Source organism: Hippoglossus hippoglossus, chromosome 10, assembly GCF_009819705.1.
Source record: "Hippoglossus hippoglossus isolate fHipHip1 chromosome 10, fHipHip1.pri, whole genome shotgun sequence".
Classification (NCBI taxonomy): domain Eukaryota; kingdom Metazoa; phylum Chordata; class Actinopteri; order Pleuronectiformes; family Pleuronectidae; genus Hippoglossus; species Hippoglossus hippoglossus.
This window is the reverse complement of record NC_047160.1, coordinates 17,308,101-17,423,054: the sequence shown is the minus strand read 5'-3', so window position 1 is coordinate 17,423,054 and position 114,954 is coordinate 17,308,101. Positions and strand designations below refer to the sequence as shown.

Sequence of the window (114,954 nt, the reverse complement as noted above, 5' to 3'; positions counted from 1 at the left end):
GCTCCGGCGACGCAAAAAGCCCGATTTGGACAAAACCGAATAAGGGGCGGAGCGAGCGTAAAACGTAAACGGAGTCACCGGACTCCGGTGTATTGGAGGAGGAAGAGGAGGGGGTGAGGGAGGCTGGGCTGCATACGAAAGAGGTCTGTGTGTTTATGTGTCTGGCACCTGAGGCAGGCTCCCCATCACCGCCTGGGCGCACCGGTCCTGCCGGTTAGAAACGCGGCAGGTGCGCGTTATATGTACAGAGGCGCCATTGACCGCTTCACTCCACCACATGTGTTTTTATACTGTTCGTGTGAGAAATGTGAGGATGCTCAGATTTACCGCAGAGCTGCACGGACACAGTCAGCCACCGAGCTGCTGTGACTCGGAGGCGGACATGCTGATGCTGTGTCACATCATCGCCGCGTCTCTCCTCTGTCTTTTGTGAATGGAAATCATCCCTGAGCAGCTGTGAACGCACAAATCTACATATGAATTTAACGTCAGCCTCCCATTTTTAAGTTTCTGCTCGTATCCGGTGGCTTCACAGCAATTTCATATTGTCTTGTTAGGAATCGAGCTTTGTAGAAACATTGTTTTTTAATATTGTCCCTGCGACAAACTCTGAAATTCTATACTTGTGCTATATATGTGTTTTTATTCTATATGCAGCCTATTGCATATAAATCACTATTCTGACGTCATATTTTGACATAGCAATTATGAACAAGATATTTTTGAAATTATGATCTTCTTATTGGAGTGAGATAACATAACATAACGTAACATATAACATGATACATAGAATAGGATGACACATAAGATAACATAACATGAGATAACATAAGATATAACATAACGTATAACATATGTTGGACTAATAAGATCAGGATCAGCTTTTCATATAATAAACAGTATAATCAGCCTGACACCATCAACCATCATGAAATAGTTCCACAGTCATTTTGATCTTGACTTTGACTTAATGACGTGCATGTGTGAGTCAGGCTCCTTCTCTCTGTTTACAATCAATATTCTCACATTTATTTTAGTCGATGCCATTCATTTATAATACGCGCGTGCACGTGGCAGCCGAACCTGTCACCGTCGAGCACGTGCAGGTGGCGCGCAGCCGTGATGCTTCTAAAAATAGATTTCACCGGTGACCGACACAAGGACCGTGAGGCGCGCCCCCGCGTCCAGCTCCAATCCTCCTATTTATAGGGAGGAGATCTCACATTTAGCGTCAGAAATAGATGCGTAGTACATGTGCTGCACATGTGAACACACACACACACACACACACACACACACACACACACACACACACACACACACACACACACACACACACACACACAGAGAGAGAGAGGGGGAGGGGGGTTTGGGTGGCTTTTCTTATTAGGATTTTGCACTGGACATCCATTCATTATTCACAGTTTCACCAAAACCTCCTCCCTAATCTTAACCATTCATACCTAGAAATTACATTTTGTTTCATTCGGACTGAGCTCTGGTCCCCATGAGGTTGCTAGTCCTGACAAAATCAGTGTCTATGCTGGAAAAAAGGTCCTAAAGAGTCAAAAACTACGAGTATACACACACACACACACACACACACACACACACACACACACACACACACACACACACACACACACACACACACACACACACTTGGACGATTCAGGATCACATTTTTTACTCACATCGTTTCCATTTCTGTGTGAAGAGCTGGGAGGGGTTCAGGATGAGGCAAATGTGTATCGGTGAAAACTGAATAGAGAGAATGTTCTGGCACATTTTTCCCTGGGCTGTTTCAGCAGGACTTGATTTTAGACCTGGTGAGAAATGGCAGCAGTGGAAAACACTCAGATGCAGTGTTTTAGGTGCAACCCAGCTAAATGAAGTCTAATACGACAGTCCTGCGATAAATCCTAGAGAGGAGGCAGCTGCAGTTTGTGCTGTGTCGTCCTGTATCGCTCTCGTGGGTGTTTATTATTTCATTTCTGTCCTGTTTATATTTATGAGGGAAGGCTAAATAACAGAAACGCCTCTCGTCCAACAGCCTCCACAATGACCAGAAAGGTGAATCAACACGTCTCAACTCTCAAACAGCTACAATAAAAAGTCAATGTTAAAACCTTCACGGTGGCAGGATCTGTTTCAGGACCTGATCTATTATCTATTTTAGCTGGACCCGTCCCCGGAGTCTATTTGATGAAGAAACTACTGATCACTTTCATTCACTGTTTACCTACGAGGACACTTCTCAGTATGCAGGAGATAACACATATGAATCATCCTGTTTGTTGTTTGGGACCTTCAGCTTTACGTGCCTCAGTTCCTCTGTGTGTGTGTGTGTGTGTGTGTGTGTGTGTGTGTGTGTGTGTGTGTGTGTGTGTGTGTGTCTTTCCTTCCCCAGTGCTTGTGGGTCTGTTTCTTTTTCTTTGAGGTTTGTTTTTGTCTCATATTTCTTTTTAGAAACCCAAACTCAGCCATGTCTGCATTCTTTATAGTTTTATTCCCCTCACTGGTTCCTGTTTATGACCTAAAGGTGCTAAATTGTTAAGAGATGTTTGGAGAAAAATTGTGTCTTTTTCCACCTAAAGATACTTTTAAATGGACCTTTCCCACTACAAACAACCTCTGGTCCTCATTTTCAATTAATAGTGTTTTACCAGAGGTCATTGACACCACAGAAATAAGTCATATGTGTTTGTCATCTCCGCTGCACACCGCATGGACGAGCTTTGCCCCCGGAGCAGAGAGAAATAAATCACACACCGGTCTGTTGCTGAAGCGAGGATCATAATGTGTCAGGACAATGACATCAGTTTTCCTTCTGGCTATTCTGGACACAGCGTCACACTCATTCATTAGCGCAGTCCACTCAGAGAAGACGTAATTGTAGGCTACGGAGCAGAGGTGGTGCAAAGTGTTTTTTTTTCCAGGTGACCATGAAAAGACTAAATTTGAGTCACGCTCTTTGTCTCAGCTGCATAAATAACCCTTTGTTTGGTTTTCGATGCGAGCCCCGGTGAATCAGTGTGGTGTCAAAGGTCATCCAGTTAATAGTCCCGTCTCAGGGAAGTGACGGAAGACGTTGAGCTGCCTCAGGTGGGTTTCTTCAAGACGTCCAAGGGGCCAAACTGAAACTGCGTCATGTTTGATATTTGTGAGAGTCGGTGGTCGGAGCCATTTTAGCCATAATGACATTTAAACTATTATTTTAATCAGACATTTTAAACTCAGAATTGTTCTGTTTAGATTAATTTGACCACAAACCAGGTCAAATTTTTTCCAGTTACCTAAATTCAAACTCTCAGTTATGAAACTGTTGATTAATCCTTTCAACTAACAGAAAACTCATTAAAAAAAGATACCAACATTCTTTGGTTCCACGTTTTCAGAGGTTCAGGTGCTTCTACTTGTCTCATGTGATTGTAAACTGATTGTCTTTTGGAGAAAAAGGGGATGATTTTGACCCTCAGCTGCTGGAAATTTAGCCTTTTTTCTTCTACCTATTACTTTTTGTAAACTAAGTGAATCATTGTCATTGTCTGCAGGATATTTCACATAGTTTACACCTGTTTCCCGTCATGTTCCATTGTTTTTCATGACTGAGTGTTTCTCAGTGTCTTGTGATGATTTTCCTTACTTGCTTAGTTTCCAGGGTCACTTATGCTGTAGTTGTGAAAGTCTTAGTCCTTAAATGAAATGTATTTATACTTTATAAATCCCAGTCTATGCACAGTGAATCCCCTGCTCCACTCTCGCTAACCTTAATGTGAGTATTTTCAAGCAAATCGTTGATTACCAGAATAAAGAGGTAGTCATTGATTCCCTGTTGTTTTTCGAGTGGGCGGCTCCATGTGAATCTCATTTTCACTGAATTTGTCACCAGGCACACATCACTGTCTTCAAACTGTAATGTTTTCAGAGCTTTTTAAAAAAAACAAAAAATCTGTACTGCTCGAGTTTCTCTGGACGGAAATAGCTCTCGTCTTCAAGCAGGAGCTCCCAAAACAAAACCCCTCAAAGTTGTTTGTGTGTTTGTTTTATTCACCCGGCAGTCTTGCAGGTACTTAAGCTGTCCCGGTGTCCCACACACTCTGTTGTCTCGAGTGCTGCCATTGTTTGCGGTTGTCATGATCATCTCTGCTGTTGTGTTCGTATCGTAGGTGGGTGGTGGAGAAGAACGTGGCAGTGGAGAGGCGGATGGCTGAAGAGCGAGGGGTCGCGGGGATGAGTGCCTCGTCCCCCTGACAACAAATGGACTCAAATGAATCCAATTAGTGGATCGTCTTTGTGCCAAAAACTCCTCTTTGTGTCAATATTCATGTGGAGACTCATTTAAACTTATAACCCTCTTAAGCGCAATTATACGGAGAGAGCTCAACGCACTGCAAATTAAGAAAACCCATGCTAATAGAAACTAGAATTACTGCACTGCGTTTGTTTGCCTCCCCCAACCAGTGCAGTTTCTGTTTATATATCCCTACATACTTCCAGATTCATATAAAGGTCGCTGTGCTCTTTGACCTTTAACCACTGAAACATAATCACTTTATCTTTGAGTCCAAGTGACAACTGATCAAAAGTTGAAGAAATTCCCTCAAGCAGTCTTAAGAAACCACATTCAAGAGGCTAGTCCAAGTGAATTGTGCCAGATGTGATGAAATTCCCTATAGGCAGTCCTAATATATCACATTTACAGTAACATGAGGTCACTGAAATATTGACCTTTGACCTCCAGGCACCAACATTTAATCAGTTCATCTTTGAGTCCAAGTGAAAGTTTGTACCAAATTTGATGATATTCCCTCAAGCTGAAGATATCATGTTCAAGAAAAGTATAAAAAACTTTGTGAGGCCACCGTGACCTTTACCTTTGAACTTGGGCTGCCAAGATGAAATCCAAGCTCACATGAATGTTTGTGCCAAATGTGAAAGAATTCCCAGACAACATCTCTGTGAACATCATGGTGAAGACATGTCAGAGCTGGTTGTATCATGCAAAAACATTTTATTGTGTGTTATAGAACGAAATATCAGACAATATACTTTGACCAGATAGAGGTTAGTGTTTGGAAACTCCAAAATATGTTTCTTATGTTTTTGCTGGTGGTTGTTTGCTAGTTGGTCTCTCTGTTGAAAACTACAGGACAGATTACCATGAACCTTTGTGGGTCAGGGAAGAACACTTGAAGTTTGTGGTTTTAAACTCTTCTTTATGAGCAGAGAATCACAAACACATGATGAACAGCAAAACATTTTACAAATATTAAGTAGAACATGTTGTACCTCCTCAGTTACATGTTAAACCTCCTCACTGTGCACAATACCTAAGACACATTTTGATTGCTTTGCATGATTATTGATATTCTTTTATCGCCCAGCCCTGATTTCAGTATCGCAACAGTGCTTCCAAAAATGTGCTAATTAAGCCAAACTGTCATGTTCTCACTCTTTCATTCACGTTCACTCCTTCGTACGCCCACATGTTCCCTCACATACTTTCCCAAATTTGCTCATTGAAGCACATTTTACTCACTCGGTCGCTGAGTAGCTCAGTCACACTGTCATTAACAAACACTTAGTCCCTGTCACTGTCCTCCACACACACACTTACCAGATGTTCAAAGGGCAGGAGTATTCTGGCTCTTCCTGCGTGCGCGCACACACACACACACACACACACTCATACAATGCAAGAGAAAGGGATTTGCAGTCGCCAACAGGTGTGACTTTCGCAGCTCCGGCCGTTGGCAGACTAAAACTGTGGATGAGGGACGAGCAGCCTGTTCCTCCACAACCTTAGTCATCACATCACAGGGAACACAGTGGATAGATCATCAGTCTCTGCAACAGCTCCATCACACTGTGGTGTGAGTTATGAAAGTCCATTACAGTTAAAATGTCAACGACTTCACCGATGATGGCAGATAGATTCTGTTTATCTCAAATGTAAATGCGGCCCATAAATAAGCGGGTTATTTTTAGAGCACTAGAGGCCGAGAAGTGCCGGAGACGAGGGGCTGAAAGAGGCGGAGGAGGGGTCGAGTTGTGTGGAAAATAATGCCAAGGTAAACAAACAGCGTGGTTCTCATCCCAGAGGTGAAAAACACTTGTCCTGAGACCAAGACCATCTTTTCTCTTTTCAGTTTATTTTTACATCCAGAGAGTCAAGGTCTGCACTCGGCTTCTTGAAAGGAAGGAGCTAATCTGTCGCCTAGCAACACCTCCCACTCCTGCATCGAAGCAGGAGAGAGAGAGAGAGGGGGAGAGAGAGAGGGAGGATGCAAGTAAAGAGGAAAGTTGAGGGAAAATATGGAAAGATTTAGGGACAGAGAGGAAGAAAAGGACGACTGGAAACATGTTGAAGTGACTGAGGAGCTGGAGGATGGACATATGTGTTTAAGATGTGAATCATAATGTCCTGAGAGCTGGAAGTAGATTGATTATCATGCATGTACAACTTTATGCTACATACATGCTGTTGTGCGTCAAATATACATGATGCACAAATGAAGTAAACATCCTCACGCAATCATCCTTTCATCACTTTACACGTCATTTTATCGACTATTTGTCTTCTATTTTTTACTCTCTCATGATCTCATGACAACTTCATTCTTACTGCTGCTTTAACAAGTCAATTACATACATTTACAATACACATATATGTATTTATATATATACTAACTTTCACTCACTCTCATATCTTACATTTGTATATTTAGATTTTTTTCTGGTGCATTTGGTTTTACATCCGTTTACATCTTTTTGTCAAATGGCTACAAGCTTCAAGAGGATAAGGAGAATATCCACGAGAAACCAAATCACTGTATTAATAAAACATGAAGTACAGTGTGAGTCCATGTAGGTGAAGAATGATTTACAGGGGACCAGTTTTCTGAACATGTTTTCGACACAGAATACATGTAAGAGTACTGATAGTACATATGTACTCTTACATGTATCATAATGATTCAGTCACATTACACCAAGAGATATTAGTTTACGGGGGAGATCTGGGGGGGGGGGATCCTGACTATGAAACACGTCTCTACCTGTTTGGGATCTCCCCCCCAAACTGTATGTTGAATGTCAAATTACTTCATCTCATCTGTTTTAAAATCATTCAGGAAGAGTCCGTCAGTTTCTTAAAGACGGTTCCAGATGGAACATTTGAGAAACGGACAGGTTCTATTGAGAAAGGTCCTGGGCTTGAATCAAAGAACAAGAGTATGCTTCTATTGTGTGCATGGTACTTATCTCAGATACAGCTTCTCTGTCTTATTCAGAAACTCTGCACGTAACTCAAATCCTCTCTCTCCTGAAGGAGGACATGTTGATGAACAGAAGCAAACACTTGACAAAAATAAGTTTAACTTTGTACATCCGGTGTGTGTCGTTCCTTTCAATCCCCCTGTGATCCCTCAAATTGATCACGACCCTTCAGGTTGGGAAATATGAATCATTAGCTTCAAATTGTGTCTCTTAATGTGTTAGCAGCACCACAAAGTCTCAGAAAATAACAACACAAACATCAGAAAAAATAGGTATTTTTCATTTCACTCATTTTCACCTATATGTGGTGTGAGAAGATGTTGTAAATGTTTAAACTTGTAATAATAATATTAATATTAATAGTAATAATACCTCAGTTCAGGCACAGACATGCTTCACTGCATGTCACTGTGTCGTATCTGTAGCCTGACGGATCCATCGACGGACAACTTGTGCATATCAACCATACAAACACCCACGCACGCAGCTCCACCCACACTCCGGCTCCTCACCTCCCGCCTTTATCCATCACTCGCTGCCTCCCTCTCTCTCTCCATTTGGCTTTGTGAGCCAGTAGCCTTGTGCCTTTTCTCTTCGCTTTTCAATGCCCAGAGTATTTTTAGCAGCCGGGCCACAGAACAGGGGGCAGAAGTTTTTCACCAGAGCTCTTCAGTTGTGTTCAAGTTCTCTCCTCAAGGTCCCTCAGTTTATACTTAGACTCACTGGAGAACATGGGGACAATAACCCTGTAAATAGCTGACATGTTTGTATTGAGCATGGAGTCTGCCGCAAGAGGCTTTATTACAATGTGTGTCATTGTGTGCTCAAGGATGAGATCTGCACCAGAGAGCTAGAAGTTGTTTTCAAGCAAAAAAACTAATTTCAATTGGAAATCGTCAAATACAACATTTCCATATATACACAACATTTGTATTTTGAACCATATGGCTTATTTGTGGTGCACATATGCCGTTCTCATCTGTGTACTGTAACATACCAGCACAGACACTGACTCTCTCTCTCTCCCCACAGTAAGTTGGTGCTGATGCGGGGTTGCCATGGTGACGTGATGTAGATGTGTTACATCATGAGAGACCTCCTAGCAGCAGATCTTTCATTGAGACACCCTCTCTACCTTTTTCTCTCCCCTTTTTCTGGCTCCGTGTGTCTCGCTCCCCTCGATTACCTCTCGTTTTCAGACAAGATTTCAACCACAGGAAGCAAATCAGCAAAAAGACAAAGACATAACGTGCGGATGGTTTTGCATATGGTGAAGTGTTGATTTAAATTTCTAGACATATATGTTGAATAAGAGCAGATAGACGGAGGCGTTGCATAACGAAACCTAGAGAGTGGGTTGATGAGAGCGAGGGAGGAACATATGTTCTGTATGGACTTCATAACGGCCTGTAAATCCTGTTTGTACGTTGTTCTTTTCTTAGATCGTTTGTTCTCTTTTTCATCCACTCGTCGTCCTTGTGCAACGTGGCTCAAAATACACTATTGACCCGACATTTTGATAACGGTCACATGTCCCCCCTCACATAACCATCGCAGTTTGCTCCATTTTGTCCCCCCCCCCCCTTCAGTGTCTACTGTCTCAAGCAATATTCTGATTCATTCATTCTGGGCTGATTCATGACTGGACGGGGTCAATTACCTGTCAGCTGTGGCTTGTTCATTTCTTCCAATTGAGGATTTTCCACCCAGAGCGCTCCAAAAATACATTAACACACAAACAAGGCCTGTAGCGTGTCAGCTGGAAAACACGTAACAGGTTATAGACAAGCCCTATTTCCAGGAAAAGGGCCTGTTATTCAATATTTTCATTGTGTTGGCTCATTAATAAAACACTGAATTAGAAACACTTATAAAAGCAGGTTTGGAAATAAATAATTGTCAGGTTGAGTGTTTTTTAGCTGATGGTTACAAGCTTATTGGGCAGATATGAGGAGTCCAGTTAATAGCTCCTAATACTTCCCCTCCATTGCTGAAGGTATCATCTTCCCTTGAGATTAAGATTCACCACATAAAACATAGTATAAACTAATAGAATACAGAACATTGTTGAAGTTTAAATCAACCTTTTTGCATTTTGAAAGCTTACAAAACACAGAATAGTTGAGGTCTTTATTCAACACAGTTTTCAGGCCCCAAACTGTCCCTAAACTTCATGTCAAAATAATCAATTATGTATCAGAACTTTGTTTTTTCTTATTTTTCTCTGCTGGATTCAAAATTTTGCATTTTACTGATAATACTTATTTACTTGATTTTATTTTTAAATGCAGGACTGGTTACCTTGGTGTATTTTACGAAAGGAAATGATGTTTATACTTTTTTCCACCACTGCTGCCTTGTGAGACCAAGTAAGAAGTATTCAGATATTCTTTCTGAAGTTAAAGTACGTATACACCAGTGTAATGAGTAAAAATCCTGTATTCAAAATTTTCCTTGGATAAAAGTGCATAAACCGTGATATCAAATATATTTAATCTACCAAAATTACTTATACAGAATGTCCAATTTTCAAATAAAGTATATAATGTAATTGAATTATAACTATTGATGCATTAATGTGTACATCAATGTAGCTGCTGGATTTCTTAAACTCTCATCATAAATCAGAAGTTATATTTAGTTATGTTTTTTGTTTTTATAGTTATCTGAATCAACAAAGTAGTGAAATAAATGACTTCTGTACGTATTAAGTTGTAAGTTCCTCTAAACTACAGCATTCCACTGCTGGTGAGTCCACATCCTCCAGTTGTTCTACAACAGAAGTTGAAAAAAATGCCTCAGCAACTAAAACTCAAAGCCGGAACATGTTTCATAATCAGTTTGTGTTCGGATTCACAGAATTCCTGTCCAGCTCCTGCACCCTGGAGTTCACATACCTTTCAGTGTTTTGCTTTTCTTTTTCTGTTATTTTTCTCAGGGCTGAATGTCTTTTCAGCATAGGTCCCTTTTGCTGCCACCCACACATCCATAGCAACACGTCGTCGTTTCTTGGTAACCACATTTACGCAACGTGTAAAAGAAATGGAAGGTAGAGTAAGCTTGGGTAAGGTCTAACTCTGAGTCTTATATAAATCTATCCAAGGCTCCAGAGGGAGGAGAGGGAGGGGGAGGGGGGGTCTCAACATCTGGACTTGAACTCTCAACATCAGCTCTCATGTAATTAGTTTTGTTTGTGAATGACAAATAGATGAGCAAGTTCAGCTCCTTTTCTCTGTGTTTCTGTATCTGAACACAGCTCCAGTCAGAGTACATGTGTGTTTGCAGTCATATTTCTAATTACACTGCTGTTAATTACTGACATGTGACACGTTATCCTGTTCGCTGCAGCCCCCGGCGCTAAACTGCCGGCGTGTTGGTAGGAGAGGACGCTGACCTGAGGTAATGAACATACCCAGCAATTGAACCTGTAATTGGACCAGACTGATAAGCTAATCATTTTCAGTGATAACGAGAAACTGCGGTGTCACAGGACGGGCGGTTTCTACAGCATTTCCACATGTGAGCTCCAGGAGGGAGATCACTTCTGATCCGACACATGTTTGTATTCAAAAGAAGAAGAAGAAAATGTGACAGGATTTAAAAATGAATCATAGAACATCCAACCAAAATGTGTTGCGTGTGAATATATATTCAGCCTTGAACTTCAAGAGTCCTGAAATAAACCCTTCCTTTGGTAAATGTATTTAATATTATTATTTATAATGCAATTTAATGCAGTTTTTACTCAAAATAGAGACGTTGTTTCAATTTAATGATCAGGCTTCAGTTTGCAAATGTTCCTATTATTTTGGCACACACTCATACGTACTTCAACGGCACCACAAGATGACCATCAAGTACAACCAAACTACATGTAAAATAAGATATAAATATGTAGGCTACATGCATGTATTCCAATTAGCTGATCTAATCTACTATTTTTCCATAAGGGAATTACTATACAAGAGGACGTAAAGAAGGCCGAGTGTCAGTCATTAGAGCACAAACCTCCACCAAGACCCAACACAGTTTTATTCTAATCGATCTATAATCTAAATACAGTTTGTTTAGTGTATGGGGGACACTAATGTGACTGTGTTAATGAGAAACTTCTCTCTCTCTCTCTCTCTCTCTCTCTTGCACAACCACGCCGCGGCTACAGAGGTAGCTCTTCCGCGCTATCCACGACCCACCGGAGAGGAGCGGAAACGGAAGGAGTGCGAGCCAAACACGGCCGCCTCCTTAAATACGGGACGCCCGACGTCGCCTAATGACTGGTGCGCCATTAGAACAGGTAGAGCGCCCCGCAGCGGCAGGGAGGGAGCGCGCATCTGGCTACATAAAGGAGGAGAGAGACTTCCCTGATACTCTCACTAATTTACCCTCTCCCATCACCGGGCCCTCTTTGCATTGTGCAGCCAGTGTTTGAAGTCCCACAGATTCCAGTGGCTGCTCTTTTCCTTAATGAACTAATCCCGGCTGCTCGGGGGGTTGTGGGCGGAGGGAAATGACACTCCACCTCGCTCTCCCATTCATAACCATAATACCTGCATTGTGCTGTGGTGGAGGGTGGGGGGGGAGGCGTTGAGAGCTTTTTTGTGATGCAGCAGCAGGAGGAGATCAAAAGGGAGCTGCTCCTCTGTCATGGCAGCATGTGTTGAACTGAAGGGACACAACTGGACTCTGACACGAGGAAAGGTTCCTCTTTCCTGTCCAACATGTTTGTCCCAGAGTCGTTGGTGCACCTCCGTTTCCCCGCTTCCGGTCCCACGCCATCCCCCCCCCCCCACTGCGGCCTACAGGGCTCGGCTTGCCCAGAAATGAGATCACACTCAGGCGAAGGCGCCAAGAAACGAGGCCCAGGCCGTTCCAGCTCCCCCCTCTGCCGCCCCGAACACTCCTCCCACCCGTCTATGTGGGCACCTCTCAAACACACGCTCCCCTATGTAAACACCCACACCCTGCAAACAGACACAGCAGCCTAAAGACACACTAACACAGAGACACCAACAAACGCGTAAACACAGATACCGGGTACACACACACACAGACCTGCAGCATGAGCACACGCATTCCAAAATCTGATTCCTCCAATTACATCACTTCACACACATTCACACCCACACTCCTCTGTGCCCACTCTGCCAATACAGTGTTTGTTTTCATCTCATTGTCGTCGCAGTGTAACTCACTCTGTTTGTTTTTGCATCTATTTTTACTCGTTTTCCAGCTCTCTGTGCTTGTTTTGCATCATTTTTAGCAGGTTTGCATCATATTGTGGTTGTGTTGCGTCTAATTTTTGTCGTTTTACAGCTAGTTTTAGTGATTTTTTCATCTTCTCTTGGTCTTGTTTTGTGGTCACATTATGTTACGCGTCTGTGATCGTTTCTGTGTCTATTTCTCTTCAGTTTGTGTCTTTTTAGCTATTTTGCATCTCATTGTGGTGATTTTTTTGTGTGTCTATGTTGAGTAACTTTACATCTTTGCTGTCGTTGGGTCTCTTAGTGGTTGCTTTGCCTTTTTCATCATTCTTTGGGTAATTTGGCATCTCTCTGTGGTGTTTTGAGTTTTTCGGGTGTCATATCTGGGTTATTTTGCATCCTGTGGCCATTTTGTGTCTTTTTTTGTCAGTGACATTTTTCAGGAGAAGCCCAGGGAGCCCCCTGATGGTTTGGGCCCCTGTGCCTGGTGAGCCAGTTCGGAGGCCGTCCACGACAGAATCCCTCAGTTTCAGTTAGGTTTTCTTTCTGTCTTTGGACCAACAGGAAATGCCAGGAGACTTACAGTATAACACTAGGCCACTGTGCCCCTAATATGAACACACACACACACACACACACACACACACACACACACACACCTCCTCCCCTCCTGCACTCTCTAACCACATCACCAGGATCTGTCCTCCTTGTTCTCCATCATTACAAGATGAAGTTATGTAAGAAATATAAATCTATTCTACAGCGCTCGCTGAGTTGAACATTATTTGTGAGAAGAGGACAAAGGTGTCGTCACTTTTTCCTCCCACAGGTGCATGAGTTCATGGAAAATGGGAGAAAATGTAGGTTCACCAGTCAATTAGGTTATAAAACCAACACAATCTCCTCAGGTTGTTGCTATTCCTGGATGGAGGAGATCTGTGTGGTCTGCTGCCCCCTGGTGGCTCAACCGTGTCTGCTCCTGTTACATAAAACAGGGCTGTGTGTGAGTCATCACCCCCTCCAGTGAGAACAGATGGGAGGTGTGTGTGTGTGTGTGTGTAGGCCTGGGTGGAGCTTACAGCACTGGACTGTAAAATAAGGGCTTTCCCCTCTCTCTTTCTCCCACTCACTCTTTCTCCCACTCTCCCTCTATCTTTTTTTTTGTTTTTTGGGGGGTTGACAGAATCCGTTGCACACAAAGAGAAATGCTGTGACAGTAAAAAGCGAAACAGAAGGCTGCATAGATTCACTGTTTCATATAAGATGCAGCCTTTCACTGCCCTAATTTCACGATGCCGGGAGGTAGATACAAGATTTTGGGATATGTTTGCCCAGATCTTGTTTTGGAGTAATAGAGTGATGGTGGTGTTCACTGATGCTGTAGACTGAGGTGAATCTGTGTTGGAGGGTGTGGGTGCAGGTGAAGTATGATGAGCTGGTTCTTATATTTGAACACACTCAGGAACCTTCTCTGTGTCATGGCACTGCCAGGAACCCCCCCCCCCCCCCCCCTTCTGTGATGTGGACTCCACTCTTAACTTCATAATGAAACCAGGTTCTCTCCTTTGGTCAGACAGGACTCAGGAACTGTTGTGGCTGTGAGCTTTCCAGTGAAACTAGATAAACAGTGATGGTAGTGGGACTAAATCTCTTTGCCTGTGTGAGAGAAGGTTTCAAGCACAGTTTTAAGGTGCATTATATCAGAGCCGGTTGTGGAACTGTGTCCAAAGTGTTGTCTATTTATAACGAGTGGAGCCGAATAAGCAGAGCAACGGCTACACTACTGAGGCCGTTTATAAAGCCAGTGGCTGGCTGGGGGCCTAAATAGATGCAGTGTAGATTTAAGGCCAGGTCACACCACAGACTTTCTGCTCCATGTTTGGGTCAAAGTCAAATTTAAAGGCAGCTCAGAGAAACATTAGAAAATGTAGCTTAGTACATTAGTGGCTGTGTTGGCAACGTGGGGCAGTGAACCAGCTATTAGCCATTTTCAGACAAGAACTCCGGAAAATAGTTAGTTTGCCTTTTTCACGTACGAAGAACGCAGCAGGAGATTGTCTGAGTAAGACGTGTTCATAACAACAGGAAAACGTATGAACACTCAGGTGAGGGGTGGCGTCGCAGCACATCAACGCCAGGGTCGGCTCTCTCCAAGGTTAAATCTAAATCTGCGTCTTCTACGTTCATGGCTCCTCTTTTAAATCCTCAAATATTTGTAGACTTTTAGTTATTTTTTCCACTTTTGAGTCTGTCGAGTGTTAGAAACGTCGTCAACACGCCCTCTAGCTCAATTTTCCAGACATTATTCGGTGGTATTCTCACATGGGATCAATCAGACATCCTCCTGACATTTTACAAGGGGGGCTGGCAGGAGGAGTCCAAGAAAAGGAAAAGAGCCATAGAAGGCCTAAGGCATTTTACACACTGCTACTTTAAGTTCAGTGCATGTCTGAAAGCAGCTTTTGCTTATATTTGCAAAACTAACCAGTGAAGTCGTCATCCTTTAATTCTTTAAACAGACGGAACAGAAAAACTCCACAGACAATAACAATCATCGAGGGGTTAACTCACGACTGTTTCCATTCAATTGAACTGAAAATACATTAAGTTCTGATTAATTAATTGAAACTGGAATCTAACATTTCATTTTCTCACAACACAAGGTTCTTAAAGGAATTCCATTACATTTCACTTCTATTGATAAAACAACAGATAATAAAAAAGAAGCTGCAACTTGAGAAATAGTCGCCAAATAGTTTTCTGTTGATCGACTAATCAATAAAGTTTCAGAATTTTCCAGAGGGACAAATGCTCTAGAATGAAAAGACGTAAAAGAACGAATCTGTGATTACTTTAACTGCGACACAGAGATGTTAAGGTACATTGTTTTATTTGGGTTCAAATCTTAGACAAAGAAAATACAAAGTACAACACGTGGCAATCCGACAAACGGCAGTTAAGGGAGAGGTCGATGGTAGGGCTGAACGGTGGAGGGTGAAGGAGGAGCGTGGATGCTGAGGTCTGATATGAGTGGTTACTGGATCGCGTCTGTGAAAAGGAAAACGGGAATAAAGTGACAGAGTGGAACCGAAGATAAGGATGTAAACCGGACGAGACGGATTAATGTGGTGACGCCGGGCGTGAATCACTCCACCTGACAGCAGCACGGCACAGATTTGTTATCACGCTGAGCAGGTGTGAAGAAAATAAATCCCCTTTTTATACTCGGACGTCAGGATGATGCCGTCAGACGAGAGAGCAGTGAAAAATAACATGAAAAGTGAAAACCCAGGAAATTGAAAAACCGGAGGGAACAATTGGACTGGACTTATCATTTTGAGGCTCCTCTGTATTTGAGACATTACTGCTGCATGTATACTGTATACTGTATACTGCACTGCATGTATATTCTTACACGTAATATGGTGGGCTGACAGAAATGTGTGGCTTTCTTTGTACAAGTACAAAAAGCTACGAGTGTGACATCACAGTGACTGGTTGAACTGCATCAACCACTTCTTTTTACAGCTTCTTTTGCATCTGTGCTTCTCCTCAGCTCTTTCTCTCCATCTTTTCTCTGTGTCCCCTCCAGTCTTCTTCGTCCTCCTCTTCCTCTTTAAAAGGAGTAAGGCCCAACGTAGATGGAGAGTCTGAGGGCGGAACTGCCGTGGTAGCTGAGCAGAGGGTTGACGGACACCATCTCCAGGTCCAACGTGTACTCTCTGGGACCCGACACAGCACGGGCCAGCACCAGCATGGCGCTGATATTATTGATTTGCTGGAGAAGACAAAACAAATATGACTGAGTACATTTCTGCAGGAAGGGAAACTGTCAGCGTGTGGGTGAGTTTTTGATTTTCACACGTAAAGCATGTTTGAGCCTCCAGGAAGGTGCTTATCAACAATATTGTTTTAGAATAAAGAATAGGTTCACTGTATTTTATCATGTTATTCATTATTAACACTGCCAGTTTATAATGTACACCCATCTAAAACTGTTCTACCAGCCCTACATTGATTCCTATTTTATGAGGGGAGGCAGTTTTACCAGATTTCACTGACAAAACATATTTTAATGAGCCTAGAAACATCTCATCCTATATTAATCTGTATCTTATTCATCTAAGTCTATGTCTTGAACATGAACCAGAACTGATTCTTTCGGTCAGCACAGCAGATTCGGTCTCATTAACCATCAGGTTAGTGTGACTCCACGCTCTGCTCTGTAACAGCTCTCACCCTGATGTAAAAGTCTCCGTTCTCGTCCCCGGAGCGGATGCGGAAGGTGTTGTAAGCCCCTGGAGAGACGCTGGTGGCTTGAATCTGGAAGATGTCGGAGGGGACGGAGCGCTCCGAGGTGATGGTCATGTAGCGGTGGACGATGGAGAAAGGAAGCTCTCGGCAGGCGGGCTTGCTGACGGGACACACGCAGCGGCTGCACACACACAATGGAAGAAAATGCAGAGTGATGGTTAAATTTACGTGCAGTCATTTGTGGTCGTTTTGCGTCTCAATATAGTTGTTTTTCATGGTATTTGGTAGTTGTTTTGTTTGTATTGGTAGTTTTGCATCTTTTTATAGTTATTGTGCAACATCTTTTAGAATTTAGGGGCTTTTAAGTCCTTTGGGCTCTTTCAGCAATCCATCCGTGATATGAGTAGAAAACAGAAGTTCACAAATTAACCAGCAGAGGGAGTAATATGACTAAGAGGAGAGAACTCTTGAATCTAAACAAATGACCGGTAGCCATTGTTTTTCTAAAACACCTTTTATACAAGCAAATCATGTGGGATTTGTTAATAGTGACCCACACCTGTTACCAATCCAACACTTGTTCACAACTGTAATAGCTTTCTTATTGCACTGGACCGTTTTCAAAAGAGAAGGTCGCAGAGTTGGACCCGTGTGTGGAAAAAGTAATTGGGATAATCTTGAAGCTTGAGCCATACTCAATACAGGGGTTGATTATACTCTGAGCTGAGAGCCAGCACATACTTGAGTAATTGGGAAAAGGTGTGTGAAAGTGTGTGTTTTGAGTGTGAACACACTCCAGCTTTCATGAGGTGTCACTCACTTCTCAGACACCTGGATATACGGTTCTTGGCATCGGTTGCTGTCCACGCACTGGTATCGCCCGTGGATGTTCACACACGTCTGTGTCTCGGTACACTGGTGATCACCTGTTTCACACTCGTTTATATCTGCGGAGAGAAAAGGGCTTGTGATGTTTGACTGAACAGGAAGAGGAAAGACAGCAGGAAGAGAGCTGCTGTCGAAGAACGAAGGACTCGCACAGAGAGGGAAGTTTTGAGAGGAAAAGAGGAAGCGTGTGTGTGTGCTCACCCTGACACAGTCTGGTCCCCAGCAGCTGGTATCCCTCAGGGCACATGCAGGAGAACTTCCCTGGTTCATTGACACACTGGTACTGGCACAGGTAACTGGAGTAGCTGCACTCGTCAATGTCTGTCAGGATGCAAGTTCATGTTTAATTTACAGTCCACCATCAACGACAGAATACATATAAACAGACAGGTGTCACAGAGAGAAACAGGGAGAATGTCTTACCATTACAAGCGAAGCCATCAGGCCCCAGCTCGTAGCCCTGGTCACAGCGACAGAGGAAGGTGCCATATGTGTTGTAACACCTCTGAGAGCAGGGGGCACCCATGTCACATTCATTCACATCTGAAACGAGGGAAGGCAGATTTTATAGAGCTGTGTGGACGTAAACTCTAAACGTTATAAAAAGGGTTTTGTTATTTTTGTGGGACAACAGACTGGAAAGCTCGTATATCCCAAAAGCTTTAATAGGTTCTGGATCCAAAACTAAAAGGCACAAATCAGAATAAAAGCTCCAAGTAAATTCAAAGTCCCTGAAAACACATTTCCCAAGTCGGCTTATTACTGGGAGTGATGGAGTCCAACGAGAAGTGTTTTCAGCCAGAGTTGAAACTCTTCTGTTTCTTCGATGTGAGAAATTTCTATCTGTGCTGTTTAAAATATAAACTAAAAGATTTACTCAATAATGAAAATAAATGCTTGTGCAAACTTAGTGTTCTATAGCTTATATAAAACTTATATAAGTACAGATAAAACTACCAAACAGTACATAATGTAGTTCAAATTCATTCCAAGTACTTTTAGTTTAGATACTTGTACTTTGCGTGCAAGATTTTGAAAGCAGGGTTTTTATTTATAATGGAGTCTTAACATTTTTTAATTGTACAGTTTTTTTTACCCTGGTGGCTCAAATTGATTAATACTTCTTTCATTACCAGTTACATTACTCACCAATACAAGAGCGGTTGTTTCCTGCCAGCTGGAAACCAGGTTCACATTGACAAGAGAAGGACCCGGGGACGTTGACGCAGCGATGTTGGCAGTATCTGTACCTGCACTCGTCGATGTCTGACAATTAAAAGAGGCTATTAAGTTCACGCCTGCAGCTCCAACAGGCCGTGCAGTAAAAACTTTTCTTTCTCTAAGTTGCCATATGTTTAATTGAATTTAGATCAACTCACCGATACACTCTATGCCAACCTTGCGGTAACCATCCGGACACTGGCAGGTGAAGGCACCCAGGGTGTTGATGCACTGCTGGCTGGGCTGACAGTCATGTTCATCTCGCTCACACTCATCGATATCTGTGTTAGTGGGCGAAGTGAAACAGGGACACGCGTGTCAGAGCTGTGGTCATGGTGAGCAAACACAACGTCACTCAGCCCGACTGACCGGCGCACTGTGATTGTTCGAGGGCTGGCGGTGGCGACTCCGCTCCCCTGGTTCACGCCCAGCAGCTGAGAACATCACATAGTGTTGAATCATGTTTGCTGCCTCATGCAGACCCAGATGAACACGTCTTCGTCCTCCAGCACAGGCAGTTTTCTCGGTTCTTAAAACAGAGCAGCTGTCCTCGTGTGAAATCTTCCACATTCCTACACTGTCTGCCTGCCCCGCGTGGACTCATGCTCACTCACACCCACACAGACTGCACCAACACGCTGCCTCCAGTTCCAACACCTGCTACAGCCACCTGTCCCCCACAGCCTGTGGCCGCCGACAATAAATGTACACAATCACACACACACACACACACAAATGTGATTAATGACCACTCATCCTGTTGCCACCTGTCCACCTCTAACCCCCCAGACCAACAAACCAGACACTCACCCACACAGCTGTCTCCCTGCGGCTCGTAGCCCAGAGGGCAGGGGTTAAAGGGCTCGGTGGGCGTGATGGGGGGCTCTGGAGCTGGGATGACTGACGCAGAGCGGGGAAGGCACAGGTACCCTCCGTAGTGGTTGAAGCACTTCATTTCCCCTTTGCAGGCATCCGGAATGGTCTCACATTCGTTTATGTCTGATGGGGGATGCAGAGACATATTTAATGACTGTGCATAAGAACTGGATGTTGAGTTGGAGAAACTGCAGGTAAAAGTGAGCTCTTACCTTTGCAGTGCTCGGTCTGAGGGTCCCAGTGATACCCATCTGTGCATTCCTACGAAGAGCAACAGAGAAATATAGACTGTGAGAAAATGGAGGAAAGAAAGACGGGAACAGTCCCTCTGAGTCATGAAGTTGCATATTCACAATACATAATAAATCCCTCAGCAGATCGACATTAAAAAAAGAAGCAGAGGATAGATAAACGTGTACTCATGTAGGAGCGCTGGGCCAAGAAGACAAGAAGTCTGCTGCTGGTGAGCAGAGAATGACATTTTAAATTGCTTTTCTGAGGCCGAGTGTCACTTGAAACACAAAGAAAGTCAGGCCACTGTTTGGAAGAGGGGTCATTATCATTCTGGGAGGAAAAAAACATCGCTGTGAGTTGCATGGGAAGAAAATTGAGGCTTAAAACATGGAATTAAAACTAAAATTACCTCCAGATAGTAAAACTATAAAACGTTGGACGTGGAAAGCTGCTGTGCAATATTAAGCATGGAGAAGAAGAGGAGCTAATAAAAAGGGGGAGCCGAGGCCAACAGTTCAACAAGAAACAAAGCCGAAAAAATAACTGGCAGGTGTGGTGTGTAATAAAAGAGAAGATGCCAAGGGAATAAGAGAGGAGAGCAGAGGGAGGGAGAGAGATTCAGCCGTCCTTACCGTGTAGGTGTCACTTTCTTTAGAGGGCTGTGAAATAGCAATGTGGAGGAGCACAGACACACATATGCACACGCACAAGTTTGACACACAAGTACCCTGCATACTAATGCACTAATTGGCGGGAGAACAAGGACATGAACACACGTACAACATGCACACACGCACACACACACACTCACACACACACACACACACACACACACACACACACAGCTATCAGACAGGAGGCTGGGCCTTGAAGGTGAGACTCTGTGATGTACGGGGCGGCCGAGAAGTGGGATCTGTATTTCAGAGAAGGAGAAGTGGGGAAAAAGACAAAAAGAACAACATTAGAAATCACAAAACGCTTCAATTCGGTCTCAAAACTCACTGGTGCCTGTGAGCCGCTCCCACAGCTGAGGTGGATAAATCAACTCCAAGCTAAATACGCTGCATGGAGCCAATTTTTAAGTAGTCGTCCACTCACAGTGGACTTTGTTCAGTGTTTGTCAACCACACAGTTCCCCCTTGATCGCAGCGAGAATAAATGGAATAAATCGGCCGGCCAGGTAAAAACATAAACACTGTGACGTCCTCCATCCTTCAGCTGAAAATAACAAAGTCAACATCACAGAAATACTTTCATATTCGCTGCTCACAGAAAGCCCTCTGTGTCTGCGGACTGGCAGACTACAACTCAGTGGAATGATAGTCTCGCTGAGCGCTGCCTCCCGAGGTTCGCTGCCCTGTGTATCAGGGCAGAATCCTGGCTATTACTTCCATATTTTAAAACGGCATCTCGTTTCATTGCTTCAATTTGTGAGATAAGGAATCTCGTTCTCTCTGGTTGCTGTGTTGTCTGTAATGTCAGAGGACATCTGTCTGTGTTTTCGGAGTAACCAAGTACACTCAGGTACTGTGCTGAGGTACAATTTTAGGTGTTTTCGCTTGGGTTTTTCCCTTTTCAGGTACTTTTTAAAAGTGAAGTTATTGTGTTTAAGGCCCTGCCTGCCCACAGAGGTCATTCCAGGTAGGAGGCGGATTACAGCTGCTCAGGTATTTGCTGGTATTTACATTAACGACAAAGCTGCAGCAAAACTAACAGAATAAAAAGAGTAAATTTGAACTTGTTCTACAGATTCATGACTTACCTGTATACATAAAATATTATCTTGTATGCATAAGATTAAAATATCTTAATCCTTCAGGATCTTGGGATATACATAATTTAAGACTATGAAAGGATCCACTAGGCATAAAGTGACTTTCTACTCTGGATACTTTAAGTGCTACTTTTAATCAAGTGGAATTGAGAATGAAGTCACAGCATTTAATTATAACAGTATTTTAACATTGAGACACTGTGTCTTTTACTCACAGGCCTCAGTACTTCCACCAGCACAGTGTTCTGTAGAGCGTGGCATGTTTTTTTTTTAGATGTATTTATAGTGTATTATGTTTGCTGAGTGCTCTGATGGACTTGGCTTTTCTCCCAGCACAGACACAACCATCCCTCAGTTAATGTTCCTGGAGAGAGGCTATAAGCAATTCTGCTGACTAAACATAAACACATCACCTATTCCAGCTCCTGGAGAAAAAAATATAAACCAAAAGGAATAAAAACCATGAAATGACTCGAGAGTTAGATTCACTGCCTGCCTACGTGTATGGTCACACGCTCTGCGGAGGCCACATTTACGGGCACTGCTTATTGTTGTATTTCGTCTCAAGACAAACCGAAATCCGCAGGGTGACGTGGACACCCTCAAATACTCGGTGGATGACATCACAGGCGATTTGTGTGGTTAAAAGCAGCAAAACACAGACAGTTACACATACCAGCGTGCAATCAGTCTACCACAGTACGTGACCTGTCTGAACTGAACTTACAACCAGGAAGAATGTGGCCCAAAACCACCCGAAAAAACAAACTGACCATCGGTCCGGGGTCCAGTCACTCACTGGCTACTCAGTGTGGGCAGCAGGGATGCATGGGTGTTGCCCTGCTGCCGCTGGAGATCAAGTGGCGGTTGACCTCTGGAATGCCCATGGCAAGGATGTGGGCGCCAGTTTTCAGCTGGGATGCCCTGCAACGGCAGTGGTTCCCAGGGTATCAGGTTCTGGGAAACCCCCCATGGTTCACATAAGAGGACAGCTGGTGCCAAACCTCCGGGCGCTGCTCTCCAACCTCACATCTCTCCTCATTGTGTGGGAGGATGTCGGAGAATGTGGCCCCGCTGCAAGAGTTCATCGTCTGGGTCTGGACGACCACTGATGGAGACACAGGTTCACTGTAACACCCCCTCACCAGTGCTGCTGCTCTGACACCTGCTGTGTTTCATGTTAACATTAACTGGACTTATAAAATGGTTTTAAACAAATGTAACTACTAGAAAGAAATAAGTCAATTAATAGATCAGCTGATTGATAGAAAACTACCTGGTTAAGTCAAAAATGCTTTAAATTCATTCATTCATTCATTCTAGCTTCTGAAATGTTAATATGATGATAAATTGTATGTATGGTTTTGGAAAGTGGTTCGACAAAATCAAACCTTGGATTTTAAGATATTAAAGAACACTTTTCACTTTATCCTGAACTTTGGTACCACGTGAGAAATAATTAATGAATCAATAAAGAAAATTACTGTTATTTGAAGCAGATGCAGTTTAGACCTGAAAATCATGTGTTGTTTTTTCCATTCACATCACATCTCATGGAAAAATAATTATAATCTAATGTAATCACCCTTCAGAGCTCGTCTTGGCCTCAGTAACAGCAGAATGACCCACTTCTAAATGTACACAGTCAGCACAATTTAACAGGCAAAATGTCAGGCTGCTCATAAAAGTGACCACATGGGGACGAGGGAAACACACGGTCGGACCACACACACGCATTGTGTAAACAGCAGAACGGTGATGTCTTGTAGAGTATACGTAGCTAGCTTTGGGTTGTTCTACTCGGCCGTGCATGGAGCAGCCTAAGAACATGGTGGCCCATCTGCGCCCTGTTACCATTGTGGCAGTGAACCTGCAAATCCGCAATCAGGGGGTCTGCACACAACTGGACTCCTGTTGTGAGACTCTCCATCGTCCCCCCCCCATGTTCTGAGACATAGTTTATCTATGGACATAGTCACACGGCTCCTTCTCCTTCTGAAATCACTGTAAAGGCTGTTACAGTGATGTGTTGGTACATGCAGACACTATGGGCCACTCTTTAGGGGAACAGCCCTCCTTCCTGTTGCCTTGCCTGTTATAGTTAATTCCGCTTGAGTCTTTAGTGGTGGCGGAGGTGTCACATGTTAGCTATTAGAAGTTTAACGTAAAAACAGTGATAAAACAGCATTCGACACCGATGTCATCCCGGTTTCAAGATTTTTTCTGTTTGTTGGAAGCTGGCACCTGTTCCTGTGTCAGAAATGTAACTTACAGCTTCACGTTTGTCTGACTGTAGTTTCCCCTGAGTGACTAACACAACTGAGATTGTGACACTGACTTGAAGTGTTGTTCAAGAAGGATGAGGTGGAAGGATTTTGCAACAAACTTTATAATAATACGTGCACTGTGACTCATCGCCTCTCTTCCTGTCTACCCCCCTATTACAGTCTCTGGAGCACGGAGCCAAGAAGCGAGCCGAGAGACTGTGGGCCACATTATCTTGGCTCTTGTGAGGAACCAAGTGCAGCTGGGAGAGCAGAGCAGAGCAGAGCAGACAGCAGAGCAGTGGAGCAAGTGTGACGTGTATGGCCTGTACCAGAGAAATGGGTGAGCGGTACATCTCATCTTAAAAACTTGGGAGGAAACTCGAGCAAAGTCCGGCAATAATTCTCTGTTTCACACAAATCTCCTCTTACATCCGTATAAGACATTACAGAAACACAGGAAAACTCACGGGTGAATCTTTTTTCCGCTGGGTCCTCCGTCGCTGAGTCTCCCTCTGGCCAGTGTGTCCTTCTGCTGAGCTGCGGTCGTCCCGGCTGAGTTGGCGTCCAGAAGTGGTCCCTTAAACTCCTGCCTGTATGACCCTGAGAGAGTGAGTGGGGAGACCGACAGCTGGAGCAGCTGAACACATGCAGAGGGAGGGAGAGAGAGAGAGAGAGAGCGAGAGGGAGCAAGAGACACAGACAGAGGGAGAGAGAGAGCGAGAGAGAGAGGGACAGCCCATTCTTAACCCCCCCCCCCCCCCCCCCCCCCCGGCCCCCTGCACTGCCATCCTCCACTCTCCAAACCCCCTCTCCCTGACCCCCCAGGATGCAAATTCCTGGTCTGCGGCCCAAATTCCAAAATTCCAAATCTGTCCAAATCGCAGGCGGAACAACTCACAGATTCACACACACATGCCCCCCCATCTTCTTACCCAATGCCCCTCGTACTGGTCCCACAACACACCTGGTTTCATTTAAACTAAATCCCTGCAAAAGCCCCAAGCACTCCCACCCTTTCCTCCATTTTCCCATTTACCCCCCATCTATCTATACTTATACCTCCCCCCATCTTTTTTCCTCTCCATAAAGCGACTAAAGCCCTTGCTCTCGTCCAATCTGACATGCAGGATATTTATAGCAGAGCAGAGAGAAGTTAATGGAATGTGGACAAAAATTAGAGAGTGGAGAAGAGAGAGTGTGTGTGTGTGTGTGTGTGTGTGTGTGTGTGTGTGTGTGTGTGTGTGTGTGTGTGTGTGTGTGTGTGTAGACCTACTCGGAAAATTTGTCATCTTATTTCGTAGAATAAACCGATGGAAGTTCTAGGGGAAAAATATTGAAAATAAACTGCTGTTATTATTCTTAGACAGTCTTAAAGTCGCTGCTCGCTCTGTTTGTACATGACTAACCCTTTACGGGACTTGGAATCAATTTGAGTTGTGTTGTAAACTACTGAAGATGTTGCTTAACCCATTGGTTTTAAGTCTGACTCAATTGAAAGTCAAACCTTAAGGTTACTCTCATGCTTTCCACGAAAAAAACAAAATCCTCCGGTCAATGAAATGATCATGAAACGAAGTATAACATTACAAAATATTTTCTGTGTTCAAATCTTATAATTGAACAAGTGAAACAGACATATGGGTCGTTGTATTTTAAGAAAACGCAATCAGGCTTTTTTCAAATCATGGGGGCAATTCCTGAATGTTTATGTTGCTTTTTTTTTAAAGTAAACCTCCCGTGTGTGGGTTTTAAAACCTTTACTTAGCCACCGATTGTTTATCTGTCCTGTGTTTCTGGGTGGTGATGGAGATGGCAGCTGTCATTACAGGGGCTGTTGTTAAAAGTCACACTGACAACCCCCCTGGCTGGACCAACTGTGCCCCCCTGGTTGGTCCCTTATGCCTACGGCCACACACAAACCTCCCACACACTGGAAGGTCAAATTTAAAATCTAAAACACTCTTACATCTCTACTTTTATGATTTATCACTGCGTGTCTCTCTCTCTTTCTCTACCTAGTAAATCCAGACTCTGGAACGGGTTAATGGTTAACATCTCTTCCATACGACATAACAGGTATTTTATCTATCTTATGACATAAAACAGAAAGACGTCTTAAACGAGAACATAACACAGAATGACATTGTGACGTCAATACGTCCATTTTATTTAGAAACCAAATTTACAGACACTTCGGGGGGAAAGTAGGAAAGCAAGCTCGGAGGCCAAAAGCGATAACAGAGCTCAAGAAAAACAATTCATCAGCGAACAGAGAAAGCAGAAACCGAAGGGCTAAGATAAAAGCAGACGAACCAGACGAATAGCAGTGAGAAGAGCGGAGCGAGCGGTAACGAATACGCTTCAGTCGTGATACATTTTGAAGATACAGCTTTTGATGACGCCCATGTATCTGTCCCACACAAGCTGGTGTCTGAGGAGCAGAAAACAAAAAGAAAGAGATTAGAATGTCAGTCAAAGAGGTACTGAGTCTTATGACAAACTGTAATTGTGAAATCTGGATGAAGAGGGTAAATGAGGCAATCTTTGTCCACTGTGAGTAATGAGGGGGGTCGACACTTCTTTCTATGAATATGTCTTTGTTGAGCATGTAGTGGTGCAGAGCTGTGTAAACCCTAAACTACATTCCTGAGTGTTTGCATGAGAAACAAGGTAACTACAGTTTAAGAAATGGGGGGCATGATAGGGAGGCACCCACTGGTAGAATTCAGACGTCAATATTTGAGAGGATTTTGAAAACACCAACTTTATGTTGGAGCAATGTTCACTGACTGCCAAGGTGTATGACCTTTTTCAGTTATTGGTTAATTATCCCAAAACTCTCTACAAAATCATGGCTGTATTTTTAGCTTATGTTGCCCCCTGGGGAGTTGATTACATTGGCAGGGTCGGTGCCATGTTCTGGCTGATACGTTTTTGCAGAATAAAAGCACATTGACTCACTTGAATGTGTCGAGTATGTGCGCAGAGTTTGTGTAGTGAGTGAGGTAGAGTCTCATATCCGCAGCTGTCCATCGGTCCGAACGGCACGGCTCAATAAACTGGAGGAGGAGAGGAGGGGAGGGGAGGAGACGTTACACACCGTCTCAAAAGGCAGACTTTAAAGTTGGCCCGGGCCTCCGAAAACTTGGGCTGGATGGCCGGCCTTTGCTTACAACACATGTGAAACTACATTTTTGAAAACGCACAAACCTTCTCAACAAGATCAATGAAGAAATCTCTGACGTCTTTTGTGTTCGTTAACTTGGCCGCGATGTTGACAAGGCCTCTGGAAAGATTCTAGAAAAAGACAAAATTAAGTTTGAAAACGGTTTCTGGTTTTACTGTGGAAGCTACTGAGCGATTATTTTCAGTATACGATGAGGGTGTAGTCTTGCTCACCTTGAAATTAGCCTCCATCTCATTAAAAGCTTTAGTCTTTCCTCTGAGAGCTGTACACACCAGACTGAACAGAGACAACAGAAAAATGAGGAAACAAATTAAACCAGTTCATTTTTCAGCACTCAGCATAAATGATCTAGATCGTTCTGTTTCTGTCACCTTTTGTGTTGATCCAGCAGATCTTTGTCTGCGATTAAAATCTTCAGTTCCTTCAGCTCCTGTAAAAACTCTTTATCAAGATCGACGTCCATGTCTTCCACCATGTTATCTACAAAGAAAATTCAAGTCAGGACACAGTTTAAAATCAGCCTAATGGGTATTTTAACTTATTACTATTATCGCGAGTTACTTCTTTATTTGCCGTTATTGAATTATTACATCATTATTCTGATCCTGCTAAATCCAGTTAACCTTTTTCACTTTCTCAATATGTAACTTACAAATTTGAAATTCCTCCTCAGTCTAATGTGGACCAGTTAAACCCGGAGGACCTCTGGTGGTCAGTGGGCCTCACTGACAGAGGCACTGCTGTAACGGTTCCTTTTTCAACATGCATGACCAACAGAGATCAGACCTGTAGTTCTCAAGTGAGACATTTACTTTAAATACTGTCAGATAGTTTTAAAGGTTTAACATAAATTTTGGTTCTTAATTTTATCACTGACATTTGATCACTCTGTAGCCCTCATACTAAGACAACCCAATACAGGTCAATTGAATTAATGTTTAAAAAATGGTCTACGTGCCACACACATCGTAGGTCGGCAAAAATGGCCAAAAGAAACAACAGTTATCGCTCACCCACGGCCCCGACGGTCCAGTTGTTGATAAGCTGCCCACCGCAGAAAGCAAAATCCTGGAAAGTGAGGAACATTAGCTTTCTTTTCCCCGTCTCAAAGCGATTGTTGGCAAAGAAAACGATGGCGGCATAATCCCTGAAACAAGCAGGAGAGGCATCATAGGAAAGTAAAACAAGACTATCAGGTAGAACTTTGTGGATTTTGGATAAAACTGAACATCAGCCTTGATGAGGTATTTTGTCAAAATCATGTAGTGATTCATCATAAAACTACAACAAACCAGGAGCCTGCACTACGAAGCAACTTTAACATATTCAAGATATGTTTTTGTTAAGTGGCCTCACTGAGCCTCACATCAGCCGTCCCATAGAACAGAGCTGGTTATTAACTGGCTCAGATAATCCTGGGTTTTCTCTATGCAGCCACCAGAGGGTTCACATAGAAGAGGCAGAGTCGTTTATTACAAACATCATCACAACCATGAATAAAGTTCTTAAGAGAAGAAACACACTGTGACTGGAGATTAAGTCAGTTAGAGCTATATCCGCAGGTTAGAAGTGCACCAAATGTTACCATGGTGATTTACCACAGTAAGAAGTGAACCAGCTTCATTGAAGACTGATGCCCCGGGTTTAACCTGAAGTTACCTCGCTAACCACAAATCCTGCCTCGTAGTGCAGGTGCCAGATCTGAAGAAATACCAATATTTAGGAAAGCGAAACTGAGGCAAGTCTTGTACTCTGTTCTTCTCACTCATTACCTTGAAAGCTTGTCAGAGAGAAGAAAATGCTGACGTATGTTCTCCACCAGGCGCCCCTTCAGCTCTTCCACTACTTTGAAAACACGTTTGAAGTTGTCAAACTGAAAGAAAAAATTTAAAAAACAGCTCATTTTATATTCACAGAAAGCAAATCTAGAACAACTACAACGAGGTGAGTTTTAGACCAGAACTATGACTTAATCAATGCTTCGGGACTGAAATGTATCCACATAGCTGCAATATTGAGCACTGCCAGTCTTTAAACCTGATAATAGGAGAACTGAGAATGTATTAACCTGTCGTCTGCAGCTCTTCAGTGTCACACCCGTCTTGGCACTGATGTCGTCTAAGTCTTTTTTGGTTCCTTTAGAGAGTTTCTTTCCCAGGACCTCACGGACAAACACATCATCAAAAGCATAGTATCTAAACAAAGAAACACAAGGGAAAGTTAAAATCTGTAGGAATATACTATTATCTACAATGTAAGGAAACAAACATGATAAATGAGAGCACTGTTACTGCACCTCTCTATGAGGATGGCCTGTCGATGCGGAGGGATCTGGAACAGGAGCTGATTGGCTAGTTTGGTTGGACTGTGCAGCAGACGCTCGCACATCTGGAAAGTCCTGTACTGGTCCATGGTGTCGCTCATCAGAACATCTGCGCTCGCCTCACACTCCTCCAGCACTCCTCCCTCCATCCGTACCTTGACTGCATCATTCACTGTTGGAAAAAAATAAAATAAAGCAAGCATAGTTCAAAAGTTATATTAAATAAACTTGAACTATTGTAGCTACTGGTGTTGGATGAATATTAAGATGGAATAAATTACTACTGCAACTTCACATTTGCTGCCAATAATGTGCAGGATGTGGAGATGGATGCTGCAGTTGCATTATTTGCTTACCAATTTGTTTCCTCCATCAAGATCTTTATGTTTTACTGTTTGTTTGTCTCTCTTTCTGTTCCCTCTGTTTGTCTGTTTTTCAGCAGGATTAATCAAAACCTACTGAAATAATTTCCATGAAATTGGACGAGTGGGGCATGACCTGATAGAGAACCCATTCAATTTTGGAGCAGATGCAGATGGCAAGATAGGGCATGAGCCTTTAGGGAGGTATGTGCTCCCCGAGAAGCCTTTTAGTTTCCTAAACGTGATGCTTTAGTTCACTGGTTGCTTACATTTGGCTTGTGAAAAACTGAAATAAGTGTAGAAAAAGACTGAAAAATTTGTGACAGCCTCATTGCTTCTTTATTTTCTATCCTGTTTATAATCTTGGAACAGCCTAAAATTTACTGTGTGGCTACTTGGGATCACAAAACCCTGATTTCTCACAATATCTAGCAGCTTTCTCTTAGCTTTTAGATCCTGGTGTTCTAGGTCATTGCTGCTTACTGGGACCTCACTACTAGGTTTCGTTCCCTCTCGAGTACGTACCACATGTTTTTGGAATGAAAGTAAGAATTCTTGAATCTTTAACAGCACTCAGTACAAGTTCCTGCATATTCATCATCGCATCCACACCCTCGTGAAGCACGTTGTGACCCTACAGGTCCACGCTGAGACCCCTACCTGTGTGTCCATCCAACCAGAGCTGATAGACCTCCTCATCCATGATGGTGGTGTTACCCACGAACACATCCAGCTCCACTGCCATCTGCGAGGAAAGAAGAGAGGTCAGGTGGTGATCAACATCAAGTGTTTTAGCTCAAGCAGCCATCAACAATCATCTGACACTCACACAAACAACATACTGATATGTTACCTTGTCCAGAGCGTTGTCCTAACTAGATTTGAAACAAACACCACGGGGTTTATCGTTTAATTCTATGAGCTGGGTTTAAATTGACTCTCCATGACTCTGTAAGAAGCTAACTTCCTCCACAGGAAATTAGCCTGCTGTGCTAGCTGCAGAGCAACGTGAAGGGCACAGGCTGAAGAGACAACCAGACAATAACACGGTCAGTCAGGAACAAATGCACATGGCGGTGTGAAGAGGAGACAACTCGGGTCTTTGAGGTTTCTATTCAAAACACGAGCACGTGGCTACACGCTGTTGTCATTGTAGCATCGAGGCTCCGCGGTGTCAACAACAGGAGGCGTCCAGCAGCTACTTCCGGTTTGGTGACGTCACAGCCCTCGACGCAGTACATTTACTCAACTACTGTAGTACTCCTCTGTTTTCAGCTGACTTTTACTTCACTAGAATCCAAAGATAAATATTGTAAAGATTTGATAATTGTAGTGAGTTGTAATTATACTTAATTAGCAGTTTCCAATTATAGACACAACATTTTAATCAACAAGTGAATTAGGATGTGTTATTGCAAGTTAAAATAAGACTATATCAATAAATACATGTAAAGGAATTAAAATCATTAGCTGCAAATTGAAGTGAAGTGATGACATCACTGATGTACATGGTGATGCATCAATCATTATATTCAAATAATAATTTATGTATTATGTGGAAATAGGCCACTCTACCTAATCAGAACTTGGATTTTTTGGGTTCCTCAAGTAGATTTTAATACATTTGTACATTAAAATAAAACTTTGGCTGCATTATTACTTGTACAGAGTATTTCTGCGTATTGCTAAGATCTGACTAATTCCTCCAATACTGCTCTTACATAACCTCTTGATCACACAGCAAAAAAATCTGACTGTGAATTATTTCATTGTTCTTTACTTTGTCTGTTATTTTTCCAAAATGTGTGTACCACCAATATCGCCTTTAGAATTAAATTATTCCATATTGACATTTTAGATAATGACTTTGTTTATTGTCTTCCGGACTGCAATGAACTTATGTTATAGCATTTTTTAATTGTTATGTTCCTTAATGTTTAACAAAAGGCTATCATGAGTTTTATATTCGAATGTCATATACTATTGCTTATCATCAGCAGTGAATGGCATAATCAAAACTTAAACGATCGATGAACAGTATCTGACATACATTAGGGTAAGGCCATGAATAAAGAACACTTTATATTGCTATTCATTATTCATAATATATAGATTTTATGTTGTTCTTGTGTAGCTAGACACACACACACACACACACCCCTGAAACCAAACCTGGTGACTTACAAAAAGACGGTTGTATATAATAACTATCTAATTATACAATAACTTTAAAAGAGTCCACAATTAGGACCTATCGATTTACAACAGACCCAAATCCTGTCACTCAGTTCAAAGTAAGTGAGGCATCACCAGCGACACAAAAATCAAATAACAATAGATGATTATTTAAGGACTCAAGTTACACCGGCACATTTGACAGGACTCCATTGTTGATCTCTGGCCTTTCATTTGAGCATGTACACTGTGTCAGATCAGAGATAGGCTCCTCTGTGTGAGCACCAGGCCCCCTCCAGCATACATGTGCTTTGCCTGCGTTTACACAATCTGCTCTCTTTTCCTCCGGCGATTAATCTGAATAAATCCCCAGTAAATCCCCCTGCGCACCCTCCCTTTCTGTGCTTCTGCATGTGTCCTTCAAAACCCAAAACATGGGAGAAAACGACCTCGTCAACATGTCTTTTTGTCGGATCCCTCGCCGCACATCCACGTCTATAACCTCACATGACACCCTGATTCCAGCCCCGGCTCCCCCTTGCGCGGTTAACACCCTGCATTGTTGTGGCCTCAGTGAAACAATGGAGGTGGGACAGAGGGCGGAAGGATGTGGCTGAATGCCTCAGCATAAACCCGTGGAAAAAAAAAGAAAAAAAAAAGGCTGCAGTCACACTTTCCGCCAGTGGTGTTTGAAAAGAAAGCAGCTCATCCAGGAGTCACTCATGGAACATTGAAGCCAACTGTATCCCACATCTTTCTGTTTAAAGAAAGACCTACAGGATGCTTATGTGTTTGCAAACATGTGGGGACAGATAACTAATAGTAGTATTATAGTATTTGAGGATGAGATCACCTCAGAGGAAGTAAGCCTTTCCTATGTGCTTTTACTGTATGATATGGGGGTAAATCCAGGTTTTGAATTCAAATGGGGTCGCACAAGTTCTTCACTGGAGGCACATGGAGCAGATCTTCAAATCCTTTAGAATAAAACCACGGGAAAAAGAGTTTCAGTCATACTTTCCACCAGTGTGCTTTTAATAGAAAGCAGCACATCCAGGAGTCACTCCTGTGTCACTGTAGCTAACCATATCCCACACATTTCTATACACAGAGGATCCCTGTGTCTCTCACCAAGAACTGGTTATATTTAAGGATGGGAGCACCCCAGAGGAAGTGGCTTCAATTTGCCCTTTCCTGCTCATTTCCTTTATAAACTGAGCTTATCCATGTTGTTGTGATATATTTGTATATGGGGGTAAATGTGTGTTTTTAAAATCCAAATGGGGGCGCAAAAGATCCTCACTGAGGGCGCACATGGAGCAGATCTCCATCCCCACATCTTTCTGTTTCCACAGTGTGACTCAGATGGATGGAGTCAGTTCAGCCTGATCGCAGAGCTGCCCACAACAATTTGCGTCTTTTCACCGCCATGCCATCAGTTGGGTGTGTGGAAGAGCCACTGGAAACCTCAGAGGAAACCACAAATATCTCTGATTGCTGTCAGAGCAACGCATCAAGGCAGCGATCGTCATGAAAACTGCAGGTTCCGGTAAGATCACACAAAATAAAAGCTAAAGTGTTGAGGAATATGACAAAACAGCATAATATCATCGATTCAAATAGAAGCTAAGATAAATTATACATCTGTTTTTCACTTAAACATGTTCTTAAAATACATTATACAGCACGTTCTCCTTTCTAATGTTAAACTTTAATAAGGTGGTGCTTTTATCTTGAAGGCCATAGAAATAGATATCCGGTCCTTTTGCAGCTTGACTTGGAATCAGAGCCGTGAAAGTGTTGGAGTCGGACATTGTTGTGGTAACAGTCCAGCCCCAGAGGATGAGCAGCGGCGGTGCGTCTATTTTGAAGGGCTGCGTTGGATTGTGATTTGTTTTGTTTCTTTTGATTTAAAACAATGGCACGTTTGGAACAACAACACGCCTAAGAAGGGACGAAGTGGAGAAGCTGCTGCACCACACGGACTCTGCCCTGCAGCCACCGGGGGAGTGTGTTCATTCAGCCGAGGAGCAGAGCGCAGCGCAGCCGGATGAGGCGATGCCAGCGACGTAAAAAAACCCCACAACATCTGCAGGGTGTGCGTCTGAGGCAGCTGGATTAAGCCTCCGTGGATCGACCGGGGCCTTTGTAGCACGACAAACCCCCCACAAGGCGACCGGATCCTGCTCGAGGAGGTAAAACAAGGACAGTAGTATTCCTGGAGGCCTGCTGGAGAACGCAGCCTGCTGTTGAGAGGATGACAGATTGACATTAATGAGGGTTCGTGGTGCGTTTTCATCCGCGACCTCATTAAGAGCAGACACTGGCTTCTGCGTAAAAACAGCACAGAGGCAGCGGCGCAGTGAAGAGAAGCATCTGAAGAGAGAAATCACATGTTTCTGCCTGGGTCTGGCCTCCGGTGCTGCAAGGGATCGCATATAGGCTACATGCCATCCACCAAACACCGCCTGGAGATGAAGAGGAGGATGTGGTGATGAAGACTGAGCAGTGAGGCATCGCCATCTCATCGCTTTTTATAGATTCTCAGGTACCATCTGTAGGTGTAGGTTTTTTTATTCATAGAAAATGGGCAGCGAGGGTGAGATAATAAACAGAGAGCTGTCAAAGATGTCTGACGAGGAATTGCTGGCGTGCTCCAAAGAGGAGCTGGTGAGCCGGCTGCGTAAAGAGGAGTCCGAGAAAATCTCAGCGCTCATCCAGCGAGGCCGGCTGATCAAGGAGGTAAATAAACAGCTGCAGGGACACCTCCTGGAGATCAGGGAACTGAAAGTCATCAACCAGCGGCTGCAGGAGGAGAACGTGGAGCTGCGGGACCTGTGCTGCTTCCTGGACGACGACCGGCTCAAGGTGAAGAAGCTGGCCCGGGAGTGGCAGCTGTTCGGGCACCACGCCGCCAAGGTGATGCGGGAGGACCTGGGCGGTTACTTGAAAAAGCTCGCCGACCTGGAGCGCATGCAGGACGGCCTGGTGAAGGAGAACCTGGACCTGAAGGAGCTGTGTCTGGTGCTGGAGGAGGAGTGCGTCAGCAGGAGCGACTCCAGCCCCGGCGGCTCCACCGAGCTCAACCTGCCCTGCATGGTGGCCCGGGACCTGGGGGACGGGAGCTCGAGCACGGGCAGCGTGGGGAGCCCGGACCAGCTTCACCTGGTGTGCTCACCGGATGACTGACGACGGATGTGTCACACAGACAGAAGCTTTGCCAGACAATACAAAGTCAATTGGTGCAAAAAGCATTAGGGCCTCCTGGATGCTGCAGAAAAGTGATATGTGTGCCACTGGACAAAGATTCTTCACTAGAGACATTTTTAGGACTTTACAAAGACATTTAATAGATGTTTGCCAGATGATAATGTATCTAAATTTTACAGTGTTTTTCTAAAGACATGTCTGTTTTGGGGGGGGGGGGGGATTCCCTTTTCAGTGGTCTGTTGGAAGAAAAAAAATGGGACCAAAAAAGTGGGTCACAAATATAAATTTATCTCATGCACTGGACTAGCCTACACTGGTAGAAGCCTTTTTTCTATTGCACTGGACAGCGTTACCCTGGGTCTTTCAATCAAAGATTCATTTCAATCCAGTTTTGAGCCATATTTAGTCCTAATTCCAATCGCACTGACATTGATGAGTTGTGATAAAGAAAAAAAGAAAACTATTTGATATTTGCTTTTTGCTAGATGCCCAATAATGTGTAATATTTTATGCACTCTCTTCCTCAGGACAGGATTGGAGTGCCATATGTGCATGATGATTGTGACACATTGTACAGGCCTGTGAAGCAGTCTGATGTTGAAGGCCCTTCAGGTTTACTGCAGGCGGGGCCGCTGCTGGTAATGTAACGTGCTAGAGAGCCAGCACACTTGTTAAGACACGATTAATGTCCTTGGACCTCGCTCAGAGCTGAACCGAGTAAGTGCTGACACTTTTATAAAAATCCAACCGGAAACTCTTTTTATCAAACTGGAAGGTCTACAAGTTTTAATGATTTCTATTCTATTCTCTTCAAGCCCAGCTCTTTAAAGTCACTCGTCGGACATGTTTTTATTACCTTGTTGTTGTTGATGTTTTAATTAGCATATCACAGTTTGTTTAAGTTTTCGCATTAGTCAGATTTCTCCTCTGTATCTCATGCTTTGTATTTACCCTGTATCATTATATAGGGATCTTAACTTTCCTAACTTTGAGCAATTCTTTATCTTGATTTATCTGTATGAACTAGCATTACTAACCGATCTCAGTTTAAATCATAGCTACTGCACATGGATTAGAAAAGGTTTTATTTTGTCGTTAGCTGTTTTTATTGGTGGGCTATGCTCGTACTCGTAGTGCATTGGAGAGCTTTAAATACAGTGGGTATGACACTCTGTGCTGTTCTGGCCTTTTTCTTTGCGTGCTTGACTTTGCCGAAACAAGCGTTGAAATTCATATGACACAGAACGAAGGATTGATTTCTGCACTTGTTGTTCTGACCTTCATGTCTGAACCATCTATGCGTGATTGATGCTCCCTTTATGTCACACAGACTGACTTTATGGATGTTCATCAGTTTTATTTTTAGTCTGTGGAGCTGAAGAAGGCAGTAATGCTTTTACCCACTTAGTGATGCACAGACGTCCTGTGACAGCAGCATACACAGATTTTTCCCCCTCTCACATGCTCTCTAGCTCTCAATCCGACTCTTTCCATCTCTCTCTCTCTAACCCCTTTTTAGCTGAGTGATCCGTTGCCCTCAGAACCATGTATGTTTCAGCAAGAGATCAGCTTCATTTTAGGGAACTGAGTAACAGTGAATTCAATGCTCACAGTTGATGGGCACATAGAATCATCTGAGCATTTGGTGGCTGCAATGCTGACAAACGCTTCAGTAAAGAGGCCACAGTTTGTCAATTGTCACAAAATATAAGCCAAATAGAATTTCTCAGAGTTAAAGCCAAAGGTTTTGTCTTTAACATGTCTTGTTTTTTGTTTTCATTAATTGATGATTTCAATTTCAATCAATGGTTGATTACGTGCATGAAACAATCAGTTATAAAAAACAAATGGGTTAATTGATGCATTTCATATCTACATTATTCATATTCCAGTTTGGGTTCATCGAGTGTTGCAGTGATCACTTGTATTTAACACTGATCCGTTCTGAATCGAATTAATTATGTTGCATTTCAGCCTACTCACCCTGTGGCTTGTTTGTTTTACAGCCAATTTCATATCATCACAATCTCCACACAGTTATGAACACTTGTTATTTATTTATTTTCTGTGAAGTAGTAGCTTTGACAAAACATAAAAAGTAAGGCACTGCCCACCCAAACAGCTCATCTGCCAGAGAAAACAAAAACATGACCAAAAAATATATATTACACTCTCAAAAATAAATACATGATTATGAAATCTGTGTTAACTCCTATGGCCCAGCCTTAGTGGTCAATAGTTTGCATAGACTATATTAGCATTCTTAAAAAGGTTTATATAAAAATAAGACCCATTTATTTGTCAGTACTCTATTTTCCTTAGCGAGGAGCTATATAAAGTGTTACATGACATGACGTAACTATGTCACAAATCATGACAAACGCAACATTATACATGCGTATAATTATTTTATATGGATTATTAGTTTTATATATTATTTGATGGTGTTATCAGTTATTAATAGAAGGCTTGTACAAACCTTATGTGAATATATATTCTGCATGCAATTCTTTCATCATAAAAAACTCTTTCAAACTCAAACATATTCATTCTATAGCTCTAAAAGTTAGAAATATAAAGTCTGTATATTTATATCAAATCTAAAACAGAGTGTAACATTCATCTCCTGATAATGCCGCTAAATTGCATGTTATCTAAGTACAGAATCAACTTTCTAAAGAGATGAAATGAAGCAGATGTACTAAGTTCATTTTGAAATGGTTACCCTAATCATCATTTTCATTGCTGTCAGGCTTCCCAGAGATCCTTTTTTGTGACACACACACACACACACACGAACATTAGTGTTTTGTCAGGATCATGGTGTTGCCAATCACAGTGTGAGGATGGTCGGCGAGTGCAGGGAGTGATCCGATTGGTCGCCGCTGCTGCTGCTGCGACGATGAGCCACCCCACAGGTCTGCGGGGCATGAGAGTGATGGACATTTCCTTGAAGTGATGCAGCATGGGATGTGGTGGAGGCGTTGGGGTCATTGGAGGCAGAGGGATAGGTGAAGACCATAGCTGCTGTGAATGGTGTTAGTGAGGGAGTAGATGTGAGAACCGGGGTGTGGAGGGATTCGGATTCAGTGACAACAGCAGAGGCAGATGATGTGGCAGGCTTGGTCGGGATGGTTATCTTTGGTTTGGGCTTCTCCATCTTCATTGAAAATTGAGATGCAGGTCTGCTGTAGTCTTTTGGCTCTATTTTGATGCCTGTCAAAGAGGAAACTGATGGACTCGGGTCAGAATCGGAATCAGAGTCTATTTTACAGATGGGACGGTGAGCTTCTAGGACCAGCTCAAGCTTGTCTTTCTGCTTTTCTAATTCAGCAATTTCCTTCTGTAAAATGGACTTTTCATCTTCCAGCTGGTCAGTCTCCTGCAGCAGAGGAAAACAGAGAAAGACAGACACATTAAAATTTGTACTCATGCCTTACAGAGACCAATAGCTTCTCTCTCAGGTTTTAATGTTACGACATCTTGTACAATGTTCACTCACACTTTGCAGCGAGTCCGTGAGCTCCCGTCGGCGATTGCGACATTTTGCCGCAGCCATTTTATTCCGCTCCCTTCTTACTCTGCGTCTCTCCACCTCTTCCTGGGATAACTTTGATGAGAAAGAGAAAAATACATTGAGCAGGTTATTCTGACACAGTGAAATGAAAGATAAACTCAAGGCCCAATATAATGTTTTAATAACTTAAATAACTTAGCCGAAACTCAAATGTACAGTGAGACGTGCTTAGAGTCCACCACCGGCCACATGACAAAGGAGAAATACTACCACCATGTGTGTGCTGTGAGTCACCACAGTCATGGCGGCTGAAAGGTTTTGAAATGTCTGAGCCTTTGTGCCCATGTAACACCCTTGCTCTGACTTCATCCAGCGACCTACTGAATAATTACCGCTCATCCCATATTTCCCGCCCTTCTGAGATGATGAGTCACCCTCACACTTCAGCTATGACTCGGCTGTGAGTCACCGAAAATGACTTGCCCCTGTGAGTCACGTGACAGTCCACTTCCTGTACCATGAAATTACCTCTCCAGAAACAAGATTGCGAGAGGGATGTGTGCCAACATGTGTCTGATGAAACCAACAAATTATATTTCTTGAGGTGTTGTATTGGGTCATGTTTTAATGACCCTGTTCTCCTCCTCTGACACGTTACACTGCTCTGCTCACACAAAGCAGATCATTGCAAACAGTGCGTCACAGGTGATAATTTTACTGAGTCAACATCGACTCAAAGTAAACACAGAAAAAGAACACAAACAAAGTGCATTCGCCCCTGGAGTCAAAATTAATAATTTAAATGAGGTATTAAATAACAATAATCTTCTTATTCCAAAAGCTATTAATCTAATGTACAAGTCTATACAAAATGTAATACTAGTGACACATTGCATGACAAGATATTACACACCACTTACACAGAAATGACTGTGCTTCTGTCCACACCTTGATATCTGTGTCCCCCTCAAGTAAAAGGGCCCTTTCATATTCTGTCATTGACAATAATGTTTTAAACAGAAGAAACAAAAATCCATAATCACCTGTTTCTCTTCAGAATGTGTCATTGGATTTTCATATTACTCATTAAGTTTCAGTCTATATTATCTCACTACTTTCTCACATGTTCATCGTTCCTGCGCCTCGTCGGAGCCATAGGGTTGGCAGCAGCTCTGATCACCCCCGGCCTGAAAAGGTGGGACTGGGAATGTGGTGGACCCAGGGGCCGTACCCCCGACAGGGTTGGGTAAGGGGGCACTGGTGATCTTGAAGGGCCCGGTGGATGCATGAGGGCGGGCTGGACCAGCCACTGGAGGTCCTGGCTGGTTGTGATGGCATTGAGGCTTGGGACGAACTGACCACTGCCTGCCATGACATACTTCTGTAAAAACAGCACAAATCAAACGTTATGAAGATGAATGATGAAAATGATCATTATAATGTTTATATATATATATATATATATATATATATATATATTTATAATGAGTTAAACTTGTTATAACACATTAACAGTATATTGTTATGTTTAATTGTTATTGTTACTTAAATAATTTCCCAATTTGGGATCAGTAAAGTACATCTATCTATCAACTACACACAATACACAAAAGTGATCAGTGGTAACAGTATTACATTGTTTACTGTGTTATTCTAACTTAAAGTTCACGTCTTTTTAAAAAGTTGAACAGTTTTCATTCATGTGATGTTCATGTGAAGTGTCTCCTGGTTGAATGGAGGTACCTGCTCCTGTGTGGTGGACGTGCTGCTGCTTCCCAGGGATCCAGGGTTGGACTCTGAGCCGGTGTACGTCGGGTGCCCTCGTCCCTCGTTCCCAAAGTTTCGATACATCCTCTCTGTTAGATCCTCTCCTGTGAAATGAGGGTAAAATCGATCCCGGCTGTGGATGTTCGACCCTTCAAGCCTCACAAAAAAAAGTACTTTCGAGTTGAGTCTCGCGTGTCAATTCAAACTCCGGGCAAGCCCACCTTCTTGCGGTAAATCGGTAGAGTCCAAACGGCTTCGTCCTCACGGGGGGACAAGGAAGAAGAAATGGCCTCGTCCTCCTTTCCAATCGTATTCAAAACTCCTAAAACCCCTCTCAGAACGTCTCCTCTTCGTGAGTCACGCGTCTTGAAGACAAAGTCTGGAGACGATTGCGAAGTTGTAAACTCTTAAAGCGGGACCGTAGTTTTGCCACGCCCCTCTGCCATTACTGGAAATAGTGCTGTCTGGAATCTCTCACGAATATGACCACGTGCCTCGTGACGTCGTTGACCATATTTGGTGAGAGTTTCCTCCTGAGAGTAACACAAGGGATTCCTCGCAGAGCCTCACCTCATGGCCTCACACTGGTCTAACTTCTGTTTTCACCCGTGGAAATATTACTGCTGCTTCCTACTCCGCTGGAAGTGATGTCACATATGACATATTGTGTTTACACTAAATTTCGCAGTTTGAAAAAAATACTTTTATACATTTTATATTTCTACTGGATGCGATTGTTATGATTTCAACCAACTAATAGGAAGTGGATCAAACTAGACTAGTTTTAATAGTGTTTCTTACTGTTGAAAATGTCACTTTATTAAATAAATTAAAAAAAATTCATGAAGACTAGTTTACTCTTTGTGGTTTCAAATAGACATTTTTCCAGTGCTTATTGGGGATTATCAACATTTTTATTTATCAATTAAATGTCATTTTACTTCAATATATCACTTAGTAAACTCATGTGGTGCTGCCAAAATGAATTTACTAACTTTAAATTTACACTGTAAAATATTGTACGAGAATTAAAAGAAATATACTAATCTTTTATAATGAAATTCATGTAAATTGAGACAATTTATTATTTTTAAGTTAAGTCCACTTACAATTGCTCATTTTCAATTTCATATTGATGTTGGATCTTATCTTGCTATAATGAAAACATGTGTATTGTACTGTATGTATATAGTAACCTTCTAATAGCTATATTAATGTGAATTAGTGAAAGGGATATTAAATATTATATTATATTAAGGTGACTATATTTAAGAAAAATGTTCTCCAATACCCTTTTAACATAAAACTACTATTTCATTCATTATAGCTGTAAAGACTGATGACAGTTAATACTATTATTATTTGAAAAACCGTAGGAACATAAAAATGTTACGTGAATACTCCTATGTCTTCAATATGAATCACTTTCAAGGTTGTATGAAGTTTACACTACAGTTACCAAATGGATCATAAAGTTTAGCCAAAGTTGGGTGCATGTGCCTAATTGTGTTTAGGGGTTTGGCAGCCACTCTCACTTTGAAAACCACATCAATGTGCATGCATGCCTGTGGAGATGAGTCAGGCAATTTCCACAAAGCTGCTCATTTAATTCTCCATCCGTTCCAACGACTTTTTTTTACTTGCAAGCACAATATAGCTCCTAGTAAAGATTCAAAAAACTGCATGCCGTAGATTTGGCGAGCTTAGACCGTCAACGGCTGCTGACCTTGCAGTCCCTGGGGACACAGTTCCCGGCAAAGGCTGGTTTCCCCTGGCTGCTGACTGTTGCACCAATGTCTCATGTTACTGTGAATGCTACTCCGGGGAATATGGATTGTCAATAAGCCCCAAGTTAATTGAAAAGTCAACCCAAGAAAGTCTCCATTTGGGAGTGAAACGTGATCAAAACCCTGCAGATCAATGACCTATTTGAAACGCTGCACTTTGGGTTACAACTTAATCTATCAATGAGAATAGACACAGTGAAAGAAAACCAAAACTGTCAGGAGTATGTCATTTTACAAAGGATATACCTGCTGCTCATTGAGCCATTGAAGTGCTGAGTCTCAAATATCACACCCTGTACCTATCAGGACACACATGCCGGATGGTTTAAAGGGAATCTGGGATAAAGGTGAGTGTGAGATGACTCAAGCTTCAGGAATTCAATGATGACACTCTCGCTATGTCTCTAATCGTGATATGCTACAACATGTTGACCACAGTCTCTGATGATACCTACATGATACACCTATTCTGTCTTTCATCATTTATCAGGAAAAAGTCTGCTCTACACGTATTCCCATTTTGCTGAATGAAATTGTTATTCAATTTATGTATATTTACTTCTTATAGCGTGGGTTATTTTTGTGTTTACTTCACTTTTTTTGTTGGTTACTCCATGTATTTTTTGTCTTACCACAAATTTTCCCCACATACTTTTTACAGTTTGAGCTTAATAGGTTGGATTCCATTACAGTTTACTCACCCTAAAAATCCTCGTCCACACCCACAACACCCACACACTCATCCCCCACACACATTTTTATAACTACATCCTGATGCCACACACAATAGAATTGAATTGGTTGACTGGGTGTTGCAGTTCATACCTTGACAGTTCACTGTTAAGTACATTAGGCAAATTATCTTAGTGTGATTGAGCAGAAGAGTTTTCAACATCACTGTACCCAGACTGAACATGACTTATTGAGGTAATACTGACATACTGTGTGCATTAATTTTTTACAAGTAAATAACATTGGATTAATATAATTACTATAAAAATCCATGTACAGTATTCTTACTATAAATGGTGTGGTAAATATAATATAAGGTAATAAAATTGAATATGATACAAACTCATTCTAAGGGACTGTATAGCACCTTTAAATTATGAATATATCAATTTATTAGTAGAAATCCTGATTCAAATTGTCCTGTAAAATTGTTTTGGAAGTATTAGCAACACAATGTTTCAAGTAACAGAGGTAAAAGTTGCAGCATTGAAGCTGGACCAAATGTAGCTAAATATAATTACATTATATAGCAAACATATTAATAATCCACTTCTGTGTGTTTACATACACTATCAAGTTATTTTTACTGTATTTTATCAGCTCATCATTTGAGTGACTAGTGGCTATAACTGTCAAACAAATGAAATTATTTAAAAGTACAGTATTTTTCTCAGAATTGTGGTGAAGTTTAAGTATAAAGTAGCATCCCACGGTGGCCGAGAGAGCCCAACGCACTGCAAATTAAGAAAACACATGCAAATAGAAAAAACATGTGCCAATTAAGATAACAACTTCATAAATTTGACGACACATGCACCGCAAACACATGCAAATACAGAAATGCGCTGCAAAAAGTCACATAACAAGCAAACTCAGAAACTCAGAAACTCAGAAATGCTGGAAATTGCAAAAACGATAACAGAAATGTTTCCAGGGGACCCAACAAGTGATGAATCATCACCACTGACGAGAAGCTGACTTCAATAACTTCACAAAGCATTGACCTTGAGGCCAGGTTCATCACTTTTTGGGGAATTTTGCAGGGCATGTGTGGTCAAATTGGTGAAGATGTTTTCTTAATTTGCACCTGTTTTTTCTATTTGCATGTGTTTTCTTCATTTGCAGTTGTGCTCTCTCTCGACCACCTTAGCCCCACATCCACAATAAGGCCAGAAGTGCCTCATCCTTGCCTGAAGTGGCCCAGATCTGTATCCTATCTGGGTAAAGATTTTGATAATTATATTGAGTAAAGACTCAATGTACTCCAAAACACAAACTGAGGGCTCATTTATTTCAACTCCAGCAATGCATCATATTGTGTGATCTACTGTATTTATTAACTGCAATGATTGTATTTTTATTCAATTCAGTAGATCTTTTAATGTCTGCCCACAGTACATATATTAAAGTCGTGGCCTATTAAACATCTATCAAACGGAGAAGTGACACACTGAAGCACTGAGGCAAAGACTTCGCTTCTTGGTGTATCGGAGCTCTCTGTGTTCTAACACCTACATGGTTTGTGCCACGCAGGCACGGTGGAGTCAGCCCACTGCAGCGAATGGGTGGGATCAGCCCCAGCAGTCAGATAGCCACGTAGCTAGCTACCAACGTTAGCTGCGTAGGTAAGAGCTCCTTTATCCTCGGTACTTTCTGCGCGATCGTCACGTATTTGTCTTGAAACGAGCCGTGTTTACATTTACAACTCGGACGTCGTCTGTCGTTATACGCGGAGCTTCAGCTAAAGAAATCCCGTTGATAAGTTAGCTTTCTCGCCTTGTTAGCTTGCGTTGACTGGCAGCAGCAGTGGTTCCCGTGGAATAAGTTTATATGAAGGTTAGCTTGTTAGCTACCAAGACTTGACATACGGGTGACGTGAGCTGGGGTCGAGTTAGTGTTAGCTGGGATGTAGCACCACGGAGCTACATTTAGTTAGCTTAGCTCGACAATAATAAGCTGAACTGTTGCTAACGTGTCACTGTTTTTTTTGCTTCAAGCTAACGTCAGCGAAGGTTACAATGGACGTGCCACATCATGGGTACCGAGCAAGTAAGTGTCCAGATGAGTCACCAGTGATGCATCTGTTAACGTTTCTGAAAAGTTTTACAAACTGTCCTCTGATAGTAGTTACTTCCTATTTCCTTCCTGGAGCTGGAGTCACACAGAGCTGTCATCTGACTGGTGATGTTTCATCAAAACATCCCAGTTAATCAGACACAAAGTAATACAACCGACTCATACACCAGTGACTCAGCAAAACTTACCACCATGAGTCTTATCACGTCTGATCTACAGAACTGTGAAGTAGTAATAGTTAATGTTGAGATCAGGGCTCTGTATGTCCAGTCCAACAGGCCGGGGGCGACTCCTTGTTCTTGTCACTGAAGATACTGAAGTCCTTCATGACTCTGGTTGGATGTGTTGGGTCAGTGTCGGGCTACAGATTGAAAATGGGACCAATCAGACGCCTTCATGAGGCTCCTGTGTGATGGATAAGAATCAAAACAACTGACATGCCTAATGCACTTCCACAGCAGTGCACATGAGAGGGATGAGATATTCCAAAGAAAAGAAAAAACCTGCTATCCAAAAGTGTTACAAAACTACATCCTCCAAAATATCACTTTTGACCAACAATTGAAAATGTATAATCTTTGTGAGCTGTATGAGCTTCAGGAGGGTAAGTCGGTGTCAAATCATCAAACTTTTGGGCCACATCATGCTGATATTGTCATACAAGAAAGCATAGAACCCACAGTTGAGGGAGATATGGGCTAACAAAGTTTGGACTTTTTGGGGGAACTACCTAAATGTGGGTCACAGAATAGGATTTTCATATTATCTTTCCAGCTCCATTTTTACACAGACAGAATATTGTCCTCAATATGAAAAATAACAGCAAGATGAGTGATTATAATAGTTATACAGGTTAATTGTGAAGTTTACACCAAAGTTAGCTAGAAGTTTGGTCTTTGCTTTTCGAGTTGTTGCTGACATGTTGTCAATTATACCCGAAGCGGCATCACATTCCTGATTCTTTACAATGTTGTTGAACAGCAGTGAGGATTCTTCGTATGTGAGCTAAGTCATCACACTATCACATGATATATCTTAACTGCTAGGATTAGCTTAATAACCAGTTAGTCTAGATTTAAGTATATGTTTGTATTTGATATTGTGGAGAACAAATTAGTGACTCCATCTTCCGCCAGTAGTTTAATTACTTTCATAATTTTCCATATTTCTATATATTATTTTATATTCCTTACACTTAAGTACTGCATGTTACTTATTACTTGCTGATGTCTTTTAAATCTTGCTGCTGTAATACTTTAAATTTCCCCATTGTGGGACTAATAAAGGAATTCTTATCTTATCTTTTCTCCTTTGTGTCCATTTTTTCTGCAGCTAAACAGAGAGGTCGGGCAGGTCCCCCAACAGGAGATTCTGTCCTGTTTGAGGACACCAGCTCTGGAGCCCCAGCGATGAACACTCCGGCGTACTACACTCCGGGGTACAATATGGCAGGACCTGCAAATGAGATGCAAGGAGATGCTGCAGTGAACAACCTGTTTACCGACCCAATGGCCAATGCTGCAATGATGTACGGCTCCACCTTAGCCAACACAGGGAAGGATATGGTAAACAAAGAGGTGAGGGACAGGCACGATATTCATATGATGTACTGTATTGTATGCAGTTGAATGGGGTCTGGAGGTGTTAAATCATTAACCTTTTTTAAGGGCATGGCCTAGATTGGATAATTGGGACCAATCTTAACATCTTAATTATAAGTTCATTGTTGTATATACGGGTTTAAATACACCCATAACTGCATTCAGAGCAATTTTAACCATGGTTGTGAAGATCCAGACCCTGCTCAAGTCTTTTCACCTCAAAGTGTGATAACATATTAGGTCCAAACAGGAGTTTAGAGTCATCTGAAATACAGCAGTGCATACAGGTGTCATTTTTCTGCCTTTTTTATTTTGTTTGTTTAAACATAGCTTGTTTAAACATAATAAAAACTAAATAAATAAAAGTTTAAACAAAAAATGTAGTAGCACTTAAATGGCACTTACTTATAGCACTTTGTAGTTTGGCTTTCCTGAAGAAAATTGTACTTTCTTGTTGTTCTGGGTTTGTACCCTCATGGTTGAATCCACATATTGTAAGTCGCTTTGGATAAAAGCGTCAGCTAAATGAAATGTAATGTAATAATTTGAGGTGTTTCCACATAAGGAACCAGGCAAATGTGTTCTTACATTGACATAGTCTCTACTCAGGAGAAACATAATACTTTCTGTTGTTCACCTTCTCTTTAATGATCCTGTTCCTGGTATTATTTACATCCAGGGCCTCTTTGAAAGCTAAAACTTTACTGTATAATGTTTGTCACTTTGTAGAGGACACAATTCAGATTCTCTTTCATTTCAAATGAATTCATCACTCGTGGGTGGCAGATGAAAACAATAGTGATGCTGTTCTACTTGTTTGGCAGTTTTGATATGCAGGTGGTTCAGGATACATAGACTGGGTGTCAAGCCAAAGTGATACATAATCCTGAGCGCACAGCCTTCATCAGATATGACTATGACTCAATTGTTTTAATAACTTTGGCAGACTGTCGCTCCTCACTTGTTAAGTCGATGTTTGCGCTTCCTCTTCCTTTTCAGATCAGCAGATTCATGTCTGTGAACAAGCTGAAATACTTCTTTGCCGTTGATACCAGATACGTACTGAAGAAACTTATGATCCTCCTGTTCCCTTACACACACCAGGTAATCTAACACTACTCCTTCTGTCAGACGTTGTCCAAAGTCAGGGTACGGGACAACACAAAACATTTAAGAGTTAAATACTGACTGATAATTTTATCTTGTGTCATATTTTTAACCACTTATCACAATTCAAACTAGATAACCAACCACTTAATCACAATTTCAGCTTCACGTGTGAACAAAATGATGCTGTGATTGCCAGTGAGAGTATAAAGCACAATTAATTCCCACACTCAGTTTCAGATTGTAAATGAAGTCAACACTCCAAACATTCTGTGCCCTGATAATGTAGAAACCACACAGAGTGTAAACTCTTTACAAGAACAGGGTCACATAGATTTTACTGTTTGACCCTAAATGCTCCTAACTATGTATTTACCCTAAGACTTATACTTAATACTTATTTGCTACTTTGTATGCACAGAGTACGTCATGGCTGTGTTTACCTAAAGGAATAAGTCAGGTGATATTCTGTATTCTTGTTGTTTTCAACAAGTCCTAAGTAATAACCTAAATAAATAAAACCAGTAATAAAACCAGTGATCAAGTGATCCTAATGAGGAGGGTTGGGCGATGTCTACTGAACTGGTATTTGATGATGTGACATACAGTGGCATTTTGGGAACATCTAGTATTACTGAGTACTTGCGCAACATGCTTAATAATGACACGCAGGTACATTTCCACTGTCATTCAGAACAAATTCTTTGTAAGTCAGATCTCAGATCAGATCCGTTTAACTGGCATTATTCCCATGTAGCCCAACGGAGTGGCCTCCTATTTTACTTTAACCATTGTGGAATAATACAAAGTGCAGTCCACTGATGAGTTAACACCTGACAAATCTGCTGTAGTAGTAGTTTTATTTCCTTTATTGCTGTGTTGTGTAAATACATTTTAGCTTTCCTCTTCTTTTTACATCCTGATGGAGGTGATACCATGACTTCTTCAGTTTCGTCAAAATGACCCAGCTTTAACAATGACTTCAAAATTCCCTTTCAAACAACATAACTCCAGCTGAATACGTTCACATGTTGAATGGCTTGACTGAAATACTGTGCGCTGCTTTGCAGAACATAATAATCAGGTTGTGTTCAAGAACAGCCCCGGTGTTTGACATTTTCTGCTGTAAAACATGGACCTGTAATGGTTTGACAATTGACAAAAACTGCGTCGTCCAACCCTGATAACAAGTATCAGCTGTGTATAAAACCCTGATATACAGAATCTTAATCCTGTGTGACACTGACCTTCTGTCCTCATAACGATTAAACACATCCATAAGCCACATTGTCACAGCAGGTAACATGGTCCTTTAAAAACGATGTAGTTATTTTAGCCGATCCCACGTACACAAAAAAAAGCAACGAGCATGATTTGCATGTAACTGTGTTCGACTCTGCTGGCTGTCTCATACTGTCTTTGTGTGGTTGTTGTAGGACTGGGAAGTTCGATACCATCGGGACACTCCACTGACTCCAAGACAAGATGTAAATGCCCCTGATCTTTACATCCCAAGTAAGTTATCTGTAAAAAACGAATTTTTTTAACACCCAGTAATTTCATTTTTAGCTGGCTGAATATATTTGTATGAATTGCCCTTTTCCCCTTTTTTGTCTTTTAGCAATGGCTTTCATTACCTACATTTTACTCACTGGAATGGCCCTCGGCATTCAGCAAAGGTGAGTAATTCCTCCTAATCTCATTTATTTTATGACTCAAAACAAATATGTTTGTTTCAAAGAAGTTAAACAAGCCGTGGGTGTGTTGTCCTTGTGTGAAGGTTCAGTCCAGAGGTTCTTGGGCTGTGTGCCAGCACTGCCCTCGTGTGGATCATCATCGAGGTGTTGGTGATGCTGCTCAGTTTGTACCTGCTGACGGTGCACAGCGACCTGTCCACCTTCGACCTCATCGCCTACAGTGGATACAAATATGTCGGGTAAATAGAATGCAAATGCAAATATTTTCAAATTAATATATAACTCGTTATTGACAAAGAACAGATAAAGGCTGAAAGAAAAGAGTTACACAACTTGATTTGTTTTTAAACTGTGGACATTTTAAACTATAGCCATGTAAATGATGTGAATGTTGTTGTTTGTGTCCCCCCCCCCCTCCAGGATGATCTTCACAGTGTTGTGTGGCTTACTGTTTGGTAGTGATGGATATTATGTGGGCCTTGCCTGGTCCTCTTGTGCCCTTATGTTCTTCATAGTAAGTATTTTGAGTTCGGATTGATGTCATCATCTACATCACAACCCAAACTGACTCAGAAAATGTGATTATTGTGCTTCTTTCAAGTGAACATTAGTATGAACTTTAAATTGTCCCCATATTATGTTGTGTATGTTCTGTTGCATATTATGGTTTAGAAAATGTGCTGGTTGTCTATTTAATAGAATTGGTTCTATTCCATATTATGTAGGTCAGATATTTACTTATTTTGATGCTATTTTCTTTTCCATTTAATACACACTTAGAAAAGACATTTATACACACAAAACTTAAATCAATATCTTTGTGTCAAATGTAATAAGGTGTGTAAACTAAGTGAGATATAAACACTGTACGATGTCTTGTGCAGCACCAAAATACATCAGCTTTTACCATTATTCTCTAGTGTTATGATTTTTATTATGATACCAAATTTGATCAGTTGCTGAAACACTGAAGCAGTGAAAAACTTCATAAATAACACAATTTCAAGCTGAAAAACAGACTCACCTGTTCTGGTCATCATGTTTTATATAAATGAATCTATGTAGTTATTACCTTTTTTTGTTACACTGATAATTGATAATATGTATTATTGGATTAGTAATTGCATTTTCTTCAAGTACCACTCATGTCATAGTAAACATGAAGCTGCAGGCAGCTGCTGCTTAGCTTAGCACAAAGACTGTTAAGAACGACTACTATGAAGTCTTAAAGGTAATGGTGCCAGGTGAGGGGCTTTATGAGCATTTACAAGTTGTTGCACAGATTAAATTGGAGGTCTCTTATGTGAGAAAGGGAACTTCATAGAGGATGGTAGACAGACTTTGTTTCCTTTAGGCAGAACCAGTTTTAGATGTTTCCCCCTGATTTCAGTCTTTATGCTAAGCTAAGCATGTGACATGAGAGTGGTATCAGTCTTCTCGTGTAACTCCTGACAAAAAAGTCAATTTAAGACTTTACAGTAAACCAGTTAGCTTTCTAACTTCTGTGTTATTTTTATTAGTCTGAATCTCAGATTTCCCTTTACTATCTCCGCAGGTTCGATCTCTGAAAATGAAGATACTTCCCTCCATCTCCCAGGACACCATGGGAACTGGATCAAGCACCAAACCCCAGTTTCGCCTTTATATCACTGTGGCCACCGCAGTCTTTCAGCCAATCATTATTTACTGGTTAACCTCTCACTTGGTCAGGTGACCATGAGGTATTTAGTAACCTGAAGTCCATGTGTACTGGACCCAGAATTTGGTTGTTGAGTGTTTGTACGTCAGCCTTTATACACTCTTTTTGTCAGTTAACTCAAAACATGTATGTACAGTGTTGAGCTGCAGCGTGTGAACAGCTTGTCAGACGTGCCCATAAATCCTTTCATTGATTCAACAGGAAAGTTTGACAGAAAATGTTTCAACGGAAGACAATTGTTTTCTTTTGTGATTGCATAGTAACACTGACAAATGCTTTTTTTTGGCCACTTAACTTTAAACACAAGGGCTTTCACTGACATTTGATCATAACATGGAATCAATTAGGTTTGATTTTATACAATGTCTCTGGTGACACTTTCCAGTATTTACACCCCCCCCACCAAAGACAGACATGCGTTGTGTGATTCCAGTACAGTTTTTCTGGTAAGGTAATGTTGCTGCGTTACCTCCCCTCTTGTGAATCATGGATTTTATTTATCTACATTTGACAAAGCATGACAATGTTTGGATTTTTTGTAGGAAAAAAAATAAATATATTTAGCGTTGCGTAATCAGTTTGAATCGTTTGAGACTTATTTTCCGTGGCTACATCTGGAGGGACCGTAATCCTGTGTTTGTTGTATCTGATTTATTTCTGATAAATATGGATATGTTTCAATGAATAAGATTTAATTTCTAAAGATGTTGCCAGAGATCAGTAAATTTCCTCGAATCTAAAACAGATATATGCTGCAAAGTTACACCATCAAATACCAAGAAAGAAAAAAAGCATTACTCACTTTGCAAATATAATAATAATCTATAATACATTTTTGGATTATAATTATTGATACGTTTGTGTCGATATCATTTAAATGTCATATTTTGTATCAATAATCTGAATTACCAGTAACCATAGCTATCAAATATACTGTATGTAGTTCAATAAAAAGTATATAATACCATAGGTTTAGTAAAAAAAACAAATACCAAAGTACAGCATTTGAGTAAATATATTGATTTACTCTGCATCACTGCTCCTCAGGAATGTTTTCATTTTGAATGCAGGGGTTTTATGTGAAAGAGAATTTACCTTAAACCAGACAAAATACTTGATTATAAAATACTCTATTCTCTGGTTCTTTACTCATCATCTTAGTACTCTGATTACTTCTTTACACTGACCGTATTTCACCATCACTCTGTGGGCTGTGACTCCACTGTGCACCAGGCGCGGGAGCGTGCCTGCCTGCCTGGGAGCGCGCACCCCGCAAAGCGTCCTTTTCGTTTCCATGGGAACCACGGACGGCAACAGAGCACGGAGACAGCGCTGTTTGACCCGGACTCCGGTTTTAACTCCTCCATCTGTCCTTTCACTCCCCAAAAGACGCGTTTCTGGACCTCTAACTAACCCTGGATCCTGCTGGAATCCTCCTCCTGATAATCCGGTGAGTAACTCGTGGATATTTGGCCTTTTTCTCACCAGCAGAGTCACCGTGTCTCTCACCTGTGAGGAGAAAAAAGGCGGCTTTCTCGACTAAATGAAACTTTATATTGTTCCGCCATTTGCCTGCTGAACTGCCCTGTGGTGCCATGTGGTGTCACGTACAAACCCTCTGAACGCTGTATAAACTTAATGTAACTTTTAACGAGCCGGTTGCTTTCAGTGTTTTAAAGCCTTTACTCCATAGCAGAGATATAAGTGACCCGAGCACGTTTAGCGTCTGAGAAAACAGGAACAGTGAACATCTACTGGACTCTGAACCTTTTGTAGAGGATGCTCACCTGAGGGGAACAGATGGATAACATTTAACTCAAGGCTCTTCTCTCCACCTCTGTGTAATATTGTGGCCTAACAAGTTGCCATGAATCTGGAGTGTCTGATTATTATTGATATTATTGTTTGTTTGTTTTGAATTGCAGTTTGTAAAGTTTAGATTCATGTTAAATAATACAAATACAAATTATATTCTTCCACATGTCTGCCTCTTATTGTGAAATTCACACCTATATGTACATACCATTTTTTATTCAGATCATATTGTTTGCTATTGTGAATCTATGCCTATATATACACATATATCTTCATATAGTTATACTATAAATCATATACTGCTATTCAGTACACTACAGTGAAATTATACCCATTTATATATAGCACATATCATTTTTATATTCATATTGTATACCATACCTGTCTAACAGTCTATATATCTATACATGTATGTATAGATATAAATATATATGTGTGTATGTGGGTATATCTATATCAATATCTCCTTATACATAATGCACAAATACAGTATATAGATCCTCATGCTTTCACCTTGTGCCACTTCACTTTACTAAAGTACATTTCTCTAAAAATATATTTCTGTCTGTAGGGAAAGGTGTATATTATACGTATTTGCTGCATTTATATATTTTTTATTTTTTATTTTATTGCCCATTCTATTCTATTTTATACTTTCCCTTCACTACATCCTTCTGACTATCTACTGCTTTAACAAGTAAATTTCCCTGGCACGGGATCAATAAAGTTTACGTTATGTTATCTTGTCTTTCCGTCTATTCTGCACATGAATTTTGTGATTGTACTGTACATAATGTTAATCCCTCTGAGGCAGATTCTTGATTGAAGGGGTTTTAGACTATGTAGATGAAACAGATTTGACTGTAGTCCTTGGAGAAGAAACTTTAATTCATTTCTGTCATGTTTTAGGGTTGGTTCAGCTGAATGACCCTGGACGTTTCCTCCTGGGAGAGAGATGGAGAATAGCTTTCAAACACTGCCACCCTCATCCCTGTGTCCCACCACCTTTGGAGGGTCCCTGTGTCCCACCACCTTTGGAGGGTCCCTGTGTCCCAGCACCTTTGAAGGGTCCCTGACTTTCTCCTCCTCGCCACTGCAGACCACCTGCAGCGGCCGTATTTCACTCCCGCTTTCACCTATTTCCTTCCCCCCGTCCCCTATCTCACTTTCTCCAGCGACAGCAGAGTCCATCTTCTCCTCCTCCCCTTTCTCACAGTGCACAGCGTCTCAGTGCCTTGAAGGACAAAACACAGAGGGCCTCAGCCCTACAAACATATGTGACCAGGATGACCTGACCTGCCTCAACTGGCTGCATCAGAGAGGCAACCTGCTGCCACTGCAGCCCCTACCCAAAATGACACCACTGCCTCAGCTAGAAGCCTCCACACCTACCAACCCTCCTCCTGCCTCGTCCAAGCCACCATACTCCTTCAGTAGTCTGATTTTCATGGCAATAGAAGACTCACCAGACAAGAGACTTCCAGTTAAGGACATCTACGAATGGATTGTAAACAATTTCCCCTACTACAGGACAGCCACTGGAGGCTGGAGGAACTCTGTTAGACACAACCTGTCCCTGAGCAAGAGCTTCTGTCGCATTCAGAGGGACAAGAGCCAGGTGGGGACATATTTACACATTAAGAGTAACAAAGTCAAAGTTAAGAGGAAAGAGATTGAGCTTCTTACATAAGATGTTCAAGAATAAATATCTGAAAGCATCAAACTCACTAAAATGTCCTTTAGCAACACACTGAATCCAGATTTGCTGCTCTTTAGTAAAGTCAGCCATTAAACTGCACTGCAGGGAAATTATTATACTGTACTACATGTGTTGAGGTTGTTATGTGGTTTAATGTTTCAGTGTTCTGTGTGTGTTGTTGCTGATTTGGGGATTTTAAGTAGCTTTGTGTCATTTTTTCAGTCAGTGGGGAAGGGATCGCTGTGGTGTGTTTGTCCTGAGTATCGGCCGGCGCTCCTCGAGGTGCTTAGGAAGACCCACAGCTATCACAGCACTAACAGCAATCTGCTTAACAAGCCTGCACTGTGAGTATTGTCACATGGTTCATGTGTCATGTTTTATTTAAGTTTAATTCCTTCAATTAAAGTAAAAAAGTAAAATAATGCTGATTTAGTCTGAGCAGCTGCCTCCAACTCCCAAGTGTTCAAATGGTAATTTTACAGTATTAATAATAAATATATAAAAGCAAGCAGCATCATGCATCTGCGAATGTGTGAGTTGGAACCAGCTAATTCTAGGTTTACTGTATTAACTGTATTAAATATCTTAAATAAGTGATTACTGAAGTTGAGGGACATTTTTTGGGTTAGATAATAGTTTAAATGTCAATCAGTTGATTACTTGTCAAAAAACAGTTTGATAATTTGAAAATATTTGGGTTTGGGGATATTGGTCAGACAAACTTTGACTTTTAAAGACTTTCCCTGAGGCATCGTCTACCCTTTTCTGTTTAAATAGCATTACCTTGTAATCAAAGTCTTTTCTGATCAGAAACCTCAGATCAGATACGTCTTTCCTTGACGTGTTTACATTTTAATGATGCTTTGTTGCTGAGGTGTATTTTAAACACAAAAACAAACGATATTGATGTAGTTGTCTAACCCTCTTGCCGTGTTGTGTGTAGGTTGGAAGGAGCTGACTATGTGGTGCCTGCAGTCTGTGACAATATTGAAATCTCAGGTTAGTGACTCAGGTTCGGCTCATGTCACTTAATCAACACAGGAACATTCATATTTGACCCTTTATTAGTTTCTTTTCGTCCACTATATATTTTATCAACAGAGTGACAGCTCTCCGTGACACTTTCATTACCTGCTGCTTTTCTCCGTCTCTGCAGCTTTCTCAGCATGCAACATTGTTCCTGTGTTTGTGTTCAGTTGTCATGGAAACAACCTTCTATTACCATGGCAACCCGGCAATAGCCTAGCTCAGTGTCCTTTATGTCCCCTCATTTTATCTCCAAGCATATGAGCTATATTGTATCACATCACCGCTGACAGAATGTGACAAGTGGTTGTTCAACTCATCATTAATATTAATATCAGATCCTGTGATTCATATTCTGCTTGTTTGTTTGTTTAGCTCCTGTATTGTATCCGGCTTTACTCCTTCACAAGAATATATTTACAACACTTTAGTGACAATGTGTACTTTAGTTGGATAATTCTACATATTATGCGACAGATAACTGTACATCCATATAACTTCTTGAAGAGCTTCATAACCAGATATTAAGCAGAAATGCTGTGTAAACAAGAACAATCTTAGTTTTGATCAAAACATGTTTTATGTAAATATAAGAAAAATAGCTGATTCATTCCATGCCATTGCTTAATATCTGACTTTTCTATTTATTAAACTTCTTAAACGCTCTGGAAGTAACAGAACCCTGTGTAGATGAATGATGTCTCGTTTGTATAAAGTGTTTATTAGTTATCATGATGTGTCTTATAAAGCACACTGAAGAGTAGCTCAGCCTGTTTCTTATGTGCTAAGACAGAATGATCACCTTGTTTGATGTGGACAGGGAAATGTCTGAGAATGTTGGACCAAATTACTGAACAGTAATCTGACATTACTAATGTTTCTTCTACATGTTTCTTTCTTTTTTTTTTTAATGCAGATCCTCTTTGTCACACGCTCCTCCTCTCCATGCCCTCTCCCCCAACCCTGACCACTGATGATCCAACTTTTGGTGAAAACCCATCGTGCCCTTTGACACCGGATCACGAGGAGCTTGTCACCATGGAGTTGATGGAATACCAGCATGAGGAGATCTGCGAGGAGATGGAAAAGGACCCCCTGTCAGACAGCGGCTACATCGAGTTACACTACTACCAGTCTCAACAGTTCCAGTACCTGGTGCTGCCTGGTGACACCGAGCTGGACCTGGAGACAGTGGAGATCCTTCAGCTGGATGCAGAGGCCCAGGAGGCAGCTGGGTCACTGCTGGACCTGGCTGGTGGGGTATATTAATTCTATATCCCATGTCATGGTCACAACCAATGCAATGCTTCAATCCTCTGTCAGCAAATACTCCAGCAGAGCAACATAAATGGGATTTATGTTTGTTCAGATATGATGTTTTGTGAATTGGCTGCTTCTTCCTGAGACACCAACACTGCCCTATGTGTATTTTTGTGTAGTTAAATAACACCATAGATCAACTTTACTGATGGACTAACAAAACTGTGGATGGCATTACTTGTATCCAGACACTTTCAGTGCAGAAGCTGACTTTACTATCATAATGCCATACATTGACTACTCTCAACTCAAGACTTGAGAGCTCAACATTAAAGTGAAATATATGGACAAAATGATACTAGATTTTAAAACTGAAAGGAAAGTATTAATAGTGTATGGTCTTCAACACGTCTTTTTACAGTTTCCACTGTGATTTTTTAACAAATAAAGTTCATTCTCAGGGGTGGAAGTAGTTCTTAGTTCCAACTAGTGTACAAGTTGTGTATCTTGATTCAAGTATGTCCCAAAAATGATGTATACAGAAGAAAAGTACTAGAGTAGCTCTTTTGATGTAAAACTGACCAGCACACAAACTCACTTCATGTCTTCCCAACCAGTGCTTCTCAGTTTCTTCCAAGTGGGAACCTTCATTTCTTTATAAGAATGTTTTAAGCACTATTCAGATACACTGCTTTACTTTTTAATTGTAATCCTAATTAATTCCTTTACACCCATTGCTGTTCCTCAGATCATGTTCTCTAATGTTGATTTTATGTACATTATGTTATTTTACTAATTCCCACTCCCAGAATGTCTTTGAGGTGAATGTGAACTTAAAAACCTGGAAATTAATTTGTAAGCTAAGCCACCCTGTCTTCAATCAGGGAGTTGATTGGACTTTTTAATTAAAATGCAAGATGAACTCACTGCCATGTGAACCACGTTACATATCAAGATACACTGCATTTCTGTTCGTTAATGTATTTTTTGAAAAGATCAGGATTTTGTAATCTAACAAATAAAAACTGCCATGCTGTTCTTGTGGATGAAATCAGCCTGTTTTTGTGTTCCGGCAACACGAGTGTCAATTTGGTAGCACAACAGTACAATACCACCATGGATGGATTACTGAACGGCTCAGGTGGAGCACAGGCGAGGAGGCTTTTGGGCCAGAGCCTGTGTTTTTCTATATTTCTTGTTGAACATACTCACAAAAAGAATTGACTACAAAGATTTACCAAATAACAACAGAGAGATGCAAAATGACAACGAAGAGAGACATAAAAATGGCAAAAAAGATCAGGGGCACTAGAGAGCAAGCAATGGAGTAAGACGTGTATCGCTGAGCTCCTGCTCAACCTTTGCTCAACAATGGAAGCAATTTTTCTTGTCAGTCTTTACTACACAGAGCCAGTAAGATCAAATGAAAGTGATGTGTTTTTTTGTGCACTGTAATGGCCACATGGTTCAGGTTCAAGCCACAATGTCTGCTACCGGAAGTAACGATGATACAGCGTATTCTGCCCCTTCCACTGAGGCGAGAGCTTTTGTGCCGGGTGTGCGTGCGGTTTTTTTTTTACGTTTGAAGAAGGTGTCCCAGTTACTTTAATTGTATTGGATTTGGCTGCAATGCTGTTTTGTGTGTTTTGTGGACTCACATAGTGGCATAGTGGTGAGTAGATAAGGAATTTTTGGGTGAACTATCTTGACTATGTGATTTTTTTTTATGAATCTTGTGACCGTTTTTATTAATTAATTTTGACTCTGTTGTTTTGTTGCTGCGTGTGTTTCTTGTTCTCAGGCCTCTCTTGGAAAAAGAAAGAATATTTATATAATACATCGTCTCTTATGACCTAGTCTGGCTATATTTTATTTATTTATTTATTTTTGTTCTTCAAGATTACTTTATCCTATTACCTTTTGGGATTTCTCTATTTTTGCATTGTTGATACAAAAATAACTTGATCAAAAAAAGAAAAAGATGCACACAACCTGGGCGTCCTGCTTTTATGTCCACCACAAAAAATGTTGCAGGATAAGTTTGAGTAGTTCCGCATTCGTAACATGACAACAAAAAACTACATTTCCCTCAGGTACGGGTCGTTGATTTGCACCCTGGGTAACGTATTTCTTACGTAGATCAAAGTAGGGACAGGAATGCCCAAAGAGACTACATTTCCCGGGAGGCCCTGCGCAGGCTGAAACCGGAAGTCTGTTAGTTTCGCGTTGGAAAAAAGTTCTCATGCTTGTTTTCATGCCAGTTTAGAAAAAAAAAAACTTGTGTGTCAGTTGTTTGTCGACTCTCGTGAGGTTGTGTTTGAGGAAGCTGCAGGAGACACTTCACCGGGAAACAGCTGCCACCGCTACGAGAAGGTATTTAAAGCCAATTCACCGTTAGCACCTTTAAAGTTTATTTTGTTTTGCAGCTAACGACAAATATGTTTGTTGTTTGGTTGGTTTTTTTTAAACACGCAGTCGTACAGGCTGTTAGCTAGTTAGCTGCACCGTTAATAGTTATGGGCTTTAGTTGTCGAAGTTTGCTATGAAGCTCATTTCAAAAGGCACGAATACAACATGTTACGTGTTTAGCTTAGCTGGTCCCAAGTGCTGCCGTAGACAACAGCACAGTCAGTGCCCGCAGCTGAAAACCAAACAGTGTGGATTCCTGCTGTGCATCTGAATGTACTGATTATTTAACATCATGTGCTTATTAGGAAAGTGCACGTTACAAAATATACAGTTCGGTGTGTTCGCTGCTCAGGTCTCAGACACTCAGTGCAGAGCAATGCCCGGTATGAGTGCCACACCTTTGAGGCGTAGTGTCGGTGGAGGCAGGAGAGAGAGAGAGAGAGGTTCCACTCACAGAGGAACTGTTGTGAAAGCACCGCCCTGTGTTACTCACCATGGGAGAGGACGTCCTCGTCACACCGCAGAGCCACACTAGAGTCAACTGAAGCTGCTGTGATGGTGAGCAGTGTGGTGAAGATAGAAAATAGCTGTAGGCAAAGCAGCATGACAGCCACAAGGACATCCCACAGTCAGCTGCACACAGAGCTGAGCACTGTGTCCCAGGGAAAGATCAGGGCATGTCTGATTGTTCAGTGGAAACAGGCAGAAAGAAATGCTGGACACGCCATGTTTGTTTGTTTTTTGTTTATTTTTGTCAGCAGGATTGTGCTAAATCTACTTAAAGGGATAGTTCACCCAAAAATGAGCATTCACTCATTGTCTACCCACCGCTATGCCAATGCGAGTGGTGGGTGAAGTGTGTGAGTCCACAAAACACTTTTGGAGTTTCAGGGGACTCAAACACTTCACCCACTGTTTGTTGGTGGCATGGAGCCCAGGCCTGAGCAGAGCCCATTTAATGTTGATGTGGATCCAGGATTTTTCTTCACTCTCTTTAATTGTGTTTTATGACAAACTAGTTAGGCCCTCGGAGAGCGCGTACCTCCTCCAAAGCTGATTGGCCACTTTATGACCATATTGCATATACATGTTCTGGGATCAGATACAAATACACAGAGACAGAAATATTCCAATATCAACACTGGTCTTGTCTTCCCCCAGGGACTAGTACCTCCAGAAGGATGAGGGGTGAACCAGGTCCAGTTCAGATCGTCACAGTGTCTAAGGACGACCACTCGTTTGCGTTGGACACAAAGGCTCTGGCTGAGGTTCTGTTGGCTCCAGAGGTGCGAGACAAACATGTGGTGGTGCTGTCGGTGGCCGGAGCCTTCAGGAAGGGAAAGAGCTTCCTGCTGGACTTCATGATCCGTTACATGTACAGGAAGGTGGGTGAAGCCGTTTCATGATCTCTGCGTCTCACTTCTCCACACATTACATCTGTCTACAGAGGTCAAAACCACTCACCGAAAATTCCCTGTGTTGATGCTGAAATGTCGTCATGGTGACTCAAGCAGAAATTAGTCAATTAATCAACAGATTCTTAGCCTGCAGCCATTTTGATAATTCATTTATTGTTTAAGTTTTTTTTAAAGAATACAATTCTAACATTATATGATTAAACCAACAAACTTCTGTTCTTGTGTTGAAAGTGTGATAACCTGGAAAACTATTACTTCAACCATAGACTATTAATAGTTTACATAACATCAATACCAGGTTCAACATGTGAACTAACTCGTTCACTGAACAGGTTGAGCTGAGAATTTAGTTATTATCTTTTTTTAGGGAGTGGAGGCCTCTGTGTGATTTTCTTTACTTGTGTAGGAATCTGTGCTCATTGATAAATCTGATTTATATTGAAAACAACTGGAATTTCCTGTAGTTCCACCACCAGACTTAATGTTGGATAAGTTTGAATCTTTCTCTCATCTAACCAGTGCAGAGAAAATTTACCAGCTCTATAAACCGAGGTCTATGCTGCACTAAGTGTGTTTTACCTCTTGTAAATTATGAAGAACAGTGGGAAATTCCTATTTACACTTCAGGGTAAAATGCCTGCTGCTGCTGTTATATTTTTGGAACTACACGACAAGACATGTTTGAAAGTTTGAATCTAGATTTCTGTGAAATGACTTGGCACGCGTCCCTGACATGTCTTTAAAAAGTACTTTGTTTTGTTCAGGGGGACGAGAACTGGCTGGGTGAGGATGATGAGCCACTGACTGGATTCTCCTGGAGAGGTGGATCAGAACCAGAGACGACAGGCATCCAGCTGTGGAGTGAAGTTTTCCTCATCCCAAAGAGCGACGGAACAGAGGTACACACACATTTCATTTATTTATTTATGTACTGTCTGTGTATATGTGTGTGTGTGTGTGTGTGTGTCAACAAACAAAACGTTGGCTGTCACCGGTGAGAGGCATTATGTTTTTGGGTTGTCTGTCCGTCCATTTCTTGGGAGTATGATATCTCATGAACACCAGTAATCTTCGGACTTTACCTTGGGGTCCAGGAATTTTTAATGAATGTTTTTTAATACTTTTCTGACGTTTTCTACTCTCATTAATTTATCAATTAACTTGAATAATCCATAACGCTGAAGTTAAAGGTTGAGCGTTCTTCCTTAGCATGTAGTATAACTGCCGTGCATTATTTGTACCTCTACATGAACCATCATTTATACTGTATTTTTCTCATATAATGTTGCTTTGATGAATGTAATTTAAAGGATGTTTCCTATTAAAAACATCTGAGACACAAATAGAAGTATTCCCTCTCATAAACACCCTGTTTGAAGTCGAAGGCGTCACGTTGAATGCTTTGTCTCTGCTGTAGGTGGCAGTGCTGTTGATGGACACTCAGGGAGCCTTCGATGATCAGTCCACAGTGAAGGACTGTGCCACCATCTTTGCCCTCAGCACCATGACCAGCTCAGTACAGGTGACTGATCTACTCCGATTATCATTGATCAGATAGATTCTCAGTATTCTTGTAACAGACACTTACATTGTTTCTATTTTGTAGATCTACAACCTGTCACAGAACATTCAAGAGGACGACCTGCAACAGCTACAGGTCTGTTTACACTGGAGTCCACCTGATGGTGTCCTCAACCTATTTGATTCAGAACACCTGCTAGTGAAGCACGTTTATTTTGTGTACATTTTTGAACACAAAGGATAAGATCTTAAATGTTTTTGCATCTGTATTAATTTGTATTAACCCTCCTCACAGCTGTTCACGGAGTATGGTCGTCTTGCTTTGGATGAAATCTTCCAGAAACCCTTTCAGGTGCTAAAACCACAATGCATTGTTGCTGATGCTTTATCTGATTGTTTTTGTTGCCCTGTTTGACAGTATTTCATAAATTATTAAACAATATCTTTCCCTTCCTCCCACAGTCACTGATGTTTCTTATCAGGGACTGGAGTTTTCCCTATGAATACACCTACGGGTTTAAAGGAGGCCACGATTTCCTTGATAAACGTTTGCAGGTACCTGGGATTTGTTTGATTTGGACTTCATCTACATACAGCTGCGTATCTTAATTTCTTGAGTTCAGCATTTGGGATTTTTTATAACTCTTGTTGATTTTTAAAGATTAAGGAGGCCCAACACGAGGAGCTGCAAACAGTGAGGGATCACATACATTCATGCTTCACCAAAATTTCCTGCTTCCTGTTGCCTCACCCTGGTTTGAAGGTCGCCACCAGCCCCTCATTTGAGGGACAACTTCGTGGTAAAATCCTGTTATTTTGGATTCTTCTTTGTTTAAACTTGGTGTTCAGCAGAACGCCCGATATACTGAGTGTTGTCCCAACTGTTGTTAATTATACTTTCTCAGATGTGGCGCCAGAGTTCCGAGATCAGCTGAAGAGTCTGATTCCTAAACTGCTGAATCCAGATCATCTGGCTGAGAAAGAGATAAACGGAAACAAGGTCACCTGCATGGGCCTGCTCGAGTTCTTCAAGGTGACATGATCTTCATCTGAGTGTTCCTGCTCAACCTTAATCAGTTTTCTACAGATTGACTTCATTCAATGTATATTTTTTGTCTTACCAGGCTTACATCAAGATTTACCAGGGTGAAGATTTACCACAGCCAAAGACGATGCTCATGGTATGTTCAGGATTAACATACTCACCAGCACTGGGGTGATCTTTGACCTGTGTTTTTCTTTTTCCACTTCAGTTTGTTAAACATTTCTCTGTTTGTCTCACCAGGCTACAGCAGAGGCCAACAACCTGGCAGCTGTAGCCACAGCCAAAGAGCAGTATTACAAGAGCATGGAGAAGGTGAGTTCACTAAGAAGTTAAAGACAATACATCAAACACCTAAGTGTACAAAAACAATTGATGCAACCAGATGTTTATATTATTTATATTCAATGAGATTTGTGCTGAAAAGAAGAAGAAAACAGAGTTTGGGTGAGATCGTCCATTTGGCCACCATTCTACCTCTTCTTTTGTTCATTCAGCATTTTATCTACCTCCAGCGCCACAAAATCAAACTGAAACATGTTTTAAAAATTGCTTTATGAGAACAACACTAACATCAGCCTGATCTAAACACCTGAGATTGGATTTTTTTAATGGCCCTGTTCGGACCTGTCATTAACATGAGTCTCAGGTGATCTGATCACAGGTGGACAGCTCTGAGTTCAGGTGTGAACGCACCTAAGACGTTTTAAGGACACATTCGAGATCCGATCATTCAGATTTCAGCTTCATATGACAACTTATTTGTTCTTTGCAAACAAATGATGTAGTTACTCACATGAGACGCATGTCGAGACTCATTCTAACGTCAGATGTGAACTGATGTACTCAGAGCTGTCCACTCTAATCACCTAAGACTCATTAATTCCAGGTAGGAACAGTACTTCAATGGTTTTATGCATGTTGGTCTGATCATATTCATAATGAGCTCAAAAATCGTGATGAAGTCCCTTTCCTCTTTGTTTGTCATTTCTCAGGTGTGTGGGGGAGACCTGCCCTACGTGGCTCCTGAGTCTCTGGAGGAAAAGCATGTGTTTAACTCCCGAGAGGCTCTTCACTCCTTCTCATCCACTAAGAAAATGGGCGGACAGGAGTTCTGCGATCAATACCAGACACAGCTGGAAAGGGAGCTGGGGGAGATGTGGCAGTCTTACTGCAAACACAATGAGGTAGAGGACTATGTCAAAACAATAACATTTAACATTGGTTTATTTCGATTTTTTAAAATTGAATTGTAAAAAGTTTAGACCCAAAATCAGAGTTTTACGCGAGTACTTGATACACATTGTTGCTTTTTGCATTGATATGACAGAATTGTTTCTAACCGTCTGTGTTTCTCTTTGTTTTAAAAGTCAAAAAATCTCTTCAGTGCCTTCCGGACGCCTGCAGTGCTGTTTGTCTTGGTGTGCCTCCTCTACGTGGTGTCGGGTGTGCTTCTCTTTGTTGGCCTGTCTACCATCGCTTTGGTGTGTGACTGTACTCTGGGCGTGGTCATGATGTCCATGCTGACGTGGGCCTTCATCCGCTACTCTGGTCGGTACCGGCATGTGGGCGGAGCTATCGACCAGGCTGCAGGTGTCGTTCTGGAGCAGGTGAGAAGAATGAGGCTGGAGGAAAGTGTGTGTTTGCATCTGTCTGTACGGGTGTCACAGCTTTCAGTTCATGTCAATGTAGGAAAATGTGTTTCAATGCATGCACCCATTAATGCCACTAGAGGGAGCTATTAACGCTTGATAGAACCACAAAACAGCATTCAGCAGTCATGGAATAAAAACAATTCTTATTTCTTAACCACCTGTTAAAATCAAACACAAGCCGCACATACAATAAATAGTTTATTAAATATCCATTTTGGTGCTAGTTTTATCAGCATCTCGGAATGGCATTCAAAAATATGATATGAGCAGATGTAGATTTAGATTCTAAATATTAGCTCCAGTTCAGACACAGTAAAAAGACTGACTTGTTTTGGTTTTATTTGATTGGCTGACAGTATGAGGGATTTTGGTTATCACCAGGAACAAAGTTCAATTAATTTTAGTTATTTACATAAGGCTCAGTCTCACATAGCCAGACCCTCTCTACAGACCTGTGCCAGTGATGGAGATTGTCTTACTGCACACATTATTGATCTGCTAAAGAAAAAATGCTTTTGTTTGTTTGTGTTTTGTCTAAAAACTGTGTAAAATCCCAACAATTCTCAGTGGCTGATTCAAAGCTTCCACCAAACCAGAAGTGGTTTGGATGGATTGACCACTCTCCTGCTGACAGGGTTAAAAATGTGTGAAATGGAGCTGTGAGGTCTCAAAAAAGTGTCCTCACCTTCTTTTCCCTCTGTTTTCAGGCGACCGTGGTGATGAACAAGTCGAGGGGGGTGATTCCTGTCGACACGAAGAAATCCAGTTAGAGGACCTCTGCACCCTCATAATCTCGATGCAACACAACATAAGCACACATTCAGCAGTAAAGCCTTATCACGCCACCCACTGTAACAAACATGCAGCTAAAACACATTGGCACAGGGTTCAAATATGATGCCAATACACCAGCATCTCTATTATGCAGAATTGCTCATAGAAAGGTGACTGGATTCACTGAGGGGGTCAATGTTCCAGTTTCCTAACAGACGAGTCAATGTTTACTTAAAAAAACTAAAGAAAAACACTTATTTCAGCTGAACACATCTGATATGTGGTTCAGAGCGGCCGAGAAGTCTCACACATGCACATTAACAGAAAACACAAACGCAAAAGTGACAGCACAACTACAAAAGCCACACAATGGAAACACAATCACAACAAAAGTGAACGAAGCAGAGTTAGTTTGGTCAAGTCATGGATGTACGAGTCAAGCGAGCTGTCGTTTGTGAAAACACAGACAAGTCAGTTGCCACTTACAACGCGATGCTTATATACAACTCAAATAAGAAGCGTCACATTTTAAGGGGTGGCTGGCTTGACCGGGTTTTCACACACGACACCTTAAATGACCACAACAACTAAAGAGATTTAACGCAGAAAGTTACTCTGCTTGTTTCATTGTCAACATGTCGGTAGTGTTTCCGTCAGGTGGCTCATGTATTCTTGTTTCCTGTTAAAGCGCTTGCGTGAGACCTCTCAGCCACCGTAGTCGTCAGGGTGCTTCTTAAACAAAGCTTTTGCAGTTTATCTTTAAATAAGAATCTTTAAAAATGCTGGCTTTGAAGCTTCTACATTTATACATATTTTTTTTTGTCGCTATATATTTTTTTCTCTTATTGGCCTTAAGACATTCCATTCAGTTTGTAGAGTTGCAGCTTGTTTGATAGAAATTAGCGTTTAGAGACGTGGTGAACTGTCGCTACTTAGAGAGGAAAGAGGATACGCACTTTGTATTTAGCACAGCAGATTTTGAGAGCTGCATGTTTTGGGGAATTCAGTTTGAGTGCTTTGCTGTTTCCTCTTAGACGGAAACATGATGCACTTTGTGGATTTTGATACTATATTCTAGACTCTACTTTTAAGATACTTTATAGGAGCTAATATTCTGCAAAACAAAATAAATAGGACATTAATGTAATACTCAAAGGTGTTGATCGCCCAATTCAACCAGTCAGCCAAAGAAAGGAGAGCTTTAAATGTTTAAATAAAAATACTCGGGCCTCAAACGTCAGGATTCATGAGCTTAAACATACTTTAAGGTGTAAACTAGGGACTTGCATTAGTTCAAAGATGTAGAAATTGCACTGATTACAATGAACACGGTTGAAAAACACTTACAAGTGTTGAACATTCATGGAACAAATAACTAGCAGAATATTAAAATAGACCAAAACCTAAACAAGCAGCGGACTGTTTGGCTTTTTGTACATGCACCTCAGTTTTCAATAAATATCAGCACTTTGATGGATAAGGATCAAATCTGTTTTCAAAAATCCTCAACACTCAGTCCTGTTTGTATGTTTGCTTTTCAAAAATCTCTCCTTAGCGGCCTGTGCCGTCAGCTCCAGTGTAACAAAACACTGTGATGTATAAAGTTCACATCGTTGATCTGGCCTCAGGTAAATTGGATATTTCAACTATTTCTAAACTTTTTCAGTCTAAAACTTGTTTTCAGTAAAAGAAAAAAAACTACAACACAGGCGATCAGTCCAGGCAGAAGCAAACGCACACTCAGGTCAAAGCTCTGCTTCAAATGGCTGACGTGAAATGTTACACATCATTTATTCAAAGCATATTACAGGAGAGGAAAAAGAATGAGTATGGGATGACTTTGTTTCTGAGTTAGTTGTTTACATGTAGCCTTATAACTAATCAGTCAAAACGCAGTCGTGCAGAGAATTAAGAAGGTCGACTGCTCAGTGGATTTATAACTTTTCCATTATGAGGCCAAACAGCGTCTCAGGCCAACTCAGAATGAGTCAGGCATCGGATTAAAGGACTTTGATTCTTTGTAATTATGCCCAACATCTCTAAATAGAATAAAACGTAGGGAATCAGGAATATTTTAGGATTGGAAAAGTGGAATTGACGTCTCTTAGTATTGTAAAACGGGCCTTTTAGACGCCACAATATTGTGTGACCTGAGAGCAAAGATAGAATCCTGTAACTTTATTTTTTTGGTGATCCTCAACTACCTGTATGGAGGCACAAAAAGCTGATTGGTGTTTATCAAACACTCACAGTTATTCCGTGTTACTGTAGATATACGTCATAAGAATTCAGGGCAAAACGTGACCATTAGAAATATGGAGGATGAGAAATGTCGAAATTCTCAGTCCTTGATTTTCCTCCATCATTTTGCACATTCCACGGCTGTTCCCTTTCCACAAGAGGAGGAAACTTCAAGATGTTTTGCAAGCACATACTATTGCACTTACCCTTCTCTTTGGTGCTTTTTGCACACTGCTCATTCCAAAATAAATAAATGTGTGCTATATTGTAGCAACTGCTATTGTAATCATTTCTTGCAGGAGTATTGTGTCCTTGATGTGAGAAACGCTGTTGTGTTAATGCGTCTTTCTAAAACATTAATTGAACTTCAGCTTTGACCGGAGGGATTATAATTTCAGGTTCGGAATCTCGTGCTCATGTCAGGAACACCTGGAGGAAATCTCTTCAAATTTCTACTAATGTGTAAACGATTAGATTTGTGTGGTCAAAGGTCACAAAGCAGTAATTTAACAATTCATTCACCTACTAGATCCTGATCCTTGGTCACTTGGTCCTGATCCACACCAAAATTCAATGGGTTCTTCCCTGAACAATTCCACATCCTTCCACCATGTTTTTTGGCGATCTGTCCAGTAGTTGTTGTATAATCATTTTCACAAAACATCTAAAAATAGGAAATTATGACATCTTATTTCCCAAAATGCCAAAAATCTACTTCACAGTGACATAATGTTCTGTAAAACACTTCTCTGGCCATAATTCAGTGCTGTAACTGAGAAACAGAAGAATAGATTGTGACCATATTTCACATTTGGTCTGATACTGAATTGGTGACAATAATCTTTGATGCTGACCTTTAAACTTTGGTGATTGTAAAGATCTCCTGCGCTACTGGGACGAATATATATGTGTGAATCATCCCATTTTTTTTATTTGTAGCTTCTTAGCAGCAACACCCCTGTTTGAAAACTTTTCTACTGTCCTGGCTTCAACTTGGTGTTCTGTCAGAAAAACAGCTTCATTGGCCAAGCATGTGAACACGTACAAGGAATTTGACTGTTTTTCTTTCACTCGATGAACTTACACACTAATACAATAGACAGAACAGAGTCTGTCAGCAAAGCTTAACAGAATCAAGGCAAATCTGTTTTATTTATATATCCCTATATCACAAGTCAAAAATTTGCCTCAAGGGGCTCCACAATCACAGCAAACAAATTCCTCTGTCCTTAGCGCCTCAGCTCGACGAGAGACAGCTCCCATTAATGGTCAAAATGAAAGAAACCGCATGAACACAGATATGGATATAAACTTTACTGGCTTCTTGTGGCGTACAACTGAGAGGCAGTAATTCTATTTATTACCTCCATCAAGGAGGTTGTGTTTCATCTGCATTTGTGTGTTAGTTAGCAGGACTACTGGACAAATTACCATGAGACTTTGTGGGAGGCTGCCGTACGAGGAGGGAAGAACTCTTACATTTTTGGTGCAGATCCGGATCATTTTATGTTGATTTCTCAGAGAATAATTAATGGATCTTGATGGAAAAAATCATGCATGTTTAGGGGACATATGTTTTTGAGTATGTGCAATTTGGTGCTGATCCAAATTAAAATCCAAATCCAGTGAATTAAATGTGGTTTCAATGTTGGGCCTTGGTTGAGGTGCGTGCTCCACTCAGTGACTGGTTTTATAAAGTGGCACGAGGAATGAAATTCACTTATAGTCACATAAGGGTTGACCCTGTATTAGCTTTACTTCTTGGGGTGAGGAAAAGTGAAAAGAGGATATGGGTTATTTTGAGGTCTCAGACCGCACATACCCATCGGCTGGTTCACTGCTAGAAACACTTCCTGTGTGGCAAAGAGATGTGATGACACATTTTAGACCCATGAACTTAAACCTTGGTTTCGCTGTGACAGTGGATGCTACACTTCCTGTTTCAATCTGCACCATCAGACTCAAAAAATTGTTCATCAGATCAGAATAGAGGTGAGTGCAGGGTCAAATTACGTGACGTTCAATACTAAGAAACTTTGAATAAACAGGCGACCAGTGTCGATTGCCCAACAGAACTCTGAAATAGCCGACATGAAAATATGACGACAGTCAGGTTAATCATTCAAATCTGTATATGAGCCACACACGTAATAATGATACTAATCATAGTAATAGATCAATTCAGGTTGATTTTATGAAAAACATTGACTATAATCTGCAGATAAACCAGGTAGGAGGAGTTTTCTAACTTCACTCTGCCCCATAGGCTGTTTATAAAAAGCTCTGCACTCAACGTGTAGCACATGAACAATAAAAAGTAATAACAGTAAACTTCATTTATATAGCACCTTATAAAAGATCCCAGCAATAGAGCACAGACACAGAAATAAAAAAGAATTCACAGATGAAAAGAGAGTTGAAACAATACAAAATAACACTTTATAAATAAAATGATTTAAAATAAACTGTAAGATCAGAACTAGGAGAAAGCACATCTATAAAAATGTGTAGATTTAAAAGAGGACTTGACAGACGGATCTCCTCAGGGAGATTGTTCCAAAGAGCAGGAGCCCTGAGAGAAAAGGCCTCGTCACCTTTGGTCCTTAGGGACTGTGGGATGGTGAGTATAGGGCCTTTGCAACCGAGCATATATGGTGTTAAAAGATCTGGAATATACTCTGGTAAATGTAATCAGGTAAATGTACTCAGGTGCAAGTCCAGAACGGGCCTCAAACGGCAGCAATAAAATCTTTAAATCATTTCTAAAATTGGAGTTGCTGCGTTTTGGACGAGCTGTAATCTATGTGGACTGAGTTGTGTGAGGCAGGTGGCCTGTTTGAGGAGGGCTGACTGAGAGGAATGATTCAGGAGCTTTACCACAGCCAACAGGCACGTTTAGAGGGGGGGGGGGGGGGGGGGGGGCACTAGTGTAAAATAATTAGAACCAATTCTAGGCTGCATAGAATTTTGGTTGGATACGAAGTGACTTAACCCGGCTCATAAAGAATGTAGGTCATAGATCTCATGCTTTGTGTTTACAACCATTATGGCTGTGATGCAGTCACATGTCCCACCCCCAAAGAAATTCAGCTCTGCCTCGGTGTGAATCAGCTGTGTGTGTGCGCGTGCGTGTGTGCGCGTGCTCCATCAGCATCATGGCATCCAGCGTAGAAATGTGTGGATTCAGCTCCTCTCCTCTTCTTCCTCCTCTTCTCCTCTCTCTGCCTGAAGTCTCTCTCTCTCTCTTTCTCCCACACACACTCTCTCTTTGTCTCTCTGCCTCTCTCTCTCTCTCAAACACACACTGTCTTTGTGTGTCTCTCTCTCTCTTACACACACACACACTCTCTCTCTTTGTCTCTCGCTCTCTCTCTCTCTCTCTCTCTCTCTCTCTCTCTCTCTCTCTCTCACACACACACACACACACACACACACACACACAGTCTCTCTAAAAATCTGCTATAGTGAATTTCGTGTCCCTTGTTTCCTTATATGGTGATCAGCGTCGCGGCCCGACCCCTCCTCGCGCTGGGAGCGAGGCGCGTTCACTGGCCGCCGCCGCTCGCCGTTCACTTCCTTATTTGGAAGTGAGTTCAACAAAAACCGCAGGGGAGGGAGGGAGGGAGGGAGAGAGAGGTGGGAGAAAGGAGGGAGGGAGGAGGGAGAAAGAGAGGAGACATGGCGGAGCTTCTCCTCCCCCCATTGAAACCCGCTCTGCGCCGGGCAGTCAGCTGAATGTCGGTCACAACAGCACCGCCGCTTTACTTATTAATCACCCCTCACGCCATTGGTGCAGTAATTAATGGCACGTATTCATCACAAACCACATTCACATTTATACACACATACACACACACAAACTTTGATTTAAAAAATGTGTAACAAAGAAATATACAAGTAAATTCAGACATAATATTATTTGGGATTTGTTTTAGTATTTCCATCCTACACAAACACATGTTCCCACAATGCTCTCTTAACTTGTGTGTTATATTGTTTAACGTAAATGTGATGACATGATTAATCGAAGGAGCTTGAGAGAAGAAGTAGTGAATATATAAATGAAATTATGAGGCAAAATCTTCTCCCTCACACGGAAGTCGGTGATGTTTACTAGTTTTAATGATATATTCTGATTATGTTGAATGTGTGTTTATTGATCTGCAGTTAATTGTTGATCAGATTTGATTCATGGGTGATTCATAATAAACATTTAGAAGGAAGTAAAAACAGTCGCGTGCTCATGCTTAGCAGACGGGCGCTCCCGCTCGTGCACGTAGGAGGAGAAGGGGACGCGCTTAAAGGCGCGTTCGCGTTACGTATTCTGTGAGCGCGAGCCCCAGTTGAGCATCACAGTCCATTCAGTTTCTGTCCAGGCGCTGACCAGCCTCTCTGCAGCCATGGTAGGTTTTTACTCCTTTTTAACCACGATTCATGTCAGCTCGTTGATTTCCCTGTGTCCTGCACCCTCCACCTGGACATCCCGGGGGTTTATGGGCACTGTGTGGATAACGGTACCGGTTGTGGCGTCAAGCCGAGCAGGACGGCTGTGTTCCGCCGCAGCTCCGGTTAGCACCGGGGCTAGGTTGTTTTGTGCTCCGCTGTGCGGGAGGCTGGAGACTCACTGATGCCCGGAGAGAGCGCGACAGAGCCGCATATGACATCCATCGCATTCAGGGAATTAACTGTTTGAACTAAATGACGCTAACAAACGACTGGCGCCATTTCTTTCATTTGCCGGTGTCTAATAAAGCCGACTAACCAAAGACCCTCGTCCCCCGTGACGAGGGTGTTAATATCCCTCGTCCCCCGCGTGCCACTGCTCCATATTTCCGTTATTTGCCCTCAGCTCGTCGGTGTTTCCACAGCAGAGCCGCGCAGCCCCGACAGGTGCAGCAGCGCCTCAGGGCCACCTAGCCACCACTATTGTTAGCTCAGCTAGCTCCGTTAGCAGAGGCAGAGCGAGAAACCCATTGTGGCCGCTAGCTCAGATTTTCTCGTTCTTTGTCTGTATTGGGCTTCTTTGCTAACAGTCCCCCGGCGTCTGGTGGACTTTCTGCCACGAGCTGAGTCACCTCCCTCCCACATTCGTACTTACCGCTAAGTTTGTACGTTTATGGCCGAGTTGCGTATTGACAGTTTAAAGTGTGAATTGACAGACGAATGGTCCGAGTTTTGCCTTATATAGCAAGCTAGCGCTCACATGTGCGTGTGCTGCATTCGTGGCCCCACCCTGAATTTGGTGCAAAGACCATTTTGTTTGGTGTCGTATTATAACGGATCTGGACTCAAGTTTCCATTCATTGCCATCGGCGATGGGCTCATTTCCCCACGTATCCACTCGGATGGAGAGACAATTTGACAGAATTGTCCCCGTTATGTAACGTCGGGTTCGCAGTGTTGGATCTGTTAGCTAAAGCTACCGGGCCGCTGTCTGAGGATCTTCGTGATCGGTGCTGCGCATCTTTAAAAAAATTTTTTTTTTTTAAATAGCGCATTTAATTTGCCGAGCAGTTTATAAACACCGCATGTCCGTCAGGCCATTAGATGACTAGTCCGTACCAAGATGGAACAATTACCGGATGCCTCCATTCATTCACACGCATGCTTGCCGGAAATGAGAAAAAAAAAAAAAAATGCGGTATTGTTTGGCACCATTACTACGCACAAAATAAAAATTAAAACGCATTCATTCATTTTGTATTAGATTTTCTTGCGGCCAACTGTCTGTTCCGTCTTTGCTGAGTCTGCACTATTTAAATAATCTGACATCAACTGAATGTTCCTGCTGCGCCCCTTCCCCTTTCCACACCGTCTGAGGAGTTTAGAGGCCTCACAACGTCAGTGTCTGCGAGAGGAATTGGCTCATGAGATAATGACCTTCAAGGCCTGTAATCTTAAATGTTCCTGTGTGGGTGTGTGTGTGCGTAAAGAAATTCAAGACGCGATTTGTACTGAGTCACTTGAACCTTGACTTGTGTAAAGAAAAGTATCCGTGGTTCAGATTAGATAAAGTGAGATCTTAGTCACCATGGATTACCATGGTGACTAAAATCAGCCGGGTGCTACAACAAGAAATAAACAGAAATCTAAACAACTGGGCCAAGTCAAGCAGAGGGAAGGAGGAGGTGGAAAGAAAAAACACTTGATGGATTGAACAGATGTAAACCATGTTTGCATAAAAATTAGAAAACAAAGATATTTTCATAATTTCACAGTGGCGGACGACTGTAGTGGGACAAAGGTGTCATGTGATAGCTTGTATGCTAAGAGTATAGATATTAAACTCTGGATATTTTAGTAAATGTTTTATCTGTAAGAGCTTTTGAAACGTATATTGTTTTATTGATGGAGGGATTAAGGAAGTGAGTAAGGTCGTTTTCAGGTTAATTATTATTATTCGCTGTTATCTCATTCAGGCCTCTTACGCCCTGAGCAAACACGCAGTGCCAGCCCAGGCTGCTCTGCAGTTAGGTTCCTTTTCCATCTTTCCTGTCCCATTGTTTCCTTTTCTTTTCCTGACACCTCGCTGGTACGTGGCTGTTTTTCGTCCAGCTTTTCCTGAGACATACATTTCCCTGCGACAGAGGGCCTTAAACAGTCAGAAGACCGGACAGAGTTCATGGAGCAGCTGTGACTCTGTGATGTCTCTATTTCAACAGAAGCCCCATTGTCTGTGACTGAGAACTGCACTGAAACACTTAGTTCCTGACTACACCCTCACCCACATGGTCATATATATGGTGGTGATTCATGGACTCTCCCTTGACTTGCATAGAGAGCTTATGTAATGTTTTATACCTGCTGGTCCTGCCCCAGTCTCAGATTCATAGTGGACTTTGCACAGCCAGTACTGGCCACATAAATTATTCCTGCTCTTCAGTATTGTCATTTGCTGGCAGTTTAGATTGCAATAGTTTAGCTCTTCCACCACCATGGCTAACAGCCTGTCATGGCCACACCTTTGCGTTTCAGTCCCCCTTATTAGTCCTACTCGTAGGAAGCGTTCCTGATGTGTGACAGTCACATGTCGCCCTCTCAGACACTTCCTTCAGTTTCATGATATCTGTATTCACTGAACTGGGGTTGTTACCTCTGACATGTTAAACACGATGACAACTGCTGTCTTGTTTACACAAAACCATCACTGTGGAGTAGAACTGCAACTAACTGTTGTTTTCTTTATCAAATATAATTAATTAACTTTTTTTTTTTTTAGATGCGTTTGTCCATATATGGAAAATAACCAGTAAATTGTCATTGTAACTTCCTGAAGCCAGTGTCCATATGTTTATAGTGCTTGTTTTGTCAATTTAAACCTGCATATTTAGTTTATTATCATAGATGACTAAGAATACCCACAACTTGTCAAAATGGATGAAAATTGCCCAGCAACTATTGATCTATCTTAAAATAAATAAATTGACCAGGAGTTAAGACACTGTTCAAAGTCGTAGCAATGCATTTTCTACTTCATTAAATATTTTATGCCTTCCAAATATATTCATTTACTTATTAGAGGTTTTGTTGGTTTTATACACTTGTACTATTTGCACTAATGGCAGCTGCCACATTAAACTGTAAACAGACTCTGAGTCAACAGCTTGTTCTCTTCGCAGGCCTCTGGTGTGAAAGTCACGGATGATGTTATTGCAGTCTTCAATGATATGAAGGTGCGCAAGGCTCAGGCGAATGAGGAGGAGAAGAGGAAGAGGAAGAAGGCCATTTTGTTCTGCCTGAGCAAGGACCTCAAGAGCATTGTTATTGACGATGAACAAGAGATCCTGCAGGGGGACGTGGGAACAAAAATCCAAGACCCGTACACGCACTTTGTGAACATGCTGCCCACAAACGACTGCCGCTACGCCCTGTATGATGCGTCCTTTGAGACCAAAGAAACAAAGAAGGAGGACCTGGTCTTTATCTTCTGGTAAGGGGGGGGGACCATCGGCAGATATTAGGGATTTGTGACCTTCATTAAGACAATAAGTTGTTTAAATAATTCCTCCTCTTTCACAGGGCTCCAGACAGCGCCCCCTTGAAGAGCAAGATGATCTATGCCAGCTCAAAAGATGCTATCAAAAGGAAATTTGAAGGTGAGTCACAATATGTACTGTAATATTAACAGGGAATTGATATAAAGATAAACCACACCCAAGGTGGTGAAGGTGAAGACCTGAACTTGAAGCTGCACTTACCATTATTTCACTCAGCACTGTGTCAAATGTGGAATTGCCCTTAGTGACAATGCCACAGAAAATTAAGACCTGACTTTTTTTATTTAACTCCCCACCATCAACTGTTTGGTTCAGTCTCTGCTCTCATAGTGAAGCAAAAGCTCTGGCTAACCTACTGTACATGTTCTGTTTAAACGGGTTAAGTTCTAGCTAAAAAGTCTCATTCTCCTATTTTGTGATTTTTCTCCCAAATTCTGAGTGATTGTTGGACTTGTTTTTTCCAGCTGGTCAGAAATGATTACTTATGACTATATCATGTTTGCTGGATGTGCAAACATGCAATTTTATCATGATAATAATAAAATTATGCTTAAGAGGACATGTTATGATAATTCTGGTTCACAATTATAATTTGGGTTCTTACTTAAAGATTTATATGCTTTGATGTTTAGAAAAGACGTCTTTCTCTCCCTCTGAAATGCTTAGTTTTAGCTCCTATCTCTTTAAGACGACCTCCTGATAAATCCCAGTCTGCTTTGGTTGGCCCAGTCTGTTGTGATTTGTCAACCACTCATGTAGGAAATTTCTATCTCCTCTCTCGCTTTACCTGGCTTTGTTAGGCGGGCTACCCTCTCGGCGTGTATTATGCAAATGTAGGGGGATCATGATGTCACATGGCACCATGATGATGCAGAAATATATCGTCCGAACTGACGAGGAGCTTCAGGAGCAGTGTTTTCAGTGGGGAGAGGAGCTAAATTTACCATGAACTTCAGACTTTTTAACTTTGCAGAACTTTTACATACACAAACCACCTATAACACAGTAGAGGAAAGAAACTGAAAAAGCATCATATGTCTCCTTTTAAAATTGGCAGTCCTCAGCTAAACATTTCTCTCGTCATATCTAAATGTAACCATGTTTAATACAGGTCTTAAAATCTTACCATCCAGTTTGGTTTCTCTGGGTTTTTATTTTTGCTTTCTTCTTGAAAGGATTAAAATGATCATACAAAAGCCTACAAGCCCTTTTTTACAGCAATATAAAGTTACATGTATATATCTTTTGGGGGGTGGAAATTTGATGTGTAATTCTGTCTTCTGTCTCCCCCTCCAGGTATTAAGCACGAGTGGCAGGTGAACGGCTTGGAAGACCTCAAAGACCGGCGCACCCTGGCAGAAAGGCTTGGCGGTTCGTCAGTAGTCAGTCTGGAAGGATTACCTATGTAATATTACCACCCCTCCTCCTTGCTGGCTTCAATCGAGGCCTTTCAGACATCTGTTGAGTTTAGCTGTTCATTCCAGTGCGGTTAGGAAAAGGGCAAAAGCAGAATTGGCACCATTTGTTGGACTGTTCTCGGGGAGGGATAATGAGGGTGGGTCTGGGGTCAAGTGACAGTTTAAAAAAAGTTAAATAAATAAAAAGTAAACAGACTGTCATTCCAGTTCAAGAAACACAAATGATATGAACAAAACACACACAAAGGAAAAAACATTAAGATACAACTGAGGAAGGATGTTGATGATAAATACACATTATTCATGCTTAAGGACAGGGTTTCATTCTTCCTGGGTTCCATTAGCAAAATCGCAGAGAAAGGGGCACGCGTCAAACTTAAGTTTTCCAAACATTGAATCCTGACAAATATTCATTCAACTACATTTTCTTTTGCCAAACTTCTAGTTAAGTGTGAGTAGTTGAGACTAGGTATAGTATAAACTAATTCACCCTTGATTGCACAAGTTGTATCAAAACCTTCTCTGGGGGAACACGGTTAATTATATTTTCTCTTGTGTGTGTTTTTATTTTATTTTCGTCACTCCATTGTTTTTGTTTTGTTTTTTTCTCTTTTTGAACATTCAAATTCCAAAACTTCAGCAATTCCTTTTTATTTTCCAGTTCTGGGTCAGCAATCCATGGCATTTGATGTAGTAAACATACAACATTCCTTGTTCGTGTTCAAACCAGGATCTCCTTGATTTAAAAACTTTGGTGTTATGAAGGTTTGATGGGGAGCGATGTGTATATGAAGGACCGGCAGTCAGAGTTTAACCTGACTATTGAATGGTGGATGTTTTGTATCGTCTCCTTATCTCTAATAAAAAGCACTAAACTACGGACTTGTTCTGCTCTTCTCTTGTTTTTTTCTTAACCTTTATCAAAACCATTGTCGTTCTCCCTGAAATCTGTGGTATTTCAAGGCTTTGGTCATCTGGTACACATAAGATTAGTTTCACCAACAGTAGCATCATAGCGACTGTGGACATTACTCATTGTATAGTCTTACATTTTAAAAACTATGCTCAGATCCCACAGCATAAAAGATTCAATGTCAAAGAAGCTGCTCATCCATGGCATTATTTTGCTACATTATATATTTGTTTGTTTCAGTATCAACTAGTTTGGTCTTTAAATCAAAATAAAATCATTTGAAAGTTTTCCAAAGCTGAAACATGCATTTCATTTATCCAACTACCAACCTTATACCCAAAGATGGGGTGTGTGTGGTCTCACAACAGTTATTATTCCCATAATAAGTTGGAACCAGGTTCTTTTTTTGGTACTTTTTAAGTTAAACCGTTGCAGAATAATTTCCTATTGATTAAAAAACTAAATTTAAACCAAGCAAAAGCATGTTTCTGGTGTCCAGTTCTAATGATCCTGCAGTACCTTCTATTACCACTAGAGGACAACCCAACACCACTCATGAAACTAGACAAAGACACAGACACCTATAGATCTCTGTTTATTAAAATATATCAAGCATTTTCTTAAAAATAAAATTAACTGTCTCTCTGGTCCACATGGAGAAGAGCAAATGGCTGAAATATTAGGCATCAGTGGTTTTAATAAACTTGTCAGTTCTCCTATAGCTGTGTATCAGAATGCAGATCATGGAAGATGAATGGTTCTTGAAGAGTTACACCATTTTCCCCAATAAAGTACAGCAAGGATGAGGACAAAGACATGTCCTCAATCGATTTTCACCATCCACAGTTGGAAAATAACATGCTCTTACTAAAACACACTGCACACGCTGTGTCCCCCCCCCTCTTATAAAAAGTGGCTTATGGCAATACTGTGGAAACACTGACTCTGGGCAAAGACATGTTAAAAGATGCCGCTGTGATGATCTCATAGGCAGATTCCTTTAATAGGCCCAGAAATTACAGGGAGTAAATTAAATACAGGAGAGAAAAACTTCAATGAAGGGAAAAAAAGATTCAAAAGTCATAGAGTAGATCTGCTGCATTGGTGCATCACTGGAGGATGATGTACGGATTTAATCCTGTTTTCTTTCTGTGAAATGACAGTTCACCTTGTAGGTTAAAGTCACTTTGTGCTTTCTTGTGTTTTTCATGGTTTGCTTTCAAAACCTTCAACTTCTTAGTCCTGGACGCAGTCTAGTCGGTTCCCATGTACCCAGTAACAGATTTGAGCAAACTTCAGAGGAGTGATGCGCACGGCCACATTGTAATCCCGGTTCTCCCCGTCTATCTCGAGCCACTGGTGTCCAGAGAAAATGCCGATCACCTTCCTTTCCCAGCGCTCTAGGCCGTTGTCCCAAACTCTTCCATACACTCCAGAGCCGCTGGCTCCAGGTCGGGCGTCACAGTGCTGGTATATCAGGTCACTGGACTCTTCTTCCACTGGACAGAATCTGTACACCAGCTCCCCGGGTCTGTCGCTGTCGAAGCCAGAGAAGTGGATGCGATTCCCTGCCAGGTCATCAGAGGAGGGGGCCACAGAGAGGCGCATGAAGGGACGTCTGTGAGGCCAGCGCAGCTCCAGCAGGGCGTAATCAAAGTCCATGCTGACCTCCTGAGGGCCCTGGATCCAGCCCTTTGGCACACGGGTGCGTTTCACCCTCACCCAGCGGACCAGAGGCTTCTTGCCAGAAGTGAGGTTGGCTTTTGTGCCATTGATAGACAGTGGGATCAGGAAGCCCACCCTCAGCTTCCTCGCCCCTTTCACATAATCCTTCCCATCATGCACACAGTGGGCCGCTGTGAGTATGTGCTGCTGAGACACAAGAACGCCGGTGCAGCCTGTGGAGATCCGCACGGCTGTGGAGAAAGGGTAATCCAACAGGAAGTTGTCGCCCTGAATGTTAAAGCGACCATCCGCCCCATAGATCTGCCGCCTCACACGCTTGTGCCTGGGCTTCAGTCTGGATCCTCTGCTGGGTGAGAGGTGGGCAAAGAGTTGAGCATCACCCTCAAGATCACCCTCCACATCCACAGTCGTGAGTGTGCGGGAGCCGTCCGCGTACAGGGTCTCAAACGCCAGTTTGTCAGACAGCTGCTCGTCCTGCTCTCCTCTGTGGAGGCAGCTGGAGTTGCAGTGAGTGATGAAGTCCAGCTGAGCCTTAGAGCTGAAGCGAGAGCGGGTGAGTGGCGTCGGCCTGTGCGGGACCAGCGTGGGGACGTGGACCGGCGGGGGGTGAGGAGGGTGCAGGAGGGACAGGGCGAGAGGGAGGAAGAGATGGAGGAGCAGGAGCAGGTGAGTGAGGCGGGAGCTCTCACGTGGCGTCATCATGGCGATGGGAAACACTGCAACGACAGAAAATAATCACACACATGAGAGGGGCAGCTGATGAATGAATGAATGAATGAGTTTACAAGGGTTCCTGCATGTTTCCCCACGAAATCAACTAAAACACACAAACTCAAAATCTCTCTCACAGCTGAACTCACAGCGCCTATGCAAGTGAGGTCAGCTTGAAAATCTAAAAATGTTGAAATGCAGTGCTGAGTTTCATGTGGTGCGTTGAGGCAACAATGAACCTATTGTTCTGATAATATAGATTACCAGGAAAATAGGATTTCAGGCAGACGGAAACAAACAAGCATTTTAATGTCTGTTTGGTACAAAAAGTCCCAGGAAAGGTCCAATCAAAGACGAAGCCACGTGGCCACAGGCAAAGCTGAAAATCTGGAATGAAAACAAATGAAGTTTGGGATAGCTTGAAAAAAAAAAGTCAGGATGTGATTTCCAGGACAGAAATTCTGCAGCATAACAAGCCAAATATGTGAACAAGAGGTTACAATAAAAAACTATCAAATATTTGTCGCAGCTCAGATGTAAAACGTTGATTTCCATCAAACATTAACTACTGCGCAGTGTGTGTGGGGCTTTCAGGGCAGATCAGCCGGGACAAAGAGACACTCGATCCCCCTCTAAATGCTGCGGACCTGGAGGCACTCATGGCACGAAGATAGCAGGTGTGTAAAAAGTGGGGAGGAAAAAAAGAAAAACAAGTCGAGGCACGGCCGCAAAACAGAGCATTAGAGCATTATTGCTGACAAAAGACAGGGTGGGGCCTGTCCACACACCTATGTTCCCATATAACAGTACAAAGGAGGCATGGTTACAACGAGGATCTCCTGTGAGCAGGGAAAGTACAAACTTCCTTCAGTGTTGACGTGTTAGACACATGACAGCTCTGACACAGTTAACACCAGCTACAGAGGATCTCAAGTGGAAAATTGTCTGGTGCAGAAGTGGCAAACTGGGACATAAACCTGCAGCACAACTTATTTAAAACAATACAAGTGACGTGTTTATGGACATAATTACAAAACTGCTGTGGCAAGACAGATGTAATCTAAGTGATTATAGGATGTTGAGCCATGAAACCACTGTTTTCAGATCCTGTTCCAGCAGTGAAACTCATTATTTGACTTTTTAGATAAAAAGTTCAGGCTCTAAATCATAAACCGCAGCTCTCCCTCAGGGGTAAAGAGGCTCCTTCTGATGAAAACCACAGGAAAACGATCCAGGAGACGTCCCCGTGGAGACGGGATAAAGGAAGGGCAATGATTTTAGGCTTGCGGCACTGGGATGCAACTTTGAGAAGAAGAAATATGAGGGAAACTTTGTTTTCAAAATGATTATAGCAGGTAAGAGGGAAGCTACAAAATGACAATTATATTAGTGCAGAACTGATACAAGCAGGTTCTGCATGTTCTGCATGTTAATGTGATTTAATCATCATCTCTTGAATGCAGCAAAGCCAAATAAAGGTCAGCTCCTTCTGACATAATGTCACAGATCATACAAGATGCCTGAGGGGATGTTAAAGACTGTAGGGAATCAGACACAGATGACATGCAACATTTAATCTTTCACCATCATTTCATCCACACATCTGAACTGAATAATCAGAGACATCTGCCTATAGAAATAATTGTCTGTATGTATAAGAGTTATTAATGTCACAGTGGTGGTGTGTTTCAGACATGATTTGGGGGATCCCAGTAAAAACAGACCAGGGGAACAAGGATCTTTAGCCATGTCTCTAAACTTCACAATAAACCACTGAATCTCACACATTACCTCCTGGTCAGAGGTTGATGGTCCGTGTTTACATCCCCATCAGGTTTTGCTCCCCATCAGACGCGTCCTTCGGGATCATTTCCCAGGTTTCCCTCATCCTCTCCGGTGGCAGGTAGGTACTCTGTCCCTCCTCTCCGTCTCCGTCTCCTTGTCCGGAAACTAAAAATCTTTCTCGCTCTTTTATAAAAGCAAAAACAAACGATGTAGGAGAATGTCCGGACGCGTCCCGTGTGACCCGCTCAGCTCAGACACAGAGCAACAAATAAAAGTCTCCGGCCCCAGAGAAGAGTTTCCTCCCGGTCCCACGTCCCGGCGCCCCGCCTCCGCCCCTCCCTGCCCGCCGAGAGGCGACTCTGCCCGGCCACCAGCTCCACAGAGCGAGCCCCTCAGGTACAGCCTCCTCCACATGCATTTCACCTTCATATCATTTAATAATAAACGGACTAAATTGGATTAAAGTCTTAACACGTTGAGATTAATTTCTGAAAGTCACGCCTGTGCATAATTTAGCATAATTTAGCACAAGCTAAGCAAATTTAGCATTAACTAGGGCTACGTTGTAGCACTGAACGGGCCCGAGCACACGCAACTCGGGACCTGTTGCGGTTGGTGGAGAGAGCGATCGGCGACCGGGCACACTGCGGGCAGGATAAACGCTTCACTTCCTGCGTCTGTCACGCGACGTCGATCCTTGTCTACTAATTGCGCATTACGGTCCACGCAATCAATTGCAGATCACACGGTGAGAATTACATGTAAATCGAATGATAGTTGTAAAACAAAGCTTACTTCCTGTTGCCAGTAGGTGGCTCCATCACTATTATTACATACAGACATATAGATCTGTTCAAGTAGGGGCTCTGATGTAGCGAGCAATTTTGTTTAAATTGGACAATGTTAGCACAACTGAATATTCACACTGATCAGTAGGTGTCTGCAGACGAAATTAAAAAAATAAAATAAAGTCCATCTGTCTGTACGTCCCCAAAAAAAAAAATATATATTTTTGATTTTCGTCCGGATTTTCGTCCGTCTGTCTGTCCGTATTATTTTTTTGGGACGGACAGACGGACGGAATTTTGTCCGTCTGTCTGTCCGTATTTTTTATTTTTTTTGGGACGGACAGACGGACAGATTTTATTTTTTTAATTTTTTTTCGTCTGTCTGTCTGTCCGTATTTTTTTTTTTTTTTGGGACGGACAGACGGACAGATTTTTGTCCGTCTGTCTGTCCGTATTTTTTTTTTTTTCCGTCTGTCCGTCACGTTACGTGACGTGACGTGACGTGACGTGACGTGACGTTACTTTACTTTACGCTACGTAGCCCTAGTAATCCTAAAAAATAGGATAAACATAAAAAATAAAAGATGTGGCTCTCGGGGATGTTATTAGTTTCATCATTTGGTCACAAGTTACTTTTATACGTTACGTGACGTGACGTGACGTGACGGTACGTTACGTAACTTTACGTGACGTGACGTGACGTGACGTGACGTGACGTGACGTGACGTGACGTTACTTTACTTTACTTTACGCTACGTAGCCCTAGTAATCCTTACAATTTCAATAGGGCCTCCCACCGTTCGGTGCTCGGGCCCTAATTAAGCTAAGTGTAGCTAATTAAGCTAACATTTGCTAATTAGAACCAAACATAAAAAATAAAAGATGTGGCTCTCGGGGATGTTATTAGTTTCATCATTTGGTCACAATGTTAACAAAATACCAACATACCATACCAACATACTAATACCAACAATACCAACGTAGCATTTTGATATTATATATTTATGTTGTGTGTTGGTACGCTAACATTCGCTAATTAGCACTAAGCACAGTACAGCTGAGCTATATTTTCACTGAGTTTTATTACACCAAAGAAATTCGGTCTTCAGACAACCTGTAAATTCAAGGCTGTAGGGAAACTTCTGTTTTGTAAAGAAATGTATCGTACAGATGCATGTTTAAGGCATTATACTGTCCTACTGTGCAAAGTGAAGCTATGTGATGGAATAAAGATTTAACATCCAGTACAGTAAATCAACATAGATGATAGTTTTTCCATTCTTGACTTACTTACAGATCGTAAGTATTTACATTTATCATATCGGGCATTTGGCACCCGTGTGCAATGATGCCTAAGATTATCCAGACAAGAAAAGTCTAGTCTCTGGTATCAGAACACGCCAATTATCATGCGTGCCAAGAGTTATAAAAGATACAAGTAAAGACCAACTACTAGCAGGCAGGCAGAGGACTGTTGGGGCTTGTTGGCTGCAGCATTCATCTCCTCTGCTGCTGTCTGACCTTGATCTCCAAGAGGTCTTTCATCTCTCTGTGAACCTGTGGAATTTGGGAAGCTGTGCACCGACGCTCCCATGGGGTTTGTGGCAGTTGCAGGGGTGGCGAAACAGAGCTCCCAGTCACAGCGACAGTGCTTTCAGGAATGCTGAGGAATCTCCCGACAAGGACACAGGTCAGGCTGTCAGCACGGTGTGACTGCTGATGTCCTCAAATGTCACCCCAAAGGAAATACCTATCCCCTACCTGCCTCTCATCCCTGTCATGAAATAGTCACTGCTACTGTTCCTGCAGAATGGACGGTGCAGTGTTGACAGATTGAGTGTGGAATATGCTCTCAGAACATAGTAGGAAATGTGGATGGGAATGAAGGTAGCAGGCAGAAAGCCAGAGAGGTGTAAATGTATAACTCTGTGAACATGCTGTGTGTGATGATGGTATCACTGTCTGTCTCTGTGAGAGTGAGCACAAGACATTCTTTGTGTTTATGTCTGGCACTCAGCAACTTGGATCCTGTTTCTCTGTGGATTCATCTCTTTCCGTTCTCTTTTTGTTCTTCCTGACAGAAAGGTCTGCTCGGGTTCTTTTCCAGCAGGACAGAATATATTGATAGGATTAGTTCAACCTTTTTGCGAAAATGTATTTATTTGCTTTCTTGACCAGAGTTGGATGAAGTTGGATTACTGGACAGTAAAATGTACCAAGACCCAGCAAACTGGAACAGGGGGAAATGTGTATATATTATATAAGATATTATATAATAACATTTTACGTTCACTTAAATGTGGTTGTTTTTCACCTGGTAGAACTGGATGGTAAAACTGAAGGTTGTGTTAGGTCTACACTTTAATTTAAAACTAGTATGCGTGATGTAAATGACTCGGGGAAACTAAGAATGTATCACTTCACTTTCCAAATACAACAATACAAATAAAACAGTTAAATAAGGTTTTGATTAAACCTTGATGTGGCAGTGTATCCTGGGAGACACAAATCGTAAAATCCAAAATAAACAAAATGTTCAAAGATATGTGAGGAAATGTTTTACCTTGGTGCAAATGAGATAAGTCTTAGCAATCAATTATTGTTTAACATCCATTTGTGGTTTATTTCTTCCTCTATTTTATTGGTGTATGTATAATTTTATAAATGTGTTTTATAAATATTCCTTTAAAGGCTGTATTTGGCAAACAATTGTCATAACAAGAAAAAACTTGAAAGGTTCATTGGTGGCTTTGTTTTCAGATGAGCTCCCTACAACTTAACACTTTAAAAGGAAAGAATCTCACCTCAAACTGTGGAACAACAGTTGTTGGTAGTATATCATTCATTTCCATGTTCAGTTGTTCAGGTCGCGGATCACAGGTCGCTGGAGCCTAGGAACAAGCTCACAGCATGCTTCTCGTGGGGGAAAAGAGTAAATGAACACTTAGACACAGACAATTTTCTAGTCCATCACAGGGTTAATACAGTCCACATTTACGACTTTAAATTCACTTTACTTGAGTGTCTTTGGCATTTAAGAGGGCACGCAAGTGACCGCAGGGAGAACATGTCAACTCCAGATGAAACAAAATTCCTGTACCACAAATTGACCCCATGACACTGACACACTGCTGCCTCTGTTTGATGGTGTAATTTTTTCCCACTGCCAACTTAGGTCCACGTCACCAACTGTGCTCATTTATACACCGACACCAGGTGGGACAGTTGTTTTATTGGCCACCCTTTGGCTGTTTAGCATCTGGTCAGTGGAGTAGGCCTCCTGCTCGTTGAACAGGCCAGATGTGGACATGTGAACAGCAGCAGTGATTTATTAGTGACGTATTTATCAGCCAACTAGAAAACATGCAAAGACTTAGATTTCTCTGCATGAATATTTCAAGGTTGTAAATAAACAGCTACTGCTTTTAAAAACAGTTGTTTTTGCCCTGCGAACTGTTCTACTCATACAATATTTTGCACGACAGGTGTTGTGTATTTGTCCATTGATTCTTTAATGGTGCTCTGATCCCTACAGCACGGCAGCATCCTCACAATGACAGTGCCAAGCGGATGTCATGTCATATTGCCATCTCAGTTTAGTGTGTAAGAATGCTAACAGTCAGATGAGGCTAATCTCAGTGTTAGTGTCAGTGTAAATTTTGCAGATATTTAATCATAAAACAAAGTAATGGAAAAATCAACTTGCTGTGGTGCTAGAATCAAATTCAAGGATCAAAGTTAATAGGTGTCATCCTCTGGGAAACAGGAACATCTGTACAAAATTCAATAGCAAATCCACTCAGTACTCAGGCTTAGATCAAAGGGGTGCATCAACCAACCAACCAACCCAACAACAAACAACCAACAGTGAACAACCTACAATGGATCCAACGAAACACAAAATAACAGTGTTCTTTGCACAACATTTACTAATTGCATTTTTCTTGTGATATATTCGAAACTTTGAACTCTTCAGGCCTAGAAACGGTTCAAATAAGATAATTGAAGAAGCAAAAATAACTCTTCAAGTTGAAGTACTCAAAACTGATGTGCACACATGTCAAAAATCATTTTAGGGAAAGAAGAATGTTGGTGGGAAAAAACAGTAAATACCACATCACATGATAACCTTGGGAATACACTGAACGGCTCGGAGCACTTTGACAGTGATGTGTATTTGTCCTGCTTCTGTTTCTTGAACGCTCAGGTCCTGAAGGTCAGTAACCTTCCTGCTCAGACCCCAACCCCCCCAATCCTCACACCCTCATTCTTTCCAAGATGATTCATTTAAGAAAACTCTTTTCCCCCCTGATGCTGTCGTGTTCATTAACATCTGACCACTTTTCAGGGAAGTGAAGTATTAGTCTGTCACTGTGAAGGGCGAGAAAAGAAAACAGATGAAGGAAGCTGAAAATAAAAGCCATCAGGTTATTGGCCATCTGTGTCACTTGTGTTTGACTTTTTAATGCGGCGTTTGAGCAGGATTCCTTATATAATATATGCCATTACTGGTAGCTGTCTGAGCTGTGCAGCCTGGAGGAAAGCAGTGTGGAGGATTCCAGATGAGTGAGTTCACGCTGGGTATGTGTGAGCAGACATACCTTAAATTTCCATGGAAATGATGCCACTGAGCACAAGTCAAAGCCTGTAAAAGTTCCATATTGTACAAACAGAATCCATACCTTATATAATTTTCTTCATGTGCATATTAGATTGAGTTGAATGCATTTTTATTTCAAGGTGGTGAGCGAGAACGTTGTCCCGTCTGCCCAATATGGGGGGCCGATGGATCGAGACTTGAGCTGACAAGTCAGGGATCTATTATTTGGATCACAAGCTTTTCTCCAAACTCTTTTATTCTGAGCCTTGAAATAGTAGAATGAACCTTTCTGAACCATCCTGTAGCTCTTGACCCTCTCGTCACTTAGGAACCGCAGAAACTGGAGCCTTTTCAGAGTGAAGTTCTTTAAAGAGTGACTCTGTGGACACAAAGAATGTCGCCTTTCTCCTCTCCAGCTTGTGCCTCTGTGTTTTATGTCCCCTTTTTTTTCTGTCTTGATAGATTTATTGCTTCTTCACCCCGTCCCTTTCATCAAGGCCTTCCTGTCCCATCTGCCTCTTCTCATTATCAGGTCAAAACAGAGCTGATAGTTTCCACATTTCAGCCCATGTGTTGTTGCATCACTTGACAAAGAGCTTCATCTGTGACAGGAACTACCTTTTCAGAAGTTAGATTTTCCCCCTCTGGAAAAATATTTCATCCTCCTGTGCAGCAGATATTCCTCCTGCCGTTGCTCCCTGGTTCTCCTGCAGGGCCTTGTGGGTACGCATTCAGCCCGACTTCCCCTCGGCATGATGTCATTTCAGTTTGGCTGTAAGAGAAGAAGAAAAAAAAAGAAAAACACAGTTAGCAAAAACAGAAGTAAGGAATGCAAACTGACTGAGTGCGATGAAATCCATCAGGAGCGAGGTGGGAGAGTGTGGCTCCTTATGTCTGGGCAGAGTGACGTGTAGGAAGAAGTCTACTGCTGAGATTAGAAGTAATCCCAAATAGTATTCAGCCGCAGCCTCTGGTAACAACCTTAAAACATCTCTCTGGAAAGATATATGGAGATGAGAAGGGCATCTGTTTGCTTCATCAAGTCATTCAAGAGGAATGATGGTCCCAAAGGGCAAAATAAAAGCTGGCATTTAACCTCCTATTATCTGAACCAGATAACTATGACGTTTCACTCAGGTGTTTATTTTGAGTTTCGTTTTTTCATTAATAATATTATTCTTGATGTGTTAATCATGACAACGTACAAATCTTGACCCTGAAAACAATACCGTCCAACATGGAAATTAACAAAAGCAAATAAAATGTAATGTCTTCATTTACTCATGAAAAAAACCCTTTCGCTGCAAACTCCCAGTTTGATGAAAACATCAAAATACTTGATAGAAAGTCAAGAGCGACAGGCACCAGAGCATGGCTTCAATATTTGGGTGATGGCTGCTTAAGTGATACCAGAGAAGAGAAATTGTGGAGGGAATGCTAGAAATGTGAGATGTGAGTTGTTTGGTGAGACCAGAGAAAACACAGACGTGCCTCTATCAGAAGTGTGTGGAGGCTCGGTCGTCATACACATGTTATACATTGTGGAAAATGCAAACATGTGATCCTACACTAGAATGACAGAAAGAGAGGCTCCATCGCAGCAATGTGGTTTGAATATCAAAAATTCAGTTTTTAAAAAAAGAGCTGTGATAGAAACACAACGCGCCTCCAACCACATGACATAGATCAAACTTTCTAAAGCTGTTTCCATGGAGGGCACAGAGACAAAAAGCATTCAGCTCATTTGAGTGCAGGAACAAATCTGCTGTAAAGGACTCGGTAAACAGACCCAAATATTTACAGCCTCAGAGCGAACATTCCCGCTGACTCTCGTCTGTGTGAGTCTCTTACTCATGCACAAAGACGCTTGAGTTTCGTTGATGAGTTGCTCCTAAAAAGATCCTTATTCAACCCTTTGAGTTTGTACGTTTCTCTATCAGCTCCCATTACGGCACTGATAAGTTTGTTGCAACCTTTTTCTCCCGAATGAAATTTTTTCACCTGTTCATTAACCAACTTGGACCAAAGATTGAATATAGAAAACAACTCACCCCAACTGCAATGATTTATGTAACTCAAAACCCATTAGCTTTCATATTGATTATTATATATCTTTATACGTGTATTCTTTAATGTGTGTCTCCAACCTGTATATGATGTATTGTTGAAAATAATTCTTTATTTCAATTAAAGATAGCATATTCTTCACATGTTTTCTGTAACTGCTCAGTTCTACCTTTACTGAATCAGTTCCCAGGTGAATATTCAGAGCTTCGATAAGACTTGTATTTATTTTATTTCATAAATTGTTTTACATAGTTGGAATAAATGTTTAAAAGTAGCACCGGCTAATAATCATATTTACTTTCCTGTCTCTTGCATCACAGTAAACATCCAGACTGAGGGGCCTAAATGGAATGTACTGGAATGTTATCGCCAGAGAGAAATGACAAAGGACCCGCCCACAGGAACAACACGGTTGCCAGGTAACGAAAAACCCTTGATAGTGAACACACATACACCCCCCCCCCCCCCCCCCCCCCCCCCCCCACACACACACACACACAGACTTGCATAGACTTACTTTGATTACCTAGAGACTTACTCTAACCATAACCTTTGCTAACCTTAAAAAATGTCTTATATTTTGTGAATCTGCATTTTCTTGCCATAATGTAACTGAGTAAATAGATATCAGTCACCACAACATAATTAATACCTTGTCCACACACACACATACATTTCATCAACCATTCACTACATCTGCCATCAAATAAGGTGCCATCAAATAACTGTTTATTCCAAGTTGATCTCCAGCGGATCTGTGACACTGGAGCAGAGAGTTAGAAGTCAGCAGTACAGCTGTGAACGTAGCAGTGTATTCTATGTGCAGTTTAGGTTATTTCAAATCAAATAGATGCAGCAGATCCTCAGGCCAAGTCTCATCTTGCTTGCCACTTGTTGATTTAAGTGAAGATGACTTAGACCCAAAGTCAGCCGACTGGAACAGAACCCAGTGTCTCCTGTGCCCAGGGGCCCGGGAGAGGCTGACAATATTGAGGCAGGTTTAAATACAGGATATTTCAAAGATTACCATAAATGTTTTTTTAACCAATTTTTCCTCTATCCTACACATTTCATGTTATCTTACAGTTCAAAGAAATACTCCTAATATTCTTCAGAAGCAGAGCAGATGAAGGTGAAGAGGTGAAAGCAGAGTGCAACGAGATGCCAGAGAGACTTTCAGCACAGGAAGGACAGGCAGCACGAAGTCACGAGACAGATCCTGAATTTATGAGAGATTTTCTACTAAAACTGTCGCTTCAGTGTGGTCCATATTTTTCTCATTGGTGCAGTAAAGAGCTTATTCGCTCAGTGAGATATTTGGTGGGAGTGACTGTTAAAGTCAGTGCACACCACTGATGTCTGAAACACTTGAGTTGACCATATTCCACATGAACTCTTTTACTCTTAAACCGGTCATATCTTTTTTATGCCTCAATGCACCCCAGTGCCATTCAGCGTGTTTGGGTTGTCTGTTTGTCTTCTTGTAACACAATATCTCAAGAACGCCTTCAGGGAATTTCTTCAAATTAAATTCAAACATTCAGTTTGACTCAACAACAAACGGATCAGATTTTGGTGGCCAGCGATGAAAGATCCAGGTCACTGGGACTTCACTAAACACACGTTTTGCCTTCAGAACACAATATCTCAGGAACACCTTCAGAGAATTCTTTCAAATTTGGTTAATATGTTCACTTGGAGGGAAAAAAGAACTGATTAGAATTGGATGTTCATAGGTCAAAGATCAAGGTCACTGTGACCTTACAAATCACATTTTTTGTCTTGTGAATGAAACATATCAAGATCGCCTTAAGGGAAGTTCTTCAAATTCAGTCAGAACATTCTCTCAGACTCAAAAATGAACTGATGAGATTTTAGTGGTTGAAGATCAAAGGGGAAGTGCACGGTGGGAATTTCTTCAAATTTTGAGCAGTTGTCTCTTGGACTCAAAGATCAAACGTCACCAGAACTAGTTTAGTGATGTATAAAACTGCTCTTGGTAAACACATTAAAAACCAGGCTAAGTTTGAACTTTTAAGCAGTTGGCAGGACATTTGTATTTCAGATGATAGTGAGTTTAATTTATGTTTTTTTTTGTATGTTTCTTGTTTAACTCCATCATTTAATTTCTTGATGAATCCCCACATTTGTGGAATTTGTGATTTTGATCCTCAGACGTGAGAGCAGCAGATCCAGATGCAGCTCTGACAAACAGAGCTGTGAGGCTCCAGGCTGCCAGATCTCCTTCCCTCTCTTCTTATCTGCAGCTGCTAATCATCTTATTTACATGCAGGATTAATTTAGTGACACTGCTCTCCAACAGAAAACAACAGCAATGTCCATAATTACTGTCAGCCTCACATAAACAGACACTTCCGAGGCAACATACTGGACAACTTGTCCGTGAATGAAGATAAACAAAGCTGTCTCTCTGAGCCAGACACACCCGTCACTCTCCACCAACCAATTAAAAGTTGCTAACAAGAGCTAAATTATCAGTGCACGTGTCGAGCTGTTACGACATCAACAAAGTGGAATTAAAGTATGTTTCCACTGTTCACCTCTTCCCCCCCAATATATCCACTACAGGGAGTTTTATGATTCTGCCTCTGCCAGAGCTGTGCGAGCTAAATGAGGAGCACGCCAAAAGAGTGCACTGGGAAGTTTTCATGCTTGTGAAAAAATATATTTGAAAGGACGGGAGCGTGGCCTCTCTCGCTGCATTCTTTCCTTTATCAGGAATTCACTGAGGTTTGGCGCTCACTTCTTATTGGAGCCTTTTCCTGTTTGCCGGGAATAACGAGGCCTTGCATGTGCTGTCCCTGTGCACTTTGAACAGAGACTGTGCTTCAGAGCTGTCCAAGTGCTCAGGGCAACTCCACACCCACAGTTTAATCCTTTAAACACTGCACATCACACAAACAAAGCGGGCCCCCACTCCCAGTGTCCAAATCAGACCCCTGAAAGCCGCGGAGAGCTCATTTTCCCCGAGAATAATGCTCTCCATGCAGATCAGCCACAAGCTTCGGTTCAGGGTTTTGTCCCAGTGTCTGGTTCTCTTTTCAGCATGCGAACAGACTGATGAAGCAATGATGCTCATAATTGGATTCCTGCATGGCACATCTTTGCTCTATGCTCAGCTGGAGCTCATTGTTTTTGACCACCGTTTAAGCCGCGGCTGATTAGGGTCTGTAAATTCAACAGACAGGGGATGGCACCAAGATTTACAGCTCCAAAAAGACTTCACCGCCACGGCAAAACATTCCAGCGACAACTGTTTAATTGAGAACTTATCTGAAGGTTATCCACAGCCAGATAAACAAAACGCAGAGAGGACATCAGTGCCTGTAAATCTGGGATGATCACAAAAGCTCTGCAAATACATATCTGTTTATAATAAGTTGTAGAATCCAAAACATACCCCGAGCTAAGCCAAGGAAAACTTGGAGAAAAGCTTGTCTGGCACAGAGAAGCAGTTGGAGGATCAAGACCAGTAAAACAGTAAATAAATGTCCCAGTCTCTCCACCTCTCCTGTTTTTTTTTTCATTCACCAAATATTTTGATAAGAAAGAAGAAATGGAAAAATAAGATAAATACGGATAGAAAGGAAAGAACATATTTTGTCTGACAGACAGACAGACAAAGAGAGAGAGAGACAGACAGACAGAGAGAGAGAGAGAGAGAGAGAGACAGACAGACAGACAGACAGACAGACAGAGAGAGGCACATGAGGCGACTGAGGGGACTGAGGTGGTCGAAGCCTGATCCATAGGAGGCTGGGCTGCAGCTGTGTCCTCACACCACACTCAACTCATATCTACATCCAGATTACTAACAGTATTACTCAGCCTTACACACTGCTGATATCTTTTTATATATTCATATAGATTACATTACATCATAGATTACATTCATTTCCAGTAGAATTACAGTTAAAGGCACCCTGTGGAGTTTTAAATCTCCCTTCAGACTTTTGATGTTAAATGGAAAGATCCCTTATGGTCTTTTCTTTGAGTTTTACCTCCACGTGCACAGGGTGGTCGTGTTATCATGAGGCTGATGTGTTGCACACTCCTGCCTGTAGATAGTATGTTGACCACTGGTGATGCTGTAACGCACACTATCAGGTAGAAAAAACACTAAATAGAAGGGCAGCTGGAGAGCAGGGGATTTTTCATATATTATTTCCTTTTACATTATTGGTTTTATCACCCAGCTGTCTAGTGTAAACACTTCAAGTTTAAAAACATCCAATAGAGGGTGTTGCCATGTTCTATGCGGTAAAGAACTCATTCAGTGTGGCCACATGCTGCAGTGATGTAGAGGTGCACCACAGGGCGTGTCAGTACACACGAATGAAGTACTAAAGACCAAAATTCATTTTTCGTCTGGTGTTTCTCTTTCCGATTTTCAGTGACAAATAGAGACTCCCTGGGGAAATTCTGGTATTTTCTCGACCTGGGCCCTATGTCTGTAAATGTGGGTGTGTAAATGAAGTTGTGAGTGAGACGTCTAGTTGAGCGAGACATAGACTCATAGACTGTCGCAGTTGCCCCATTAGATTGCATTGTAGCCACTGCCACGGTGTCATGTTGATCTATACTGGACCGATTCCCAAAGCTTTTATCTGTACCATTTATTTACACAACCACATTTCTAAACATAGGCCCCACGTTAAAAGATACCGGTATTCACCTTTAGTTTAATCTCTGTATTTTCTCTTTTGTGTTTTCGCTCATGTCAAGACCACTCTTTGTTTCTCGCCTGGCTGCTGCGCTGCGTCCAGTATTTGTGTTAGTGTCACTTTCTCTTTTCATGCAGGGGCCATGTAACCAGGAGGTGTTCTTGAATTATGAGCCTGTGACTTGGCAGGGTGTTGAACGACTGTCAGCTTAAAGAGCGCCGGTTCACCAGCTCTACCGCAGAACCAAAGGAAATCTACTCAGCCGCCAAGTCCCAGATGCCCTCTGGTCACCCACAACAAACACCCGAGCATACATTAAAACCACAGAGACTTTAACCTGCTGTCATTAGTTCCTTTCATATTAACACTTTTCCTCACTTCTCACAAAAAAACTGCACCGTCATAAAATCCTGACCAACGATGTAGATTCTTTTCCAGCACTCGGATAGTTTTTACATTTGTAGCTGTTACAGCTCCCAGATGTAAAAAGCTGTTTTACTGGAGCAGATGGAGGAATAAGTTCCCTGATGATGTGAAGACATCATTTTATATCTTCTCAACGATTTTACAGATTCAAATCAGAAATCACAAACCTACTTCACTTTTAAATACAGCAGAAATAACTAATCGATTTGTCATTTAATGTAATTCTTCCCAAAAAACTCCAAACTTTCCTAAGTTCTAACTTCTCTGCTTTTTATGTCAGTGACATTACACATTATGTTTTCCAGTTGTACATCTGTCCATGTGTCACATTCTTGCGAGCACGATATCTCAAGAACATCTTGAGGGAATTTTCTTACAGTACAAATGTTCACTTAGACTCAAGGATAAATGGATTAGATTTGGCTGGTCATAGGTCAAAGCTCATGTTTTTGGCCTCTTGAACATGATATCTCAAATCTGCCTTTGCGGAATTTCTTCACAGTTTCACCAGTTTCCACTCGTACTCAAAGATGAACTGATTAGATTTCAGTGGTCAAAGGTCATTGAGAAATCTGGAAAAAAATGTAGGTAGACTAAAACTGCATTGGTGGGAGGTGTTTCTAGATTAATTGTTAAACTGATATATTTGAGTGTGGAAATATTTCTGGAACAAAATAGGACGTTTGATGACATCACATTGAAATTCTAACATACATTTTTACTATTATCTCTAAAATGATTAAATGACTAATGAAGAAAAGAAGCTTTATTAGGTGCAGTCCTACTTAAAAGCTGCAGTGTTCTCAGATTCCACTTGTGGAGACTGTGCATGACCCGGTCCGCTGGCTGTTTCCCATCGAAATCATATCTTTCGCTTCCTTTATACAAAACAAAAATATGGAAACAGTGAGCGGGTTAAGGCACCACAAACATCACCAACCTGCTGCTCATAAATCAGCTGAGAGCTGACAGCTCCGTAACAATGGACTCCACCTGACCTTTCCTTGTTGCTGCTCTCAGCACCAGAGCTGCCGCTGCCGCAGGGTGGTGAGAGTCTGAGGGTCTGTGCGACCCAGCAGGACGGCAGACCAGAGCGCCACTGTTTCAACACAAAATAAGTAGAAAAACAAATAGCAGACACTTCTGACTAAATGTCAGGGTTTGGTTTATTTCACCTGGCTGTTGAATTTGTCTTTAACACGGAGATGAAGCACATGAGGTTTACACAGCCTGATGAATAAAGGGGGAATAAAACAAACAGGTTGAAGGTGTGTGAGAGCAGAAGAGCTGCTGCTGCTGCTGGAGGAGTTGATTTCAGTCGGTCTCTAGTTACCGAGCTGTGTTGTTTCTTTTCCACAGTCGCCCAGACACCATGTGACAGACAGATGGAGCTTTAAGTCGTGACTCACACTGACACTCGCTTTAGCACCAGAGTGACCGAGCGTGACAAGGGTTTCAAAAGGGAGCACAGAGACAAGCTTACAGGCCAAATTGAAGTCTCTGAACTTTCTTTCTTCTCTGTTATAATATCTTGATTTTCTCAACCGTTCTCCTCCTTCACAGGTTTTTTTTTCCGCCGCTAAGACCCACACAAAGAGACTTATTCCACTCCCAGCTCTTTATTCATTCCCTACGTTAAGCTTTTCTCACTCCGCTCCCTTTCTCCTACTGTGGCTGTAATGCTGGGAAACTCCAAAACACATCCAACAATGTCACTCAAGTCAAGCAGGGCAGAAAGTTAACATTCAGTATTTGTCTCTCCGGCCTCCCAGCTCTCATCATCTGATACTCTCTCTCTGAGCTGCACGCGGTGTCAGATTCTACCGGGTCAAGGCCCGGAGAGGCAGAGAGGGAGAATACGAGACAGATTACTGACATTCTGGGTGTGAACCCGTGTTATTCCGCTTCCAAAAAGAGATTTTTGTGGTTTCTTGGTGTACCCAGAGACGTACGTGTTGCCTCAGCAGTCTGGGCATGTGCAACATATTTTCTGCGCCCCACATGGTAAACGGCGCGTGGGAGCGAGGCCAGGTATCTTAATCCCCATCACCCTTGGGATTCCCCACCAAGAGATCCCATTAGTGAGGATAAAAGCTGTAATGTAGTCCGGAGAGGCTCGGTGGACTTGTGGTGCGCTGCAACCCCCACAGGCCAGCGGTGACCTCCATCTGATCCCTCACTAACTGGAATTACAGCTCCGGCTCCAACAGGCAGTGTAAAAGAGCAATGAACTGTAAAGCATTCTGATGTCTTAATGAACAACATACGCACAGAAACAAGTCCAGTAAAGGGCACCTATAAATATGAGAAGTGCAGCTGGATACTTGCAGATTCCACAGAAACCGCTCCAAACACTTTGAGGGTTGGCGGAGTGAGGAGAGGAGACTTTTCACCACTCAGAAACTCTTGAAAACAAATGTGAGCTATGTGGCAAGAAGCCGCATGTTGCCACATTTTGACAAACCCACAGAAACAACAGTTGCATGAGTCTAAACATGAGCCTCATGAAGTGAAACAGAGGAATCTGAAGGGAGGAAACTCGTCTGCATCCTCCTCAGACATACGGAGCGGTACATAACCCTGGGTCAGCATCTGGTGTCACTGAGCAATAATCACACACGATGTGAACACGTGAAATAATTCCGCGACTAGATCCGGAGATCAGGAAATTTATTCACTTTAATGATGTCTGGAGGGCGATCAGAGCGGGTGTCGGAGCGTGAAAATGTGAGACACCTGAACATAAACGGCAACCTTCATCCTGAATGTCGACCAGGATGAAAGGAAACACGTGCTGAAGTGAGCCGGGGCCAGTTAATGATCAATTTTCGTGATTGTAAAAAACAACGAATGGTTGTAGATTCACTTTCATCAAGCCAGATATAAGCTGAGGCCTTGATTATATCATTTTAACAAGCACAAACCAAATCCAAGGTCGTTTATCAGCTGAGGTACACAAACAAAACAGCTCTGTAATCAGTAGGAGGTGGGGGGGGGTCTGAATTCCTCTGGACTGTATTCACCATATTTGGCCTCAGTTCTGTGTGTAATTAGTTTAGCATGTTTCCCTTCGCAGTTTCATTTAAAGTGAAGCTGCAGGAGGAAGGTTTGGTCCGAGGCCCGTACCCTCAGGTGACCACTTCTCCAGGATCTGAAGACTCCTGAGAGAAAGAAGAGATCTGTGATGTCGTCTGTGAGCCACTGTTCTGTAGGAAGAGAATTTTACTTTACTGCTGTTACTCCCGTCACCTTCCACCTTTTAGAATCATGTTTTCATTATTTTTGGTGACACTAAATACTTAGAGAACATATTCTACGGCTCATATGAAGACATGGGAAGTATATGTGTGTTTTCCTGATATTAAACTACTAAGTATTTAATTATTGATAATATTATGTTGGATATCAAGGCAGAAAATGTGGCAATATGTTTAAATGAAGTGAAATTCTAATGTATGTAAGAATATATCTGGGGAAATGAAACATAACAGCATTTTATGACCAAGATAAAGGATGTTTCGGTCTGTCCACGATTACTTTTTTTATTCTCTAATGCTTACTGTGCTACTATTGTTAATATAAAGTGAAGATAACAAGTATAAAGTACTTTTCTTAAAGTGGAGCGGGTTGGATGTTTTATTTGTTTGTATATTCATAAAATGACAATGTTTCTGGAGGATGAGATTTCAAATTTATGACGTGAGAAGGTTTTAAGATTGAAATTTAGAGGGAAAAGAATTGTAATGTTTCAATTGTTGTTATGATTCCTGAAAAATTGAAAACAACTTTCTTTATTTGCTTCCTGTTAACAAACACAAGATCAGGTCCCTTCCACTGATCTTCATAAGAGATTTATCATGAGCTAAAGCAGGATGACATCATAATGCTCAAACAGTCCATGTGATGTCGCTCGGGTGTAAATGACAGTTTGAAAGAGAGAATTCAAGGATGCAAAGGTTCAGTTGTCACATGCAGTAATGAGTAACACAACATGTATAAAGTGTAACGTGTAGTAAAATGCTCCTAATGTCATGTGCTGAAAAACAAGGATTAGAAAAATTAAAGATGAGATGAAAAAGGTCAATCATACGTCACAAGAGCAAAATCTACAATAAGCGGTGTAAAGGACAATGTTCTGGATAAGGTTGAGATGTACAAAGGTCAAAGGTCACCATCCTGAAGGCCTGAGAGGAAACGTCTTCTATATGTGAACACAGACAGACGCTGGAATATTCTGCTGCTGTGACGTCAAAGCAAATGACTGCTTCTTCCTGTCTGTGTAGAAATGCAGGAGTCAGAGGGTTCGGCCATTCCTTGTTTACAGAAGGTAACAGACGACTCTGGCAGCAACAGATTCTGCTGCAAAGCCTTTGAGTTTTCCGTCCCCTGCTCGCCGGTAATGCTGAGAACTATTTGGTCTCGTGTCTGAACTCTGGAAGTTTCCATTTCTCCGTCTCTCCTGTGCACAGAGCCGATATTGTTGTCAAAGCCGCGGCTCTGTTACAGTGGCACGTCAGGGCTGAAGAGAGCGAGCAACTGGTAAATGAAACGTCAAATAAAATGAGGTTAACCGGCCTCGCCCTCGGCCCTACGCGCTCCTGTTCCAGTCATGGGAATATTAAAGCTGTAACACTTCCTCCTCCTCCTCCTCCTCCTCACACACACACCTGGTCAAAAGTCCACGTCCCTGCTCCTCGTGGTTCAGATCCCTTCATGTGGAAACAAACAGCCACATAAACCAGTGTCGTTTTGCCAATTAGGAGGGGGAGAGGAGGCGTGGAGATGGAGAGCAGCAGCTTCTGGAGTCAGCATGAAAGCTGCTCATTTGCGAACTCCCCGCTGGGTTAATTCAACCCCTGCATGAGTGTGTATGTTTTCACACTGGCCTACTGAACTCTTTCTTTTCAGGCCATCCAAGGACCTCTGGTGTGGACAAATGAACACGATACATGTGTGGAGCCACAGTCACACGTCTCACGGTTAAACAGTAAATTAAAATCGTCATCTTTTAGTGTTGGGATCATGTTATTTAAAGTCTCTTTGGGGAATATAATGAGATTTAAAGTAACTTAGCTGTACTTTTTTCACAGTAACCATCTGTAGACAATAACATAACAATATCATAAGTGAAACAATATGTTTACAAACATGAACTGTTCTATTATCAGTGTTTCTACAGGTTTCAACCAGTTCAATTTAAGACTTTTTGAGACAGTAATGGATTAGATTTATTTTAAAGTGCTACAGAAGTAGCTTTAAATCATGAAGACCTAAACGTATACATAGCACGTGATACTTTAACATATATAGATTTAACATCGGACTTGTTAGTTGTAGAAATGAGACGATTAGATTTGACTTTGTCCCTGTAGGAACCTGATCTAATGTTGAGTGATTCTAAACAAAGATTTATGTTAGAATGGCAACCTGTCATTTTTCATTTGTTTTTTGTTGTTACCAAATTTACTAAACGAACAGAATAACTTAAAGCTGCGATTGTGCTGAAAAATATTATATCAACAATAATAAAGGTGAATGTATAGAAACAACTTCAGAGGTTTAAAATGTCAACAGTCAGAGGTCTCAGTCCTTCAGTCCAGTGTGTGTGTGTGCATGCGTGCGTGCGTGCATGTGTGTGCTTTCCTTTGTGTGCATGTTCACAGCTGGTTTTAATATAGGAGGAACTGACAGATAAGAAAATGGTCAGAAGCAGTGAAGGGAAAAGGAATTTACCATAACTGAAAATAACATGTGTCCCGACCCCCTGTTGAGATGAGTATCTGCTTGTTTTCTAAAATCAATCTACTGCAGCTTCTCTCTGTTCCAACACAGAGCTGAGGAGCTGTGAAGAGATTTAACTCCTTCAGATTTGTCCTGAGCTTTTCTGCTGTTTCATCTGGAGAGTTTCATAAACACACAGTTTGGTATGAGTGGGTCGACTCTTCAACCACAGAGAGAATCAGGTCTGTGTTACAGTAACTGCTGGAGATTCTAGGAAATGAGTTTATTCACTTCCTTGCAGAAACGTATAGTTATATGAAGATTTATACTACCATCACTGTCAGTATAGAAATATGTCAAACTATTCCTTTTTAAAAAAAAATTCTGTTTTACATTTAAAAAAAATCAACAAATAAGAACAACTGCATAGTTTGCAATTGTTTGTCTTTGCTGATTTTTCCCGATAAGTAGCTTAATTGTTCGCTCCGTTCAAGTCAGTCTGTATATAAAGATAGACGATTGCCACCTGGTGGCTGGCTGCAGTATGGGTCAAAAACCTTGTCTCCACCGTGTTAGTTGTTGGGACATGTACCAAACAAAAGTTGTTCAATACAAGTTGGATAAAAATGTTCTTAGATATGATTTCTGTCATTTTAGTTGGTTCTTATCACACTGACCAACTTGTCCAAGTTAGAGTATGGATACCTTAACCGAGCCTGTGGGATTCTGACAAACACTTTGAAATGATGTTCAGGTTCACGTCGGGTTTAGTCACGTTTGCTGCCGATCTACCTTTTACACTATAGGAGCCTGTAGTCGTGATTGGTTGAGCACGTGCATGGGCGTGACCTTGAAACTGCAGAGACGCCAAAAGACGTCAACAGCACGTCATGGCAGCGTTCGTATCCAGGATGTTTTGGCTTCATTTCTGGATAGAGGAAGTGGAGACGTGGAGAAATCTATTGTTCAAATGTTTTGAAATGATTTTCTCTGAAAACCCCCCACAGAGATTTACTTTCAGTCCCAGACAAGTATAAAAAAAAGCAAATATTCACATAGGAAAAGTGAAAACGAGAAAGGGTTTTTTAATTATATAATGAATTGATTATCTAAATTGTTGCAGTTTTATTTTCTGTCCTTGATCTAATTGATCAATTACACATCTGGTTGTTGCAGCTCTAGTTTGCTCTCGTGTCAAGTGCTGTGGTTTGGAGTTAATGGTTAAAACATGGTCAATGTGACCAGGGGACCTCTCAGTGTGTATATAAGTGAATATGTCTTGGTACGAGCTACTTTTGTCACATAATTGTACAGTTTTCAACACAAGCAGTTCTACTTGAGAACAGTTTGACTGGTTTAACATTACTTCTACTTGAGCTGGATTATCTCCCTCTCTCTGAACAGCAGCACACACAGCTGCCAAAGTGGGAGTGAGGCCCTTCATACTGGGACTAGTGGGAGGCCGGGCGGCTGAGTGTGCAGACTGCTCTCCCGGGACAGACACACCAGCAGTGTATGTTGATTGGACCTGAGCCCACCCCCTCCAAAAATTAACTGGCTGCACGCGTGCTTTGAGTCATGTCGACCGCAGACAGCAGCAATTCATCCTGCAGCAGCAGCAGGTCTGAACGTGATGGACTTAAGCAGCAGAAATCTCAGCAGTTTTCTCTCAGTTAAAGACTCCTGATCACAGTTGTGTTTATTCGTCATCCTCCACTAAACTCTGTCAAACCGCAGCAGTTGCACAACACAGCTCAGATAAGAGGGGGTGGAAAATGTGAAGAGACAGAATGACAAGTGGTTTCAACACAATAGCAGGTTTTGGAAGAACAGCGTGTTGAGGAAGATGTGGGTGGACTGAACTTTTCCTAAGGTGCGCTGCCAGTGTCAACTGGAAACCTGGACGTCTCACGGCTGCATGTCAGGAGCAGAGTCCTCAGGGCGACCAGGAGAGAGAGCTGCTGAAAATCAGCTCAGCACAAAGATACAAACTGATCATAACAACAGAGGAGTTCGTTCTGATCCCAGAGGAGATACTGTCAGTAAATATCTGTCTGTAACTTTGTCTTGTTTTCTTTTAGCCTGGATTGATTACACTTATTTCTGTGGGTTAATAGAAACAGTTGATAAAAAAGTGAATCAGTACAACTTGTATCAATGCATCAGGCACAGACAAAATAAACACAATCTATTCCAATCCTTTAAAACACTGCAGCTGAACACGAGGACTATCACTCGTTAGACTCACACACAACCACTGCCACCTAGAGGCAGATACATAAAACTACACTTAGTTTGATCATAATGGTCTTTGAAAATAACAGCATAACAAATACAATACTTATCTCATGTGTATAATATATATATATATATACGCATACAAATATGTATTATATATTAATAGTGTTAATTAATCCTTAACCATTCTTGCACCGTTCCAGAAATGGCATCATAAAAGCACTTCATAATGTTCTGATTTTGTATAATGCTGAATTAAAAGTTGTTTTATATATTTCATGTAATAATTATATCATGTTGAATTCAGTTAGCAGTTTATACAACAAACTACAATGTAGTAAAATTTAGCCACAACCGTTTGGACAATGAATTATTTCTTTAATCAATGCTTAAGAATAATTTGCAGGTTTTTGGGGTCGTCTGATAATAAATTAAATATATTTCAGTCTTAGACTTTTGACCAGACAAAACGAGACGTTTGAAGATGATACTTTGGACCTAAAAAATAGAAAGAAACATGAATAATTTCACTATTTTGTTGCATTTTGAGAAACCGTAAAAAAGGAATCAAAAGCTGCTGCCTTATTTAAAGATTTATTAATTTATAATACAAGCTTTTATGTAGACCACATTGCATTTTAGTTTTTACATTTATTCATACTGAGCTAAACTTCATAGCAGTGACATTGATTGACAAAAACACAAACCAAAGGACACTCAATGGAAGGAATCAAAAGGTTTCCAACTGTTTCTGAAGAAACCGCAGCCCATCAACACTCCCAGTGCACCACCTCTTTAAGACCACATGCCCTCGCTAGTCTTCAAACAGTATGCCACGTGCATCACACACCCTCAGACTCACTCACTCACACACACGCACGCACAAACTCACCCACACTAAAATTCAACAAATACCTATACACAAGATAAAAATTGATATATTTAAATTTCAATATTAATGATATTACTGAATTCCACAATAAAAGGCAAACAAGAAGTAAAGACAGCATCCAAATGAAAGGAGGTGAAACACCACCAAAAATTTCCTTTTTACTCTTACGCCTGAGTGGGAGAAATCTTTCCCCCTGCCTTGTTTTCAGTGTCCAGTAGAGGAGGGTCTCACACCGACCACACGCCTCCCTCCCGTCTCCACCCATCTTCTTCCTTCTGCATTTACGTGGCCCACCGTGTCGGCTCCCTTCGCAAGGGGAACGTTGAAGGTCTAGTCAGTAAAAGTCACTGGCAAAAGTGCGAACACGACACCAGATGGCACACGAGCAAATCCTCAGCCTCCACTGAGGGGCCGCGCTGGGAGTCTGTTCCTGCTCCTCGTGGACCTGTACATCCCTCAGGTGTTTACGCTGCTAATGAAAGTCTTTTCTCCATTGGTCCGTTGCCAGGAACAAACAGGATGTGGGTGATGGCACAAACGCCACTGGTGCTGATACAGACCTAACGGTTTAGTTAATAAGAGGCGGAGACAGTCTATGAGGAGGATGGCACGTTTTCTACCACCTGGGGAACTGAGGTCTGTTCATCAAAAGAAGAAATGTCATGAGGGAGGAGAGGACGACACAATAAACACTTCGGAGTTAACAAACTGGTTAAGTGCAATGAGAGGGTTAACACCATCGAGTAAAGACCTGGGGAAACATCCATGTGACTAGTAGGGAAGGGTTAAAGCCCACACATCCTTTATAGCACGTCAGTGTCCATGAAGAGTGATGAGTTCCTGGGTCTTATTCACAACGTATGACAGCTCTTTAAAACTTGTCCAGCAGCAAAGGTATTGTTTTATGTCACGATCTTCAAATAAAAAGGAGAAACTACAGCAAAACTCTGCAGGTAAAGTAAAAGTTGTGGGGGGGAGGGGGGAGGGGGGGAAACAGTGAATATATTGGCACAAAAAAAAGCCTCAGATTGGACAAGAGTTCAACCAAAGAGGGTAATGGCCCCCCCGACCAGACTTCCTGCAATTTACTCCAGGTCCACAGCTGATTGGATGACAGGTAGGAGAGAGCAGAGTGTACGCATGTTTATATGTGTGTGTTATGTTCGTCAGTTATATGTGAGGCCTGGGTAGAAGGGAGGGGGTCGTTCTCTGTTGCTTTACAAGAGGAGGCAGCAGTTGCTCTCTGTGGTTTTTTCTCTGTTCCTTTGACCTACAAGAGACAGGACAGCAGAGACGCAGTGTGAGACAAAAACATCCAGCTGAAACCAGAAGAAAACACAAACACAGACGCCTCACGTGAGACAAGGCTGACGACAGCGGCAGCAGCAATAAAGGGCTCGCTGCGTTGTGTTAATGAAAGGTCAAGAAAAAGGACCACTGACCATGAAAAACAGACCTGGGTGAGAAATAGAATATATAATGTAGAATTACAGCTGACACAGACGAGGAGCTCAAAAAGACTAAATGACGAGTTCTTCTCAGGGAAACTTTCCCACCAAGACGATTATTAAAAGCCATTTTCAGACATGACCTCCGGAGGATGTCTGCAGAATTGGATCCGGATTTTCACATAGGAACAACGCAGCAGGAGAGTCTCCGCTCCAGCTGGAGGTTCTCCAGAGTTCAGAGCAGGTCTAAAAGCAGCTTAAGTGACAGACTCTCAACAACAGAGGGTTCATCTTATGATCAGGGTTGTCTTTACTAAACATGATGTGTTGTTGTCTGAATGCTGATATTAGTGAATACTTATATACTCTCTAAATAAAATAAAATAAAGATAAATGAGACAAATACAAGATGCTCACCATGAGAGTTGGGCTCTGGAAGAGTCTCCCTGGCAACCAAGTGCATGACAGTCGTTCGGCCAGGTGGCAGTTTTAGAGCTTAAGACACAGAGATGATTTATCATTGTTTAGCTGCATTTTATTTAATTAATATATATATACACACACTGTATATATGGACCTATGGTGGCTAATCCTATGAGAATTATATGATGAACCACAGAACCAGACAATCTGATTGGTGGTCCGTAAATCCCAGTTCTTATTGGCACAAGTGCAAACCAGGTACGGGGGCAGAGAGTCCATGAGGTCAAAGGTTTAACAGGATTAAAATAATCAAATCAGACTTGCTGTGTTTTGACTCAGCTGCTCATTTGTTAAACTGTGTTCACCTCAAGTTTAGGAAGGACATCGGGTAAACGGAAAAAAAACTCACCACAGATGCAGGAATTTTGTCATATCCTGCATATTTGATACTGGATGAGGTCATTAATACTGTGTTTGAAGATAGGTTATTGGAGTGCAAGTATTTACCTTCTATTATTTACCTAATATTTTTTCTAATTTTAAATTGATTGATTATATTATTATAAAGTTCTGCTGTTGTACCTGTAGCTCTTTTATCTTCATTGCTCATCTTAAATATGATAAACCAGACATAACATCTGCCTCAGGAGTTGCTCATTGTAGGAACTGTTGGGTCGCTCTATAAATTTAGGGTCTTGACCTTTTTATGTTATGATTTGGCTCTTAAAATAAACTGAATGCCTTTTATTATAATTCAATCCTCATTTTGCCATGGATCTTTTGTGTGAAGCACTTGGTTACCTTGTTCAGATAAGTGCTATACAAATAAAGTTATTATTATTATTATTGTTTAAAACACCACACAACTAACCATTACAGATATTGTGGTTTTCATTACTTTTGTGTTTTCCTTTTGTTTACCAGAATTGATGGTCAGTACTAAGTGCTCTAAGTAGGGGTGGACATCTGCTGAGTGGAAACAGCACTGTAAATATGTTGTAAAGTAAAAATCTACAGAACAGAACTGAAAGTTTCAGTTTCAGTCTTGGAGATAGCAGTTTGACAAATAACCCTTCACACAAGGTTCACATACTGTAAATCTACAGCTTTCGGCCACATTGTATGACCTCAATGACTGGATGAAATCCCCTGTTACCTTGTGATTGATGATCCAACTGAACAACATGATGACTGACAAAACTCTAGTTACAAGGTGGCTGAAAGCGCTAGAAAATTTCCAGTAAGTGGAATTTGTGTGTACAATTAATTGTCGCTCCACATGAGTGTTGGCCAGATTGATGTTTTGTGTCTTACCTCCCAGGGTAACGTTGCCATGAAGGAAGCGTCCCTGGAAGATGAGGCGCAGTATACTGGGGCTGCTCACCCTCTCCTCCTCCCATCCTGTCACAGAGCAGAGACACAAATGCATCACTACAGGTTCGGTCAAACTATGTTTCCGTTCAACGGAATATAGCTGAACTCAGATCTGAAACAGGGCATAATGTCACGTTTCTCATGCTGGAAATAAATAAAAGATAATCAGAGATTGGAAACCATAAAGATCAACGCTGTGGTTTGTAGTCTGATGGTGTGAAAATGTAGTAAACTGGCAAAGAAACCAGCAAGAATAACTAATCTACAGTTAAAAAGAACAAACAAATCAACAGGTCTGCTCTGTGCAGTGGACATTGTCTCCTAATTAACTCAAAGTGTAGCATCTCGTAGGAGCCAAAATACACAAACCCCAGTGTTTCAGCTAAACTAATATCTTAAATTATTTATATCTGGACTATTTAATAGTCTAGCTCTGCTGTGCACTGTCACATTACCTCAATACAATCATTACACATCACATTTAACCTTTTAAATTTGTGTTATAATTAGCCTGTGTTCAATTTGACTATGAAAATAAACAGAGTATACAAGGTTTGTCCAAGGTGTGTCAGCAAAGTAATAAAATCAATGAAATATGTGTAGTCTTCAGTGTATTAGGTACACCACGCTAAAACTAATGCAGTCTAATAAAACAGCTCGGCAACAAACCTTTATGAGGGTTATTATCAGTTTCTGTTGAAACTGTGTTAGAGAGGTACTGATTCTACTGTGTGATTATTGTAGAGGATATTGTCAACAGTGCATTGAATTGCAATATGATGTGCTGAAAGGTGTTCCTATTATTTTGTGCACCTCATTCAAATCACAGTGGGTAGACTAAACAACAGACATAGTAAACAAACTTCATGCCAAGAGGATTTACTGCCAGGTTGTTGTATTAAACTGCATTAGACTGCTGGGTGACATAGTTATAGCTTGGTGTACCTAATAAACTGAAAAGTGAGTGCTAACTGAAAAAACACAGCAAACTGAATCCTGTGAACACATACCTGCAGGCCAGTTGTCAAATACGTGTTTGGCGATGTCTGTGGCCGAGTCATTTGGGGAGAAAGTGAAGTCTTGCGTTTTGCCGCTGACCAGGATAAGGCGGAGGTGCACCTAGAACAACAAACAAAAGCAGCCTAATCTCAGTCCATAGAACAGCAGCGGCAACCAACACAAACACCAAACCTCCATTAGAATTCTTCTTAATTAGTGGTGGTGGAATCCCTCCACTTCCTCTAACCTCCTCAGACATGAGGTGACCTTCAGAAGGCTGTGAAGAGACAGGCATTCCAGTCTAATTAGATTTATCCACACCAGATCTCCACCCTTCGACTGGGCGACTTCATTCACTGAGGGCTTACACTGAAGTGAGCCCCTGTTGCCGGGGACGACAACAGATAAGGGTGGGGCTGAGGGGGGAGAACACTGGCCCTTTAGTTCCAGGGTGCTGCAAGCTCCTCTCCGGGCTGTCGGCCTAATGCGATAACCCCAGGTGTCCCAGACAGCTCTGGGCCATGTTATTAAATTTACATGGCCAGTGCGTAGCCCTTAGGGGGACTGTGCATATGTGTGTGGGAGGGTCTTTAACAGTGGGGCTCCCTAGAAATGTTATCCTCTGGGCAACTACACACCAATCTGTTTAGATAGAAAATACATATATACTAAAAATGAAAAACGAGCTGCTTATCTAGATTTCCTGAAGGCGTAATTATTGTACCAACATCAGGAAATCCACGGGGGACACTTCATACTCCTACTACAAGATTTAAAATTCGTAGCATCATTAAACACAATAAAGCCTTTCAATTTAAATCCAGCATCGAGGTAAACTTATCAAACATTACACCTACTTCCAGCTTCGAAATTGAAAGGACTCCCTGATTTGTCTCGTGTGGACTTTTCACCGAAAAAAGTGATATTTAGAAAACATCAAAATTCGATTTTGGAAAAGCTTGGAGGGAGTTTTCTGACATTGTACAGTCAAAGTAATTAGAGAAAATAGATGGAAGGTTATATGATGGGTAGATGACGGTTGCACAAACATTAGTTGCAGCCCTTTATTGTTGAAAACAATACACGTACAACCATTAATTACTTATAACATTACAGCATCAGGGCGAAACAATGTGTTCAGTTTCTTTGCATCGAAAAGAAACAACGGCCGAGGTTAAAATACAGACTTTCAGCTGTGAAGTGGGATTTTTACTTAATGCAAGATACCCTATCAGGCCTTATCAAGCTTTATACTGCTGTTAACATTCTTTAAGGAGAGACACACATAAATGAGTAGCACACATGTACCTTATAAAATCATTTCAATGTGTGTCGTTACTGAACAGACGACGGCCGCTGTGCAATCACTGTGTTAAGTTCGTCCTTTTTAGTGGATGGGGAATCACAGTGAGAAGATTTGCAGTGTTATCACTTTGTTTACTATGTTCCTCCATCAAGGAGGTTATGTTTTCATTTGTGTTTGTTTGCAGGATTACACAAAAACAACCCAAACAGATTTCAATAGAATTTTGCAGAGGGATGGGGAATAACACAAGCATGAATCTATTAAAATTCCTTTCAGATCCAGATCAGGGAGCTGATCCAGGATTTTTTTCCCCACTTTGTTTAACATAGCAAAATAGGGTGAAATTTTCTAACTTTTCCTTGATTTCTCAGAGAATATTTTTTGCAATTTGGTACAGATCCAATTAAAAGAACCAATCTGGTTAATTTAATTGTGGTTTCATGAGGAGACTGATGGGCCTTGGCAGAGGCATACACTCTCCTGTTATTAAAAATGAGAAGACTACTGAGAGTCTTCCTGTAACTTCTCACTATCAATTAACTTCACCAGCACCAAACATATAAAGGAAAACAAAAGCAGCCAGTCTCAGCCGTCACAGTACCCACACGATATGTCCATCCAGGTGCGTAGTTGCTTTTCTGTGTATGTTAGCTACAACAGAATCTTGGAGGCCTTTAACGCAGAAGCAATAATGGGACTTCAAGGTGTGCACAGAAAGCTGAATACACCGATCAACAACAGTAAAGGATTTGAGATCATGATATTATATTAACTTGTCCAGTTATTTCTCACTGTCTGTGTGGTCAGCTCGTTATCTGGGCTAAACCATCACTCTGAACTAAATTATTGATCAATTTATGACCTTATCCAACATGTATGCGACAAGTACTTTTCCTTGTTAATCCATTAATCCATCATCTCTAATCAATCAAGTTGCTGCTTTAAAAAATTACTTTAGGGGTCAAAGAAAAACATCCCATCAACTAAATCTGTCTAGTGGGACATCTCTATTCAAGAGTTGCAGATGGAATACATTTTCTCCGACATGTGACCTTCTTAAACAGGTTGAAAATGAACTTTCTCTGGTTCACAAATCACGGAGGAGAGAACAAAGAGACTTAACCACGAGGTGTGATGGTCAGAGTGGGACGTCCTCACTCTCTGATCTGTTTACAAATACAATCCTCCCTTGGTGGTCCCTCTGCCCTCCCCTCCCCTTCCCCCCTTCTGAACTGAATAACCTCAATGTGGAGTTACACACCACGTCATCATTAACAAGCTTTGTCCCCATCCCTTTCATCCCCAGCAAAATAAAAACAAAGTCAAATCTGCCTGGTTGCTCATGGCAACGTCCTGTATCACAAATGTGCTCAAGGTTCTCCGATCCAACGCCAGACATTAAATTCTTTAAACATTGTTATGACTTTCTTTTTGAAGGGTTAACAGAGCTTTCAAAGGCTTATACATAATCGATGTTGGTCTGGTTTCCTAAAAACAACCCAGCACAAGCTAATACCTCAGGCTAGCTGCCAAGCGAGATGATCCAGTAAATCATCGCACTCTGCCTCGCTGTTAGCTGTTACCTGATGTAGGTGTCCCAGATATATTGATAATGTTGCCGTTTGTATATAATTTTTGGTTGTGTACTACAAATGCAAAGGTCTTTAGGCTTTGATAATTATCAGCAGATTATTTTCTTGAAAATGTTTGAGATTACAAATTCAGGGAAAATAAATATATATATAAAACACCACCCATAGCATTTTCTAAGAACTAAAGGTGACATCTTCAAATAAGTTTTTTCATCTATTAAACACCCCCCTAACTCTAGAATGTGTTCATGTACTCATTCATATCTTCACATTGAAATATTGTAACCAGAAACTTTAATTTTGGACCAAAAAAATAATTATTGATTGTAAAATTTGTTGAAGAATAATTGCAGATACATTTTCTTAAAATGAAAGCAATATATTTCCTTTGTTGGACAATTGATGAAATAAAAACACCAAAATTTCCATTGGTGACAGCTTCACGAATGGAAAACATTTTTTATTAAGTGAATATTCACAGGTTATAGATTCAGCTGCCAAGTACAGTGAGCAGGATTTCGCAGCTTTTCTTTATTTCGGATGCGACTCTAAATGTATACTGTCCATTCCTATGGTTGTGTGGGTCAAGGTGGGGTGGAGGGGCGACTTAGTCGGAGGGTACAATCAATTGGCGTCTAAACCTTGAAAGGAAAGTAGGGCAACGTTTTAACAGAGATTAGACAGATGGTGTTCACAGGAACAGCAGTCCCAGTCCCAGCTAAGTGTTTGTGGGCATTGGCTAATCCATGATCGCCCCCAACCCCCAGACCCTGAATCATTTCAATTTGGGGGGGAATCGTTTACGAAAATGTAATCAGCATAATGACACAAGTGATATAAGTATGTGGGGTGGTGTGGCAGACTCCGTGGGTGTGTGTTGACATTAGAAAAACAATCTTGAGAAAGGTGGGCAGAGCCTCACTCACCATATCGAGATCCCTCTGGGTGGTCATGGCTCAGGCAGGAGGAAGGACGTGGATCGCAGAGGACAGGACCGGTTGTGGCTCAGCTGCGGGAGACGGGGCCAGAGCCCTGACACAAACAACAGAAACACTGTGAGTCTGCCTCCACAGCCTGGCACCGCAGCGGCACCGCACATCACCGCAGACCCAGCGACCCGACACTTCCCCGCCGCCAACACCTCCCCGGACGCAGCGTTATCACCCAATCACCCGAACCCGCGTCGAGCTGAAGCGCCTGACAGCAAATACATGGTCTCACCTCTATAAATAAAAAAATAAAACCGAGCGTAGCAGCTCGAGTCTCTGCAGGTTGACAACTAACGTTAAGCTAATGAGGCTAGCGGGCTAACGCAGCTCATAATAGCTTAACTCAACCACCGCTGCTAATTAGCTTGGTTACAGCGATAAAATAGGTTTGTTTAGAGACATCTGAGGATAATACATCTCCCCGGGAGACACCACCTAGATCCGGGGTTGGTGCGGACAGATGTCGAAAATAAGCTGCGGCTAATAGGGAAGGCTAACGTTAGCATTAGCCACTGTGTTAGCTTATGGCAATTCTGCCCGTCGCTGGCTCGCTGGCTGAATAAATGTGACGTTTGTCTCTTCGACCTCACCTGCATCGGATCAGTACGATGGAATGTTGCATCCAGTTGAGTTGACGAATCCGCGGGGAGCGATTTTCGTGGGGAAAATATCGAGTGCAGCCGGATATCGTTGACAGTTGGTATCGGTGGCTAATGGACGGGAAGACGCCGGATGTCAGCTGGTTGTAAACACAGACTACGACCGCAAACCCCTCTGGGAGTTGGAGTCCAGAACGAATCAGAAACCCCTGCGACAACATGGCTGATATTTAAAAACATAAACTTTTCTGTTTCATTAAATTCTACTTCCATTATAAAAGACGAGTAATTATTTATTTGTATGTGTTTAGACAGTTTGGATGCTGCAGAGGCTCAGGGGTAGAAAGTAACTGTGCATATTTACTCAAGCACTGTACTTAAGTACAATTGTGAAATACTTCTACTTGACTTTAATATTTCTGTTTAATATTATGCTACTTTATAGTCATACAGCACAAAAAATAAACAGAAATAATGTACTTTTTACTCCACTACTTTTGTCTGGCAGGCCTAGTTACTTTTCAGATGAGGATTTAAAGGTCCAGTGTGTAAGATTTAGGTGAAAGGGATCTATTGGCAGAAATTGAATATAAAATAATCCTAGTGGTGTTTCATCTAAATTGTACGAATTGTTGTTTTCTTTACCCTAGAATGGGCCCTTTATATTTAAATACTTTATATTTACATCGGGAGCAGGTCCTCTCTACCGAGGCCGCAATGTTTTTACAGTAGCCCAAATTGGACAAACTAAACACCTTTTGAGTTTTTATGACAACTGAAGGTTACCACCGGTTCCCTTTCATGTTTGGAAGAGGAGGGTGAGGTGAGGGGTGTTCAGCTGCAACATGCAACTGCACCACAACAGCTGTCACTAAATTCTACACACTGAACCTTTAATGTGAGGTATTCTTGTAAAATACAATATATTGTTGAAGATTAAACAAGTAGTCCCCAACCATTTCAGCTTGTGCCCCAGATGTCTGTGAGTTTCTTGCAGTTTCACTGGAAAATGATTTCCCATGTAATCCAATAGTTTACAGTTGACATTTTAAGGCCTGATTGATAAAACCCAAAATCTTCACCAAGAAAACAGTGGTAGCAGACGTTAGACCCGTCAGATTTCTCTTGTGTTCCCTTGGGAGGGCTCAAACCATTGGTTGGGAACCACCGGACTAAATTACCAAACTGTAGCTATATAAAGTAAACGTTAAATGCTGCTCACACATTCATGCATCTTCATTAATAATCTAATATCTTGTATAAAAACAATATATCACCGACAGAGGCCCCTTTTCTGCAGAAAGAGTGCTTTCACTCTTGATATTTGATTCATATTTTGCCCAGAATACTTCTTTACTTTTACTGAGGTAATGGTACTTATACATACACACAGTGGGGTCCATATATGTTTACAGATTTTTGGCAGACAAAACATCCAAAAGGTTCAATACACTTGGATCTTTCAAGCATCAAGGCTGAATAATCCTGCTTGACGAGGTTATCAAATGTAGGCCTGTATTGCACAGCCTGTGGCAGTGGACCAAGTGGGTAAAACAGGAGGATAGGATGAGGTAAGAATAGACTGAGATCTCACCGGTGACTTTTTCCTGACTCCATTAAAAGAAGCTGCGGGCCCAAGGCTTTTCAGCTGCTTCAAGCTTGTTGTTATCATCTTTCTAAAACAATTTGTTCTGTCTAAGCAGCTAAATTATAATTGATTTTCAAACAACCCCATCTTAAATATACAGCGTGTATTTCTTTAACATAAAATTAAACAGATCTCAGTGTTTCCCTGTTCAACCTGAGCCTAAGAAAACGTAATTTTCATCAAGTCAGGCCCAGATCACCTGAGCTCATGTATCAGTACAATGATCCAGCCGTAGGGACATGGGTGTAAAAGCCCAGCATTGAAACCATAGAGGAGACCACCGCAACCAAATATCACAGATCTGTGGTGGGTCCTGACTAGTTCCTGCATGGTTACCTGCCCTCTGGTTCCTGATGTTAATCCCACACCCTGAGTTATAACGTTAGTCATAGCAGCACAAAAGAGAAATCTGGGGCCACACCTGGCTGTCAGACGGCTGGAGCCACCACAGTGTTTTAAACAGGAAGCCAACCACTTCTGATAATGACTCAGATAATGAGTAACAGTGCAGGAATTAACTTTGGAGATTTAAAATTTATGAGCTCCATAAAAG

General features: G+C 41.7%; 10 protein-coding genes and 2 long non-coding RNA genes across 22 annotated transcripts; 6 read left to right on the top strand and 6 right to left on the bottom strand.

Annotated features, from left to right (window-relative positions):
* Positions 1-15,355: 15,355 nt before the first annotated feature.
* Positions 15,356-26,142, bottom strand: efemp2a (EGF containing fibulin extracellular matrix protein 2a). Its single transcript, XM_034597645.1, has 12 exons — positions 24,464-26,142; positions 20,781-20,868; positions 20,588-20,748; positions 19,934-19,982; positions 19,656-19,844; positions 19,004-19,126; positions 18,774-18,890; positions 18,048-18,167; positions 17,826-17,945; positions 17,557-17,683; positions 16,722-16,917; positions 15,356-16,260 (listed from the first exon to the last, which is right to left on the bottom strand). The coding sequence occupies exons 3-12, from the start codon at positions 20,687-20,689 to the stop codon at positions 16,099-16,101; spliced, it is 1,305 nt and encodes a 434-aa protein (XP_034453536.1). The 5' UTR covers positions 20,690-20,748; positions 20,781-20,868; positions 24,464-26,142; the 3' UTR covers positions 15,356-16,098.
* Positions 26,143-26,144: 2 nt separating this feature from the next.
* On the bottom strand, positions 26,145-31,097 carry fibpa (fibroblast growth factor (acidic) intracellular binding protein a). The gene is made up of 11 exons (XM_034597647.1): positions 30,722-31,097; positions 30,529-30,613; positions 29,480-29,678; positions 29,252-29,378; positions 28,956-29,056; positions 28,197-28,330; positions 27,555-27,663; positions 27,396-27,459; positions 27,207-27,293; positions 26,958-27,055; positions 26,145-26,427 (listed from the first exon to the last, which is right to left on the bottom strand). The coding sequence occupies exons 2-11, from the start codon at positions 30,611-30,613 to the stop codon at positions 26,358-26,360; spliced, it is 1,074 nt and encodes a 357-aa protein (XP_034453538.1). The 5' UTR covers positions 30,722-31,097; the 3' UTR covers positions 26,145-26,357.
* Positions 31,098-31,428: 331 nt separating this feature from the next.
* On the bottom strand, positions 31,429-40,993 carry fosl1a (FOS like 1, AP-1 transcription factor subunit a). 3 transcript variants are annotated; one of them, XR_004615149.1, is made up of 6 exons: positions 40,514-40,984; positions 39,894-40,151; positions 38,756-38,863; positions 37,729-38,635; positions 32,077-32,079; positions 31,429-31,439 (listed from the first exon to the last, which is right to left on the bottom strand). XR_004615149.1 is itself a non-coding variant. In XM_034597649.1 (4 exons), exons 1-4 carry the CDS (start codon positions 40,619-40,621, stop codon positions 38,087-38,089), a joined length of 1,020 nt encoding a protein of 339 aa, XP_034453540.1. In that variant the 5' UTR covers positions 40,622-40,993; the 3' UTR covers positions 37,300-38,086. The 3 variants fall into 3 exon arrangements, 2 of the variants coding, with proteins under 2 accessions (XP_034453540.1, XP_034453539.1); XM_034597649.1 differs by lacking the exons at positions 31,429-31,439; positions 32,077-32,079 and having other exon boundaries at positions 37,300-38,635; positions 39,894-40,148; positions 40,514-40,993; XM_034597648.1 differs by lacking the exons at positions 31,429-31,439; positions 32,077-32,079 and having other exon boundaries at positions 37,300-38,635.
* On the top strand, positions 33,816-36,427 carry ccdc85b (coiled-coil domain containing 85B). Its single transcript, XM_034597650.1, has one exon. It carries the CDS (start codon positions 34,630-34,632, stop codon positions 35,230-35,232), a length of 603 nt encoding a protein of 200 aa, XP_034453541.1. The 5' UTR covers positions 33,816-34,629; the 3' UTR covers positions 35,233-36,427.
* A 3,553-nt stretch (positions 40,994-44,546) lies between the features above and the next one.
* Positions 44,547-51,813, top strand: yif1a (Yip1 interacting factor homolog A (S. cerevisiae)). Of its 7 annotated transcripts, none has more exons than XM_034598483.1 (9): positions 44,547-44,681; positions 45,054-45,104; positions 46,461-46,709; positions 47,733-47,837; positions 49,277-49,355; positions 49,462-49,519; positions 49,621-49,776; positions 49,958-50,051; positions 51,093-51,813. In XM_034598483.1, exons 2-9 carry the CDS (start codon positions 45,075-45,077, stop codon positions 51,249-51,251), a joined length of 930 nt encoding a protein of 309 aa, XP_034454374.1. In that variant the 5' UTR covers positions 44,547-44,681; positions 45,054-45,074; the 3' UTR covers positions 51,252-51,813. The 7 variants fall into 7 exon arrangements, with proteins under 7 accessions (XP_034454374.1, XP_034454377.1, XP_034454376.1 ...); XM_034598486.1 differs by having other exon boundaries at positions 45,054-45,105; positions 46,465-46,709; XM_034598485.1 differs by having other exon boundaries at positions 44,603-44,677.
* Positions 51,814-52,214: 401 nt separating this feature from the next.
* On the top strand, positions 52,215-57,505 carry si:ch211-145o7.3 (forkhead box protein N2). Of its 3 annotated transcripts, none has more exons than XM_034598174.1 (6): positions 52,215-52,686; positions 53,961-54,669; positions 54,973-55,094; positions 55,694-55,749; positions 56,693-57,065; positions 57,105-57,505. In XM_034598174.1, the coding sequence occupies exons 2-5, from the start codon at positions 54,007-54,009 to the stop codon at positions 57,043-57,045; spliced, it is 1,194 nt and encodes a 397-aa protein (XP_034454065.1). In that variant the 5' UTR covers positions 52,215-52,686; positions 53,961-54,006; the 3' UTR covers positions 57,046-57,065; positions 57,105-57,505. The 3 variants fall into 3 exon arrangements, with proteins under 3 accessions (XP_034454065.1, XP_034454064.1, XP_034454066.1); XM_034598175.1 differs by having other exon boundaries at positions 52,217-52,686; positions 53,961-54,073; positions 54,128-54,669; positions 56,693-57,505; XM_034598173.1 differs by having other exon boundaries at positions 56,693-57,505.
* Positions 57,506-59,245: 1,740 nt separating this feature from the next.
* On the top strand, positions 59,246-68,366 carry atl3 (atlastin 3). The gene is made up of 14 exons (XM_034598172.1): positions 59,246-59,409; positions 60,607-60,830; positions 61,628-61,762; positions 62,281-62,385; positions 62,470-62,520; positions 62,680-62,736; positions 62,847-62,939; positions 63,046-63,184; positions 63,290-63,417; positions 63,509-63,565; positions 63,670-63,741; positions 64,422-64,613; positions 64,797-65,036; positions 65,789-68,366. Exons 2-14 carry the CDS (start codon positions 60,627-60,629, stop codon positions 65,849-65,851), a joined length of 1,536 nt encoding a protein of 511 aa, XP_034454063.1. The 5' UTR covers positions 59,246-59,409; positions 60,607-60,626; the 3' UTR covers positions 65,852-68,366.
* A 3,977-nt stretch (positions 68,367-72,343) lies between these two features.
* On the top strand, positions 72,344-78,391 carry cfl1 (cofilin 1). Its single transcript, XM_034597631.1, has 4 exons — positions 72,344-72,499; positions 75,716-76,026; positions 76,116-76,192; positions 77,390-78,391. The coding sequence occupies exons 1-4, from the start codon at positions 72,497-72,499 to the stop codon at positions 77,500-77,502; spliced, it is 504 nt and encodes a 167-aa protein (XP_034453522.1). The 5' UTR covers positions 72,344-72,496; the 3' UTR covers positions 77,503-78,391.
* LOC117769050 lies at positions 73,578-96,589 on the bottom strand. The gene is made up of 4 exons (XR_004615145.1): positions 96,578-96,589; positions 84,136-84,146; positions 76,295-76,304; positions 73,578-74,608 (listed from the first exon to the last, which is right to left on the bottom strand). It is a non-coding gene; the product is annotated as an uncharacterized LOC117769050 (long non-coding RNA).
* LOC117769048 (serine protease 23) lies at positions 79,003-83,239 on the bottom strand. The gene is made up of 2 exons (XM_034597629.1): positions 82,613-83,239; positions 79,003-80,826 (listed from the first exon to the last, which is right to left on the bottom strand). Exon 2 carries the CDS (start codon positions 80,810-80,812, stop codon positions 79,661-79,663), a length of 1,152 nt encoding a protein of 383 aa, XP_034453520.1. The 5' UTR covers positions 80,813-80,826; positions 82,613-83,239; the 3' UTR covers positions 79,003-79,660.
* LOC117769051 lies at positions 82,959-95,204 on the top strand. The gene is made up of 3 exons (XR_004615146.1): positions 82,959-83,002; positions 90,382-90,480; positions 94,884-95,204. It is a non-coding gene; the product is annotated as an uncharacterized LOC117769051 (long non-coding RNA).
* A 7,115-nt stretch (positions 96,590-103,704) lies between the features above and the next one.
* ubl3b (ubiquitin-like 3b) lies at positions 103,705-112,905 on the bottom strand. The gene is made up of 6 exons (XM_034598322.1): positions 112,745-112,905; positions 112,092-112,197; positions 108,279-108,387; positions 107,209-107,295; positions 105,889-105,966; positions 103,705-105,293 (listed from the first exon to the last, which is right to left on the bottom strand). The coding sequence occupies exons 2-6, from the start codon at positions 112,116-112,118 to the stop codon at positions 105,241-105,243; spliced, it is 354 nt and encodes a 117-aa protein (XP_034454213.1). The 5' UTR covers positions 112,119-112,197; positions 112,745-112,905; the 3' UTR covers positions 103,705-105,240.
* Positions 112,906-114,954: the final 2,049 nt, after the last annotated feature.

Excerpts from the sequence above, each read along its gene's own strand:
- yif1a (XM_034598481.1), top strand. Across the intron at positions 47,838-49,276 it reads TGTTCCCTTACACACACCAG|GACTGGGAAGTTCGATACCA; the intron begins GTAATCTAACAC and ends TGGTTGTTGTAG. Across the intron at positions 49,520-49,620 it reads GCCCTCGGCATTCAGCAAAG|GTTCAGTCCAGAGGTTCTTG; the intron begins GTGAGTAATTCC and ends CCTTGTGTGAAG.
- efemp2a (XM_034597645.1), bottom strand. The coding sequence starts at position 20,689 with ATGCAGGGTACTTGTGTGTCAAACTTGTGCGTGTGCATATGTGTGTCT. Across the intron at positions 17,684-17,825 it reads GGGGACCAGACTGTGTCAGG|ATATAAACGAGTGTGAAACA; the intron begins GTGAGCACACAC and ends TTCTCTCCGCAG. Across the intron at positions 16,918-17,556 it reads TATATCCAGGTGTCTGAGAA|CCGCTGCGTGTGTCCCGTCA; the intron begins GTGAGTGACACC and ends GTGTGTGTGCAG.
- ccdc85b (XM_034597650.1), top strand. The coding sequence starts at position 34,630 with ATGGGCAGCGAGGGTGAGATAATAAACAGAGAGCTGTCAAAGATGTCT.
- fibpa (XM_034597647.1), bottom strand. The coding sequence starts at position 30,613 with ATGGCAGTGGAGCTGGATGTGTTCGTGGGTAACACCACCATCATGGAT. Across the intron at positions 27,664-28,196 it reads CTGGACCGTCGGGGCCGTGG|ATAACATGGTGGAAGACATG; the intron begins GTGAGCGATAAC and ends TTTTCTTTGTAG. Across the intron at positions 27,056-27,206 it reads TCATTGATCTTGTTGAGAAG|TTTATTGAGCCGTGCCGTTC; the intron begins GTTTGTGCGTTT and ends CTCCTCCTCCAG.
- fosl1a (XM_034597648.1), bottom strand. The coding sequence starts at position 40,621 with ATGTATCGAAACTTTGGGAACGAGGGACGAGGGCACCCGACGTACACC. Across the intron at positions 38,864-39,893 it reads GGCGCAGGAACGATGAACAT|TTATCCCAGGAAGAGGTGGA; the intron begins GTGAGAAAGTAG and ends TTCTCATCAAAG. Across the intron at positions 38,636-38,755 it reads TCACGGACTCGCTGCAAAGT|GAGACTGACCAGCTGGAAGA; the intron begins GTGAGTGAACAT and ends CCTCTGCTGCAG.
- cfl1 (XM_034597631.1), top strand. Across the intron at positions 76,027-76,115 it reads GACCTGGTCTTTATCTTCTG|GGCTCCAGACAGCGCCCCCT; the intron begins GTAAGGGGGGGG and ends CCTCTTTCACAG. Across the intron at positions 76,193-77,389 it reads TATCAAAAGGAAATTTGAAG|GTATTAAGCACGAGTGGCAG; the intron begins GTGAGTCACAAT and ends CTCCCCCTCCAG.
- LOC117769048 (XM_034597629.1), bottom strand. The coding sequence starts at position 80,812 with ATGATGACGCCACGTGAGAGCTCCCGCCTCACTCACCTGCTCCTGCTC.
- atl3 (XM_034598172.1), top strand. The coding sequence starts at position 60,627 with ATGAGGGGTGAACCAGGTCCAGTTCAGATCGTCACAGTGTCTAAGGAC. Across the intron at positions 62,737-62,846 it reads TCTTCCAGAAACCCTTTCAG|TCACTGATGTTTCTTATCAG; the intron begins GTGCTAAAACCA and ends TTCCTCCCACAG. Across the intron at positions 65,037-65,788 it reads CAGGTGTCGTTCTGGAGCAG|GCGACCGTGGTGATGAACAA; the intron begins GTGAGAAGAATG and ends CTCTGTTTTCAG.
- ubl3b (XM_034598322.1), bottom strand. The coding sequence starts at position 112,118 with ATGACCACCCAGAGGGATCTCGATATG. Across the intron at positions 107,296-108,278 it reads ATTTGACAACTGGCCTGCAG|GATGGGAGGAGGAGAGGGTG; the intron begins GTATGTGTTCAC and ends GCTCTGTGACAG. Across the intron at positions 105,294-105,888 it reads TCCAGAGCCCAACTCTCATG|GTCAAAGGAACAGAGAAAAA; the intron begins GTGAGCATCTTG and ends TGTCTCTTGTAG.
- si:ch211-145o7.3 (XM_034598174.1), top strand. The coding sequence starts at position 54,007 with ATGGAGAATAGCTTTCAAACACTGCCACCCTCATCCCTGTGTCCCACC. Across the intron at positions 54,670-54,972 it reads TTCAGAGGGACAAGAGCCAG|TCAGTGGGGAAGGGATCGCT; the intron begins GTGGGGACATAT and ends TCATTTTTTCAG. Across the intron at positions 55,750-56,692 it reads TGACAATATTGAAATCTCAG|ATCCTCTTTGTCACACGCTC; the intron begins GTTAGTGACTCA and ends TTTTTAATGCAG.